This window comes from Bubalus kerabau, chromosome 5 (assembly GCF_029407905.1).
Source record: "Bubalus kerabau isolate K-KA32 ecotype Philippines breed swamp buffalo chromosome 5, PCC_UOA_SB_1v2, whole genome shotgun sequence".
Taxonomy (NCBI): Eukaryota; Metazoa; Chordata; class Mammalia; order Artiodactyla; family Bovidae; genus Bubalus; species Bubalus kerabau.
The window spans coordinates 124,495,030-124,639,208 of record NC_073628.1 but is presented as its reverse complement, the minus strand read 5'-3'; the positions used below and the strand labels follow the sequence as shown (position 1 = coordinate 124,639,208).

The 144,179-nt window shown below is 42.5% G+C and overlaps 1 protein-coding gene across 1 annotated transcript; it reads left to right on the top strand.

Annotated features, from left to right (window-relative positions):
* Positions 1 to 56,760: 56,760 nt before the first annotated feature.
* Positions 56,761 to 112,092, top strand: PROX1 (prospero homeobox 1). The gene is made up of 5 exons (XM_055582988.1): positions 56,761 to 57,228; positions 65,448 to 67,239; positions 74,108 to 74,215; positions 80,121 to 80,315; positions 106,489 to 112,092. Exons 2-5 carry the CDS (start codon positions 65,515 to 65,517, stop codon positions 106,672 to 106,674), a joined length of 2,214 nt encoding a protein of 737 aa, XP_055438963.1. The 5' UTR covers positions 56,761 to 57,228; positions 65,448 to 65,514; the 3' UTR covers positions 106,675 to 112,092.
* The last annotated feature ends 32,087 nt before the right edge of the window (positions 112,093 to 144,179 follow it).

Sequence of the window (144,179 nt, the reverse complement as noted above, 5' to 3'; positions counted from 1 at the left end):
AAGGGAAGACCAGGAGATTGGTTCTGTGGCTGGTAGATACCAGTGGAATGAGGAGAGTGACAATATTCAAATATGGCATTTAAAAAAAAATCCAGACCCCCAACCAAGCTGGAGCAGGAAGCCATAGCGGGTTAATTCCACAGCCACTCACCTACAGAGAGCAAGGTCAGAATTTGGCTGGTGTCCCATGTGATATCAGTTTGGTGGTTTCAGTCTATGCTCCAGGGAACATTTGTCTCGGTGCCAAACCAACATGCATGCACGGTTGGCAGGCTGTCCTCCAGGCCAGGAATGAGGAGTGTGGAAGTGTATCCATTTTCACTTTGCAAGTATCTGCATGCCAACGCCTCGGCCACTGCTACTCTTTGGACAAAGAGGGGAATTTATGCTTGAGAGTGAGGCTGTTTTCAGGTATCTTACTCCACACAGGGGTGGTGAGGCTGGCAATTCCACTCTTTGCATCTTCTATCCCTGGGCGAATACTCTGAAGTTCGTCATTTTGTTAGAGATGAAAATAATTGAACCACTTCCTAGATAAGAAAGGTATTACTGGGACCACCTGCCAGAGCTGCTAAGCAGAAAAGAATTTTTTGAGTGCTGAAGACTGTGGTTCTGGAGAAGACTCTTGAGGGTCCCTTGGACTGCAAGGAGATCAAATCAGTCATTCCTAAAGGAAATCAACCTTGAATATTCATTGGAGGGACTAATGCAGAAGCTCCAATACTTTGGCCACCTGATGCGAAGAGCTGAATCACTGGAAAAGACCCTGATGCTGGGAAAGATTGAAGGCGGGAGAAGAAGGAGGCTCCAGAAGATGAGATGGTTAGATAACATCACTGACTCAATGGACTTGAGTTTGAGCAAACTCCAGGAGATAGTGAAGGACAGGGGAGTTGGGTGTGCTGCAATTCATGGGGTCACAAAGAGTCGGACACAACTTAGCAAATGGACAACAGCTCTGTTTCCACTTTAAAAGGGTAATCAAGAGAAAAGGCAAGATATCCATAGGACATGAAGCTGCCACTTTGGAAAAGAAAGGATATGTTAAATAACGTTAAATAGAGAGCCTTAAAAGGGGGGTTCAGAAAGGAAGGCCATCATAAATTCAAACCTTGAGCATTCAACATGCTCTGTACTGAAGACTCAGAAAAGAACCCCACCACCCAGCTTCCCTAAATTGAAAGGGTACACAAAAGAAAGCCCACTAATAAGCAGACACATTTACTATTTTTACCAAGTAATATGAGATAATAAGCTGCATGTAATAATGGGATCAAAAAGAGGGTAGTTACAAGGAGAAAGATTATAGAAGGACTTCCCAAATGAAACATCATATTTTCATAGACTCTTTTCAATGATGTCTAGCCCCAGTTGAGGTGATGATCAGCAACAAATAGTAAAACACAGGATGTGGCACTGTGGTAGGGGTGATAATACACTGTGTCAGAAGAACGATGCTATGTGGACAATGGACCCATCCACAAAGGATTCCCAGTTAAATATTCCCCATACTTAAAGATGCAATCCACACTTTTCCAGGTATTACCAGCATTTCCTCGTGGATGGAGCCTATTAGTAGCTCCAACTATGAAAAGGCTGAAGCCTCCAAAATGATATCATTGCATTTTTACCCTTCCAGAGACAATTTAGTGATTTGTAGAAGCAAAGATGGCTTCCCTCAAATTAGTGGCCCAGTGGTGAGTGAGGGTTGGGAATGTCTCTCAAACTGGCACTGAAAACACTGATCCACTAGCAAATAGCTACTGAGGAACTCCCGAAATAGGTTCTTTTCCCCAAACTATCAAATTCTTAACACATGATAACACAAGGATCTTGACAGACCAAATTACCACTTTCTTCAAATACATTCACTGAAAAAAATCAATATTTTCATAGATAAGTGGATACAGTAAGAAAGAAAAAAAAACTACTCCCTTTTTATGGCCAAAACAAATGGTGAGTTCTGGAGGACTCTGACATACTTTCCAATTCTGGATCTGCCTTTAAGGTTGGTTTGTAGTTCAGACCAAAGTTAATTTTTTTTTTTTTTTAATTTACAAAGGTACCTTAGGGCATGTTCTTCAGACTTGGACTTTCAACTCTGGAACACTCAACTCTATATTTGTGTGAGGTCAGGTCAGGTAAGTTTGATCCCTATTAATTAACTTGTTAACTCTATGCATTCTTTACAACTTGGATGGACTTGGGCATCACACAGTCAGTGTTGGCTTCACGGAGAAGCAGCAGCAAGAACTGAAGGAGGCAGGTCCAAGACCCCAATGAAGGAAAATCAGAAAACCTTTCAAAGACATGTATGAAGTGAGGGCTTCATCCAGACAGTGCTGATAGCCAACACGGTTATTAGCAGCAGAAATCTCCAGTGAGGACACCCTGCCTATCACTACGACCCCTCCATTATCATTCTCTAGTGCAGTAGCTCTCAGCCTAGTAGTCTAGAAGTTGTTTCAGATTCATCTAAGAAGCTTTTCAAGAATAAGCCCAAAGTAAGCCAGAAAGAAAAACACCAATACAGTATACTAACGCATATATATGGAATTTAGAAAGATGGTAACAATAACCCTGTGTACGAGACAGCAAAAGAGACACTGATGTATAGAACAGTCTTATGGACTCTGTGGGAGAGGGAGAGGGTGGGAAGATTTGGGAGAATGGCATTGAAACATGTGTAACATCATGTATGAAACGAGTTGCCAGTCCAGGTTTGATGCACGATACTGGATGCTTGGGGCTGGTGCACTGGGACGACCCAGAGGGATGGAATGGGGAGGGAGGAGGGAGGAGGGTTCAGGATGGGGAACACATGTATACCTGTGGCGGATTCATTTTGATATTTGGCAAATCTAATACAGTTATGTAAAGTTTAAAAATAAAATAAAATTAAAAAAAAAAAAAAAAAAAAAAAAAAAAAAAGAATAAGCCCAAGCCAAGCCCAAGCCTTAGACGGTTTCTGATTGAAGTACCTAAGGTGGAGTGTGGGCGATGCATGTTTAGAAGTTCTTCCAGGGCTTCTAATGCAATCCAGAGTTGTAGGCTGACTAATGTCTCCCAAAGATATTGGGTTCTAATCCCTGAAACCTGTAGATATTATCTTATATGGCAAAAAGGGATGTTGCAGATGTAATTCAGGATCTTGAGATGGGGAGGTTATCCTGCTTTATACAGGCTGCTGCTGCTGCTGCTAAGTCGCTTCAGTTGTGTCCGACTCTGTGCGACCCCATAGGCAGCAGCCCACCAGGCTCCCCCGTCCCTGGGATTCTCCAGGCAAGAACACTGGAGTGGGTTGCCATTTCCTTCTCCAATGCATGAAAGTGAAAAGTGAAAGTGAAGTTGCTCAGTGGTGTCCGACTCCTAGCGACCCCATGGACTGCAGCCTACCAGGCTCCTCCGTCCATGGGATTTTCCAGGCAAGAGTACTGGAGTGGGGTGCCATTGCCCTCTCTGTTTATTCAGGCAGGTTCTCTATATACTCACAATCGCCCTTACACAAGACAGGCAGAGGGAGATTTGACACAGGCAGCAGAAAAGGTGACATGGAGGTGGGCAAGAGAGAGATCTGAAGATCTGGAGTGATACAGATCCATCTCCTGGGAGAGAAAAGGGCAAGAACTAGGAAGGAGACCTGGGCCCCAAATCAAAGGGCCACAGTCCTAACAGTGGGAGACTCTCACCAGTCCAGACTGTTGTGGGAGAAATGAATAATGAGGGAGATTATGTGCAAGGGGTATGAATGTGTACATTTGGTTCTTGGTTTGAGCAGACAAGCACAATTCCAGACTGCACGGGCTACATGTCATGAGGATATCGATAGAGAACCGGGTTTGACTAATATGACCTCAAGCACTGAACAGGGAAAAACAAGTGGGTACAACAACGAAAAGGCCTGCCACAGGCCTACCCAGAAAACTGTAGACACTGATAAATATTCAGATTATACAAGATACATCTATCCTTTCATCTGCATACAAGATAGGACACTGGTTGAAATCCGTTAATCTCTAGGGGTTTCAGCTCCCACTGTCCCCAGTTAGGTACAATCTATTTTGTTATATTTGTGCAGCATCTATTTTTAAAAATCACTTGAGTAAATCAAGAAAAGCAAGTACAATCCATTATACTGTTCTTTTTTGACTGCCTGTTCCAATGATAATTCACACACCCCAAATGAAAAAATGATTGCCTGGACACTGCTTTTCAGGGTTAGTAACCAAGATGGTTCTCTATCAGAATCCCCCAGGGATGCTCACTCACTTGGTAGCCAGAGAAATACAACTGTGAAAAGCCTAGAAGATCCAGGACTAGAGAGAGAAATTAAGCAGAACTAAAACCCCTACCTCCAGCCCAAAATCTAAAATGATCAGGTAAAAGAAGAAGAGGTTTAGTAAAGTAGAAATACTCCAAGGGAGATTTCTTTGGTTGCCAGTAACGAACTTACCCACTCCTGCCAGAAAAAAAGATGGTGTCTTTTGTTTTGGTATGGTTTTACTCCTCCAATATGACCTCAAGAATGACCTCAATACAACCCCAAAGAATGTTCAAACTACCCAACTACCACATAACTTCACTCATCTCACACGCTAGCAAAGTAACACTCAAAATTCTCCAAGCTAGGCTTCAACAGTACATGAACCAAGAATTTCCAGAAGTTCAAGTTGGATTTAGAAAAGGCAGAGGAAACAGAAATCAAATAGCCAACATCCGCTGGATCAAAGAAAAAGCCAGAGAGTTCCAGAAAAACATCTATTTCTGCCTCATTGACTACACTAAAGTTTTTGACTGTATGGGTCACAACCAACTGAGGAAAATTCTTAAAGAGATGGGAATACCAGAGCACCTCACCTGCCTCCTGAGAAATCTGTATGCAGGTTGAGAAGCAACAGTTAGAACTGGACATGGAACAACAGACTGGTTCCAAATAGGGAAAGGAGTATGACAAGGCTCTACATTGTCACCCTGTTTATGTAACTTGTATGCAGAGTACATCATGCGAAACGCTGGGCTGGATGAAGCACAAGCTGGAAACAAGATTGCCGGGAGAAATATCAATAACTGCATATATACAGATGACACCACCCTTATGGCAGAAAGCAAACAGGAACTAAAGAGCCTCTTGATGACAGTGAAAAGGAGAGTGAAAAAGCTGGCTTAAAACTCAACATTCCAAAAACTAAGATCATGGCATCCGGTCCCATCACTTCATGGCAAATAGATGGGGAAACAATGGAAACAGTGACAGACTTTATTTTCTTGGGCTCCAAAATCACTGCAGATGGTGACTGCAGCCATGAAATTAAGAGATGCTTGCTCCTTGGATGAAAAGTTATGACCAACCTAGACAGCATATTAAAAAGCAGAGACATTACTTTGCCAACAAAAGTCCATCTAGTCAGTTCAGTTCAGTTTAGTAGCTCAGTCGTGTCTGAATCTTTGCGACCCTGTGAATTGCAGCACGCCAGGCCTCCCTGTCCATCACCAACTTCAGGAGTCTACCCAAACTCATGCCCATTGAGTCAGTGATGCCATCCAACCACCTCCTCCTCTGCTGTCCCCATTTCCTCCCACCTTCAATCTTTCCCAGCATCAGGGTCTTTTCAAATGAGTCAGCTCTTCACATCAGGTGACCAAAGTATTGGAGTTTCAGCTTCAACATCGGGCCTTCCAATAAACACCCAGGACTGATCTCCTTCAGAATGGACTGGTTGGATCTCCTTGCAGTCCAAGGGACTCTCAAGAGTCTTCTCCAATACCACAGTTCAAAAGCATCAATTCTTTGGTGCTCAGCTTTCTTCACAGTCCAACTCTCACATCCATACATGACCACTGGAAAAACCATAGCCTTGACTAGATGGACCTTTGTTGGCAAAGCAAAGTCTCTGCTTTTTAATCTGCTATTTAGGTTGGTCATAACTTTCCTTCTAAGGAGTAAGCATCTTTTAATTTCATGGCTGCAATCACCATCTGCAGTGATTCTGGAGCCCCAAAAAATAAAGTCAGCCACTGTTTCCACTGTTTCCCCATCTATTTGCCATGAAGTTTTGGGACCAGATGCCATGATCTTAGTATTCCTGTGGTTTTCCCATAATTCCTGTGGTTTTTCCATAATCATGTATGGATATGAGAGTTGGACCATAAAGAAAGCTGAGCTTTTGAACTGTGATGTTGGAGAAGACTCTTGAGAGTTCCTTGGACTGCAAGGAGATCCAAGCAGTCCATACTAAAGGAAATCAGTCCTGAATATTCACTGGAAGGACTGAGGCTGAAGCTGTATCTTTGGCCACCTAATACAAAGAGCCGACCATTAGAAAAGACCCTGATGCTGGGAAAGATCGAAGGCAGGAGGAGAAGAGGACAACAGAGGAGGAGATGGTTGAATGGCATCACTGTCTCAATGGACATGAGCTTGAGCAAGCTCCGGGAGATGGTGAAGGACAAGGAAGCCTGGTGCTCTGTAGTCCATGGGGTTGCAAAGAGTCAGACACACCTGAGTGACTGAACAACACTGCACAGTCTAGGTCTTCCCCCTGAGTTATGCTTCCCTCAACCATAAGGAAAACCAGGCAAGAGGCTGTCCAGTCTCCTTGCAGCCCTTCTCCACCCTATATGCTAGAACAGCTTCCTGATGTAGCTCAAAAAGCTTCAGTCTGGATTCAAATCCCAGTTCTTGTGCCTATGATCCTGGGTGAATTCCTAAATTCTGAGTTTTAAATTCCTTATCTATTAAGTGAGAGAATTATATCTGTTTTCCAAAAAGAAATGACATGATGTACATTTTAAAAAAGAGCCTGAAACAGAAAAAATACTCAACAAATATTAGTTCCTTTTCTTCTGAGGGAAAGTCTACCGTGTCACCTTCATACACGGGGAGGATGGCATAGTAATAGTGTGTGGCTGCAACCAAGCAAAACATATGCAATGAACCAGGGAAATAAATGAATGGATTTGCCAGCAAGAGACATTGTTATTTTATCTCCCTGCCAAGCCTGATTTTCCCAGAGATAATGCATTTCTTTGGATAACTCAGCAACCACTCAATCCAGATATAGTCTCTCAGGCAGGCAACATGTTTACAGTCAAAATGCTCACTTCCACTTCGAGTTTCCAATCCCCTGCTGCTACTTTCTACAAACTTAATTAATTAGTTGCAGCTAACATTTGTTCAACCTCATGCAGCAATGGGAGACTGAAGGAAACAGGCTCTCATAAATTAAAAACATTTCAAAATATTGTCTTCTCCCAAGAAAACATTTCTTCTTTTTTTTTTTTAAATTAACACTCCATTTGGATAACTTTAAGGTTTCAAAAGAAAACAAACAAGGGAGTTCCAAGGAATGTTAATTGTCTTTAACTATTGCATTGCCATTGATCTATGCTACCTAAGCCCTGTCATCCCCTTAATAGATATGCAACGGGTCCTATACCTATCTCCTTTGTGATGCTTAGGTAATTATATCACATATGGTCCTGGTGTGAAAATGCCTGCCACACACTTCATCAGCCAGCAGATTAAGAGATGCCTAAACCCTAAGTGATAATGTTGTCTTAGAAAATTAAAAGCTCAACTATCATATTGAAGGCAATGGTGTGTAGCAAAAGGGTATGGTAATTTTTAATTTTTCTTATTGATTTGTTTGTTTCGCTACTAAGACATAATAACATTGGCTAAGATTAAATAATAGGAAGAGTAGCTAGGAAATGGCCTTCAAGCAGATGTCACCTCATCTCAGCTGACTAGTCCAGGGGCTTCAGATGGGGACTTTCTGATCTGTTGGCTTGGTGAAGAGCTACCAGTTGAGTACGTATATTCTCTTGGGGAAAGTTCCTCCAATGACCAGTGAATGAGACAGCGTCCCAGTTGCTGTTTTTCTACTACCTGCCATGATTTTTAAATAGTGTTTCCTTATCTAAAAAGGATCGTAGTATTCGCCCTGTCTATAGAGCATGATTGCTGAGGTACTGTGGAGAGTTCTACATAAATATATATTGCTGTTTTTGTTGTTGTTGTTGTTGTGAATAACAGTATGGAGAGCACTAAGCCTGGAGCTGTGACCTCAGTCCTAATCACAGCTCCGCTGATAAACGAATGGAGTCAGCACCTTGGGAGAACATAAGAAAGCACGGTCAGGGTGGTGAAGAGTGTCATGGTACCAACAGTGATGGGGAGACCACTCTATATGAGAGGATGTTTCTACAAACTCTTGAAGATTGTTAAAACAGCCGCGATTTGTGTGTAATTATTAACCAATCTCCTTTTAGTTCACTTTGGTGTATTTTCATCTTTTCATTTGTGCTAATAATTCTAACATGCAAAAATATATCACAAACACAGGTTTAAGATCACTGACTAAATCATGGAAGTGGAAGAGAACAAAGGGGACACTTAAGCATGCAGAAATTAAACCCCCGTGTCACTAACTCAGAACCTTTAACTTAGAAATGTGATCATGTGACCATTTTCAGAGATTCTTGTTAACAGTGATGTTTACTGGCCACTAGAAAACTAATCAGAGCCACTATAGCGACTGAAAAGCCTTGGTTTAACTTTGTGCAAATAATACCATACAAATAGCTCCACTTGTGCCTAATCACACTGTGCATCATAATCAGCATCATATTTATTATATCAGATTATTTTATTCTTATCTTTATTAAATTTTTCTGAGTTTTCACTAACTCGTGTGTGTGTGTATGTTCAAATATATATAGCAGTAATAACAAACCTCTATATACATACATATAATATATATTCATATATATTTTTATGATTATTGAAATATAAAGAGATAAGTATCTAGATATATAGAATCATCTCTCTGTCTCTCTCCACATATGTGTGTGTGGGTATCTGTATCTGAACAAGAACACACACACACATACACACACAACACGTACACAATGAGAGAGAAAGAGAGAAATAGACATAAAGCACAAAAAACTGATTGCCTATGAGTTGTCAGCACCTCTTCTCTTCACAAAAATAACCCAAATTTTGGTGGGGATGCTAATATGTCCAAATTTTAAAAAAAAAATATTTGCAGCATTGCTTGCAAAGAAGAGTGGCTATATATCTAACTGTTGACCAACAAAGTAGTAGAACTTGTGGACTTGGAGCTTCCAGAGGAGCAGCTAAAAGCAGGGCTGATGAGGCGGCAAGCATGCTTGCCCCTTGCCTTCCCACTTCTCCCTGCTTGCCGCACTGACTCTACACTTGCTGAGCATCAGCCAACTTGTGATTCGGAAGTGACAAGTCCACGCTATGGATGGCGAAGTGGAAAGGTTGAGGGAGGCTAGGGCTTTGCTCTCATCAAGATTTGCCAAACCAGCTTTGGATTACTTGCCTCCATACTTCTCATATATGAGAAAAATCAAACTCCTGCTCAGCTGGTAAAGAATCCCCCCACAATGCAGGAGACCTGGGTTCGATCCCTGGGTTGGGAAGATTCCCTGGAGAAGGGAAAGACTACCCACTCCAGTATTCTGGCCTGGAGAATTCCATGGACTGTATAGGCCATGGGGTCACAAAGAGTCAGCTACGACTGAGTGACTTTGACTCTCAGTGTTTTACAGCCACTCTGGGAGTTTCTGTTTTCAGTAGTGAAATATAATTCTTAACTGATGCAAGAAGAACATTGATCCTTACCCTCAAGGCATGTATATTTTCACTGATAAAACCAGGTAGGTATTCATGTTTGACCTGATTAAACAAGAACATGGACATGTATATGACTGAGTGCTTTACAAATAGCACAAGCTGTAAATGCTCCAGTACTTCAGAAGAGAAGAGTATGCACTGGAGTTTTTGAAAAACATCTTCAAATGGAAAGGACCTGCACTGGCCCTAACACACAAAGACATGCTAATAATTAGAGATTTAGGGAGTGCATCCCAGGCATAGAGAATAGCAATAATCGATACAAACTCCAAGGAGAAAAAATAAAGAAAAGCACAGTTTGCTGACTGATTGGGCCAGAGGAGGGCCCAAACTGTGGGGCCGCCGAAGATGAGTGTGAATAGGTAGGGTGGGGCTGGGTGGCAGCGACCTTGAATGTCAGGCTGTGGAATCCGGATTTACAGGTGGTGTGCAGCCGTTAACCATCAATTTTTTCCTGGCCTTTTGGTTACTCACTTGTTCCATGTTTATAATTGCTTGTAAGACAGTCCAATGGGACATCCAACTGATCCCAAATATAACCTAAAAATAGAACACATCATTTTCCTTCATCAAGAGAACAGTGGTGTTATCAATCACCCAGCCTTTTAGGATAGAAATTCTGGAGTCATTTTTGACTTATTTTTCTTCTCCCAACCCCTATAACCAATGCCTTCTAGACCCATCCCTCCTTCCTTCCTTCAAAATTTCTTGAGTTCATTTTTCTTCTATCCATTTCAACCATCACCATCTGGTCTTTTAACCCTTTCTCCCCTAAGAGCCCCCTAACAAATCTCTCCCTTCTGACAGCCTCTCTCTGTTGTAGTCATTCTAAAATCAGTGTCAGAAAAGCCTTCCTAAATTACTATTTAAATGACATTAGCCCTCCCCCACCCCATACTTTGAAGCCTAAATTTCTCTGCTGAGCTACAAGACCATTCATATTATTTTTTTAATTTATTTATTTATTTTAATTGGATGGGGAACCATTCATATTATTAACACCAAACCAATCTACCCTATTTCCCACCACACCAGAATCTGCCAGATGCTGCCATCATCTGGACCTCCTCAAAGGACCTTCCTACTCTACCCTCATTCCTGGTTCCCACTCACTTAAAATGCCCACTGTTTTCCTTTTGGGTTGTCTAAATACTAGTTATTCTTAAGACTCAGAAAATTAACCTCTTCCTCATATGTTATTTCAATCAACGTTGATCTTCCCTTTTCTAAACTCCTACCCTGCTTATAGTTTATAACACATAATGTATTATTTCTAATTGTTCATGTGTTTGTTTCACATTTGCCAGATTAAATTGCCAAAGAGTATAAGATCTCTGGATAGCTGAAACATTTGCCATCCACTCACAGGGTTGAGGAACCCCTATGTAATGAATCTTTATGTAGCCCTATGGAAGCCATCAGTCTCTGCCAGAGCAATCCAACGAAGTGTTTGTGTGTGCTCAGTAACTTCAGTCATGTTCAACTCTTTATAACCATATGGACTGTAGCCCACCAGGCTCCTCTGTCCATGGGATTCTCCTGGCAAGAACCCACTCTCCTGGAGCAGGTTGCCATGCCCTCCTCCAGGGATCTTCCCAACTCAGGGATGGAACCCACGTCTCCTGCATCTCCTACACTGCAGGCAAATTCTTTACCACTGAGCCACCAGGGAAGCCCTAAATCAAACTATATACTCTTTAATTGAGTAAACATTCAAAGAGTATCTTAATTAATAACTTATGTAACTAACATGTAAATTTCTAATACTGTTATTAGACCATTAAAAATTCAATAAATATTTGTTGATCATTTGATGACAACTGATTGAGGTTTATTAATACAAATAATGACACCATGAATATATGCTTTGTTGTTGTTCAGTCGCTCAATCATGTCCAATTCTTTGCCACCCCATGGACTGCAGCTCACCAGGCTTCCCTGTCCTTCACCATCTCCTGGAGCTTGCTCAAACTCATGTCCATTGAGTTGGTGAATATATGTTTTAGAGAGATTATTCTTATTTTCCATATTCATGAATACTGATTCTGCTGTGAGAGTTTTAGATACAAAAGCCAATATAGCTTACATTAAATATAAAAACTAAAAGAAGTTCCATTGTTATGCAGAATTTGTTATGGTTTAATGACCACTGATTACAGTTTGGTTAATCACAATTTGTGGACAAATTCACCATGACTTGCTGAACAATTAATGATACCATTGTTCAAAAGGCAGTAATTATTTCTAGCTAAAAACTGGGAGGTATGGAACTGAACCAGCTGTGCCTATCCAAGATTCCCAATGAATTCTTTAGACCCACCTTGTCCTTTTTCACTTATCAAATCCACTTGATATTATTGTAGTTTCCCCTTCTGATTCAAGGGAAATAATCCACTGGCAGGCACGAAGAGAGTATCTACTTAAGGATGTTTTTGAGCAAGAAGAATTGCACCCTTAAAGAAATAATTCATTATCTTCTTATAAGTAATTGATACCTTTGCTAATTTCTCAAAAATAGGAAAAGTAGACTTTCAGTCAATATATACACAGTCTTGAAAAATGTATTATTACTAAATCAACTGCATTGCTTTGTTTTAGCAGGTCATATGACACATCAGGGGAAAAAAACCCACTAGATGATGTGTTTTTAAAATTTTCCTTTCATCTTGACATCACTAAATGATTGGGAGTATTCACCACTAAGTTCTTTAATGACAATATCCTTTCCCTTACAAATGGCTTTGAAGTCTTCGACCGCCTAGCACAAGTATTTGGATACCTCCCCAGCGAGGGTGGGCAGGAAGCCAACACAAGCCACCAGGTGCCAATATTACACCTGACAAATTAGCCACACGACTGGAAAAGGGTGGGTCCATCCTCCTGTTAGAGGTTCATTTCCTCTCATTTTCCCATGGACAGGAAGTCATTGGAATGGGGGGGGAAAAAAAGCTTTCCTTAAAGACCCATATGACCAAAAGTCTGAACTTGTTAACTCCTTGCTAACAAAACAGTTTGGAAGCAAGTTCAAACTAATCACAAGACTTTATTTACATTGACTTGTTTAACCTCACTGATGGCTTGTGTTCCGGGCTGGGGTGATTTATTCAGTGCACAGAGTGTTCATGAAGCAGGTGAGAAGTGCCCTGTGGATGTCACGTGGAATAATTACAACTGACAGAGGAGGCAGATCTACCACAGCCCTTGCACAAAGCTCAGGAACCTAGAGATAGAAGAGGTCTTGACAGAATTTGACCACAACCACGGGGAGCCAGAACCCTATTTAATTGACCCAATTCAACAAGACTGACTTGAAGAATTTAATCAGAGTTGACTGAGGGTTCATAAAATACTGCACTATGTTCATATAATATTCAATTCAATTACACCCCATGAACTAATGACTTGTAACTGCCTCCTAAAGATCAGTTATTCAGCTTGATGAGTGTTAAATAAAGCATAATAAAAGGGATGTTTTCCAGCTGAAAAGTAATACAAAGAATAGAGATGTATACTTATACTCAGCTTAGTGCTATTCCAAGAGATAACTACTATACAAGATAATGTCATACATTGGTGATGCATAAATAATTTTTAATAATTATTAAAATACATTTATATACATGTTTTTAAAAGGCTTACCAAAATGACATAATACTATGTATATTCTGCAACTTGCTTCTTTCACCTAACAGCATATTACTGACATCCATCCTTGGCAGTCTAGATATTCATTCATTTTAACTGATACATCCAATCAACTCCCTTACTTTTTGCCAATCTGATACATAGAAAATGGCAACTCATGTTCTCATGTTCTTATTGTACAGTTGTTTTTTTTTTTTACCACTAATGAGGTTGAGCATATTTTCCAAATATTTCTTAGCCATCTGCATTTTCTGCTGAGGATTGTTTATTTTATATCTTTAGCCCATTTTAAGTGAGTTATTTATACTTTTCTCATTAATTTGATGGATAGTAACTCTTTTTCGGTAATGTATAAGTCAATTATTTTGTCCCATTCTGCCATTTCTCTTTTAACTTTATGATTCTTTTTTAAATAAAATCAGCTCTGTTAGCTCTTCCTTAATGGCCTCTGGATTTCCTATCTTATTTACAGAGACCTTCTCACCTAAGAATATTTTTTTAATAGATTCATTCATAATTCTTTCCAATACTTGTATAGATTTGATTTTTCTGTTTAGAGTTTCATTCCATCTGGAATTTATTTTTGTGTATGTTATGAGTCCAGATGGAGAGCCAGTTGTCTCAGTACCATTTCCTGAACAGTCTATTCTTTAGCTACTGATTGGCAATGCTTCCATAATATCTGTTAAGTTCCCCTATATTCTTAGGTCTGTTTCTGGAATCTAATATTTTTGGTTATTTTCTCTATCACAAAAAAGTGTGCTAATTGTATCACTACCATTGTGTATTGCTTCAGATGAGTACATAGTTTGCTTTGATGACTACTAAGCTAAGTCCTCATTCCTTTTAATTCCTTGTTTGCTTTTCATGGCTATTGTCATGCAGTGCTCTTCCAGATGATCTTTAGAATAGGCTGTTCGAGCTCTAATAACAATCCCATTGGAAATGGGACTGCATTTCAATGTATAAAAAAAAGCGAAATTTTCCATCTTAAATGCATCTGATTTAAAACTCCAAGTTTCATAAAATAACATAGAGTACAATTTTTTAAAGGTTAAACCATTATGAATAAATGGGATGTTTTGTCATGATTCTCATTATAGCACATCAAGGGAATAAATGTAAACACTTCCTTCGGGGTGGGTTGGCTGGTCAAACAGTAGCTCTTCTGTGCTAGGAAACTACAGTTATGTTATAAGGACACAGTATATGGTATGGTTCCTCTCCTTGGAAACTTATAAACAAGTTAACACAATAAGACACATATACATACACATATTAAGGCATATTGACATACAATATGCATGTTGATAAAAAGCCAGCTTATATTAAGAACCAAATGAGTTACTATAGACAATAAGAGTTTAAAGGTAGGCGATTGAGAGTAGGGAGAGTTCAGAAGAGAATGGTAAGACCTAGTCAGGTTACCCACTCCAGTACTCTTGCCTGGAAAATCCCATGGATGGAGGAGCCTAGTAGGCTGCAGTCCATGGGGTCGCAAAGAGTCAGACATGACTGAGCGACTTCACTTTCACTTTTCACTTTCATGCTTTGGAGAAGGAAATGGTGACCCACTCCAGTGTTCTTGCCTGGAGAATCCCAGGGACGGGGGAGCCTGGTGGGCTGCCATCTCTGGGGTTGCACAGAGTCGGACACGACTGAAGCGACTTAGCAGCAGCAGCAGCAGCAGTCAGGTTAAGTCATAGAGCTAAGGGCTAAGAGAAAGCATCAAGTCTGCTGATACACATTCCAGTGACCAGTCGGCCACCTCAGGGTATCACCCTTTTATACACTTATTTGTAGAGCATGTTAGCATAGTCTAGAAATCTGTGTCTGTGAAGCAGAATCCCTGGGAAAACTCACATTTATAACTGTCAATACCCATAAACTAGTTTCCCGAAATCAGTTAAAAACAAAAAGGTTGCATTCAAACAACTCTATTACAGGGCTTTCTTTTGATCTATGTGACATCAAATAACAGATATTAATGATGCTTCACTTTTCAACCAGTGGTTTTGACATTAGAACACATAACCCGTGTCAGGGTAATAAAATGCGAGAAATTTTTTGCCCCTTTAGGCAGTTCATCCCCTTGCCACATTTTAAAGCCCTCAGGTAACAAACCCTAAGACCCACAGGAATCTTTACACCTGTGGAGAGAGATTTCTAAAACTCAACATCAAATTCACTTTTGATTTTCCCTTGAGTTTGTTTCTGTCAATGTTAGGCAGGTAACACATTTCAGCTTTTAAGCCATGAAGTGATCTTTTTATAGAAAAAAAAAATTGCATTCACAGCTTTAATCTTATATTTCCATGCGTATTGAGTTAAATGTTGTAAAACTATCAATTCTGTCAAAACCTAGCAAAGAGAAAACAGGACACCATGCAATCTTAATGTCCAAACTGACTAGTGATTATCAGAAATTAAATGTGCAGGAATTCCAAATCTTTTTTGATCTGAGATGTCTAGATAACTTTTGTTTTTCCATAATTGTATGAGGTTTCTACATAGTATTTAAGAATCAATTATATTGCAATTGATGTAATTAACTCTAATAATCCATTAAAAGTCAGTAGGAGGGCTATTCAAGTCAATAGAAAAGAAGGAGTATATTATGAAGGTGTTATTAACCTATACAGAATTTTACCAGACATTTTCTTTTCTTACATAATAAATACACAGTGGTTAGGAAGGCTGTCATTATAATTTAATGTGAACAATAGTCCATCACTTCTTTTCCTGTGCAACCCTTAACTAATTCCATGTACCATGCACAAGTAAAATGAAACCTTTTCTAATCAGGGTACAGTCATATCAATCATCTGTTACTCCATGATGAAAGAAGTGTGCCTTCCCCAGCTGGGTGGAAGGGAATCAGGACAAGCAGAGGTTTCAGGCCCACCTCTTCTTTCAGTTGACAAGTCTCCATTTCTGATGGCTGTCTGTATATTACAACTAATCAAAGAGTAAACAGCCATCCAGAAAGTTCTGTTTACAATAGTCTAGCAACCACTAAATTGCCTCTGCAAGTGGGGCTACATGTTCCCTTGAGTGTCAAGTGGACTTTGGAGCATTCAGGACCTTTTAAATTAAGTGAGAGGAAAGCTGCCATCCAACACAGAATTCCCTATGTCCAGACTCCTTCCTTAGGTGTCTTGTTTGGACCTCCCTAGCTTCAAACCTCCCAGACATCTAACAAAACCAATCTCAACAGAGCTTGCCCGGTTATCCCTGGGACTCCAGGTCACACAGCCAATTCTAGAGGTTCAGCCTGCTCCCCATTCCGTCAGCATTTCCAGTAAAATGAAATCAGGAGAATAGAGTTCACCCATCAGATGACTCACCCATCACCAAACAGTCTGTCCTTCTCTGAAAGGACTCTCTTTTCTCACCTGGTACCCAGTTCTGCTTTTCCAATTTAATAACGAGCACAAAATACCATACTCTGATATTTGCATGAAAGGACATGTCATTATTAGCCTTAGCCTCTTATTCTACTACAGACTTCTTTAGGAGAACAGACCGTTGCTTCTTCTGGCTTCCTGTATCGCGGTAACTGCCCCCAGCCATGTGGACTGCAAGTCTTATCAGGAATAACACCTTCCACACAAATAACAGCAATGCCTGCCAAGGGATGGAGTTGCAGGGGTTGTGGTGGGGAAGGGCAGAGCACCTGGAATCATAGGACTTGGAATGAATGCAGGCTCTGCCACAGATTGGCTATGTGAGCCCAAGACTATCGCTCCCCTGTGTCCTTCTCCGTAAAGGGAGTGGAAAAAGAATCCATATCATAGGACTGCTATACATAGCCCCATTACATTAGGATTAAATGAGACGAACCTTGAGAAATAAACTTTGCACATGAGAAAACATGACGCAAATCTGAGATTGTGTTTGCGTTTATAGCATTGTTCAAAGTCGCCAAGAACTCTCAAAGCCAAGGAGAAAAAGGATAAAGAGTAATTCTCCAACTTTGATTCACATGAGATTCATCTCAGGAGTTATTTCAAAGTACATAGGCCTGTTTCCCAGGTGATTCTGATTCAAACTATAGGCTGGGATAAGGGGTTGGCTGAAAATGGATTCCCATTCATCCATCAGATATTTTAAACACTAGGAAGCCTTAGAGGATACAAATAATTACGAGATATGGCTCAATGTCGAGCAACTCCAGCTCTCCATGTAGAAAGAAGACAAACACCCAGAAATAGATAAAATACAAGCCTGTGTATATCAAAGCAGAAAAGGCAGCCTGTATATAAGACCCCTTAGAAAGGTTTCTCCCTGGAGCTCTGACAAACAAATCCATATTCCCCAGAAGAAAATTCTGGTTCTCTCTTAATCCTCAAATAGGCACTGCATGAACCTCACTCCTAGGCCCCGAGAGACTCCAAGAGTCACAGAGGCTCGGGCAGGAGTCAAGGAGAGTGTGTGGGTCCCATCCCCTCTCCTGGAGAGCCTGGCCTCCCTGTGAAGTGGTGTCTCTTACTGAAAGGGTTCATCTCAGAGATGGAACAAAGAACCCTTTTCATTCTGGAGAACTCGTGTTTTATGTGGTACAGGTAAAGATTGAACAAACCCACCAGAGGCATGGGCAGCCACAGTGACTAGAATATGAGACTTCCCCTCTGAAGGTTTCACTTTGAATCTCCTCCCTAAGGCCAGTCCCAGAGAGAGTGTTTGGACACAGCAAAGCGGTGGCTTCAAAGTCACAGTCACTTTTCTATGTGCCTGGGAGGAGATGGAGAATGTCACCTTCCTTTTTTCTGAAACTCCCATCATCACTTTGTACAGGTCGCAAGAACACAGAGGAAAGAGACCTGGTCCAGGAATCAAGAGACCTGGGTTGTCGTTCTGCCCCTGCCAGTGATGAGCTAGAGAACCATCTCTCTTTGCCTCCATCCTTTTCCAAAGAGGAAAAGTGAGGAACCGGCCATCTACCCTGGTTACCTCACTGAATTAACATGAGGGCTAGATGAAAACCTTCTTTGAAAAGTAAAAACAGGCCACTGAAATATAAGAAATCAACATGAAATACTCCAAAGTTGAACGCGTCAATTTCTGAATGGTCCAATTTGATTATGAACCTTGTCCCGCAAGTGACTCGAGTTCCGTCTGCCACTCTGCTTTGAAGGCATAGGCTGGTGCTCTGATAAGTCACCACCATTGATTCCTTTGCAGATAGACTTGCAGGAGTGGAATGCCGGTCCTACTGAATTTTCTCCGCCTCTCACAGGTGTGCTTTCCTCACTCCAGGTCTACCTACAGAAGCTTGACGTGCCCCTCCTCTCCCACCCCGAGCCATCACCTGACCACACAGACCTGGAGGGCCCCCAAGAACCTCTGACCCCGGCGCATTCATGTGACGCCTTTGTTCGGCGCCTAATTCACTAGAGAGGGGAAAAAAATACCTCAACCAGGAAATACATCTTTTACGGCTATTTCATCCTCCCCTCACGTGGCGCTGGAATATCGCTTTAAAGAACATTCTTGTGGCCTTTCCAGCGCTTTTCCTTTAGGTCTGCAAACAGGACTAGCCCGTCCAAGGGGAAACTACTCCCCAGCAGAGCAGTTCTTCAAAGGGGACTTCTTCGGGCAGGAAAAGGGAACGTCTGATACTGTAGCTGAATAAACAGACTCATCAAGCCCGGTGCCAGATTGGAAAACCAGGCCTCTGAGCTCGCAGCCCGCCAGCCATGCGCCTCCTGCGCGCCCTCGCTCTGGCTCTCTCCTTCTGTCTCTCTCGTTTGTCTCTTCCATCCTGTCATCTTCTTCACCAAATGCCTTACTGTCCCCGGGTAGAGAACTATTGTTTTTATGATGATTCGTTGGCTGATCTAATAGGTGCTGCAAGTTTCCAAGGCTATTTTTGAATCACAAACTGTTCCATCATCTTTACCACTCAGTTCACTTTCTCTCGCAGTGTTCACATGTTCCCACAGTCACCAACCTTCCACAGACAGGAGCTCCTTCTAAACGTGGGATGGACAAGTCACACACTCAACGTGGTAAGCCTCCAAAGGTCATTATTTTCAGGAAAAACTACAAGTTTATAGACTCAGAAATTTAACTGTCTACTCTGGACTTTGAAAGAATCCAGAATCTACACACCCATTTACAATTCAATTTAGTGTCTCTCGAGCCTTTGGTACTTCCAAATATCTAAATTTATACTGTATTTAGTTATTTTCCACTTGAATAGGTGGTCATAAGAGAATTCCAAACCAAGGTCATAGAAAGCCTTAGGCTTTAGTAATGGGAATTTGTCTGTTCCATATTGGGAAACTGAAGGTTGTTTTTGTGTTTTTTTTTTTTTTTTTTAAATTACACCAGCAAGTGTTATGGTTATTTGAATAATCTGAACAAGTAGATAGTTTTAGTTATCACTGTGTCTGTCCATACATACTCACACACAAAGAAGCAATTCTTTGTGGATTTCTCACAACACATTACTAATCCTATTGGAAATTTTTTTCAACCATCCAAAAACTAGACAGAGTCTCACTCTGATCGCTCTGTTCTTAATGTTTAAACCCTTTCTTAAATACTTATTTGAGATAAAAAGTCTTTGGAGGATAAACATATTTGAGAAAAATTCATAAAATTCTGCAATACCTACTCTAAAATGAAAGGTCAACTCTTTAATCTATAAAACCTCTATCCACAATTGGCTTCTGGCTCATTTATTATCACACTTCATGACTGTACTATATAAAAAGCCTCCATAACTGGCTTTCTAAACATCAAGTTCCAATATAAACAACAAAGAGTCCAAAAAATGGGAATGAAAAGTAAATATTTGGTCAGTAAGAATATTTGAGACCTAAAGCATTTTTCCCCCAATAATAAGTTCTTAAGCTCAACCATTCAATCACATTCTACTTGTTTCCTATCAACATTTATGCATAGGCTGTTATGTTCTAAAAGATAGCTGAGCTTCACATCATATGTTTGATTATTCTGAATACTTGTCAGTAATTACTATGGACTAATCACAAGAACAGTCTAGCTATCCTTGATGCCATTAATCAGCACCAACAATAAAAGTCCAGATGAACCCTGAATTAGTACACTTATTTTAGTATTTACCTAGCACTATGTTCTGTCTACCTTTGGGGAAGAAGGAAACATTCTAATTCAGCCACTCAGCTGCTATCTGACAAGTAACCCCAGATAGTTAGAAATAGCTTATCCAAAAATAGATTTCTGAAATGATTTTCATATAGGCACCATCATCAACTGCCTCTCAAACCAAGAAAAATAAAAGACAGTGACTTTTAACCAGTAGGAGTCTAAAATGCACCTCCTCTCCATTTGACTTGCATAGATTAGGTGCTCAGTTATGCAATCTTTGGCGCAAACATCCCCTTAGACAGGCTCAAGGGACAAGGTGGGAGACATTCACTTCAGTTACCTTTGCCCAGGCTTTATTTGTTCTGCAGATAATAAACTTTGAACTTCTTTACCCAACCAGTCATCTTGCACAAACAGTAAACACCCTCAAAACTTTCTGTTCCCATGGGACCCTTGAGAAAACAAAATGAAAAAAAAAGCATGATTAAAATCTACTTTCTTCGGTCAACATCCTAAAATTGAGCAATTTCTCAACATCTTAAAAGGGACTGTCCTGCGTCAGGTTGAAAGTTAGTAAACTACCTATTGATCAATGAACTGAAATCAGTAATAACTGGAGTCAGAATTCTGAGGTTGTAAACACTTGTTCTGTAACTATTTCCTGTTACTCCACGTAGCATTGTCAAGACCTCATCCACATTCGTTCTTTATAAGCAGTTTGGTTTCTAACCTTTTAGATCATGTGCCTCTATCAGTAAAAAATTTTGAGGCATATCCAATATGTGTATTTTTACTTACAAATTACATATATGTTTCTATATTGTGTGCCTCAAAAAATAAACACACCAAACTTTAAGATGAAATGTAAAATTAAAATACATAGAAGATTTAACATCTTCTTTCTGCACTTCAATGGGTCATTTTGGATTCTCTGTAGGGTAAGGATATTCTACTTTTGAACCCACTGTTTTAAGAATGCAGTGGCCTACCATTGTCCTAAATTCAATCGATATCTTGCCCTACTCAAAAGTTATTTTCAAAAAACTATCTGCTAGTCATTATCATTTTACGTGGAAAGAACCCAGTATTATATCAATGCTTCCAACAGGATTTATATTCTAAATACGTGCCTCATTATGAAAAGAAAGCTTTATTCCATGTTAATGTAACATGAGGAATGTAGAAATCGTTCATCATATTTGGAGAATAGGAAATGTTTTCTAGTGGCCCTGAAATCAGTCAAGTTGAGATGCCCCTTATCTAGCAGCACCAGCACCAAACTTTGCATATAAAAGATTTTAGGGACAGCAAATTAGTTAGAACAGGGACAAGCAGAGGTGACATGATGGTCAGGAGTTTTTCCTGAGGCCAACCTCAAGTTTCTACTTAAACTGTTTGTTCATTTAGGAAGTCTGAGTGGGAGGAATATTTAAACATCATAAAGGAACAGATCAAGTCCTCCAAGCCATGCTTGTAACTCCCTCACAACCTATAAAAACAAAACTTGATAAACTCCCACAAGGCCAACATGGAAATTCAAAGGCTTGGTAGCCTCAAGTTGAGAATTAAGACTTCTACATTTCCAGGGGAAAGAAAAACAACTTTTTTTTTTTTAACATTTTTTACTTAAATAATCAATCACAAGTACTTATATAGTTCAAGTACTTACGTTTGTTATGAATCTATGAAAAGAACTTTCTCAGAGGAAAAGATGAGCAATAATATAGACTATTTTCATCTTTGAGAAGTTAAGATGCTTTAAAAATCTGAATAATCCATTATAATATGTATGATCCAATTCGGCATGTAATTATAAAATAATTTACTTGATTTTAACCTACAAAACCAAAAGAAAGTGGAACATAGAGCATGTCAATCAGCTGTTGGAAGAAGTCCTCTGTGTATGTGTGCATATGTACACATACTACATGTATAATTATGTGTGTATATATACATACATGTATAGTTGTGTGTGTGTGAACATGTATACATATGTAGTTGCACTTCCCAGATGGCACTGGTAAAGAACCCGCCTGTCAATGCAGGAGATGTAAGAGACATGGGTTCGATCCCTGGATCAGGAAGATCCTCTGGAGAGGGGAATGGCTCCCTACTCCAGTACTGTCTGGAGAATTCCATTCTGGAGAGAAGAACCTGGTGGCTACAGTCCACGGAGTCACGAAGAGTTGGACATGACTGAAGCGACTGACTGCACATATATACAGTCACGTATGGGCTTTCCAGCACTCGACTGAAGCGACTTAGTGCACGTGCAGACACACACACACACACACACACACAAGCTGTGTATATAGAGAATCTCCTGCCAGTTTACCAACTAACTGGGAAAATTAGGTGCCCATGAAAAGTTATAAAGTGATATATCTAAAATCAGGAACAAAATAACAACCTAACACAAAACACATCAAGTAAGTATATGCTGGCCGCATGAAGAATAAGTGATTGTTAACATCTATTGTGAATTTCCAGGTAAAGTAGAACTAGGCATTTCAGACAGATAAGTAACTTGGCATGAGAAATGGAAAGAAGTTTAATTGAGTAAGCCATACCTAGGGGACACAAGATTCACTGGTATGAGATAAGTCTGCATATTGATGAAGGATGTGCTACAAAGTTAAAGTGAATGGATTGATATATGAGACTCACTGTATGACAATGAGGCCAAAATTTAGTTTTGCTTGAACCATTCTTGTAATTAAGGCCAAGTATATATTATTGTTGTTGTTTTACATAAAATATCTCCTTAGGATGTCTTTTCATGCTAAGATAACACAGTATATAGACATAACCTAAGAAGACCCAGTATGATACTGGTTTCATGGCAGGGAACTTGACACGTGTGCACAGGACTCCTTCATACTCTTGGGCCTTTTCGGGCGTTGACGTTTGTCTCTGAAATGTCAAGGTATCTCTTGTGTCATCACAAGCCCCCTCCCCCAGCCCCTCATAGCTGTTACACTGAATGGACACAAACTGTGCCAAAAACAATAAGATCTGAGAATTGCTGAACAGCACTGATTCTTCTGCAAACATTCCTGTCCTGAAATCTCCTTTTACTTAACAAACCTTGATCACCTTCCTTTGATGATACAAGAGACAAGAAAACGCAGGCAAATAACCCATTACTTCTCCCCAAAAGATAATTCTCGGGAGGGAAACTGAAAGATCCTGCCTGTCTAGTTTAGCAAGTGTTGTCTGGGTTCCCCTCTTGCTTGTCATCGTCACCAGTTACCCCACTTTCACTAAATCAGAACTACTCAAAAGAATAGAAGCTCATCAGGAGCAAAACATGATTTCTCAGCTTCTCTCACATTCCCTATTAAGAGTTTTAAAAAGCTGGTTTCATCCTCCATGCTCAGCAGGAACTCAAATGTGAAGTCACAGATGAATATCCCAGTTTTGTTCAGATTATGTTTTTAAAAATACAGAGATGAATCGGCTCATCAAGTTTGTTATCAGGTTATAGATTAGATAACCATGAATTTCATTCAGTTGGGTTATTGAGAAAGTCAAAATGACCAGACCACAAATGATCAGAATAGCTCTTTTGTCAGTTTCATAACCAAATATATTTGATTTTTGAGATCCACTGTTGGGCAGTTGATTGTAAACACCACCACATCAGACTAAAGTTAATTAAGCTAGATTTCAATTTCCACAAGTGCCTGGTTTATTCAATACTTTTCCCCAGCACCTACCATAAGGCTTGTCATGTAGCAGGTGTCAGAGGTAACTTGGTATTGAGGTGACCACTGTCATCTTAGGTGGTCATCTTTGAAGGTTCAAGACATTCCACCATTGTGAGGTGGAATCTCCATCTCCAACTCTTGGAGTCCAAGAAGTAGATTGTCAAGTCTGGTGACCGCTTTGACAAAAACAGAGGAGAGAAGATGACTTCTAGGGCTAGGTCAAAGAGGATTTGAAACTTCCACATGAAGTTTTTCAGAATACACGTGTTGGACAAAGTTGGTCACAAGGGAAGCAGGTTGATTACTAAAAGATCAACAAGCTCTGAGAATGCCCAAACTAATCATGTGGGGGAAGAGAGAGAGGCCTGACGAGCCCAGTGACAGGAGCAGAGTGAAGGTGGCTCTGGCCTCTGCTACCATCTGACCACAACTGTATGAGGGACTCAAGAAAGAACTGCCCGGCTGAGCCCATCAACATGAAGAACTACATGTGGTAATAAAAAATTATTGCACTAAGTCACTAGGTTTTAGGGTAGCTTATTACACAGCAATAGATAACTGGAACAGTGTTCAATGTTTATTGAATACATAAATTAATTGATAAAAGAAGCCACTAAGAAGAAAGGGCTCCCAAATGAACCCAGTGAAATCCATTAAATAAATTATTAAGGTGATGTCAACAACAGTAAAGACTATCAGAAAATTGGACAACTCTGTGGATAATTAAGGCCAAGAGGAAATCTGCTATGGAGTAGAGAAAGTAATTTTTTTGAGAGTGGAATTTTCCAGATTCACTAACCATCTTGACTGTATTCATTAGGTGATTGCTCAATGCCCTACTTCCCTTTACACAAAGTAAACTCATGATTGTATTTCAGTCATGATTCTAGGTGCAACATAGGAGAAAATACATTAACCAAGAAGGAACATGGGTAATCAAGGGAAATAAACATCATGAAGCCTGATTTTTCTATGAAGACTCTGACTCTTCTCTCTACTCTTTTAATTTTGTAAAACAGACTTTGGTCCAGGTACACTGTGTAAAACAACTAAATATAGCCAGAAACCAGGGTGGGTGGGAATGGAAAAGAGAGGCTAAATGCTGGGCACTAGCGGCTGTTACATCATCACATCCCCCATAATTGTGCTATTATGCACACAGCACTCTTTAGCTGGATACAGTCACCACTTGATAATGATAAAAAGATTAATTAGTGACATGATCCATATCTTTCATTTCTTTGATGGTTGTAAATAAGTCTGAGTCACCCTGCCATTATTTTTACCATAGGCACAATAGTCTTACCCATTTTTCACTGAGAAAAATAAATTTCAAGAGGATGTCTTTAATCTTTCATAGAGTTTTAACTCTGTGCCTTTTCAGAGGAAATCACACCAGGTCCCCTCTTTACTGAATATCCTTTTCTTACAGCTGAACAGGCTTTCCAAACACCCAAACCCACCCCATTCCTTTTTCATTTTGAATACTCCAAATTCTATCCCAAGGTGAATCATAAACTCCACATTTCCAAAGAGACCCCAACTCTGGTAGGACATGAAGATTCTGTTTAGAACCAGATGAATAAAATATAGAAATACCTTGACTAACTTTACACAACCAACTTGATAATGCAGTTTAAAGCAAAAAAATATGTAATTGACAATCTCCATGGATCCAATAAAACAGACTATTTTCAAATCCTTCTCTTCACTGTGCAGACAGGACCTAGAACTCAAGCTTCCAGTCACTTGAGCAAACATCTCTCATGATCACTCTGAGCAGGTTAGGAAGGAAAATGACTTAAGCGGGGGCAGAATCTAAGGCAGTCATTAGGGAGAATCATCAGATTCTAGGAACAGGAGACCTTGAAATCCAGCTTAAAAGGGGGACAACTTTCTTCTTGGCTATTCATCCTGTTGTCATTCCATTCACATCAACTCAGAACAATTTATTGTCTGGTTCAGTCTAGCCCTGGGGATAGAGAATTGATTAAGATCTAACCTTAAGGAGTTTTCAAGAGAGAAGAGTGACCACCTGAATTTCCTCTGGGAAAAACAAGGAGCACGTGTACTAGAAATTTCTTGTCGGGACTCTGTAAGTACCATCTTTGTCCTTCTAAGTGTCCCTCTGAACCACAAGTGCTGACAGCTTGGAAACTACATTTCTCAGCCTCCCTTGCCAGTACAGTACTTGGTAGAACCTGCCATTGAGAGATTCAATCACCTGAAGGGAGAAGTAAAGACCATTCTTCTCTATCAGTAAGTAGCTACTACCAGGTGTGTGGGCGTTGGGCATGGAGATAGGTGTGGGCTCCTGAGCATCCTCCCAAGAACCCCCCTTTCAGTACTGCAGGCAGCTAAGGTCAGCAGCAGCCTGGCTTCCTGGTGATTTCTCAACTTCAACTGAGGTTTTTTTGAAAGTTAGTAACAACTGACCTTTTCCAGTCCTGTGGACACTGCTGAGTTTTCCAAATTTGCTGGCATATTGAGTGCAGCACTTTCACAGCATCATCTTTTTGAAATAGCTCAACTGGAATTCCATCACCTCCACTAGCTTTGTTTGTAGTGATGCTTTCTAAGGCCCACTTGACTTCACATTCCAGGATGTCTGGCTCTAGGTGAGTGATCACACCATCGTAATTATCTGTGTCGTGAAGATCTTTTTTTGTACAGTTCTTCTGTGTATTCTTGCCACCTCTTCTTAATATCTTCTGCTTCTGTTAGGTCCATACCATTTCTGTCCTTTATTGAGCCCATCTTGGCATGAAATGTTCCCTTGGTATCTTTAATTTTCTTGACGAGATCACTAGTCTTTCCCATTCTGTTGTTTTCCTCTATTTCTTTGCATTGATCACTGAGGAAGGCTTTCTTATCTCTCCTTGCTATTCTTTGGAACTCTGCATTCAGATGCTTATATCTTTCCTTTTCTCCTTTGCTTTTCGCTTCTCTTCTTTTCACAGCTATTTGTAAGGCCTCCCCAGATAGCCATTTTGCCTTTCTGCATTTCTTTTCCATGGGCATGGTCTTGATCCCTGTCTCCTGTACAATGTCACGAACCTCATTCCATAGTTCATCAGGCACTCTATCATTCAGATCTTGTCCCTTAAATCTATTTTTCACTTCCACTGTATAATCATAAAGGATTTGATTTAGGTCATACCTGAATGGTCTAGTGGTTTTCCCTACTTTCTTCAATTTAAGTCTGAATTTGGCAACAAGGAGTTCATGATCTGAGCCACAGTCAGCTCCTGGTCTTGTTTTTGCTGACTGTATAGAGCTTCTCCATCTTTGGCTGCAAAGAATATAATCAATCTGATTTTGGAGTTGACCATCTGGTGATGTCCATGTGTAGAGTCTTCTCTTGTGTTGTTGGAAGAGGGTGTTTGCTATGACCAGTGCGTTCTCTTGGCAAAACTCTATTAGCCTTTGCCCTGCTTCATTCTGTATTCCAAGGCCAAATTTGCCTGTTACCCCAGGTGTTTCTTGATTTCCTACTTTTGCATTCCAGTCCCCTATAATGAAAAGGACATCTTTTTTGGGTGTTAGTTCTAAAAGGTCTTGTAGGTCTTCATAGAACCGTTCAACTTCAGCTTCTTCAGCATTACTGGTTGGGGCATAGGCTTGGATTACTGTGATATTGAATGGTTTGCCTTGGAAAAGAACAGAGATCATTCTGTCGTTTTTGAGACTGCATCCAAGTACTGCATTTCGGACTCTTTTGTTGACCATGATGGCTACTCCATTTCTTCTGAGGGATTCCTGCCCGCAGTAGTAGATCTAATGGTCATCTGAGTTAAATTCACCCATTCCAGTCCATTTTAGTTCACTGATTCCTAGAATGTCGACATTCACTCTTGCCATCTCCTGTTTGACTGCTTCCAATTTACCTTGATTCATGGACCTGACATTCCAGTTCCTATGAAATATTGCTCTTTACAGCATCAGACCCTGCTTCTATCACCAGTCACATCCACAACTGGGTATTGTTTATTATTTTGGCTCCATCCCTTCATTCTTTCTGGAGTTATTTCTCCACTGATCTCCAGTAGCATATTGGGCACCTACTGACCTGGGGAGTTCCTTTTTCAGTATCCTATCATTTTGCCTTTTCATACAGTTCATGGGGTTCTCAAGGCAAGAATACTGAAGTGGTTTGCCATTCCCTTCTCACAGGACTGGAACAGGTCAGTTTTCATTCCAATCCCAAAGAAAGGCAATGCCAAAGGATGCTCAAACTACTGCACAATTGCACTCATCTCACACACTAGTAAAGTAATGCTCAAAATTCTCCAAGCCAGGCTTCAGCAATATGTGAACCGTGAACTTCCTGATGTTTAAGCTGGTTTTAGAAAAGGCAGAGGAACCAGAGATCAAATTGCCAACATCTGCTGGATTATGGAAAAAGCAAGAGAGTTCCAGAAAAACATCTATTTCTGCTTTATTGACTATGCCAAAGCCTTTGACTGTGTGGATCACAATAAACTGTGGAAAATTCTGAAAGAGATGGGAATACCAGACCACCTGACCTGCCTCTTGAGAAACCTACATGCAGGTCAGGAAACAACAGCTAGAACTGGACATGGAACAACAGACTGGTTCCAAATAGGAAAAGGAGTACATCAAGGCTGTATATTGTCACCCGGCTTATTTAACTGCTATGGAGAAACGCTGGGCTAGAAGAAGCACTAGCTAGAATCAAGATTGCTGGGAGAAATATCAATAACCTCAGATATACAGATGACACCACCCTTATGGGCAGAAAGTGAAGAGGAACTAAAAAGCTTTTTGATGAAAGTGAAGAGGAGAGTGAAAAAGTTGGCTTAAAGCTCAACACTCAGAAAACTAAGATCATGGCATCTGGTTCCATCACTTCATGGGAAATAGATGGGGAAACAGTGGAAACAGTGTCAGACTTTATTTTGGGGGGCTCCAAAATCACTGCAGATGGTGATTGCAGCCATGAAATTAAAAGACGCTTACTCCTTGGAAGGAAAGTTATGACCAACCTAGATAGCATATTGAAAAGCAGAGACATTACTTTGCCAACAAAGGTCCATCTAATCAAGGCTATGGTTTTTCCAGTGGTCATGTATGGATGTGAGAGTTGGACTGTGAAGAAAGCTGAGCGCCGAAGAATTGATGCTTTTGAACTGTGGTGTTGGAGAAGACTCTTGAGAGTCCTTTGGACTGCAAGGAGATCCAACCAGTCCAATCTAAAGGAGATCAGTCCTGGGTGTTCATTGGAAGGACTGATGCTAAAGCTGAAACGCCAATATTTTGGCCACCTCATGAGAAGAGTTGACTCATTGGAAAAGACTCTGATGCTGGGAGGGATTGGGGGCAGGAGGAAAAGGGGATGACAGAGGATGAGATGGATGGATGGCATCACCAACTCGATGGACATGAGTTTGAGTGAACTCTGGTAGTTGATGATGGACAGGGAGGCCTGGTGTGCTTCGATTCATGGGGTCACAAAGAGTCGGACACGACTCAGCAACTGAACTGAACTGAACTGAACAACCCCCTTGACCTTTATTCCCCAGCCCTCCCAAAGATCCTGTAAACCTCTAATTGCTTACATTGAAGTCCTTCCTGATGGGAATATTTCAAGTACATTAGCAGAATGGGATAGGTATATTTCAGTAACAACCTCCAAACTGAATAGTATAACAAAATACTCCTGGGTATATATCTGTAGGAAAAAACAAAAACAGTAATTTGAAAAAATGCATACACCCCAGTGTTCACAGTGGCATTATTTACAATTGCCAACATATGGAAGCAAAATAAGTGTCCATCACCAGATTAATGGATATAGAATATGTAGTGTGTGTGTATATATCAATGGAATACTGTCCATGTGTGCTGAGTTGCTTCCGTCTCTTTGAGATGCTATGGACTGTAGCCCATCAGGCTCCTCAGTTCATGGGATTCTCCAGGCAAGGATACTGGAGTGGGTGGCCATGCTCTCCTCAAGAGGATCTCACCAACCCAGGGACTGAGCCTGTGTCTCTTATGTCTCCTGCATTGGCAGGCAGATTCTTTACCACTACAGCCACCTTAGAAACCCCAAATGGAATACTACTCAGCCACAAAAAAGAATGGGATTTTTGCTATTTGCAGAAACACAGATGGAATTGGAGAGCATTATACTAAGTGAAATGTCAGAGAAAGACAAATACACATTTTTTTTTTTAGATTCCACATATGTTATCACTCGTATGTGGAATCTAAAAGGTACAACAAGCTAATGAATATAACAAAAAAGAAGCAGACTCACAGATACAGAGAACAAACTAGTAGTTACCAGTGGCAGGGGCCTTACAGGGGTAGGGGAGTGGGAGGAACAAACTATTGTGTGTAGGGTAGGCTACAAGGATGTATTGTACAACACAGGGAATACAGCCAATAGTTTTTAATAACTGTTAATGGAGTATAACCTTCAAAAATTCTATAAAAAGTTTTTAAAAATCTTTGCTCACCCCCCAAATAAAGAATAATAACTAACACTGAATTATTTTTAAAAATAAGGTTATTTCTTGTTCAAGATTTACATTGAGTGGCTTCTACCTTGTAGCTACGTTATCTGAGCACATGCCCTCCAAACCCCCGAGGAAGAGAAGGAGAGAACACAGAGAAAGCACGCGTGTATTCTTAACTTCCTGAACCAAACGTGGCCCAGGACTCCTGCTGACATGCCATTACAAAGAACCGGTCCTGAAGCCCCAGTTAAAATTGCAAGACCAGTGTGGTCTCCCTCTGTGTCCAGGGAGAAGAAACAGTCTGGTGAACACATTGCCTTATCTCTGCCATGAGAGGTTCTCTATTTTTCTGACTAAACTTGACCATCCTATATGGTACCAGATGTGGTGTCCTGCAACAAAACCCTAACATGTGCGGCACTGACTTTGTGGCCAAGTTGTAAGAAGCAGATATATTAGTCTGGAGGGCTGGAGATCCATTGCAGGAAGTAGAAAAACACTCTGCACAGCTGTTGCCGTTAGTAACGTGAAAGTCCTACCACGTGACTCTTGTGCTTACAGGTGAAAAATATCACACGCTGACTGTTACTGGCCGCTCTTGACAACATCATAGAAGAAAAAGAGGATATCAGGAAATGATTAACTGGTTTTTAAGCAAAGAGAAAAAGAAAAAGCAACCATTTCTGGAGCTTCCTTCTGGTATCAATTTCCTTATTAGTCAAGCTAAGTCATGTTTGCAGGTATAACAGATAAACCCCAGAGCTCAGTGGCTTAACACATGAAAGTGTATGTCTCACTCACCAAAGGTCTAACGTGGCCATTTCTGGTCGGGCGGCTGTCCTGAGCTGCTCTTCTTCAAAGAGTGAGTCAGGAATCCAGATTCATGTCATGTCATGGCTCTGCATCTCCTGTATATGGATGCCATCAAGACTGCCCTGGTATTATCCAGCCAGAGGATGGTGAGAGACAGAGAGAGACAGACAGACAAAGAACAGAGAAACTACACACAGTCTTAACAGATGACAAAAGTGACAGCCATCTCTTCAATTCAGCTCATGTTCCAGGGATAAGAGCTCATCACATAATCCCACATCCGTGCAAGAGAGTCTGGGAAATACAGTCCCTGGCTGAGCAATTGATTCCCAGAAACAGTTCTGCACTGTGAAAGGGGAGCGTAAATCTTGGTGGGTCAGCTAGCCTTCTCTGTTACAATAATGTAAAGGTTTTTTTCTTTTTCTCTGTTATGTAATTTCTTCCCCATTTTAATAATATAGATTCCTCCTATTCTTTCCCACTTTTCTTCCCGTTTTCCTTTGATATGTACTTTCTTTGCCTCTTGCTCAAACTTACTTTCCTGTCTTATTTTACTGTTAGTGATCATTGTAGAATTCTATGTTCTGAGTAATTTCTAAGTATGAGGTCAAGGACAAAGACAGAGTTGTTATCAGAACTGAGAAAAGAAGTTATGTCAGTGCCTTTTCCTCCTAACTCAAACCCATTTTATTCTTACTGTTAGAAGTCACAGGCAGGGAGAGGCTGAAACAAATCTAAGAGGACACACTAAATATTTGCAAGATTGTTGCTGTTTTTCACGCTCCCTTATTCCACGCTCCTCAATTTTTTCAGGTATCCTTCTAGTTTTGGGGCAAAGTTTCAAGAGCTCTTTGGTTTTCTCTTTATTCAGTTATGGAGATCCTTAGAGAACAAAGGGCAAAAGTGAGTTAGACAGTTTTCAGCTGTCCAGTAACACAAGTATAGTGTTTAGAGGGCTTTCTTTCACTCACAGATGCAATTTCTATCCATTTTTAGTTTGAGGGAAGAAATACATTTTGGAAAATGGGAAATTTGAATATTCCATAATGTGCAAATGCCATATTCCTCCTTGAGTTACCAGCACAAGTAACTTTTTCTTCCTTACACTCTACCTCACCCTATGCTTATTTGGAGAAGGCAATGGCACCCCACTCCAGTACTCTTGCCTGGAAAATCCCATGGATGGAGGAGCCTGGCAGGCTGCAGTCCATGAGGTCGCAAAGAGTCGGACACGACTGAACGACTTCGCTTTCACTTATCACTTTCATGCGTTGGAGAAGGAAATGGCAACCCACTTCAGTGTTCTTGCCTGGAGAATCCCAGGGAGGGGGAGCCTGGTGGGCTGCCGTCTCTGGGGTCGCACAGAGTCGGACACGACTGAAGCGACTTAGCAGCAGCAGCAGCATGCTTTATTTGGGGAGTTTAGGATAGAAGAATACAGCTTTCATGCCTACCCCAATAGTTCCTATCCTTTGGAATCTCCAATGCAAATAAGCTGGGAGGGCCCACTCAGGAATGTGAGTTTCCTAACTGGAACTGAAATTCATGTTAACTGATACGCAGCTCTGTCAAATCAGTGACATGATTTGGCAAAGAGTCTCTGTCAAGTCATGGCCTCATAGCGTCTTTCTATTTCTGTGCTTGCCCTCTTTACTGGTAGGGTAGCTGACATAAAACTGGAGCCCTGGAGCTTTGACAAGCTTCTAGGTGTCTTTTAGAAAAGTCCTACCCTGATAAAATTTGGAGCATCAAAAATAATAACATACATAACAAGCTGTACCTTTTTGCCAGACACTGCAAGCATTGTCTCATTGAAGCCTCTCAAGATGTTATGAGGTAGGTACTGTTGTGATCATCCTTATTTTATAGATGAAGACATTGAGGCTTAAAGAAATGGAGTCACTTGTGGAGAAGATATAGCTATTAAATGTTACTTCAAGAATTTCAACTTGATTCTATTTGACTTCAAAACCAACAGTGTAACCTCTCTATTGCCAGCCTATTTCCATAAAGAATGACCCTAAGAGTCAGCAAAATGGTGACAGGAGTAGGGCAGGGTCAATCAGCAGAAAATGAGAAAAAAGTGAAAATTCCCATGGACCGTAATCATAACAACAATAATGATCAAAATTTCTTGAGCATTTACCATATATCAGGCACTGTTCTAAATCCTTTATCTGGATTTACTCACAGAATCTTTATGACAAATTCTGAAGGATGTGTTATTTTTATGAGCATTATATATATATATTTGCAAAATCTGAAGTACAAAGGAGTTACATTAAGGGGTCATACAACTAGTAGTTAGGCTAGAGAGGAGTTGAAATAAGATTATAATGAACCTATTTGTCCTCCATGGAAGTAACGATGGGAAAACTGGAAAAAATAGCTGTCAGAAGTTCTCCAGCACAATTTGCTTTCTGTGACTTGCTCACAGAGTCAGAAATATCCATAGGGAGCAGGGATTCAATGCCCCGATGCGCCCTCCTTCCTCAGAGCGAACGTAGGAAGTTTGGGATGACGCCTGCACATCCTCAGAACAGTCCCTTAACCATCCCTCCCTCCCCAGACCAGGAGGATTCCAGTGCCAAGGAGCTCTTCTGTCCTATTGAAAGCAAAGAATGGTTGCCTCTGAAATAAGTACAAAGAGCAAGCAAATTTAGTCAGTTTATGCAAAACACAAAATGGCATCTGCCATCTGGAAAAATACACCAAAGCCGTGAGCCGTCAAGGCCCTTTCAAGACTTTGGCATGTAAAATCAACAATTTTTTTAAGTCTGAAAGGTCTACGTGAAAGGTCCCAGCTTCATTAAATGTAATTCCCTCTTCTCCCATTCCTGTGGCTGGCCATCCACGCTCCTATCACACACACTTCCAAGCTTAAAAATACCTATATGTAATATATAAAATACACATATTTTAATGTGCTATCTAAAAATAAAATTTTTATTTATATTTTTCCCTTCTCAGTGATGCAAAAATCTCTGAGAAGATGGATTTGACAAAGACAGTTTTTAAAAAGAATATGATTTTTAAAAAAATATCCTTCTTACATCTAAAATTGTTTTCAGCAAATAAACTTGCCCTTGTGTTGCCTATCTATATTTGGCACCTAGTTTCTCACTGACCTTCCTGAGGCTCCCAAACCGTGGGTGGATGCTGGAGCTGTCTTTGTGATCACGAGCTCCTGGTATTGCCTCCAATTGCACTCACTTCAAGGAGCTCAAGACAGAAAAGAGCAAGGAGGCCTGCTCAGTCTTTGCCATGGTGCTAGGCTCAGTAAGCTGGGTAGCCAAGCAGAAATGTGTCCATCAGACTGGAGTGGAAATAAGATGCTGGCCATGCTCGTTTAAGAGTTATGGGTAAATGAACAGGAATTGAGACCTGGAAAAAATCACTGATGTGGTGTGAGGGGGAGGCCAGTCAAACAAAATGGACTGAAAAGAGACAGAAACTCGGGTGAGGATGAAGTTATCTGTGGGCTTGGAATCAAGGAGGCTGGAGCACGGTCAGAAAGAGCAAGTAAGACAAGAACACGGGAACAACATATATACAGCCATAACCGAAAAGCAGTAAGGGCTGTCCATGGGCCAGCTGCTTCACATGCAATAGCCCCTGCCACAACTCTATGGCCGGGGGTGGGGGGGTGGACTTTACACGTGAGAAAACAGGGGGCCAGAGAGGTTGGGTGACGCTGCTGATGGCAGTGTCTAGATTTAAAGATGGTGGTCTGGTTTCAGAGTCTACCCCTGTAACTACTTGTTTTACCACCTAGCATATACATGGATAGCCTAGACTAGAAAGATCTAGGCTGTGCTGCTGTTTAGTCGCTCAGTCATGTCTGACTCTTCGTGACCCTGTGGACTGTATAGCACGCCAGGCTCCTCTGTCTGAGGGATTTCCCAGGCAACAACACTGAAGCTGCCATTTCCTTCTCCAGGGGATCTTCCCGGCCCATGGATCAAACCCTGGTCTCCTGCTTGGTAGGCAGATTCTTTACCACTGAGCCACCTGAGAAACCCCAGAAAAATTTATACCACGAGAATATCTGATTGGGCTTCCCAGTTGGTAAAGAATCTGTCTGCAATGTGGGAGACCTAGCTTTGATTCCTGGGTTGGGAAGACCCCTCCTGGAGAAGGGAAAGGCTACACATTCCAGCATTCTGGCCTGGAGAATTCCATGGACTGTTTAGTCCATGGGGTCATAAAGAGTCAGACACAACTGAGTGACTTTCACTTCAATGGAAGAAGAAGAGGGGACTTTTATATAATGTTTCTTTGTATTTCCAAACTCTCTATAATCAAAATGTTTGAAGGGTTACTGGGAAAAGAAGCTAAAACTTGTTTAAGGAAGGGAAGAAGCTGAAACTTGATGAATGAACTTAATGTGGTTTTCTTGGGAGCAGAAGACCACAGGAGTTAAGAAGTTGGAGTAAGGGTCCGCGTGCTGGCCAGCCTCAGTCCTGGCACTGTTCAGGCCAGAGCTCATGGCTCTCTGTGACTGACTGAGATACACCTTCAATCTGCAACCATTCCGCTCTCCCCAGGTCCACCCCATTCCAAGGCAGATTCCCAAGGTGGGACCCTTGAGAGTACGGGAGGGGGGCTGGGGGGCAGGGATGCTGGGCTGGGGAACTGTTCACATGTTCAGGGCTTTCTGATCAGAGCATCAGATTCTCCACTTCTTTTCATTGCACAATCTATCTATGTTTGTTTAATCCCTGACTCATTCAGTCACTCCCTGCCCCCATTTAGAAGTACCTGGGGACAGGATATGTTTCAGTTGCATTAAAATGAATATGCTTTTGATCATTTCTTTATCCTTTAGATTTACGGAGACATGCTAGAGTTTCCTAGCCATTGATGTGGTGTATGTAGCCTGTTCTAATGGTAAGAGACATAGTCAGACCTCAATTAAAAGTCCTAGCTCTGCCACTCATCAGCTACAGAAAATTTATTTCATCTCTTTGGTCTTCAGTTGCCTCATCTGTAAAATGCAGGATGCTATGCTAGATAGAAGGTTTGCGTTGGCACAATAAACAATAATAATTATTATTATATGATAGTAATTAGCAACTGTAAAAACATTAGATGGTGTCTACACACAAATTCCAGCAGAAGACCCATTCCTGCCACTTCTGGGAAGTTGCAAAGTTGCTTCAGAAATGATGTGACAATGAACTCCGATATATTATTGAAATGACATTCTCCAACTCCAGGGGCTGAGGAGCTTGTTGCTATCACAGAACCCCCTTTAGGCCAGTCTTTTGAGTGTCACTTACACCAGTTTGGAAGTAATCTGCTTGCTCGCCCTTCCAGCAAAGGATGTCATGATCAGCTAATGGAAAGTGACAAGAAGGGATATAATGAATGAGAGGGAGTTAAAGTTTGGGATAAAAAAAAAAAAGAGCCTTGTTCTTTTGGGGAATGCACAATGCTAAGCATACCATGTTAAATCGTGCGTGTCAAATAATGGACTAATTAAGAATCTTCATCCATTTTTTTTTCACATCTCATTTTTGTTGCCCTTTCAAAGATGTATTTTCAAATTAGCTCTTAGCTCTTTAAATAAGTACCAAGGGGAAAGAAAAAGGAGACCTTGACTATCAGAGAAGCAGAAGATAAACGTAAAAGAAAATACGCAGAGAATGGAGATGGGGGCTTTGTGTGAGACATTGGGAAGTTTTAGAATCGTAGCAGCAACTTCTCGAATAATGGAATTTAATAACATATAATAAACCATGATCCAGGAGAACTCTGATTCAATCCCACTAATTGTTTGAGCCAGTGAAATGAAGGCGAAGTTTATCGTGCCAACATGCTGCTACTGCCACAGAACTCCGCAGAGGACAGACCATTGTTCCCAGCTGCCCACCTCCTCACACCCAGAGGGCACATGGTTCCTGCCCTCCAAACACCAGGCTGAATCTCCAACTTTCAATGACAGTCCTCGTTCTAGGACTTTAAAGTCACAGAAATGTAATTTTTTGCAATCAACAAACTATTGTATTAAGGAAAGAACAGAGGGGTAACTAGATACAAAGCCTTCAATTAAGTTAGAATAATAACCAATATGCTTTCATGCTAATGCCAAAAAGTACAAAAACCTATAATAAATCTAATTGAGCACATGATCCTAAGCACTGTTTTTCTACCTACATAGTTCTGCTATATTAAGGTAGACTCCAAATAGAGAAACACTTTTTTCATTGTTATTGAAAAGGGTGGATTTTTTTTCTTTTTAATTTGGATCATTTTACCAATGTCAAAAAATGGGAAGGTATAATTAAGAAAAAAATGATTGTCTCTATCCTTACTCATTGATTATATCTAAGCATTAAAAAAGGAAGGAATGGAAGCAATTATCTGGATAACTCAGGTCTCCCCCCAAAGATTAGAGGTTTCTAATAAAAACATACTGTTTTTGCCTGAATTATTAAGATAATAGCTTTAGTTTCCATGTTATGAGTGTGGACCTGTCTATGGATGAAAAATCTTTTGTAACTATTTAAAAGGTTTTTTAGGTTTTTCTGACAATTAAGTGTCTAATTCTTTTGTACCTAAACTTTAATGTACCTCAAAAAATACCCAGTCTAAAATTCTATAGAGCATTTTTTAAAGTAGCTATTTAAATTACTAAACCTAAAAAAAAAAAAAAAAGGTTTAGTATTACCTTCCTTTTCCCAAAAAGGTCCATGAAATCTTGGATACATCTGGGGACAGACGGGGGAGTGAACTACCTCTGTAAACTGCTAGTCTAAAAACAGGAAAATTAGTATTGTGCCACGGCTATGAGCAGCTAATAAAGAGAACATGGTTAAAAGAGATTAAGGTTCAAATTAAGGTCAGAAAAGAGACTGATTGAGGAAAACTGCCATGTTCCGTTGCATGGCAGTTTAAGTGAGACGGTTTCCCCCTGAATCAGTCTTAGGTTGAAAAATTACACTGTTGGGGTTAATAAAGAGACCAGGCATTTGTTTGGACTGAGACTTCAATTAAAATGTTATTTGGGGCAGCCAGAGCTAATGTCTTGCTTAGAGGTAAACTGAACTGCCTTTTAAGAGGATGGAAAAAAAAAGAAGAAGAGGAGGAATAAAAAAGACCACCTAATCTGTCAAAGACCCTGAATAACTGGCAGAAAGAACTGTGTTTGCTGGACCTGTGCCCAACTCAGCAGTGAGCATTCTTAAGGGTTTTGTGACATCATCTGAGGCAGCTGAGGTTTTCTGAGTTTTTGATTGTTGCACTGGGTGAGGAATCTAGCGTTCAGCTGAGCCTTTTGAGACAAAGAAAAAAAATCTGGTTGGTGTAATAGGCCAAGTTCTTTTTTTTTTTAATGCCACAAAAGGGGTGGGACCAAGAATTCTGGGTCTTAGTCTCACGACTCTACCCCAGAGACAAAAATTGATGAATACAGTTAATTGAATTTCTCAGTCCATACGAATTTGCCCACAGTGAAACAAAACCACCAAAGTTTGCTTTCATATCCCTTCTTTAGGGTGAGTGGAAATCCACCCTGAATAAGCTTCTTCCCTTCCACAGAGATTCACTAAACATGTTTGCTCTGGCCAGCATGGGGCATACCTTGGCCAGTAAGGCAGACACGTTTCCCAACGTTTATGGGAAGGGGGACCGTCAGTAAGTGAAAAGATAAATAAATATACAATTACAAATTGATAAGATTGAAGGAAGTAGGGTGAAAATGGAGAAACATTCTATTGCTCTTGTCTTTTTCTTAACCAATTCCATGAGCAGCAACTATTTGAAGTCCTCATTATTAGGGCCTGGGGTGGCTGGGGAAGCTGGTTAATGCTAGATAGAAAATGTGGGATTTTTCTGTTGGGGAGTTGGGAATTTTTCACAGAGAACAGTGATGTGCAGAGAGAAGGGGGTGGGACAGTCAAAATAGCATGGATTAAAGCCAAAATGAACTTGGAGTATGAGTATGGATTTTTAAATATTTTATCTATTTATTTATTTTTGCTGTGCAGCATGTGGGATCTTAGTTCCCTGACCAGGGATTGAACCTGTGGCCCCTTCAGTCAAAGTGCAGAGTCCTAACTACTGGACCACCCGGAAATTCCCCTAAAGTATGGATTTTGATTGGCATTTCTTGTCCAAAGAGTGGTACAAACAAAGCAACAGACTCCTGGAGCAGTGCAGAACCAGAAAAGGCCTCTGGGGCAGAGAGGAGAGGAGCCGGGTGAAGCACAAATGAAAAGGTGCGCTAGGATCCAGAGGCAAGGAAAGGAGCATTCCTGGAGCTCATTTCCTTTATGCTGTTTGATTTTTTTAAACCAAGTCCAGGGAATGGACCCAATTTGTCTGGATCACAATCCACCCTGATCTCCAAAAGTACTTTCATTCAAACTGAAGGAAATTATGAGAGCATGAATTTCCCTCTCTCCCCATCCTACCAAAATGAAAACAGAACAAAGGTAACTGAAGATGTTCACTCTTCGGCCTCTTCCTTAAGAAGTCCATCTTGGTTGAGAGGAAAATGACAGACAGTGCCCCAAGTCCAAGACACACAGAGGCATAATGCAAAGCAGGGATGATCTGACACTACGAGAATGAAATGCCAATGATGAGATCACTGCAGTGGGAACCAGGGAACCAGGGAGCTGAGAAGTAACACAGCATCATGAGCGCTGTGTCTGTCCAATTCGTGGCAAAAATCTGCCAGGCCCAGATTGACTTCATTAGTCATTTAGAAGCGCATAGATCACAGAAAAAATTCTCCTCCTCACTGAGAAAGAGCTGATCATCAGTACAAATAGAAACTGATTAGAACATCAATTCTTCAAAGCATAAATATTTCATTCACCAACCGGTTGCAATTTTTCCCAGGGCAATTAAGAAGAAAGTAGGCAAAGTGACCTCAAGAAAGGTGTGACTATAGTCAACCTGAATAGGAAATTGGGTTTGACGTGGATTCACACTGAATGTGGGGTGAACACATAGATCGAATTGTCCCAGTCCTTGGACGGGGACGTTGGAGAGAAACAAGCAGAACAACACAACCTAGTTAGCCCTCTTCAGTATCCTTCACCCAACGTGATTCTCATTCAGCAAACATTTATCAGGTACTCTCTAGATGCCAGGCACTGTGTTGGATATTGGAAATTCTAGCCTAGGACACTCATAAGCCCTACCTGCTTAAAAAAAAATATTGGAGTATAGTTGATTTACAAAGTTGTATTTGTTTCAGGTATATAGCAAAGTGAATCTGGTACATATACACACATATGTCCACTTATGTAGATTCTTTTCCCATACAGGCCATTACAGAGAATTGAATAGATTTCCCTTGTGCTAAATAATAATGGGCTTCCCTGGTGGCTCAGATGGAAAAGAATTCACCTGCAATGCCAGAGACCAGGGTTTGATCCCTGAGTCAGAAAGATCCTCTGGAGAAGGGAATGGCAACCCACTTCAATATTCCTGCCTGGACAAGAATTCCATGGACAGAGGACCCTGGTGGGCTACAGTCCAGGGGGTCACAAAGAGTAGGACACAATACTCTTTTTTAGATTTTTTTCCCATATAGGCCATTACAGAGTATTGAATAGATTTCCCCGTGCTATATAATAAGTGCTTATTGGTTGTCTATTTTATACATAGTAGTGTATATATATCAATCCCAGTCTCTCCATTTATCCCTCCCACTCCTTTCCCCCTGGTAACCATAAATTTGCTTTCTACATCTGTAGCTCTATTTCTGTTTTGTATATAAATTCACTTGTACTTTTTTTTAAGATTTCACATATAAGTAATATTAAATGATATTTGTCTTTTTCTATCTGACATTTTAACCAGTATGACAATGTCTAGGTCCTTCCATGTTGCTGCAAGTGGCATTATTTTGTCCCTTTTCATGGCTGAGTAATGTTCCATTGTGTATATGTGCCACATCTTCTTTATCCATTCCTTTCAAAAAGGCACATGCACCCCAGTGTTCCTTGCAGCACTGTTTATAATAGCCAGGACATGGAAGCAACCTAAAAGCCCTTCCTTCTTAAGCCCATCCCCAGTTTATCTTCAGTTCTGTCTCCTTACCCATCTTCACTTTTCACCAGAGTACTTATCACTCCCTGACATTATATCATATCTACTTTGGTTTCTTATGCATTGCCTCGCTTATTAAAATACAAGCACCATGGGCAGGCCCTTTGACTGCCTTACTGCATGTTGTTATAAACACCTACATTACAGGTTCCAAGAATACATGTTGGATAAATAAAGCTTGTGTTCAAATAATGTCTTCATTTCAATTATGATAAGCAGGATAAAGGAAAACTATAAGCGTTGTGAGAATGTATTAGGGAATGAGGGAGACCTTTCATGAGCAGAGGACTTCTAATAAATTAAATAAATAAAATCAAGAGAGGCATTCGTCTGGAGAAGGGGTTGGGGAGAGCCTTTCAAACAGAGGCAGTAACATGTATAAAGGTGATCATGGTGCTGAAACAATGGGGGGAAAAAAAGCCAATGACATGGAGCCATGGGGAGAGTGTCAAGAGATGAGGTGGGACTCTGGGGGACAGGAATGAGATGATGCCAAGTTTTATAGGATACATTCAGGCTTTCGGACTTTATTGAGCAATACGGAAAGTTTTAGGTGGTGACAGGATCACAATTCCAATTCAGGAATCTCTCGAATAAGCACCAGAGCGAGCGTTTTAGCCTGAGCCTTCTGTGGTCACCTGGGCATAAGAAACGGCGAGGCCATTTGAGCAGGCAGAGAAGAGGGCCGTGTGAGGAGTTGGCTGTATTTACTGAGGATGGGGCAGAGGTTGCAGCTTGCCACAGGCAGCACGGGGAGGGTGGGGACCGCACAGAGATGGGCACCTTGGTCCCTGAAGAGACTATAGCCCAGTTACAGAAAGGCAGCGTGCGTTCATGGAAAATGCCGAGGGAGCTGAGGAACCCCAAAGGAATGTGTGTGCCCGTGTCCTTCCGGCTTTGAGGCCATGGCTGCCCCACGTGGCCCTTCCCGGTCTGCCAGGCCTCCCCGGGCGCTCTGCTCTGCCCTCCAGCAGGGAGAGGCCACCTCAGGCTTCCCAGCACTGAGGCGACGTGTCTCCTCCATGCCTGGCCCAAGTCAGCCGCCACTGGACCCCTCAATGCACCCTCATGGGGCCTCCTGACAAACGATTTGGCTCCTTCCCAGGATCCAGCACTAAGAGGCAACGCGTGGTAGGTACCCAACAAATATCTGTCAGGTCAGTGTTAGAGAGCGTGTTGAAATCTGTCCCTTTTTTCATGCCTGTTAAGCACACGCTTGCTGCAGGTATGCTCTGTGCCAGCCACAGTGTTGGGGCCCTCCTATGCATTCTCATTTAATCTTCACAACAATCTCAAAAGGCAGGTATTGTTATTCTTCCCAATTTGCTGACAAGGGAACTAAGGCAGTGACTTGCTTAAGATTTCTCTCACCAAGTACCAGGGACACAGACTCACTTCCCTTCCTCTCCTAAGGCCCTGGTCTGATTCATTGCTTGCTTATGTTCACCTCCTCTCAGAAGACTTCCTTGATACTCCAAACTGCCATGAAGAAAAGCCTCTGAGCTCTATAAGTGTTTTCATAACTAGCTTACCTAATATCTTCCCAACCACTATGAATGACTCTGATGGGTCTTCTTTATCTTGTGCTTAACCAGTGTTGAACACCATGTCTGACACATGAGTGTAAATGAATATTTGTTGAAGAATAAATGGATGGATAAATAAGCCCTTGCAAGAAACTCATTAAGGGACTTCCCTGGTGGTCTAGTGGCTAAAACTTCTAGCTCCCAGTGCAAAAAGCTCAGGTTTCTTCCTTGGTCAGGGAACTAGATCCCACATGCCACAGCTAAGACTGGCACAGCCAAATAAATAAATATTTTAAAAAATATAAATTAAAACAAAAGCTTGTTAAGAAAATGTACACAAATTCTAACAGATAAATAAAAGAATGACTATCATGTTAACAAGAATTCTACAGTTTCTATTTTTCCCCCCTCCCCATCTACCATTATGCTCCTTTACATATCGGTTTCTTGAAAATCTGGTTCATTTTCAAATTGGAGACATTGGAGACAGAAAAGGAGAAAAGGGAATCATGAAGACATGTGCATGACTGCATATGAGTCCTGGGTCCACACACAAGCTGAGAGGAGGTCCAGCTGAGGATTCTCTGTCACTTGACTCTCCCTTTCGAGCTTCGAGAAAGCTACACCTCATTTAAAAGGGCAGAAAGATGAGAGAGAACGCCTTTAAACTTGGAATATAGCTCATGGAAAAATTTAACCCAGACCTTAAAAAGCTGAAATATTCCAAACCAACCACAATTCAGAACTGAGATCTCCCTGATGAGATTACTATACCCAGAAACACCATGTTTCTTGTCTCCTAAGAGACATGACACCTAACAATTCATAACAGGGAGTCTGAGGGAAATAACTCACCCATTGTGAAGTCAATGTTCAAATCAATATCCCTTGGGGAGAAAAATATTGTTCATTGATGGAGATGGATTTTTCTTCTTCTTAAGAAATTCTCGAGGGGTAAACAACATTTTTTTTTTCGTAGCGAATGTAACTAAACATACCACTGTCAAGATCTATAGTTTCCTATCATCATTAACATGATGCTCAAAAATGATTAGTGTAATTATGAATGCCTTTTGACTTCTTGAATAATAGATGCTGGCTCTGTTTTTTTTTTTAATCTCATTTTAATATCCATGCAATGGGACCACCATGCAGATAACTTGATGTACGTCTTCTGCTTTACTTAACAGTACTCTTATTGGTGAGATTTTGATCTTTTAAAACAATAAAAAAATTAGCACAGAAACTAAAAATATAGGATCCTAGATTTTTTTACTACAAATTGAATAATGGTTACTTTGGAAAAAACTTCTCATTGTCCCTCTTTTATGTTTTCTACTAACAATCCCCCAAATGATTATAGCAACACTGGATCTAGCCATTTATCAACTACCTTCATGAAAGACAAGAAGTTTTAATAGGCAAAGGGTAAAGAGGGCTGGATATAATTAGTTTTATATTTAACATGTTGCTTCAGGCTGGTGAATCTTTGAGATTTCTTTACAAGGCTACAGTAGGTTCTATTGTCTAATTCATAGATTGTCTTCTGAGGCTAAATATGGAAAGGAAGCTTGCCTTCTACCCTTTTGAAACTCAAAGGTTGCATAAGAAAGGACAGATGGATGATTTGGGGAAAAAAGAAATGCCACTCAATTAATACTTGTGGAAAATGGTGTCACAGATCATTGGCGGAATTTCCACCCATTGGCAACTCCCTCAAGCAGCCAAAGATTAATTGAGCTCCCAGACTACTGAGTTCTACGAGAAGAGAAAAACTGTGTTGACAATTACAGAGGCTGAGCTGTGGAACCAACAGAAGCATAGCTAGATGAACTATATGCAGGAATAAGTACTGACACCCTGTAGTAGATAAGCATGTAGAGAAGCATGCCATTTTTGTTGTTTATCTCCTGTGATGGAGATGGATTCATACTAAGCCACACTCTTATACCTTATTCCTCTCATGCTAAATGAACACATTTTTCAAGTGGCTTGAGCAGATTAAATTAGGAGTCAAGTTCATTGATTGACGCAATCATGACGTACAACTTGACTTTAGGAAAAACTCAGACTCCACTTAACACACTGATTTTTCTCATCTAATAGCTTAACTACAAGCATATGGTGACACAGTAAATACTGTACAGAAGAACAACAAAGTAAAGCAAAACAAAAAAAAATTCGATTAAATAAAATAAGACTTAAACCCATCTTTTCTAAAAATATGCTTCTGTAGAAAGAAAAAAGACCTTGATCCACCAGAAGTACCAAGATCAAATCTTTATTAGTCCTTTAAAGTCCTACTTCTTTAAAATTCAAGAATTATCTGCATGCTTTGGTAGGGCTGTGTGGTTGCTTACTACTTACAACACAATTATGCCTTGATCACAAGTTGAGGAGGAGCTAACACTGAGAAATAAGGAACAGAAATATCTATAGATACTGAGAATAAACTACAGGCTAAGATAAGCAAGCCTGGGGAGACACATTTTGGTCCTCCAGGAAGAATAATGTAGTAACCATCAGAACACATTTGGGATTTGATTCAAACTGACCTGGAACTGAGTGGATCCCCAAGTTCTTCAGTGCACAACACATACAGAAACACACATACTGACATTTACAAAAACGAAATTTTGAAAAGTTACTCAAAGGCATTAACCTAAGAAAAGATTTCACTGGCAGATAAAGGAATAGGAACTTTACCCCATTCTATGGTGACCCGTGAGTGGAGTGGACAGTGGGCTAAACAGACCTTCCTATCAAAAGGTCCCACCTAACCCTCCCACTCCAGCAGGGTTCTGAAGGTGTCAGCAGCATTTGGTTGACTGGACCGTTAACCCAGTTTCAGTTAATTATTGACTGATTAGGGATTCACCTTATCTTTCCATCAGAGGCTGGCTCAAGACACTCTAGAGCCCGGGTGAACCTACACATGTGACTTTCTCTTCTTCTTTGGGTCACTTAGTTGTCCTTTCCCTTAATTCACATTTGGGTCAGAATGGCCAGTCCGTCCTGGGTTTGGGAGTCCTCAAAAGGATTGCAGGGGAGAGGGGCCAGGTTCCTGGTGAGGCATGTCCAGAGACAGAGGCCTAGAGCTGATGCTGCCTTTTTCAAAGCTTCACTTATTGGCCTGGGTTCTCCCATTAAGTCCCCGGGAGGAAAAAAAAAAAAAAAATCAATGACTTGTGTCTCTAAAAAATGCTGGTGATGCCTGTGGGTAATAATCGGGCCCCCTACCCCACCACCCCCACCCTCTGCCGAAAAGCAGGCAGCCTCTCTGCTGAAGGCCTCTTGGCAAAGCCGGGAATCAGCACAGGCAACGCAGGCCCAGCTGCCCCAGATAAGAGGTGGCCCGTGTTAATGTACAGGCTTCCTCTGCACCTCACCAGGGCCTTCCTTTTCTAAACAGTCTCCCTTTAATGTTGGCGAATGTTGTTTTTCCATTGACTCAACATCTCGCCTCTGGTGGTAAGCCAGCAGGGAAAGTTGGAGCGGGGGAGGGAGGAGGAGAAAGGGGAGAGTGGGGCCAAAGGCAGAGGAGAGCGGGACGGTGAGCCATGCTTCCAAACAAGCTGGACACCTGTTCTAGAAAGACAGTGACCAAGCCCAAACTTCTTGCTTCCTCTTGATTTGGATCAGCTTTTGTTCCCTGCATGTCTGTGATTGGCCCTGATGCCCCCTGCCCACAACACTGCCACCTTTGGTTCAACATGGAAACCATCAGGAGGAATTCCTAGCTTCCTTCTACCAATTTAACTGCCTTATCTGAAGGAGAGAAAGAATATGAGAGCTACTGGTGTGTATTAAAGGGGTAAAAGAAATTCCAGGAACAAGATGAGAGGGAAGCAAGAGAAGAAGGAAATGAGACAGGAAAATGAGAAGAAGGGGTAAGTGAGGGGGGGAAAGGTATGGATATGAAAGGCAAAAAGGAGAGAGGAAAAGCACAAAGGCAAAAAGAAGAAAGAAAAGAAAAGGAGAAAGAAGAAAAGATTGCAGACAAATGCAATTTGAAATGAGATGTTTTCCCCAGGAGCTCCATTTCTCAAGAGCCAGGACAGACAGCGGGTTGAGGATGGAGGGCCGCGAGTTCCCTTTGGGGGCTTCTCTGGGCAAGACAAGGTCAAGGGGCATCCTCAGAACCAAACGTTGATTAGAGCCAGCTAAATGTTTTGACTTGAAGGAGACATGAAGGATTAAAAAGCAAAATAGAGCAGCGTGGGTAAGAAAGAAACAGGAAAAGAAAGAAAATTGAAAAAAGAAACAAAACTCATGGGAGACACAAAGGGAATGATAGAAAACACTTCTGAATCAGCTAGTCATCTACTAACAAGCTGCAAAGATTTCCAATGACAAGTTGTCACATTAGTTTAGTGAAACTGAAGCAGTACTTATCCCTTTTCCTGTGCTTAATCTCTCCCTGCGTGCCACAAAAACATGCTACCACGTTTAATAGGATTAGTTTCGTTCACTTTCTCCCCCCACCCCTTTTATTTTTTACAATTCTATTTTCAGCAATACAGGGATCCTTGAATTCGATTTCCTGCGGTGCACAGCAAAACCCGGCATGCATGGATTTTACCCTCTAAGACTTTATCTAAATCTGAAAAATGTAATTTGACTATTTTGGACTCGCCCCTACCTCCCCGGCCCCAACCCCAGTGAATTACTCTCCCCTCCTAGAAATCTTCATAGCTCGGAGGGTGAGAGAGGGAGTATTGATGGTAAAAGGGTCAAGACAGACCTGGGCTGTGAAAAACAGCTGCCCAAGCCCCACCCTTGCAGAGGTTGTGTGCCCTGGAGGCAGGCAAACATGGGTTCTGATTCTGATGGCTCTTTATTGGCTTTGTGGCCTTGAACAGGTGGTGAAACCCTCCCCGCCTCTGTGACGCTCTTTACTCATCCATACCATACAGTGGGGATAATTCTTATCAGGGCTGTGGGGAGTACTACACCTAATGTATTTGTTTCTTCACTACTATGATTCACTTTTTCTCATATTTTATTACGTTCCTGCGATCAATAAGTCTTACAATCGATTGTGCATTTAAGGTCATTATGTTTTCCTTTTCTCCCAAAGGGCATCTTTAAATGGATGGTGTGTCTTATAGTCTATGGCATTTGAGAAAGAAGAAAATGGAAGTGCTGGGCATAAAGCATCTGGCACAGTTCTGATGTCGGAAGTGCTCGGTAGATGCTAGAATTTTCTATCACTGCTCATCACTATGCCTACACCCCTCCCTCTCATATTCTCACAGAAAGACCACTTTGGAATACGGAGAAAGGGAGGTGTTGACACTTTTGCCCCACACAGCTTCCTTTAGACTCCTGCTCTTAATTGAGGTTTCAGAAACCTGGCTAGATCCAACATATCCTCACTCTCCATCCGTGTTGGATAAGAACCAAAAATTCTCCGGTCCACTCGCTCTCTCAACAGGGTCACCAGCTGCCACGCTCAGCCATGTCTTGCAAACAGTAATTATCTGTCGAATGATTCCATATTCTTTGAGCCTACTTTGAGTTCTGCAGCCCCTCCTGCCCGGTTCCCCCCAGGAACCACCCCAGAAGACTGGCATTAAGACAAGGGGTGAACGCACCAACTCCAAGAGGGAAAAGGATGCGGCCTCCTCCTCAGGGAACTGGGGGTGTCAGGGAGCCACCCTGGGCCTAGGATGGGGATGGAGGGAGATGAAGCTGGGAGGAAGGAGGAAGCTGCTGCCCGGGGCAGGGTGCTGTAGGGACCCTGCAGTCTGAGCAGGGCTAAGGGAGCCCTGGGTAGGAGGGGAGGCATAGCGAGACCCCTCCAAATTGGGCACGTCCCACCACTGCGGAGCCCAGCTGCCTGCTCCTGTCAAGTGGTGGCCAACAGGGGGGCTCTGAGGTCTTTCTGCCAACAGGGATCAGAGGGTATCTCAGAGTCTCCCAGAGCCTGGCCAGACTGGCAAAGAGGTACAGGTCCCTCCACCCCATTACCTGTCCCCCTCAGCTGGGAGCAGGGTCGAATTTAGCCTCCAGCCTTGCCTTCCCTCCCATCTCCCCCTCTCATCCCTCAAACCACACTTCACATCCCTTATGTCCCACGGGAGCCTCCTTGCCCACCCCCCCCAACCTCCTGCACCCCGGTGCTCCCCAGTTACCTGCTCTGGTCCACACCCATCTCCTTCTCCCCCCTCCCCTAAACTCCACTCCCTAGTCCCTACCTCGACAAGCTACTCCCCACCCCCACCAGATACCTTCTGCAGGACACCTACTTCCTCCCACTCATCCACCTCACCCATGATCTCCCCTCACCTCTACCCAGCACCTACTCGTATTCCCTTCCTGACATTCTCCCACCCCCTGACACAGGGCCCCCTCTCCAAATCTTCCTGTCTCCACTGCTGCCCCTGCTGCCCCCGCCCCACCAACAAGTGTGGGCAAAAGTACTCCTCCCACCAGGACCACCACCAGGAGGGCGCTTGGGAGTAAGAAACCCAAAGAACCTGTCTCCCTACAGCCTGGCTCCACGTGTGTGTTTCTCTGTACCTGTTGAGGGTCTTTGTTTTGTCCCCTAGAGTCACAGACATATCCTTCTCACCCCCAGGAGCCAGACAGCAGGATCTTCCACACTGGCCCAAAGATCCACGGACCCTGGAAGGACAGGCATCTAGGGGTCATGCTTTCACTGTCTCTCATTCAGAAAGCAAAGGGTGCCCACTCTCAGCCCCTGGGCTCATTCAGTAAGGGCTGGGCCCATGCGTGCCCTAAGTTGGAAAAATCTCTTCAGTAACCCCCCTCCAGGAATACACAGGGATTACTCTTCTCAAGCCTTCTGAGGATACCAGCAAAGCATCCTCCTTGGGACGTTAAGTAGCCACTTATGGCCATGTCCACTTCTAAAATCATCAGGCTTCTTGATCTGTTCTCTGATGGTTCCATTCCTCTGACTTTCTTCCCCTCTCATCCGTGTAGAGTCCCAGCCAGCCATGGCCCCTCCCCACCTACTTTACTTTCTCTTCTCACAGCTGCCTCTGGCTGAGCTTTCCCTTAATTACTTTGGGGTGTGCTCCTATTCATTGGGCCAAACCTAATTTTATGAAGGGTTGTATAGTACATGACATAGATTTGGGGGAGCTGTTCATTCACACGTGTAAATAGATGATCTCTGTTTGATTCACATTTATGATAGATGAAGTCCATTTGTTTCAGTTTTACCTAAAACTTTTTTATGCCTTCTTGCTTTTCCCTCCTTGAATAGAACTATTTGTCCTAAGGTTTTGTTGGGAGTAGGCGGCTTCTGTAGGAAAGGTTTGTCATTTATAAAAGAGGGAAGAAAGGATGGAAGGGAGAAAGCAAGCAAGCAAGGATTTCAGATCGATAAATGGGTGCCCATGGGCCTGATGGACAGTTCTAAGTCCAAGAACACAGGGCATAACTTCCACTTTCAAACATGCACCAATTCTAGTTTTCATGGCCTATGAAATGAAAGGTGAGCATATGAAGCATCCAAAGTAGCAACTATGCATGAGCTAAAATATGCATACATTGAACGAGAGTCCTGTTAGCTTCACCAAAATATTGAGGGGGGAGCAGAGGTGTCTATGACAAGAGGAGTACATGCCAGTGCAAGTGTGATGAACACACATTTGTAAACCGAACACTTTCTATTTTTATTGAGCACCAGTCATGTGCTGAACAATATTACTCATGTAAAGCTCTCTACAATTGGGAGTTGGATAATATCCCCACTTGACAGATAAAAAGAACTGAGGCTCAGATAGAGTGACACACCCCCGGTCACAGAGTCAGCAACTCGCTAAGCAGTTACTGGAAACACAGTATGACCCCTGGATTCCCACGTCCTCCTGCTGACTGCCTAGTTGGGGTGGCCCCAGAAATCTTTATTTTTGAAAAGCTCCTTTGGCGATTCTTGATGACTAGCCCTGTCTTGGGAACCTCTGCTCCACATCAAACCAGCCCACTCTCCCTGTCACCAGCCTTGCCTCTGAGCAGCCTTCTCCACGTCGGATAAAACATTTAAAACATATTTAAATAGCAATTTTGAAAAACTATGCAGCATATGGATTCTCCTTTTGATCTCAAAATGATGACAAACAGATACTTAGATACTTCATAAAAGAAATATTACCAGAAAAATTATAGAAATCTGGCTTTCAACTTTGTCTTGCTCTAATTTAAACAAAATGCAACTTTCCAGAGTCACTCACTCTCTCCCCCACCCACCCCCAAATAAATCCAAACTGGGAGCTTCCTTCTCTTTTTCCCTCTGTGAGCCTGGCCTACACCTATTTATTTCTAACTCGCTGGCGTCCAGATTAAAAGCCTCCTAAAATGGGCAGTAGGGATGAGTTAAGTCCTACTATCAAAGCCCCTTGAAAAGAGCATCTTCTCCGAAATTCACATCCTTGACTGAAAACGGTCCTAAGAAAAGCCAAATGAGAAAATAAAGGGGGTGGGCAGAAGGGGAGGTCTCAAGCCCTCCAAGCGTCCCCGCCCCTATCTGGGTCCCCAGTGGTGGCCCCCACCTTCCAGGCTGAGCTATCCCACTGGCTGCGGGAACGCCGCCGCCGAGACCCCGCAGCAACAGGCGGGCGGCGGGGGCGATCGCCCGGCGCCGGCCGAGCGGCGTCGGACGTTCCCGGCTCCGCGCCGCGCGCGGGGAGCAGGTGGCTGCCCTCCGCGCCCGCCGGGCGCCCAGCTCTGGCCCGCGGAGCCGGGCGGCGGCCCCGGGCGAAGGGCAGGGCCGCGGGGTCCGGGCGGGGCGACCCGCACCCCCACGGGGCAACCGGGTGGGAGGGGGCGCGCCCTCCGCCCGCTGCGCGGCGCCACGGCCGCCGCTACTCGCGCGCGTCGTCTCCCGACCGGAGAGGCCGCGACACCTAGCGCGGGGCCGGGGCGAGGAAGGAAGGGCCGGGAGGGAGGAGGAGACCCGGAGGAAGACACTGACTCGGAGGCCCCGCTCCCGCCTCGGGGCTGCAGAGGAGACTCCCAGCCTTCCCACCCGACCCGAAACTTTTCCGACACATGCAGGCGTGTTCCTCGCGGGTTTGGGCGGCCCCGAGTCGCCATCGGGAAGGAGGCTCGTCAAACAAATCTGTCCCCGGGCACGCACGCGGAGGTACTCAGACACACGGGGCCGGGGAGGGGACGACCAGGCCTCCGGGGAGGTGCTGTGGGCGTGCAGGCAAGCGGGCGCTACCGCCCGAAAGGGGTTCCCCACGTGCGAGACCCAGTGCTTAAAATCCTGCCAAAGCTCGGAAGTACGGCGGTGTCCAGAGGCTCTGCGTAACTTTGCCCACTGCGCCCCAGCGTGCAGAGGCGTACACACACACACACACACACACACACACACACACACACACACACCCTCACCCCACCCCACTCCCCCTGGCTGCGGCCCGTGCCTGCTCTAGTATTTCAGGGACACGAGAAGAGATGCTAATCCGCGCCAAAGAGGGAGGGGTGTAAATGGCGTAAATCCCACTCCCCAGCACCCCCAGATTCGGAGCGAGATCGCCCAGTTCTCTCCGAAAGCGTCCCTTCACTTCCCTCTGCCCTTGGCTTCTTCTCTACCGTGGACTGAAGAAGATATAGCCCAAGAGGATCGATGTATGGTTCCACCCCCCGCCCCAAAATCACAACCTCTCCAAATACTAATCCTCAAAGAGCCCGGTGGGGTTGAAAAAAGGCAAGTTATTCCGGAGGGAGGTCGGGGGTGGGGCAACAGCACCCCTCCGAAGACACGCGCGCGCGGCCTGGCGGGCGCCTTTTTGGGCTCAGCGCGCCCGGGCGGAGTGGCTGGATTATGTAAGTAACAGCCCTCCATGTGCTCACCACCATCTGTTAATATCTTGATATTGGAAAGTTCGGTGCCTGAGGCAAAGCCAAGGTTGGCGTCGCAGAGCTCCCAGCCTACTCCTTTCTACTCTGGGGAAGGGATCGTACCTCCATTTGATTGTTTTCGCCCACTTCCATAAAATCAAGTAGTAGTGTGCCCCTTCGATCACTGACAACCAAGCCCCCCTCCCCAGCGCAAGTGTGTGTTTGTGGGGTAAGAGTGATTTTCTTCGAGGTCACTATTGTAAGGAATCCTTTCAATGGATTTGTTTAGGACAATTCTAGGCTCCTTGAAGCTTTGTTCTGGGCCCTGATTTGGGGGTGGGGGCTTTATTTTGTTTTTTATTACTTTTTCTGCCAGCACCCCAACCCCAAATTTTTGTAAGAGTTATAGTTCAACTTCTTTGGAGTGAATCGCTTCTGTTTACTTTGAAAGCTGTTGGTTAAACAAGCATCGCTCTGGAGGCTTCTAAGCAGTGGGGTTCCCAGGAGAGAAACCTTGCAGCTGCTACTTGCTACTGATCTCCTGGCATTTCACTTTCCCCCTCGTTCAGAACAAATCCACGTTGGTCTTGGCCTCACACTGGGCATAGGGATTGAGAGAAAGAGCAGGAATATGGCAGGCAGGCAGGCAGTCCACCTCTAGACAGCCTGCAGCAGGCCGGCCTGCACCCTAGAGTGGGTTTTTATTTCTTTTTCTTCCTCTCTTCAGGGCGGTGGTGGTAGTGGGTGGTGGGTGCTGTTAGGTGTTTATCCAGGCTGGATCTTCAGCATCCTTCTCCTGAAATAAACATCCATGTTTGTCTCTCAGCTGGATCTGGTTGCAATTCCCAGAATTGGTTTATTTAGGATCTGCTAACGATTGTTTGTAAGGTTTTTAAATTACTGATATGCACTGTTCTCTCCTATCCCCACCTACTGGCTTTAAGAAAGAACCTGAGGGGTAAAATACACCGAAGAAATATCAAGCAGAAGTGTGTTTAACCCAGAACTAGATGCATAAGTGATAAGTGAAAGAGTTTGACTAAGAACGCACACAGATCACCCTTCTGATAAAAAAGCAAATGTAAACTGCATAGATGAGGTTTGTTGGAAGACCGGTCAGAACTTGTGTTAACTTTTAAGTTACTGGGGTTGTGTTGGCAGTAGGGCGGAGAAAGGGTCTGACCCTAAACTTGCCCGATGGTTTCAGAGATGGAGCCTGTATCTAGGCGACTTCTCGTCTCCGGGCTGACTGATCGCTTCTCGCCTATCAGAAAACAAACCGCGAGTAGCCGGAGATAGGGAGCTTGGGCCTCACGCCTTGATTCAGGGCGGCCTGAGCCCCGGGAGAACGCCGAAGTTCTGGCTGGAGAGGTTGCCAGGAGCCTGGCCTGTATGTCGCCCAGACTTTAGGAGACAGTTCTGGCCTCAGCATATGCAGCTCGCCTAGCTGGGCTGCGGACCGAGCTCGCTCGTCCAGCGTCGCGCGCGCTCCTATTTCACTCCACAAGCCGCTCTGGTGCCCCCAGTTCGGGCTGCGAACCACCGCGGCAGAGCTGGCGAGCCGCGAGCCTCCGCCGCCGAGGCTGCGGGGTGGAGGAGATTTCTTGTTTGCCAAGCGGGGTACCCCGACCTCGACACGGGCCTGCCTTCCCCCGGGAGAGATAAAGGACTTACTAGGGCTCGCAGGAAACTTTTCCCGCCGCCAGTTCCCGGGCATAGTGTGTGCAAAACGTGCACCGGGGCGCTAGGTGCAATTGACATAAACTTGTGGGCTAAAGTTCAAGCCGTTTCCTTCTAGAGTCTGAACCTTTTCTCCCGCTCAGCTTCCTTTCTTCCCCACTTCCTCTCCTCTCCTCCTTCCCTGCCCTCCTCCCTTTTAAATGTCAAACTGAGCAGATGGTTTTAAGGTGTGGAGGGCATGTATCCTTTACTTCTGTTTAATTGTGGGCTGGCGCGATCAGGTACACACTGGGCTACTTAAGGAAGATACTAGGACGAAAAAGAAGAAAGGAAGTAGCGCTGATCCATTCACAGAACCCGCATTTCTCCGCTCAGTACACCCGCTTACCTCGAAAGGACCCAACCAAAAGAAACACTATTCCACCCTGTATCTAATGGCCATGTGGCTAGATTATTTCTGTGCCCAGTCTAAATTGTCACATCTCGATTAGAACACTTGATGCAGTGGCCGATCATTGGAAGTGTGAGTCCTGTGTTTGCGAGCCTCTGTGTTGTTTCCATAATGGGTAGGGGGAGTGCCTGGAGGCAGCGAGAAGGGAGACATGAAGGTGGGGGGATGCTCAAGCAAGTCTGGTGGGTTTTTTTTTCCCCCTTTCTTTCCTGGTCCCCAACACCTAACCCGGCCGGCTTAATTTTTTCCCCCTTCTTCTTTTCAGTGTTTGAATCCCATGCCAAAAGTTTCCTACAGGGTATGGACTGGAACATACTATTGTCACTATTCTTATTCAAAGATTAGACTTCTTCACAGTTTGATGAATTTGAGGCTGAAATTGTCCCAGGAAAAGTGTGCGTGTGTGTGTGTGTGTTGCGGAAGGTGGTGGTGGTAGTTGGCCAGTGTATTGTAACACACTTCACAAACACTCTGTTGTCACGACGCAACACGATTCAACCTTTGATCTGGTTAAATTCGAGGGACACACGAAAAATACTTGTCCCCATCCTACAAAAAAAAAAAAAAAAAAAAAGAGCGTCTTATCGATTGGGTGTGAATGTTTCTGCTTCACAGCCCTTGCAAGTCCCAGCTTTTATAGGACCTTGAAGTCATAAACGCGGTTGTCTTATTAAAAGCCCGTTTACTGTGCCCGGTGAAAGCGACATCCTCGCTGCGGCTGGAAGCTTGCGCCTTAGCATTAGCAACTTTCAAATCCCAAGCAGCTCTTCAAGAACCACATGATCTAAAGAAATCTCGCTGGTTATTTTTCGTCCAAGAAATGTCAAAACAAAGTGAATTTTCTGTGGCTTGACGCAGAAGCCCGAAATTTAAGCGCTTGAAATTTCTTACCTAGGAAACTTTCAAGTTTGTTACCCAGACGTCAAAACGGTGTAAATCCTTCATGAAACCTCTCTCTAATCATTCTGGGGTGAGTGAGTTACTGAGCGGTAATCGGTTGGTAGTAATGTTTGTAACATTCCCCCCCCCCCACCCCTCCCCAAGGTTGCTGTACCTACAGTCCAGATAAGGTTGTTAGAGGTAACCAAGGACAAATATTCTTCTTCCTAACAATTTTGATGGGAGATTAACTGGGATTCAGCCAATACTGATCTTCTCATATCTGATGCAGCGGAGCCGAAGCCAAACCTCTGGCACCTACTATTATTTTAATCCAAAACCTACCTGTATTGTCCACCTCTCCTTTCAAAGAAAGCCACAGTGACATGTATTCCTGATACTAGCTACGATCATTTAAAAAGTGGAATGATTTGAGGGCCCCCGCTCTGTCCTCGTAGACCACCCCAGCCCCCTTTAAACCCCCACTTTTTCTCCAGAACACTTTTTCTATGCCTTCCTCCACCCCCCGTCCGAGGAGCGCTCACTCGCTCGGCCGCTCGGCGAACTCAATCAGCGGTATCTGAGAAATGAAGGGGAGGGAAAAAAAAAAAAAAAAAAGGACCTGCGTCCTGGAAGAGCGAGTGTGAGCCGAGCGGCGCTCAGCACAGCGCCCGCAGACCGCTCGCTCCGGCCGCGGGCGCAGCGAGCCGGTCGCCCCGAAGCAGCGGCTGTTGGGCGCGGGTGAGGTGGGGAGTGGGGGCGGGGATGGAGGCAGGGGAGGGGAGCGTGGGGCCCCTCTCCCCTCCTCTCCTCCCAGCCCCTCACCCCCACCCCTTTTATATATTTTTTTTTCTCCTCCCAAGTTCTCTTGCCTCGCTATCCCCCCTTGAATCCGAAGGCGCCTCGCGATTGGGTGCTGGGGCCGGGTACGTCAGTCAGACTGTGACGTGCAGTCTTCCTGTTTCCTTCAGCTGTGTCTTAAAGTAAATCTTGTTGTGGAGCGGAGCCCTCAGCCGAGGGAGCGCTCGGAAATAATACACCATTGCAGCCGGGGGAAGCAGAGCGGCGCAAAAGAGCTCTCGCCGGGTCCGCCCGCTCCCTCTCCGCTTCGCTCCTCTCCTCTCCTGTCTCCCCTCTTCTCCTCCCTTCTCACCTCTCGCCTCTTCTCCTGCGCTCTCTCCGCTCCTCTTCCCACCCTCCCCCTGCCCACCCTCTCCTCTCTCCCGTCTCCTTCTCCCCGCCGGCCCGCTAGCGCGTGCCCGCACGGACTCACCGTCCCTTGTCCAATTATCATATTCATCACCCGCAAGATCTCTCCCCGTGCGTGTGCGCGCGCGTGTCCTCCTCTCTCCGCCTGCCCCCCCCCCCAAAAAAAAGGCTCGGTGGGTCCCACTGCTCTCTGCACCGCGTAAGTATCTTCTCCCCCCCTTCGCGAGTCCCCTCCCCTTTTCCAGAATCACTTGTACCGGCTTGTTCTTGAATGAGAAGACCAGAAAAAGAGACTCCCATTACTCAGACCCGTGTACACATCTATCCCCCCCACCCCCATCCCCGGGAGAAAAGGGTGTTCTTTAGATGAATCATAATTTAAGGGGAAAAAAAAATTAGCGTCTAAACAGTTTCTAAGCAGGAGCCTCAGTGGAACTCAGCGCTCCGCTCCTCCCAGTTCCTAAGAGTAAGTGATCCGCTTGGCTTTTTATTTCTTTCTCTTTCCTGCTGGTGGCTGGGGGGGTGGTGTTGGCGGTGTGTGTGTGTGTGGAGGGGGGAGAAGGCTAGTAGTGCTGGACTTGTCGCTGATCTTGTCACCTTTTGTGTACTGTTTCGGGGGTGGGGGGGGGGACGCGGTGAGGAGGCGTTCGCTTCCTTTCCTTCTTTCTCTGGCCCTCTTCTCCGGAGAGAGGACCGCGAGGGGGACCGGGTCGCTTTTTGTTCGTCTGAATCCCCCGGGTCTCCTCCCCAGTCTCATCCTTCCCATCTCGCCCGGAGGAAAACTCCTGGGCTAGTCCCCACGTCCTCTCTCTTTGTCTTGTTTATTATAGCTGCCTTTCTTCCAGGCTCTTCCAATTTGCTTGTCATTTGCATACCTTTCACTTCTCCTTTTTAACCCCAGCAGAGGGCCAGGGAGTAGGGAGGAAGGGAGAGGGAGGAGGAGGGGGGGATGGGGTGGAGGGGGGGCGCTCGGCTACTTGCCTCTCAAAACGCTGTCGAAGCCGAAATGTTGAGATCAGGGTTGGAGCAGTGGAGAGATGGTCCCGGGCAACGAGCGCGGCTCCCCTCTCCTGAGCTCCCAGGACCCAGGGCTAAGTCAAGTTCAGTAGGGTAAGGTGGCACTGGAAGCCTCGGGTTGCGGGGGGCGGGGGGCGGGGGGGGCGTCGCGTGGTCGGAGGGGGAGCTGGGGCGCGAGCGCCGCAGAAGGATGGAAGGATCGCGGTCCGGGTGGGGGTAGGGGATGTTCTTGTCCAGCGGATCTGCTCGCAGTCAACGCCGGCGGCCGGTTCGGTTGGGCTGCTTCCATCTGATCTTGGTTCGTCTGGGTGGTACCTACAATTTTGCCCCACTTCGGAGGACTGGAAAGGGAGGAATGGAGAGGTGAGCGTGATTGCTACTGGGAACAAAAGTCCGGAGGAGGGGGGAGCGGCGCGGGGAAAGCGGCTATCCTGCCTGAACAGACAAGGAGAGGGGGCGACGAGGGCAAGCTGGGGTGGGGGGGAGACATTCCCCAAAGCCCCCGGTTTAGCAAGTTGTTGGTTCTTCGGGTGTGCCCGCCACTTACTCCTCCGGCTAAAACTCAACGTAGGTGGAGAGTGTGGATTGGAGGGGCCGGGGGTGGGGGGGCGCGGGAGGGAAGTTAGAGGGGGAGTAGTTTTGGAGGGAGACTCACAGGTCTCCCGCCACTTTTTCAGTCTTTTTTTTTTTTTTTTTCGGAAGTAGAGAGTCCTCCTGGCAGGCTGAGAAGAACTGGGAGGAGGGGTTGATCGACAGTCTTAAATAGCCCAAGGAGGCAGGTTGGAGTGTGAAACTGCTGTTCTTGGCAATCCAGAACCCACTCCGCCTGGGGGAAGGCTGAGAACTCACCTGCTTGTTTTTATTTTTCCAAGAAGGTCTGGTTGTCTCCTTGAGCTTATGAAAACAGTGCAAGCACAGGGTGGCCTTCTCTCAAAGTCAAGGCTAGAAGTCTCTTCTCTTCCTCTCTCCCCACCCCACCCTCTCTCCCATCTATAACCTCCCTTACCAAAAGGAAAAAAAAAAAAATGTACTTTCCTAGACTACGTAGGCAGAGGTCTATTAGCCCGAGGGCTGTGCATGGGCAGGGCCTGACAGGTGTGTTGTGTCAAGAAAGACAGGTGCAAATTTCCTCTGTGTCTGTATATGTCTGTACTGTTCCAGACCACGGTGCTGTGCTCCAGGGTTGTAGAGGTTTATGAATTTATGGTTGCCCTGGTTAATAGGATTGTCCGGGCTAATGGGAACTAGGCTGTTATGTTTTGAGCCCTGCCATGTGAGTCCTTTGGTTGGGGGTGGGGGACAAGTTGGTATGTGTTTGTTTATTTTTCTTAAGGATGTTGGCAGGCTGCTAGGGAGGCTGTGTCTCAGGCTTCTGTCTGCCAGGCAGCTGAAATTACCCCCCACTTCAGGCAGCAGGTGGAGGGACATTGACTTTCTCTTTGCTTCCCTCTGGTTTACGCCTGTCTCCCAGGTCTGTGGGGGCGTTGTGGGGGAGTGGTGAGAGCTTTCTTTTGTATGTGTGTGTGTGTGTGTGTGTGTGTATGTGTGAGATTTGGACATCCATGGGTAGTATGTGTAACTGCCAAGAATACCAAAGTCAGTTTGAAAGTGTTACTGTTGTTAATGCTTATCTTTTTAGCGTGCTTTCTCCCTGCCCAGAAAGAATAGGTATGTGCATAACTCTTTCAAGTCGTATGTTAAATACTCTCATAAAGTAGAATGAGCCTGTCATTGTACCAGACATGTGCCAGATGTCCTAGTTAGTACTTTGATGGAGAAGGAAAATCTCAAGTATGTGAGAGGTAACTGTGCTTTTCTATTTGATGCAAGATGCAGGCAGTCCGCTCTCTGAAGAGTTTCTTGCAAGAACTTCTGAGCATTTTCAAAATTAAATGGGCTGTGGGTGGTGATGAAGAAAAGGGGGAGTAATTTGGTTAACCTGTCCATGGGCTACACCGTGGACCTGTTTCTGCAATGGTAAAACTGATGAAGGTAAGGACTGTGGCTTCGTGTGTGAAGGAGGCTATTGAGAATTCAGTGTAGGCACTATATCTGGATTCTCAACATCTGATCTTTTATTTATTTATTTATTTTCTTTCAACCAGGCTGCTTCTTGAGTTGCATAGAATTAGATTAGATGGCGAATGGTTTTTGCTGGTTGGTTTGGTTGCTTGGTGGATGATCATTGTTTCATGAAAATGAGAGAGTGTATGTCATTTATTCTTTCAACTTAAACATCCAAGTTCCTCCTAATACTTTTCTTGGATGCTTTTACAGTTCTTTCATAATTAATATGTCATCTATGGATATGTTCATTTGCTTTATTTTTATTAAGTATTTTCTGTGCTGGGCACTTATTGATATTTTTATGTGTCCATTATCCAGAATTCTATTTAGTTTAATCACCACCTTGTGGGAAAAATGTCATGCATACGTAACATTCATCTTTGTTCTCACTTTATTCATTCCCTAACATCTTTCTTCTGTAAGTAGCACTTATAATCTTAAAACATAACCTAGCTGCCAGGCGTGCTCTTTATTAATTCAAAGTGAAATAGGCCTTTTTTCATGAATTTCTTATAGGTATTGTTTGCATTTGCAACTGTTAAGATGAGGAATGGTAAGGTTCAAGATTAATAAAAGCTTATAAAATGTTAGTAATTTAATAATAGAAAGATGGATTGTGCCTGATACGTTATAATTGGATTCTAATTAAGTATCCATATTGTATTGGACATATATTACAAAGGACATATACATAAGAAATTTCTAAAACCTATTGCCTGGTGTATTCTAAAGCTTCAAAGGACAGTTAAGAGTATTTCAGTTCTCTTCAGAAGGAAAAAAAATTGTTTCTTCTTGAAGTTATTTCTCACTCCCTTTTGTTTACTAATCTGGTGAATTATTACTTTTTAAATAAGTAGAAATGAATATTTTAGGCATGTTCCAGAAATTTGCTGTTTTCATCTTGCAGGTGAAAAATATATGGAATTTTTGATAGAATGGAGGAATTTTAAATGAAATGGTTCTGATTTGAGAACTCTATGATAGGAAAATTTAGAATCTGTTATAAGCTTTGACAATACAATCTTAATTAATTTAAGTATTAACTAATATCAAGTGGATTATTCACAGTAAACACCAAAGGCTTTCTTAACCTTATAGCAGGAACTTCTCCAAGGAGAAAGTTGCTAATTAGCAGAAATGAACTCTTAAATACAGTGAAGGGGACAGCTTGGTAGGGGGCCCGGCGGGGGGCGGGGGACGGGGGTGGGTACCTAAATCAAGTCATCTAATTTTCCCCCTTGAATTACTGATTTCCAGATGGATTCACAGTGTTCTTTGTTGGTGTTATTCCACTTGAAATTTCATAAGAGACTTGACCCAAGTAGATCAGAGGCCCACTTAAAGGTGGTTTTCTAAAAGAAGTAAAAGCATAGGCTTGAGCAATTTCTTCAAATCATTTTATCAATCAAGACTGATGATCTATATAATCCAAGCAGGAAAGCGCTGCAGCCATACCTTCTTCCCCATCTCATGAAAGATTTACCTGAACTGTTTGAATAAAACCCATAGTGAACACATCTTTGTCCAGAATCTGGACTCCAGATAGAGGCGTAAAGGTTGCACCCCCTTCCAAATAACTTTTTCCCCAAAAAACTTTAAACTTTTAATTTTGTATTGGGGTGTAGCCTGTTAACAGTGTTTGGTAGGTTCAGGTGAACGCTAAGGGACTCATCCACACATAAACTTAAAGCAGAGCACTTCACCACTTTCTACTTCACACTGCAGTGTTCCTTTGAAATCCTCCTCTGAAAATTCTTTTCTACTGACATTATCATCCGCTTCCTTAGGATTCTCCTTCTAAAGTTAATTCTTTAGATAATTCAGATTTTAATGAATGTTGTGGAGTCCTTAAAATCTGACTTGATTATACTTGGATGTTTGTTCTTTTCTCTGGGAAGAATCTGCTAATGTTAAGATACTCCTCATATAGAAATTATTAAAGCATTTGGTAGTTAGATGCCAAGTGGTACAACCCAATATTTAATAATAAAATATTCTATGTAGATTTTCATATTAATTAAAGGAATAGAATATGTGTATCAATCGATAATACATTTGGGTTCAAATTCTGTATCAGTATTTTTCTGCATACTTGCTGATATTGATGTTCACCAGTGCTGATCAGAAGGTTTCCCATTGCCAGGTTAAACTCAAGATTAAAATTAAATATAATAAAAATCAATAATAATTGTAGTTGAAACATATGGCTTAATACATATATTAAGAAATAAGGGAATTTTTAAAAATCTTTAATGGGCAGGTTGATATCACTGATAAATTCATTCCATAGCATTCTCTAAATTCTGAACTGGGAAGTCATGGAAGCACTTTTGAAAGCATTTTCAGGTGATTTAATTTTTATTATAGTCATTTAACAATGCATTTTCTTGTGTGGTAAAATATTCATATATACTGTTTATGAAACATGATGCTGATAAAGTACTATAGTCACCAGTTATTTTATTTAATCTCTCCTATAGCCTCCATGGGTTATAATTCCAATGTGTATGCCTCCTATACCTTCATTTTTGAATTCAGCTCAAAGCTATATGGAGAGAGTTATTTATTCACGCCTATTAATATAATGCCTTGTCTTGCTGGATTATATCATTTTTCCTAGTTTTCCCATTTGTTTTGTCCTGATTGTTATGTCTCAGCTGTACATTTTACAATAAGACCTAAAAGTATATAATTTCCCTTAGCCCCAAACAGAAACAAATTATTATTTGATCTAAGAATGCTGACCAGTTGAAAGAGAATTGCAAAAATCAGTTTCGTTTGGGGAATTTTAAAGAAGTTACAGGATATTTTCTTCTTATAACACCCAACGATCATGTTTAATTAACACGCATTCGCCACTGAAGATGAGCGTATCATTTCTTTCCACCTTAGAAAGAGCACAGCCCTCCTCTTGGCTCAGGCATGAGGTGGGGATGCAGCTGTTGATACCTAGGCTAGAGGAGAGGAAGTGCAGTTGACGCAGAGGTAGAGGCAGCTGGGAAAGGAAGGATGGCTGTGGATGACCTTGTGTTCATCTCTTAGACCAGCGTGTTGTTTCTGAGCCTCTCTTGCAGAGATGCTCTTCCTATAACAAGGATGGGTAGGAGGAAAATCCAGATAGGATGTTAGCAGGAACAGGGGAAGAAAATACTGCAGAAAGTTTATTCAACATTTTGATTGGAGACCTGTGTGCTTTTCAGGTGCTATTAAGGAGAAAATGATTTACACACAAAAAGACAAGAGGTAAAATTTTTAAAGAATGGCAATGAACTCTCTTTTTGAAAAGCTGATATATACACACAGAGTCCTCCTTGCAAAAAACGTCCCCCTCAATATGCGAGTCTTTCTGAGCTTTAAAATAATTCATCTTTTTTCTTGTTTGTCTCAGTTCCCCCCTTTTTTCTCTCACTTGACAGCTGTACCTGATTTATCAGATCTAACATGTTAGTGAAATATTTGCCATTGGATTCTTGTATTCCTGAAGCCAATTTCATTTATTAATGTGTGAGGGGTCACAATCATCTTGAATTCAATTTTGAACTCTAATGCTGAAGTTATCAAGATCTGATTCCATTCCAAGTTTAGGATATTCCATCCTGAGGCACACAAAAACTATTTTACCCTCAAGCATCCAAAAAACATATAAAGAAGCATCATGTTGCTTTCTTGACACTCTGAACCAGGTTTTATTTAAAGGTTGCATCTTCATAGGAAAACTGGGAACAAGGGTTGCAGGATGACATCTTTGTCACTTAAAAAAAAATACACACTGCCATCTAAGCATTGAGCTTTTTCTTGATTTTAACAGGTTATTTCATGCTGAAATTATGCCTATTTGCATGGATAGTCATTCTTTAAAACTAGCCACAGATGCAGTCCTAGGGAGCACGTAGATGTTTTCACAGGTGAACCGAAAGAGATGGGAGCTCTTCCAAACACTCTGCACGCTGCCTTTGGCAATAGACCCTGTTATTGTGAAGATGTGCTCTGTTAAGCAAACGTGAAGTTTAATATTAGATAAACCCCGTGTGAAAAAAAATTTTTTTTTCATTTTCTTCTTAAAACGTCCATTGTAAGCAAGGAGATGTGACATCTTAACGTTTAGACAGAATTGGGGGTTAGCCATCACTGGTTAACACCACAAAATATGTCAAGTGCCTTTTGTAAAATGCAAGGAAGGATATTCTCTTTTTATATTGTGTTCCCAAGAAACAATGGAAGTTCATATGCAGAGACAGTATTTCCCTTTCTCACATAGTTAATTGACGTTATCTTTTTTCTTCTTTATGTATCTCCTTTCAGTCTTTTTTTTTTCTGTGTCTTTTTTTTTTAATGTTTTAATTTGGCATAAGAAATAAGATTCACAAGTGGTGTACGTTAAAGAGTTTCTTCAGGCATTTGAAGTATTATTTTGGCAGATTATAGGAAAAAAAAAAAACTAGTACTGATGATGTATTTATCCTTGCCTAATTCAATTTATTGTTCCACATATGGATTTCTAAAATGTGATAATGTCCTTCTTTTGCACTGAGTCCAACTTTAAAATTTAAGTCATCAAAAAGACAAGATGAAAATTTATAAATATTCTCATACTTACATTAAAATCCAGCAACAGACACCATCTTCAGATGTGATTTTTAATATTAAAAAAGCGCATATCTGTGCTAAATAAGCAGACTTGTAAAATGAGTATTTGTGCATTTATTTCCATGTTAAATTGACCATTTGTGTTGGAAAGATGCTGATGGGAGTGTTCTCTTTCCCATTTCACATATGACAAAAATATTTTAAAATTCAGTAATAAAGGATGTATGTGAAATATTTGCATTTTTTAGACTCATTTCCCCTTAATAGCATTAAAGCCACAATAATTCTATTGCAGAAATGGAATTTTTCATTCAGATTTCATGCATCCTCAAAATTTAACCTTATTTCTTAAGTAGGGACCACTTTTATCTGCTTTTGTAATATGAATCTCAGTGCCCAAAATTTAATCAATTGGTTGTCAGAGGCTGTGTTCTTATAATCTACTGTTTCTTCTGAAGATAAACAGTATCATTTTAGGCATTTGTGAAAGAGAATCATATTACTGGTGCTTAAGCAGTTTTTGCTTTTTTTTTTTTTTTTTTTTTAATCTTAATCCATCTTAAACCAGTGGAGCAGAAATATTTAAAAATGTTTCATTTCAAGCAGAGTGCATAATAAATTGCAATAATTGTAATGTGCCATAAATCCCAGAGCCTATGCATTTTGCATTTGATTCAGGATTGAGGTCAGGAAATTTGGAGAAATTTAAAGAAAATGATTCATCAGTCCTTTTGTTCTGTTGGCCAGGGTCCCGGGATTCTTGAGCTGTGCCCAGCTGACGAGCTTTTGAAGATGGCACAATAACTGTCCAGTGATGCCTGACCATGACAGCACAGCCCTCTTAAGCCGGCAAACCAAGAGGAGAAGAGTTGACATTGGAGTGAAAAGGACGGTAGGGACAGCATCTGCATTTTTCGCTAAGGCAAGAGCCACGTTTTTTAGTGCCATGAATCCCCAAGGTTCTGAGCAGGATGTTGAGTATTCAGTGGTGCAGCATGCAGATGGGGAGAAGTCAAACGTACTCCGCAAGCTGCTGAAGAGGGCGAACTCGTATGAAGATGCCATGATGCCTTTTCCAGGAGCAACTATAATTTCCCAGCTGTTGAAAAATAACATGAACAAAAATGGTGGCACGGAGCCCAGTTTCCAAGCCAGCGGTCTCTCTAGTACAGGCTCCGAAGTACATCAGGAGGATATATGCAGCAACTCTTCAAGAGACAGCCCCCCAGAGTGTCTTTCCCCTTTTGGCAGGCCTACTATGAGCCAGTTTGATGTGGATCGCTTATGTGACGAGCACCTGAGAGCAAAGCGCGCCCGGGTTGAGAATATAATCCGGGGTATGAGCCATTCCCCCAGTGTGGCATTACGGGGCAATGAAAATGAAAGAGAGATGGCCCCGCAGTCTGTGAGTCCCCGAGAAAGTTACCGAGAAAACAAACGCAAGCAGAAGCTGCCCCAGCAGCAGCAGCAGAGTTTCCAGCAGCTGGTTTCAGCCCGCAAAGAACAGAAGCGAGAGGAGCGCCGACAGCTGAAGCAGCAGCTGGAGGACATGCAGAAACAGCTGCGCCAGCTGCAGGAAAAGTTCTACCAAATCTATGACAGCACCGATTCTGAAAATGATGAAGATGGTAACCTGTCTGAAGACAGCATGCGCTCCGAGATCCTGGAGGCCAGGGCCCAGGACTCGGTGGGGAGGTCAGACAATGAGATGTGCGAGCTGGACCCAGGGCAGTTCATCGACCGAGCCCGGGCCCTGATCCGGGAGCAGGAAATGGCCGAAAACAAGCCCAAGCGAGAAGGCAGCCACAAAGAACGAGACCCCGGGCCCAACTCCCTGCAGCCTGAAGGCAAACACTTGGCCGAGACCTTGAAACAGGAACTGAACACTGCCATGTCGCAGGTGGTGGACACGGTGGTCAAAGTCTTCTCGGCCAAACCCTCCCGCCAAGTTCCTCAGGTCTTCCCACCGCTGCAGATCCCCCAGGCCAGGTTTGCAGTCAACGGGGAGAACCACAACTTCCACACCGCCAACCAGCGCCTGCAGTGCTTTGGCGATGTCATCATTCCGAATCCCCTGGACACCTTTGGCAACGTGCAGATGCCGGGTTCCACAGACCAGACGGAAGCCCTGCCCCTGGTGGTCCGCAAAAACTCCTCGGACCAGTCTGCCTCCGGCCCCCCCGCCGGCGGCCACCACCAGCCCCTGCACCAGTCGCCCCTGTCGGCCACCGCGGGCTTCACCACGTCCACCTTCCGCCACCCCTTCCCCCTCCCCTTGATGGCCTACCCGTTTCAGAGTCCAATAGGTGCTCCCACCGGCTCCTTCTCGGGGAAAGACCGAGCCTCTCCTGAATCCTTAGACTTAACTAGGGAGACCACGAGTCTGAGGACCAAGATGTCGTCCCATCACCTGAGCCACCACCCCTGTTCACCAGCACACCCACCCAGCACCGCGGAAGGGCTCTCCTTGTCTCTCATCAAATCCGAGTGTGGCGATCTTCAAGACATGTCTGAGATCTCACCGTATTCGGGAAGTGCAATATCCTTTCATTTGCACCCCACCCCCACCCCAGACCAAGGAGAAAACAAACGGAAAGCCAAAAAGTCTTCCCCCAAGGTCAGGTTTACCCAGGGTTTTAGAGTCATGTAGATTCCTGTCTTCTCCAGTCTGCCCTCTTATTCGGAGTCATAGGCTTTTATCAACACGTGCGTGATGCTTCTGGTTGCACAAAAGCTTTACAGGAAACCAACATCCCTGCAACTTTCACAAGTTGTTGATTGCCCCCAAGCGCTCCTATTTCATCTGTGCTTTTGCAGCAGTGTTTTTTTTCTGCTGTTTCTTCCCGTATTATCTTCTTATTCTTTTTCTCCCTCAAGAGTATTTTTAGAGGATGGGGGAGGGGGGAAATCTCAGTGTAATATTGCACTCATCAGATTTTAACATAGTAAGATTCATAGTGGAGTAAAGTCAGTTTCGAGATCCCCAAGATTCCGTAAGAAGAATTCTCCCTTTAGCCATCTAGAAGGCTCCTGGTCCGTTTAAAGAAGGCCTGATTAAATCTTAGGAGGAACACTTTGCTGGTGGGAGGCTGCAGTGGGAGAGGATGGATGTGGATGGGGAGTTAGATGCTCTCCTTATTCTTTAAGGGGGATTTTTTTTTTTTTTTAAGGAAATATACAGGTACTAATTTATTCAGACGACATCCGTCTCTCTCGTTCACCCAAGGTCTGTTCTTCGGGTCTGGTGCAGCTGCCTCTATGCATGATTAACCTCTGTTCAGCCATACACAGAAATCTTTTGTCCTAACATACACAAAGCAAATTATTTTGGAAAGCAAGAGAGCACAATTAAATATAAAACTCAGCTGTATTCAACTTTAAAAATGCCTCTTTTTAGGTCTCTTTTATATTTTGAACCTGACTTTTGAAATGCCAGTTACATTTTTTCATTAGACCTGTCCTGAACTCTAGTTATTTTTAACTCATGTTTTTTTGTTTTCTCTATAAATTGGTCCTTTCAGTAAATTTTTAAAAAATTGTGTGGTTGTTGATGTTTTGGGGGTATAGAATAGTAACATTTGGGGGCAAGTAGAGGCATGTTTCTTTTATAAGAAATTGTCAGATGGATATAAAATTTAGCTATTAAGTTGGCTGTTGCTAACGTGAGGGTTTTAGCAATCGTCTTGATGACTAGAGATTGGCATTTTCATATCTAAACCCACTCCAGAGGCTGCCATGTAAGGGCAAAGTCCCAGCTGTGGTAGAAATGTATTTTCCTTGATGTGAAAGTCATCTTTCCAGCCTATTCAAGACAGCAGTGAAGATTTCTGATAAGGTGAATGCGCGATACACATATGAGACCCACTTGGGCAGTTAAGCACGGAGTCTCTTTTCGTAGAGAGGAAGAAGAGAATAATGTCTGGAGGGAAAGATGTGAGGACGTAAGACGTAAACAGATGAGTCTTGGTTTGGTTGCTGATTTACAAATCTAACTTTCAGAGATCTGAGGTTGAATCCACCAGTCTTGAATCAAAGCTGTGCCAGGCACCATGTCATACACCTCATAAGCAGGCAACAAACATTGGTCAAATTGGAATATAGCTGTTGGTGATGAGAAAGGCAACAAACAAAGGCACAGGCATTGAATTTTCTTTTTTTTTACACCTTGCAGGAGAGCGTCTTCTGGGGCTCATACCAGGCTTATGTCCAGGGCCAGACCCCATTGCTCCCCGGAGATCTCTTACTTCATTTTGAAGCCAGTTGTAGTGATGGTGGGTTCTCTCTCTCCTCACTCTCTCTGTCACACACACACACACACACACACACACACACACAGGAAAGGGATATGCCCATTTGGATGACTATTGAAGCCAGGTTTCAGTCCTATAAGGCCATACTTAACTCTTTAACTCAAGATGCTGGTTTCTGGTTGTTGTTTTTAAATAAGTTGAATTTCTAAGAAAACCATCTTTGGATTGCTGAAAGTGTTGCTTTTGCTCCTGTCTCACCCTCTCTAAATCCCCTGAGGAATTCTGAGGATTTGAATAGAAAGAACTTCCTTTTCTTTCTATACATATCAAAGGCTTTAAAGAGAATTTAGTTGCTTCTTCTTCAAAGGAATGAATAACTTCTCTCTCTTATGGTAGAAGATTCTGCTCAACAGGGATGGTTTGGAAACACCTGTGTTCCTATGAAATAGTAGTTGCTTACACCTGGAGTTATTTCTTGTGTGTCACTAAATAGTTTTGGCGTCTTCCTGCAATTAATGATTACATTTCCTTCCTGCTGTCCTTCCAGCTTCTGTTTCTTTCTCTTTTCCCCTCCACAACCTCACCCTGTTAACCATTTATCTCTTTGCTATATTGTTTCTCAGGAAAAAGATAGGTGAGTACCATTTTCTGGAGTCTACACAGTTCTGAAGGCAGTGAGAACAGGAATGTTTGTTGGGAGACTGGATGTCCTTTTCTCTCGTCTCTGTCCTTGTGTGGCAATGAGTTCTTCCCTTGACTTTCTTGATGATGATGCCTAGGCAAAATTCTCAAGGTTTTAGTTCAAAGAAATCTCTAGAAATCACAGCAAGTGAGTGGACTTCAATTTAGGTAGACAAGGCCATATCTGAACCTGTTATACAGTTATTCTTTGAAAAGCTCAATCGAAATGAGGAGAAATGGGATGAAATGGTACCTTCATGATTGTTATTATTGCTTTTCTCTTTAGTTCATGGCTTTCCAAACTGTAACGGATAATTGAATACTTAAGAAACGATTCTTTCCCACCCCAAAGGCATCATCTGTTTCTTTGAACAAAGGAGCCAAGATAAGAACTATCAAGGACACCAGCTGATCAGATAAATCCATTCCAAGTCCCGCACATTAAGCGTATATGTTCTAGATCATGGAATGCACTACCTTGGTATCTTTTCTGATGGAAGGGCAATAGTGAATGTGTGCATGGTAAACTGAATGTCAGTGCACCTGCCCCAAAAGCTCATGTCTTGGATATAAAAAATTTGTTCAGTGTCTTTGCAAATGAATCTATTTAATCAAATATTAAGTTTTATTCAAATTCCAAAAGAAACAGCCAGCCAATTGTTTTTCCTCCTGATGTTCCTTGTCATGCATCCTCTTTGCATCTCAAGAAAAATAGCCTTGTTCGGGCCTCCAACATTTGCATGCAGCCAAGTAAAGCACAAGAGCCATGTTCCAGGCGCGGTTAAGACGTACAGGTGAAGAAACTGAGCCCCTGCACCCGCAGCCAGCTTTCCCTGGTGGACTTTTAGGGGGAATGTTAAAAAATACTTGAGGTTCAAACAGAAAAATGGTTTGATGATTTGAAGCTAAAAATCCACCCAGAAAACCTGAATTCAAAGTGAATTTCTAAAATATGAATGAATCCATAGAAGTTGATTTTTTACTATTTTGGAAGTCATGTGGGGCCACAGGAGTTAGTTCTGTTAGGTGTATTATCTGTAGGGAAACATGACTATTAAAGACTGGAAGACTCTGGGTTCCTCTCTTCTCTCTCCCTCTGATTATGAAGTAAGTACATTAAAAAAAAAAATTCCATAAACTACACATCCCATTGATTATGTTAAACTTCTGGTGGAGCCACAACTGGCTCTGTCCCTTTATGACATGTGAGAATTTAGATCTTTTCTGCCCATTTAAGGTGTCTAAGGGGAAAAGTCTTTTAGACACATAGCAAATCAGAGCTTAAGGAGAAAGCTAAAATCCTCCAGATTTTAAAAACGTTTGAGAATTAGTATTCCCGATCTATTTGGTTGGCCCTGCAGCACGTAAAATCTCTAGGCACAATTCAGGGTTCAGTTGGGGAAAAAAAGAATTTTCTTCCTGCAGGCTTCACAACCTCTTATCCTCCCATTTGCCTTTTTGCTGCCTCCACTGCTCCTCCTGCGGCTGTTGTTTAGGTGAGGTTGTACCGTGCTTGGTAAACAGACAACACTTACATTCTCAGGTTGTTTGAACACCGTTTTAGGTTCAGCTGCAGTCCCCTACTTCTCTGATCTTTTATATTCCCCAGCAGATGTCTTTCATTAATTTATGGATTTATCATCTTTTCTTCTTTTTTTTTCTTTTTCTTTTCTTTTCCTTTTTTTTTTTTTTTTTTACACCTGGCAGCTGTCTCAAGTTTCAGCAGTTATTGTCTATTTTGCATTATACATAGAATTGAATGTCATCTGTCTTCACAAAGCTATGGCTAAGAGAATTGAGGCAAAGCCACATGAGCTGCCGGGACAGATCTTGTTTGCGCTCCATCCCCCCTCACCCCGCCCCCCCTTTACCTCCTTAATATTTATTTGTGCTCATTTTCTTTCCTGGCCTTGAATGGAGCTTAGCTCGTGTTCAGTACAGCTGTATGTTTACTGAATCTATTCCATCATGAGTCATTGTGCGTGTGTAAGTATCCTGGAAACAGCTAGTGCTTTCTTGGAAGAACAGTTGCTTTTCAGCACAAGCACTTAAAAGGGAAATTAACCAATTGGTCAGTTCAGATTTATTTTGAGGAGGAAAAGAAAGGATTATCTAACTGTTGGCTTTTAAATCTTTCATTAGCTATTTTTAATAGTTTATTAGAAACATATATTTTATGGGAATTTTATCTTCATTACATGATGAGCAAGATATAAAGATGCATTCTGTGTTCTGTTGCCACTGATCGATTCCAAGTATTTCCAACAGGAAGCATTTTAAAGCAAAAAAAAAAAAAAAATGGACTTGAGAAATTCAAATTAGGATGATTTTGTCATGAAATAAAAAGCCTCTAAATCCCAATCAAAAGAAGATGGATACTTTGCTCTTTCGTTTTGTTTTGTTTTTTTTTTAAATAAAAATGATGAAAACATCTTAGCATAATTTAAAGACATTGAAAGCTCCAGGAAGTTTTGGTGGCTCAAGAAATCTCTGAGAGCCGCAGCAAAGCAGTTTGATTTGTATGAGACCAAATTTGAAAAGATTTGGGACTTTTCCCCGCTAATAATTAAATGTACCAGGTTGTTTGAATGTAGCCGGTCTGAAAGAACAGATTAGAACCCAGATCTGAGCATGTTTGTTGAAGTTTGGACTTGCCTAAAACTCTTATCACGAGGCAATAGGAGACAGCTTGCAACTATTATTTCACTTATCCATTTGGACAGATGGTCCTGAAGTGTGCCGGGCTTCTTTAGTCCCCTCTCTCGGTCTAATGGAGGTTACTGGAGGGCCTTTCAGCTCTTTCCTTGGCACAAGAAGTATGTCAGTCATAAATTATCGTCTTTGTAATCATTAAGGATCTCAAACAAAAACACAAGTTCAGTTAAGCCGCTTTGGCTTACAGATCTCACATCAAAATTTCTTTCTTCAGTGTTTAGTGTTTATTTTCAGTGGAAACAAAAGGCATTAACTTTTCAATTCGCAGACCAAGGTGATCTTTTTCAAATGGCATGATACTAAGGGGAATGCTAATTGATCAAATTCTCAGCATTATATTTGGTTAAGCCCCCTGTTATACGTAGACAAGAGCTTATCAATATTAATTCGATTACGCTTCTCTAGGAACTTCCAGGTTTCCCTCTCTGTTCCTGAGGTTGGTCACGCTGCACTTGATGGAGGTCATTTAGAAACCTTTACCTTTCTTAAATGTCTGTGTTTATTTGTCCTTGCTTCCTGCGGTATGAAATGGTTGTGGGGTGTGTTCGCCAAGCATGTGTGTGCTTGTGCATGTGTGCATACAACCACACGTGCACATTTTCTTTTCTTCTTTTTCCTTATTTATTTATTTTTTTTCCCAGACTCTTTTAAGAGAAAATCCTTAGAGAAGCTTCTAGGAAGGACCCTTAATTGACCTTGTGGGGGACCACATTGATTTTCTCCACGTGCGTCTTCATTTCTGATAAATTATAAAGCCATTAATTTGCTGAGGAAATGGCAGGGCCAGGCTGCGGCACAGATGTGACCAGAGCCATCCCCGCTCCGAGTGTGCTGAGGAGTGCCAAGAATCTGGGGGAGAATCAGGAAGCCGGGATTGTTATGGTTAGCCTCACATTCTCTTGGGAACTGTTTTAGTTGCTGCTGTTTACAGATCTAAAAGGTAATGATGTTTCCAGATAAATAGGCCTTCTTATTTTGGGTAAGTGGCCATTTATTGATCTGCTAACCCACATTTATTGATTTGTTAGCCCCAACCACTGTGCCACTCTCCAAGGAGTTAACTATAAATCCAGGAGAGGCAAATTGTATCTGGTTTTGGATCCTCGCTTTAACAAAAGCGACACCCCCTCCCTGTTCTCTCAGTGCCCAAACTACCCCTCCCAAGTTTTAGCTATTATTGAAAAGGAAACAATTAACAAGATATAATAATAAGATAGGAAGAAAGTGAGTCAAGATGCTCCCTTATATTAGCACTAAAAGGTAAAATTTGAAGCTTGCCTAACAGTGATCAAAATAATACATTTTGTATTTTCACTTACATTAGTATAATAATTGGATGTCAACTGCAGAGAGCAAAGAGAAGAACAAACAGAACTGTAATGCAAAGAAGAAAAAAACTCTCATGATAAGAGTTGTGCAATACCTGCTGGGCGCATTTGTCTCCTTAGCAACAGGTGAACGTATACATAGCCTAAGGACCTCAAACAGGGGGAATAAATGTTTTGCCATCCTCACCAGGAAGTCACCAAGATCCCACAACTAAATCGTGCATCCTCACCATTATGTTTGGCAATTTCTGACCAGCAATGGTCATTCTGAGCCAGCAACAGCAAGTTAGTGATGGATTCCATGGCCAGAGTCGTTTATCTTCCAGAATTCCCATGGCTACTGATTGGGCCTCCAGACTCCTGGCAGGGGGGAGGGAGGGATGGTAGGTACTTGTGTTTCAAGAAATTATCTCCTTAACCAATTGCATCCTACATGCAGGAAGGATTGTCACCCAATCACTTGAAAAAAGCAAAGCTCATGTTCTTTTATACCCGTTATCCCAGCTCCAACATGCTGAAGACCTACTTCTCTGATGTAAAGGTAAGGACGTTTTTCAGTATTAATGTTTTCAATTTCTGTGCACGAGGTAGTAATTTGAACACTTGGAAGTTAATGGAGATGAGTGTGGGGTCGTTTGGTAAATACACCTGTGTTGTAATTGATTTAATGCACTTGTCCTTCGGTCCAAAGCTGTGCCAAGCAAGGAGGCTCCTTGTGTACTAAGACCAAAGGACTGAGCACACGGATTTTCCTTCTAGTCCCGGAAACGTCTCCTCTGTCTTTTTGTGTCTGAATAACTCCTTGGAAGAAATTTCAGCTGGTCCTGGAGGGATGCGCTTTAGAGAATTTTTTTTCTTCCCCTTGGCCACAGTGAACTGTTTCTGTTTTTGTTTCTGTTAGTTTCCCCATATTTGTGCTTAGGAAAGCAAACTCTAGCACCTCTTTCTCCCCCCTGTCGAAAGGAGCGTACATTGAAATTCTCTCTGCAGTAGCTGCTTAAAAACAAAAGTGATGATTGTCTCTTATTTACAACTTAATTTGTTGTTGATGTAGAGTACACTGAGCATAAGGAGAATGAATAAAGTGACAGATTCAGGACACATTATTCAAATGAGGATATGAAAGCTGTCGGCCTACAGCTGCAGCCTCCCTCATTCTACAGAATATGGGGACCTCCTGGTTCTGTGTGTGTGCGTGTGTGTGTGTGTGCATGCACGCGCGTCTGTGTCTGTGTGGGGGTTTTAAGTAATTGTTTGCAACAACTTGATGTTGTGTTAATCATCTGTAACTTTTTAAAACAGAGATTGGGTTTTGATGATGATAATGACACGCATGGTATCATTATCCAAGGAACTCGATAAACATTACATTAGCTGAGATTAGTTTATTAGGGCTGGGTACTCTTCCCCCCCAACCCTCCCCTGCCCACCCCTGCGTGTAAAGTTCTTATCTCTGCCATGGAGAAGCCATGATCTGCCAAAACGTACTGCCTTCTCCAATGCTCCCCTCTCTCTGCGGTGGGTTTTGTACCCGATGCCTGAGTTGCATCACTGGCCCCCTTTTGCAGGCTGACCCATTGCAGACCCTCTTTCCCCCATGTTTTACTTGGCCTTGAAAGAAAAGTTCTGTTTTCCGTCCTGTTTGCTTTTGAATTGTGTAGCAACTTCAGCCTTTTATCTTTCTTCTTCTCTGGCCGAGCTCCTTAAGTGGAAGGCATGTTTCCTCCTCATTCCGTGCCAGCAAACTGGGCAGCATGGGAAGGCAGAAGCAGGCAGGAACTTGAACTGCTGGTTAAGCATCTTTAGGCAAAGAAAGGTCAAGGGCCACAGTGGGCTGGGATGGGGTTTGGACCTTGGTGGGGCACCATCGGAAGCTGACAGATTGAAGGGCTTTTGCCAATTGGTTGAGGAGCAACCAGTTTCTAGAGCCTAGTTCTTCCAGGAATCCTCCCAATACTTTAGTTCTAGGAGGGGAACATGGAGCAGAGGGAGAAAATTGTTACTGTGTACGTGTGTGTGTGTGTGTGTGTGTAGGTGTCCATGTTCCCTCCATCACTCCTCTTGGTACAGTGATCTGCAGGGTTGTGATATAATAAAACAGTGCTTTATGTTGTCTAGATAGCACCCTTCAGCCAGAAAAAGTCCAAAGAGCTTTACAAACTGCATACATAGGGATCAGCCACCTGTGATTGAAATACAGCCACCTAGAGGGTGGGAATCAGCAGCCTTTCTGAGCCTGCAGTACTACTCAACAGGAGATGTAGATATTAATACTAGAAACATTCATGTTTTTGCCCATGTGTGGTATGGGGAAGGTCAAGGTTGGGGGAGACTGTTGATTTGTGGCTTTATAAATACCAGGCACTGTAAACCAACAAGAAATTGTTCCCATTCCTTTAGAATACATTTAGTCATTCAGCTTTGCAAATAATCACTCACTCTATGTAAATAACAATTAAATACCTGGATGACTATTTCATTTTTTAAAAAAGCACTAATATTCAGATTATAGATTCTATCCATACTCTATCCATATTGGAAGAGAAGGCTGTTAGAGTGTATGTGAGCCTGGTTAACTCCCAATTATCTACTCTAATGGAGGGGAAAGAGTAGGGCATATAATGCAAAGCAGAAAATCACCAAAGGTCATTTCTCTTTTATTTTTGGAATGAATTATACATTTTTAACTTTCCTAATTGTGTTTTTTCTTTGGCTAGTAATAAATGAATTTGTATTCCCTGAGCTTACACTGATCATAGTGGAAAATCATGCCTAGAAAGGCCAGGCTTGTCCAGGAAAGGGGTTCCAGAAATTTTCTAGAAAACAATGGCAGAACGTTCTTGGATTTCTTTAATATTAAGGAAAATTCAGAATTTGAATGTTGATGATGTATATACTCATGTGTATTATATATATGTATGTATATATGTATTTAGTGTGTTTGTATATGTATATACACACATGCATATCTTTATCTAGATACAGATATGTAAATGTGGATGCTTATTTGTCAGGCTGAAATAACTAAATGTTTCTGTATATATAAATATATGATCCAAAATTTTATTTCAGTCCAGATTTAAGAAACCACAGAATTGGGAGATTCCTAGTTATTGCGGAAGAGGCCTTAGAGCTTTATCAAAAATGAAACCCTGCATCTTAGATCTTGAAAAGGACATATCCATGTGTCTCTGAACCAAGCACTGTTTGTCTCAATGACACATGTATGTACTTGTTTGTGGTCACATACATGAAGAGAAAATTCCTAATTCTAGCAAAATATCCCTTTCTATATCATAAAGTTGCTTTGTTTCAAATAGTCATTAGAGGCTCGTTTTGCAAGTGAAAAACCAAGACACACAACACAAGTGGAAAATCTGTTGGTGAATAAGTTGGGGTGTAACTACGGATCTCAGACACAGTTGGGAGGCAGTGCTGGGCTGAGTGAATCTCCAGCCAGTGTCAGACAAGACCTGCCAAGACGATGCTCCCTCCCTTGTATCCGTCTTTGGAAGGGAGACTATTATGCTTCATTCTCCACAAATGACTTCTGTTTGGGAGGGAGGTGAATGCCTTTAAATTAACTTGGGAAAAAAAGAGGAGGAAATCCCATACAACTCCGAGATGTTGACTTGGTGAGAAAAGTTCTTCTATGGTGAATAGATAACATATACATATCCCATTGGACAAAACCAGGGCCGTCTTAGTTTAATTCCCAGAGTGAGAATCTTAAACAAAGTTCTGTGTCCTCACAGAGAGTCTAACTTAATTCTCTTACTCCAGCATGCAGCCGGACAAAAACCTCAGCTCATCAGGCCTCCGGCTCCTTTGAGAGTGGGAGACACAGGCAAGGACCCCTGGGCCCCCACCATCCTCCTGGGCGCTCCTGGGTGCTGATTTTAATGTATAAACTAATAACTCTTAGACCACTAAGTACAACAGATTCAGTGTCATTTTAGCTTTGAAGAACAGACGCTCACAGCTTTTCAAGCCGGCGGTGTTAAATGATGTATCTCATTCCCTCCACCCCTTGAGTCAACTGCTGCTCGGCCAGATTAAGGTGTCAGATTGATTTGTTTTATACATCTTTTGACCATGCTCATTGAATATTTAGGAAGTTTCTCCAGCCCATATTGAGGCTGAGATGTCCCGTGGGAAGCATTAATCAAAGTCACAGAGACTCGTACACTGTGGAAACACAGCCTCTTTATTGTAGCGATCAGTTTTTGCAGTAACACATTAACACGACAGAGCTCGCCTTGATAGAACAATTGATCCTTTTCTGGGAAGCCACTACTGAAGGGGGGACATTAACTCTTTCAAGTTGTACACTTTTTCCTCCCCCAAGGTGACTATCTGGAAACGAGGGGGCCGGCCTCTGCTGGCTGGGCCGGCAGCTCAAACCAAACGAATTTCAGTACGTTTGAGTTCCCTCCTCGTGGAGGCCAAGCCTGCTCTTCAAGCTGTTGTGCTGGTCATTTCCCTTGTCTCATGTTTGGGGAGTCTGTTGTTTCTGCCCATTCTTCCTCTCTGGTATTTCCATTCTCTGACAATAAGCTTTAAATCTCCCTTTATGTCCCATTCCTAAATAATGGCAAGTGCACTTACTTTTTTGTCCTTCCCCATTAGGTCATTCATGACCATTCTAGAAAAAAAATACCCTTCTATTTTTTTCCTCTACAGTACTCTTGTCCATATGAGACAATGTCTTGTAACAATGCAGAAGCCTAATCTCCATGTCAAAGCAATTTTCATTCCCCAGTGCACAGCCTGCTATCATTTTGTAATGTTTTGTTTCTTATTCTAAAAGAATTAAAAAGGAACAGTAAGCTGTCACGGGGGCCTGTAGTCCTTATCTCAGTGTCTGGAAATTTGGACAGTGTATTTTACTGCTGAGATAAAATGGAAAGAACTCCAAGTTCAGCAAATCGTAATGGGTTTAAGTTCTATTGAAATCGGCAACCAGAAGATCAGATAACGGGGGTCCTTCAGTTGTCTTTTTAATCGGGTTCCCCGCAAGGCTGAATAGAGACAGAGCAGGCACACACAGTGAAAATATAATTCTTGGATAGGTTAAGTACATGTTTGAACTCTTGCAAGCAGAAGCGATTTGCTGATGACTTAATCATTTTCTGGTCAATTATCTGTAAGGGCCCTTGCAACTCCATGGCAATTATGATGCAAGTTGGCCTTTTGGGAGAAACACCAGTCTCCCTGCTTCTGTTTCCTTGTGACTTCCATTCTCTGCCATAAATTTTCATTCATTTATTATCTTTGCTAGTATAGAAACAACTTTCTGTGTAGTAATTACAGCCCCGATACACACTTTAGCTGTCATCTTGTTGGAGTCTGGATGTTCTCATGGCCAGTGTTTGATAAGTGGTCTTTGTTGATTTTTGATGAATGTACATCTTTTTCTGGGGGCCCAGAGAAGGGAATGCCTGTGATGACAAAAGGCAGGGGGTTGTCTGTCAGCCTGCCTGATATAAAGCTATGGATTTATTGGTTTTGACTTGGCAAGTTGAGATGCATCTGTCCTTTACATGCACAGAGGACTATCAATAAGAATGGTATCCTTTGCAGTGAGTGCAGGAAGACATCTCATGTGAAAGGTCATCAGGAAACCTTGGAAAACAAAGTTTTCAAATCTAATCGTGTTGTAGTGACTTGGCATTTAAAAAACATAATAAAGATTCTGTCTGTGCCATCTGTTGACTGTGTCTCAACCACCCTCCACAAACTGCATAGACTCCAGTGGGAAGGGGGCATGGGTCCTCTCCAGTGCTGGCTGTGTGTAGGAAGTGTGTGAACAGGTACGGAGGTCTGCCCAGACAGCGCCGACTGTGAGTCCTACGCGCAGACATTAAGTGGAACCACAGCCGATGACCACGGAGATCACCCATGACCGAAAACTAAGTGGGTGCCAGATTCCTCCCTTTTTGTGTGAAAGCCACTTTTAGCTCTGAGATTGTCGTGTGGTAACGCAAATTCTCTTTTAACCCTACCCCCTCTCCTCTCCGCCCCAAATCACGCTAGTGGTGAAGTCATGTGACTCACCATCTCTGGTACTTAATAGAAGGACTTCCCAGGACTCTCTGGCTTGAACAAATTTCCATAAGAAGTATACAAATGCAATTGGTTCTACTGCAAGATGAAGAACAATGTTGCAAATAAGATATTCGGCTTAAGGAAAATCAGATTTAGAACATGGGGTTTCCATTTGAGGTGTCGGAGAGCGGAGATGCAGTTTTCATTGTTGGTCGATTTTATTATATCCCATGAGAATATCATTGCTCTTGCCTGTCTTGCCACTATTTGGGCAGAATTTAAAAGAGAACCTTTCCAAGTAAGGAGGGGAGGGGGACTTTAAAAATGTTTCAAATGCTTAAAGAATGAAGGGAAAAAATGGCAATGTTCTTATCCTTTTCAACATTTAAATTTAACAGTTCAACAGGTGCATCACCTCTCAGCTCATCAAGTGGTTTAGCAATTTCCGTGAGTTTTACTACATTCAGATGGAGAAGTATGCGCGTCAAGCCATCAACGATGGGGTCACCAGTACTGAAGAGCTGTCTATAACCAGAGACTGTGAACTGTACAGAGCTCTGAACATGCACTACAATAAGGCAAACGACTTTGAGGTAGGAACTCATCTTTATTTTTTGGTCATTCCCCCTTTTTTTTTAAAAAAAAAAAATTTATTTTCTTTAGAAATGTCCCAAATCAGTCCTTTATTTTTTTTTTTTTTTTTTTTGCCTTGGTATCTCACGCAAGTGTCCACCAGTAGGGCAAGAGGTGGAGTGTCAATGAAGAGCTCCCCCATGGGTCCCATCAGAGTCCTTGGAGCTCATCCACTTCCTCTTCCTTTCCCGTCCCCAACCTCTGCTGCTGGCATGGGAGACACGTGTGCCCACATAAGAGGGAAGTGGAAAATCCAAAGAAAATGGCAGCAAGGAACACACACAGAGTGATTCCCTTTCCAGAAAAGAGGTCTCTACCCCAGGAGGCATTTTGCGCATTTAGGTTCTGGCACGTGTATATAGCTGACATATGATGCTCTCTGTTCAGTGGTAGCTTCCAAAATTGCTTCTTAAGAAATCCAGAAGGATTGATTGGGGAGTGAGTCCATGGTTTCTAACTTTCGTCAGCATTCATTTCCTTTCTGGAAGAAATGGTGTGAGAATTTATACATGTTATAAGAATTTAAGTACCTGTTATAAGAGCTCTGTCAACATCTTTGCTTGTCTGTTTCTGCTGTTGTCCTTTTGGGAGGACACCCTTACGTGTTCATTTTGCATACGTGTAGCTTCAGAAGCATACTGCTCTCTGTTCATAAGGTCTTATACACACTTCTGTATGTCTACATCCTGCATATTCTAGGTACCTATGAAACAGTAGTGACGATTCCCAGAAAGCAGTATCTTTGCAAAAATAAGAGATGTGTGGCTATGAGTAAGGCATTTCTTTACTGGCTGATGTGATGCCTCAGCAAGCATTTTTCATTGTAACGTGATGACTCTCCATGAGACAACACTAGCGAATCTCCCAGTACCCACAAAGGCATTTTGCTGAGCCTTACTGGCTGGGGCAACAATGGGTGGAGGTGGGAATGTGGCAAGGGTTCTGCAGGCTGAACCTCTGATGATGAAGAGTGGACAGGCTGTGACTTTACCAAGTTGGGCCTTTTCTAGCGTCATTGAGGAGGAGAAGTTTTCTCCCACATCTGCTTGTGTGGGGACCTTATGTTAGTATTCTTCTTTCCTTACACAGATAGGTAACCCCCAGTGCCTACCAAGTTCTCAACGCTGAAGGAGAGAGGGGCACCTTGGTCTGGCCTTGTCAATAACGAACTGACCCTCGTTGCCCAGCCTCACATCCATTCCTCTGAAGAGGCCTGAATCCCAGTGATTTTAGTTGATCTGTTTGGGCAGCTTAGAAAGAACTGACTGTGGAAGCTTAGCAGTGGGAAAGTCATGGTTTTTCCTTGAAAGTTAGAGTATTTATATTGTAAGCCACCCGTTTCTCTTTGATATCCAAGACCAGTGTATTTTTCTTGTCAAATGGGTTATAAGCATAGTTTTTCCTTGGCTGAACATATTAGCATTGAGGATCCTTCTTGTACTTATGCTATGCTTAGTTGCTCAGTTGTGTCTGATTCTTTGTGACCGCATGGACTGTAGCCCACCAGGCTCCTCTTTCCATGGGGATTCTCCAGACTCTTTGCGACCCCATGGACTTTAGCCCACCAGGCTCCTCTGTCCATGGGATTCTCCAGGCAAGAATACTGGAGTGGATTGCCTTGCCCTCCTCCAGAGGATCTTCCCAATTCAGGGATCAAACTCAGGTCTCTTGTGTTGCAGGCAGATTCTTTATTATCTGAGCCACCAGGGAAGCCCTTTTGTATTTACTGCCTCACTATTTTAAAGTCTCATAACAGAGCACTGCTTTACTATATATACAGAACACCCTAGCAGGTTTCTCCTAAAGCTGAGGCATATGATGATGGCTAAGCAATTTTTTTTTTTTTTTTTTTTGCCACTCTGCATGGCATGTGGGATCTTAGTTCCCTGACCAGGGATTGAACCCGTGTCCCCTACATGATGACAATGGCTAAATGTTTTACAGAAATCTTATTAAAAGCTTCACTGCTCTGCACCCCCTTTCTGATAAGTCTATTGCTGTCAACTTTGAGCTAAGAGAATTCAATGGTATGCTGGTGAACTAATTACAGTTTATTATGATAAATACTCATTTGGCGGCATGCATCAAGCTTTATAAAAGAATTGCCTGAGATTCATGGGATGGTTTGTGCATTTTTGCTGAGTAACAAACTTGAGAGAACAAATCCTGACAGTACCCATTAGGATTTTTTAGGGTCGTTTAAACCTTACCTGGTTGGTTTTAATCCCCTCCTCAGCGTAAGGGCCAAAACAGCACAAACAGAGGATGGCTGACATCAAGAGGTACCCAGCAAGCTGCTCCATTTAGCATCATCTAAATCCTCCTTTAATATGATTAACATCTGATATTCCTCTCTTTGTGAATCATATCCACTTCCAGCCAGGCCACCTCTCCTTTATCTGCAGTGTCTATTTTAAGACTGCTTCAGCGCAAAGAGTATGGGGCCCAGGGAACAGTTTTGTCACTTCTCATGTGACTTCAGACAAGTTATTGGACTATTCTGGGCCTTATTCCTCCTTTGGTAAAAAACTAGACTCCTTCCGGAAATGCGCTAAACACGAGGCAGGAGGTGGCTTCTGCGCTGCCCCCTTCACTCACGCATATGTACGCACATACACAGCCTCACCACCACTTATGTTCACAAAATGGTTTTTAATTCAGCCTCTCTTTAGTTTTTAGTTTAGGAAGTTTGGGGCACGGATTCAGAAAAGCTTCAGATGAGATAATCCTTCTGTTCTGTGCCTTGGTGCGTGGAGGTCAGCGCTTAAGTGAGATGCTTAAAAAGCCACTGTCTTATTGTTGTCCCTTTCCCAGTGTGGGCGGAGGCTGTGAGCAGAGGTGGACCCAGCACCTCAAGCCGATACCTCAGCGGCTATTGTCCTCACTGCTTGACTTTCCCATCTAAGTGTCTCCCCCGAAAATCAAGTCAGATACATCTGTAGTCTGAAATGAGCAAGTGAAGAAGATGGTGAAGCAGAGAATGGCACACCTGGTTTCTCCTTACATTTTTAAACAGAGATGGGGCCTGGTAGAGAGACCGAAGTTACGTCTACATGAAGAGCCAGTCGATTCAAAGGAATATATTAAACCAACTGAGTATTAGCTGGCCAAGTAGTGAAACATCTTTCTTGATTGCAGTTTTAAATTTCTCAATCAGTTAATCAGTGGCTTGTAGCAATGATGAAATAGCTAGCATGTATTGACTGTTTATTCTGTTTATTGTGCGTGTGCGCGTGCTAACTCGCTTCAGTCGCGTCCAACTGTGTGTGACCCTGTGGACTGTAGCCCGCCAGGCTCCTCTGTCCATGGGATTCTCCAGGCAAGAATACTGGAGTGGGTTGCCATGCCTTCCTCCAGGGCACCTTCCCAGCCCAGGGATCGAACCCTCGCCTCCTGGGTCTCCTTCATTGCACCGGATTCTTTACCACTGAGCCTCCGGGGAAGCCCCCTGTTTATCATGGACACTCTTCTAAGTGTTCTACCAATATTAACTTATTTAATGTGAGTACTAATAATGATATGGATATTAACACAAGGAAAACTTCAGCTTGCCTACAGCTTTATACTATTTTTAAAGTCGCTCTAAGTAAGTGGGAATAGAGGAGCCAGGGAAAGAGAGCAGGGGTAAGGCTGATGCTTCTGTCTCTCACTACCACTTTCTCCTTCCTTCTTGCTGTCCTCCTACGCTTGTCTTTTTTCAGCTTCCTGCTCCATCTCTGCCTCTGTCATAAGCTTGCTGGTGGTGCCTCTGTCACTGCGAAGCCCCACCCCCTCCAGCCCCCGCCGCTGATGGCTCTCAAGGCTGGAGAGGCTGCTGACCCCTGGCCTATGGGAAAATTAAGCAGATGGGGAAGGTTTATCACTAGTGCAGAAGGAGTGGCTTGCATCTCCCTCCTCTTTGGGATCCTTGCATTTCCTGGCCTGTGTGAGTCAGGACCTCCTAAGTGACAGGAGAGGCTGTTCTGCCTTTTGTATCAGTTTACACAATTGCCAAGATTCTTGGCACGGCCTTCAGACTTGGGGTGGTGAGAGCTTGAGAAGACCCAGGGGAGGTGGAAGAAGACCCTGTAGGGGGCAGGGAAGGGTGAACCACGCTTTTAGCTTGTGCTCAAGGGAAGAAAGTTGGCTACAGGACAGGAGTCGGGCACCTCCCTCCCAACGCCAGTCTGCAAAGGTGCGCGGAGAGGCATGTCCGTGACAGGCCGCTTTGCACTCCCGCGTCTCACGTTAAATGAGACTGGCAACAATAAATTTGTCTTTCCAGGTGTTATGGTATGTATTTCCATGCTTCATTCTCACTTCACTTTGAAGAGCTTCCAAAATTGGTTTTTATGGGGAGGGAAAGGAGATTTGGGATTCCTTCCCAGTTTTTAAATCACACTGACGCTCCTGACTTTAGAAGCATAGGAGTGCAGTTTTATTACTTCTGTTTCCCTCACAACTCTGGCGGGGAATGGAGGTGGTACTCCCTGTCAGCTTCCAAGGTGCGTTTACACGTTTCTGCAAAGAACTCAACTAAGGCAACCGATCCATGTAAGTCATGGAGGTTAAACGCACTGCTTAAGGAGACCCAGAAGACATCCACTCTGGATTGACTGTGGCAGGCTGGCCTCCGAGAAAGGCTGATCAACCCAGAGATGGGGGGTCTGGCATGGCCTGGGTGTAGGTTGGGAAGAGAATGTGGTGGGCACCTTCATCCAGGCGGAGCCTTCTGACCATAGGGGTGCGCACATCCGATTGGATTGCTTTTCTGGTTCCCTCACAACTGTGGCCGGAACGAAGGCAAGGCTCACTGTCAGTTTCCAGGCCGCCCTGAGCGGCCTTCTCCTTCTCCAGTCCTGGAAGCTAGCCCTTCCCCGCTGTGATCAGCCAGGCGTCCCCCTGGGCTGTCAGTGAGTAGCCAGTTAACTGCGGGCTGGGTGCAAGCTTCGAGGAAGAGGGACTAACTACCCTTGCCCTCGATTAAGACCCAGGGCTTTGGATGGAAGGCTTAGGAGCAAATAGCAAAGAGACCTTGATCCATTGATTAGCAGGCTTGTCAATGTCATTTCCTAAGATACGCATAACTCACGCAGCGGACGCTCCATCCTGCAGTGTGCGGTTTGACTTTTTTTTTCTAGGTGTCACATGACAAGGAGGAAGGGTCCTTCTGCAGGCCTCTCTCTGTGTCTTCTCTCCTTAGGAAGAAAATGGAAAGGCAGGACTCCTCACATCCTTCCCCGCCCCCAAAACACACCGCCCCCCCAAACACTTGACGCTTACACACACACACTGCATCTACTCTCTCCACCAGGCCCACCCCCACTCCCAACCCACTCCCGCCTGCCACACCGTGCGTGTTTAAGAAGATTTAATATATTTGGAAGTCTTTCATTCGCCCTGTCATCTCTTTAAAGAAAAATGGGGACAGGTGGATTTAGGAAGCGCTTCCCTCTGCTCCAAATAGATACTTAAATATGAGTGATCATTTGGAAAACTGGCACAGGAGGGAAACCCTTTTACTCCTCTTGCAGTCTTTTGGCCTCGAAGCTGAGGCGCCATTTAAATGATCGCACAACGCGCTCTTGGTGGGTGGCGAGGAGGGAAAAGAAACCTTTACCGTTTCTTTCCCTGCCAGTGCCCCCACTGACAAGCCAAATTGATCTTTTAAGAGACTAAATGAATGTTCTCTAAATATCTGTTCGCACATGGCTGTCTGGGAACACGCTCCTTGTACGGGATGATTGCCTGAAATTTGAAGGAGGGAGCAGTAAAGGACACCAGACTGGGTGGGGGTGGGGGGCGGCGGGGCGGGGGAGGGTGCAGGGCGACGTGTGGACCCCAAGCTTCATTTCTGCACCTCCATCCTTTTGGGATTCAAGGTGTTGATCAGTATAATGAAGCGGGCACATCGGTTTATCATCTATTTGGTCATGTCGTTGCATTTTTAGCGCCCTGTGTCTTTTTTGTCATCGGGTTACATTCAAGCACAGTAAGATCAACGTTCAAACCTCCTTACTCAACAGCTTTATTAGTTATAGCATTCCATGACCTTTCTCAACATTCTTAAAGAAAAAGATACAGTGTAATGTCGCTTTACTTTGCTTATTGTCCTTTGTTGGGGGGAACAAAGCATTTTCTACAGTGGCTATAGCACATAATTATACGGCTTTCAATGGCAGTGTCTTGGCACATATCGAAGTTCAGAGGAGCCTTTAGAAAAAAAAAAAGATGTTTTGTGGCAGCCTAGGGAGGGTCTCATCTTTCCTTCAGAAAATAGTTCAAGGCTCTTCTGTCAAGCTTCCCTACTTAGAGCTTTTTCTCCTCCTGCTTCATAAAGTTTAAAGCAGATTCAGTGGAGTTCTATGATCTATTTCCTTTGAAAGATTGTTCCTCGGCACAGAGAGGCCCTTTGACTTCAAGAGTTCACAGATTCATGTCTTTAGGTATCATATGTCTGACCTTATCAGTTACTCCATTTAATGTCGGAGAAAAAGTCTCAACTCTTTGTGTTTGTCTGTTTTGCCTCTGTGAAATGATTTGGTGAAAAAGACCATCCTTTTTAACACACCACTGAGAGGCCGTTTCTGCTGCAACCTACCCTGTGGCTTTTCTCTCTTTAAAAAAAAAAAAAATTGTCCTTGTGTTTTGTGTATGGATGAGTTCACAGTGAGAATAGAATTATACAAGGGCAGGCGCACACACAAAAAAATCTTTTGCTTTCCTCCCCCACCTCCCCCCACGCCCCCACCCTACCCAGTGATCTATCTATTGGTGGCTGTACCCCAACAGGCAAAGCCATTTAGCAAACACAGAGGGGACAGCCGCGGTGCTGGGATGGCAGTGGGCTTTTCCCTTGCTTCGACCTACCCCTAAGGCCTTCATAATTAATTGTCCTTCAGAGATGAGGAAAGTTCAGAGACTGTGTGGCATGATGGCCATTGTCTGACATTCAGTTCTCCTTGCCTCGCCTCTTTCTCTGCACCCCACAAAGGGTTATCAATAGGAGAAAGGGAGCCGGTTCTCCGCTGAGTGCCGCTGGTGGTGGTTGGAGCTTTCAGGGGGTTAGTATCACTGTGTTCCGCCCATCCTGGATTAAATGTCTGTAGAGGTTCTAACCGCCTTTTGAAAAGCAGCCTGTTTGTTTCGCCGAGGTTAAACAGACTCATTTAGTGAACCCCAAGCTTGTTCAGAAGTTGGTGATCCCTTTTCACGTAGCAGATAACATTTTCAATCAAATTTTCCTCACTCCACCCTAACCCTGCCCCCAGGATTTGACTGCACTGTAATTGTTTGGTTCTTTTTCAGCCATAGGGCAGAAGATGGAATGACCATTCACTCACTTCTCTTAACTGCTTCGGTGTACATTTGCCAGAATAAGTGTTTGGGCAAACACACTTTTTGATGAAGCGTCGGACTTTGGTTCTTGAAAGTAGATTATCCCAGTTTTAAAATATTGTTTCACCTTCAGCGATTGCCTCCAGCCAATTATTTGGTAACATGACATAAAACAAATAAAAGCTGTTCCGCATCGCCCCTCCCCCCACCCACCCACCCCTGCCCTTTCAGCTGAGACGCCAAATAAAGACACGCCGTGGAGACAGCTATTTGAAAAGTAAAGGGAAAAGAGAGCCATGAGTGATTATTATACTACTGTTCCTGTGAAACAGAGGGAAGCCAAGAAAACAAATAGAATCCTTCTTCCTAGGAGCAGTTGAACCAGCACATTAGAGAGGTTTAAGATCACGGGGCAGGAGTGTTCGTGGGGACCTCGAGGTGGAAGGGACCCGTATTGAAAGAGCATCTCTGTGTCCCTCAGAGCTGTGTCTTCTGGAGAAAGGGACCTGCAGGATGCCCAGAAGCAATTCTGTCCCCACCGCTGTTTGAAGACGCTTTCACAACAGACCCTTTGCTTTTTAGAGAGAACCCTGGATCAGGAAGTTGACACAACTAATATAGTCATACCAAAAACGGGGGAGGGGGGTTCATAAAAAATTAAAGTTATTCTTATGAATCTTTCAGTAGAAGCCATGAAAAGGGACAGTAGCGTAGTCTAGGTCCTTTGTGTTGCCAGCCCTTCTTCCGGCCTCTGGGCTATTGTTCTTTCAGCTCCTCAAACAGACTTTCACTTTCAAACTGACAAAAGTCACTTAAAAGCCAGACAGCTGTACTAACACACCCACCTTGTGGAGCAGGAGCCAGGCCAGGTGACGAGGCCGGCTGGGCGACCTTGTTTAAAACGGGCAGGGGCAGCCCCCTCCTGCCTTCATGTCGTTGTGGGGCTCTTTGAGCTGGACTCTTTATTGCTACTGTGTGGTCCTCACTCCCAGGCTCCCCAAAATATGTCTTGAATTTTCTTTGCAGCAGGAAACCTTGACAACACCCCATGCTCATGTTTATCCCTCAGGCTTGGTGGCTAGGGTCATGGAAGTTAGAGCAGAGAGCTTAGCAGCATCAGAGGGAGTCTGACTCAAAACTCTCTCCCTTCTGTTTCTTCCATTTCTCTCTTTTTCCAAGCCTTTTCCAGCCAGTCCAAACCTCCCCTAAGCTTTTCTGATTTCTGTGGCTTCATCAGGAGTAGCTAGGACTGGAAGAAAAAAAAAAAAGCCACCGGTGATGGGTGATGGGGACAAGCCTCACTTTAGGAAGTGAGACTCCGCTGGAGAGAGGTGGGCACGCAGTCGTGCCCGCATCCCGGGCCTCAGGGCGCAGCCGCAGTGGGCCCCGGCGGGTCCTCCTCGTGTGTGTATTACAGCCCCCCCTCCCCTGTCACCTTGTGTACAGTCTGGTCTGTGACACTCATGGTGATTATGTCATTATTTTGCTCTGGGGGCCCTGGCACATCTGCAGAGCCCAAGCACATCTTCTTTGTTGCGTTGGCAATCGTCCTGCGCCACAAATGCTTCATTAGCCCTGCTGGCGGCCTCCTTGCCAGACGCCAGTGCCCAAATCCAGGCTTCTTTTTGCTCCGTTCTTTTGTGTCGCTGATGATCGAGTATTCATCTTCCTGGTTCTTCCCCCCTTTTCCTCGACTTCTGAACTCCAGATGTCCCGGCATGCTTGCCCAGAGCCTTCAAAAGTGTACCACGCGAAACACGGTGACTCTGCACCCTTGAACCTGACCCCACCCCTTCCCACCTTCCTGGTCTGCCCTTCCCCAAATGAATCCATGTGACTCCGAATAGCGCCCCCAGGGTGAGGACTGACGTTTTCAAACTTGCCCTTTGAAAAGATACCCAGGGATTGCTCCCAGCTTATGGTGTTCCTTAGGGTTAGAATGAAGCATTATTAGATATGGCTTCGAGATGGATACCTTTCTCCTCTAGCCCCACCTCTCCCCACCCCTTCCCTCTCCTTGGCTCTTTTATTCCCTTCTGTGCATTGCCACATTTTACCAGTTTTTCAGTAAGCAGTCTAAACTGTGAGTACAGAAAATATTCTTCATGCCTTGCCGAGTCATCCGAAAGGTTCCTTTTCTCTGCATGGAATCTTGATCTCCTCTCTACCCACTCCCCAAATCCCCTCCCCCTGCCTCTATCTGCTGTCATACCCTCCCAGCCCCCAACAACGACCTATTATTAGATATTGAAAGTGACGAATGCATGGCTGTTTTGGAAAGGAACTAAAACATTTCTCTCAAGTTTTCCTCTATGCATTGGATGGAGCCACAGCTTTTGTTAAGGTGTGCTGATTTCTACATTAACTGCAGTAAATTTTAGAGCTTAATATCTTGGGCTGTGATGGGTACTACATAATCGGGATGTTTAATTTCCTCTTAAATGTGAATTAATTGATCTGTGTTAGCATATTATGAGGAGTCTCTTCAGCAGAGAGTTTAACCAATTTTATCCCTGCACCACTGCAACATAAGACGTTTCCAATGTCTCTATGTTTGAGTAAAATTTAGATTTTAATTTTAAGGTATACCAAAAGGAAAAAATAAGTTCATAAATTTATTCAGAATCCTAGGACAAAGACCCTGGTAAGAATCGAAGAAAACCCCCTTCGAGGAATGAGTTGCCATTTCTAGTAGGTTTCCAAGCTTTTCTAGTCACTGAGCCCTGGTCTGAATATTAGGAACAAAGCTAGGTCACAAAGGGAAGAGAGAGGTGGGCAGATCATTAGGCCACCAGCCCTGGGCAGGGAGCATGTCAGGAGAGGCGAGTACCTGTCATTGATTGCATCATTTTCAAAAGATTCAGGATGTCCCCAGAACATTCTTAACCTCCCATTATTAGATCATTATGGTTTTATCACCCTTGGGTTTATTTAAACCTTTTATAAAATCTAACTTCATTCTCAGAGTACACCACTCCTCAAGATAATAATTCTCTAAATGTATTACCTGCTGTGAAAATTGTATCTTCTTTTTATGGCTGTTAAAGTGATTTCCCTGGAACTCCAAAGGGGTAGCCCTGGTTAGAATATCCTGGGATTTACGAACAGGACTGGGGCCATATTCTCCATTTCCTTTCTGATTTTATAGACTTTGATCATTACTCCCTCTTAATCTTCATCTCTCCAGATTAAGGAGCACTAATCCTTTTTAAAAGTCTAATCTCATACAGTATGTGGGCTGCCTCCATCATTCCTATAATGCTCTTCCGGCAGGACCATGTTTCGGAGGTACAGTTACAATTCCAGGACAATAAGGGAAAGTTGAAGGGGGCAGCCACATCATGGCTTTATCCCTCACCTCCAATGGGACTTTTTTGATTGTCCCAAAAGTTCATCCTCAGAAGTTGGATTTCTTGAGTAGCATCTCGGTAGCATTTTCTGGTTAAAATGACCCCGTGAGACCTTTTTATGACACTGTTGTTGAGTATTCCAGCAAGTCTGACTGTGTCTACGGAACGTATCCAGCACATAGAAAATGCACAGATCCATCTTGCTGTGCTGATGTTTTCAGTGTTTTGATAGGTAAAGTACTGGAGTGTTTGACATCATGAAGACACAGCCTTAGCCTTGAGCCTGAGTGTCTAAAAATGACCACTAAGGCAAGAAAGCTCTGGTCTCTATATTATGCTCAAGCAGGAAACAAAATGTTCCCTTACAAGAAGGTGTACTTTTATTTATAAAAGCATCACCTTGAGATCTTAAAAAGGAATTCCTTTGGGGAAGTCTTTTCAATGTCTTTGAAAGTGTAAGTGTTAGTTGTTCAGTCATGTCTCTTTGGGACCCCATGGACTGTAGTCCACCAGCCTTCTCTGTCTATGGGATTTCCCAGGCAAGAATGCTGGAGCGGGCTGCCATACCCTCCTCTGGGGGATCTTCCCAACCCAGGGATTGGACCTGGGTGTCCTGCATTGTAAGTGGGTCCTTAACCATCTGAGCCACCAGGGAAGCCCTCAATGTCAGAGGTCCTGGACTCATAATAGTGGAACGTAAGAGCCTAGAGTCTGGAACCAGTCCCTGGGATCAAACCGCAGCACTGACTCTTTTTAGCAGTGAAACCTTGGCAAGTGTCTTACGGTCTCTGTGCCTGTGTCCTCATCTATAAAACAGGGGAAATGATAGTGCCTACCTCACAGAGTTGGTGTGAGAATTAAATGAATGTCCACGAATATATTAGCAGAAAGTAAGTGCTGTATAAGCACTTGCTTTCATTCATTAGCAAGCCAAAGAAAAGTTACCTTGCCGCCGCGATCAGTAACCCAGCTACTGCATCGTTTCCTACCGACCCTAAACAGGAAAACAAACAAAACAGAAGAGCAAACAGGGAATTGTCCTTAGAATTGGGACAGAGAGTCAGTGCAAAACTGGTTTTGAAAAGAGAAAGGGATTCCTTCTGCCCCAAGGTTGGCCATAAAGGTGACAGCAGCCTGCAGGAGCTCTGGGGATCTGGAGTCATGGGTTCCAGATGAGAAGGGCACTAATGAGATGAGAGGCTAAGGTGCAAGGGACCCCGGATTGGGGGTCTGCCCCTGGCAGCACCTGCCTCATTGGGCTCCACTTTGTTCACCTGTAAAGTGATAAGATTAAAGACAGAGCTTTGTTCTAGCTCTGAAATTCTGCAGTTCTAGAATAGAAGACATTCTGTTTTCTCTACACAAGTCCTGTGCATGATGCAAAGCTTTAAGCAGTGACTATGGAGCCCCTGGGAATACAGATGGTGACCACGTGGAGCCACTTCCACCCCTGGGGCCCTGCTGCAGCTTCATTATCTCAGTAAAACTCTCCAGGGTGCCCAGTTTAGTGTTCTCCCAAGGACCTCTTTGCAGGTCTTTCAACAGTGTCCTTGGAGACATGGCAACTCCCTTGCTGGGATTAGAGCGATGAATTTTTCAAATTCATAGACAATTTATTGTCATTATATGTGCTGCTCACTTTGTTGTGTTGGCTGGGGCAGCCAAACAGTGAGGACAGTCATCCGTGAAGCCCTCCTGCCTGTGGGTTTTTAGGAGATGATACGGCCCTGAACAAATGAACAGAGAGCCTGTATACCTGTCCCCACACACATTCCAGCAAGGCCACAATTCAACCCAAACAGCCAGCCTGTGTAATATGTGTTAATTTTTGTAGTATATACAACATCTTCCCTCTTTCAGGACAGAGTTGATTATTTTAGATGGCATGACTACCTTCACTCTGAGGCTTGGTTGGTAGTTTTTGCAAAAGCAACATCACCCTTTCCTTTAAGCGTGTCCCAGATGATCGTAAATTGATCATAAAAGTCTTTTCCACTGGAATTCTGTATGTCTGAATTTGTGGTTGTGAGTGAAGTGAAAGTTGCTCAGTCGTATTCAACTCTTTGTGGCCCCATGGACTATGCAGTCCATGGAATACTGGAGTGGGGAGCCTTTCCCTTCTCCAGGGGATCTTCCCAACCCAGGGATCGAACCCGGGTCTCCCACATTGCAGGCAGATTCTTTACCAGCTGAGCCACCAGGGAAGCCCAAGTTTGTGGTTGAGAGTATCAAATCCTCACACCGGTCTTTTGGATTTGTTTTTTCCATCTTTCTTACGGTAATTATACTAAGCCTCTGGGTTTTTTTTTAAGGCTACCTTAACAGTTGAAAGTAAAATCTGGTCCTAAAAATGAAAAGTAAAAGGTAATAACTGGGAACAGATGTGTGGGAGTTTGAGTAGGGGTGTAGGCAGAGGGATGATCAGAAGCAGAAGCAGGCTATAGTTTCAAGGCCACTGCATTTCCTTCAATATAGTGTATTTTTCAAAGATTTATGTGTGTGTGTTTTTTTTTTTTTTTGGCTGCACTACTTGGCTTGCTGGATCTTAGTTCCCTGGCCAAGGATTGAACCTGCGTCCTTGGCAGTGAGAAGGCGGAGTCCTAACCGCTGGACCACCAGGGAATTCCCAGAGATTTATCAGCTTAAGTGACCTGAAAGTGTACAAAAGAATCTGTCTGTAGAGTCCTGAGCTTCCCTCAACAGCATCCTAAGTCTTCCCACCACAAACATTACCTAAAGACTCGTGAGGTTTTGGTAGTTTACCAGAGGACTTCCAAAAGTCTCCCAGTGGGTGTCCTTCTGAAATTGACTTTTCTGTCTTTCTGAGCTGTTTACCTTTCTTGAAAAAGGAATGTCAAAGCCCTTCACGAACTCTTAGCTGGCTTAGTTTTGTGAATACAAAGGATAATCGTGGAGGAGAAACCCATAGAATTCCCTAGACTACAAAGCAGAATTTTCCTGACTTTTGTGCCTTTCACCCCAGTCCTTGTCCCAAACAACCTAGATGTTACTGGGGACACATCAGCAGTTGTCAGCAGAGAGGCGGAGGCTCCCGGAACCCGGTGTTCTCCGGAGCTCTGTTCACGTAGCATCTGCATCTGCCCGCACCTTCTCTCCTGCTCACTCTGCTCCGTGCTGTTCTTTGTCCTGCCTCAACCCCACCTCCTCAACCCCATTTCTCCTCGGGCTTCTCACTCTTGTTACTCCATCCCCACAAATAAAGGGCACACAGACTGGTTTTCATGTTCGCCTGGGCACAGCTTAATTATGGAGGTAAATCTCTGCAGAAAACAATCACGTAATGCATTCTCCAACGAAACAGGAGTAACTGCGGATTATCTGTGCCCCAGCTTCCCTCTGTGTAATATTGAAGAGCTGATGCCCTGTTGTTTTTGAATAATCTCCCATCCAAGAAGGGCACCAGGCTTGGCCCTATTCATTCCAGCACCTCACCCAGTAATGGTAGCAAAAAGTTAAGCTTCAGGCGCTATCAGCCTGTCTCGAACTCTGACACAGTTGGCACAGCATTCATGGGGTGACTTGAAGTTAGTGAAGGCAGCGAAGTGGCTATCTAGTGCTTATTTTTCCATTGAAGTTGATTCATTACCTGCATCAAGAAGGAAAGATGGAGTCTTCCATTTAGTGCATTTGAATATTTGCTGGCCGGGAAGTGCCTAATGAAAAGCTCCTTGTCAAAGCAGGGCAAGACGGAGGGCCACCTGGTCCTTAGCATCTCTGTGTGTGGTCCATGAACTATTCCCGTAGACACGTGCAGCCTTACCCACATCTGAGGAGTGGTGTGACAATGCAGGTTGAATCTGGGTTAGTCAATCCCAGCTACCCTCCCAGGAGCAACTAGTGGCTGACCCAGTGAGGGACACGGGATTAGAGGAGAATGAAAGAGCTTAAGGCCTTCAGAAAAGTGGCTAGCTCTTAAGTTTGGCTGAGAGCAGGGGTTGGCACACTGGCTCGCAGGCACGATCTGGCACTGAGTCTGTTTTTTTATGGCCCTTGCTAAGAATGGTTTTTATATTCGTAAAGGTTGTGAAAAAGAAGGACAATATGCAACAGAGACCAAACCCAGCCCACAAAGCCTGTGCATTTACTGTCCGACCCTTTGCAGAAGGAGTTTGCCGACCCCTGCCTGAGGCTTTTTCTGTCTTTGGTAGAACATGAACTCTCAGATCCTTTCTCCTTCTGAAGTTCCAGAACTATGATTCTTTGATGCAAAGTCTCGGTCCAAATCTTACCAAACAACCTACCAGATGAGTAATTCCAGCAGAGAGTTTGCCCTTGTTTTTTAAGATGGGAGAGTATTTTCATAGTTTCTCGGGGATGGAGGGATGGGAGAAAATACTAGACTTTAGTTTTTGATGTTTTTTTTCCTCTGATTTTGTTTTTGTTTTTTGTTTTGATTAATGCTTATTTAAACTTGGAGTCACTCTTTGAGACATGTGTAGAGCTTGGGAGAGATGAAAAATTAAACTCATTACAGCAAGTAACATGACAATTATATTTCTTAATACATACAATGCCAAGACCTCCAAGCATGAGCAAATACACTGGCCACTTTAGGCACATTTGGTGAACCAGATTTCAGGCCTACAAAATAGTTTTGACAGCCTCATAGAGTTTATTACAAAGGCATGTGTCATTCTGTTCCTAGCAAGCTAGTACTTCCTTCCCTGGGGCTGTGGGAGAGATGGTTTTATTTATCTTGATAGGCAAAGTAGCCAGTGGAATGTTTACGTAGCTTAAAGTATGTACACAAATTATTAACAGGTAGCATGGAAGTGAAGACAGTCTTTTCTATTACTGTGAAAGTCACAATTACTCAAAATGCTCGATTCTAGCACATTTTATCAATTATCAGCATCTGAAAGGTGTAGGAATTTGCTTCTCTGAATATTCCAAATACAGTTCTATTTTCCAAATATCCACTCTTTCCAGGCAAGCAAGAATACTGGAGTGGGTTGCCATTCCCTTCTCCAGGGGATCTTCCCAACCCAGGGATTGAACCCCGGGTCTCCTGCACTGCAGGCAGATTCTTTACCATCTGAGCCACCAGGGAAGCCCCTTCAAAGGTAAATGATTCAAATTCAGATGAGAAAACAAAGAAACCCCTCAGGGCAGCCTTGGCACTTCCTTTGGGGTGCTGAGGAAAGTCCACGTGAGGGGTGATGGCCAGGCCCATGCCGCCCACACCAAAGACCAGAGTCCCCTGCCTGACATCCTTTCCCGTGGCATTCCACTGGCCAGTTAAGGTAAATCCTCAACCTCCCACCTTGCAGCTTCCATGGGACTGTTACATCCTTTTTATTACATTCCCGCCAATGGACCATGTCAACCATATCCTATCCGGACACCACTCTGTCAGCATTTATAAGGACTGGTCGGGCATCGCGGGTTGGCCGGCAGGTTCACTTGGAAGTGTATTCCCACAAGCTCAGTGCAGGTCCCTGCCACAGCGGCAGACGAGAGACAGGCTTTCCTTTCGCCCCTTTTCCTGATTTTCCCTGCACCTCCTGCAGGCTGGCCGGGAGGACGCTTGAGGCTGCGGCATGGATCTTGCTGTCTCAGGGTCCTTCCCCAGCCCTCTCCCAGGGGTTGCCCCCCCAGCTTCTCCCTGGAACGTTAACTTGACATTGGTTGGTACTCACAGAAGAAACAGCTTCCAACAGCTCAAATCTCTGATTCCATACCCACTAGAGATTTTGGCTTTGGGATTTTGGCAAGAAGGTCTGTTTGCCTATCAGGTCAGCATGAATAAAGATTTCTTTCTTCCTTTCTGTTTTTGTTTTTTAAAGACAAGAATCAATGGACACTGCCCCCAGAGCTCTTTTTCTCGAGACAGTTTAACCCCTTCTCCCAACTACTTGTATTTTCTATTCTGACCACGCGTGTGATATTTTGTTTTTCTCTTTTCCTGTGAGACAACCAAAAAAATCTACCCATGTAAAATTTGAGAGCCAGATCAATTCTGAACCATCTTATCATTTTTAAAGTCTGTTTATCCAGCTTTGTAGGAGAAACGAGCAGACTGTTTGAAGGCCACATACTTTTCAAACCTTGGTTGCAACACGTTTGCCCCGTTTTGAAACTGTCTTTATCAGGCCGAGAAAACGAAAATCTATTTGACAAAGTGGCACTCTGGCCAGTTTATCTTGCAATATGGCTTTAGCTCACTGAGTCTATTGATTTCCTTAAATTAATGTTTACAGAATGCTACTGAATTTTGCTCAAGAGAACATTGTTCTTTTGAAGGTTTGTAAAAAAAATGATACAGACTGTTACTGCCATGTGTTCCTTTGCTTAGACCGAGGAAACATGGTGGGGGGAGGGTTTTTTTGGTTGTTTTGTTTTAAGGACAGCCTTGAACTCTAGCCACTTCCTATAAGCATTTAGTCTTCACATATTCAAGTAGCAAAACACATAAGTAGGAGGGAGGTGAGCCCATTCATATGCCTAAAACTTCGTGGGCATCACACTAACCTAAACCTGTGAAAGAAAGTGAAAGTGTCAGTCGCTCAGTCGTATCTGACTCTTTGAGACCCTATGGACTGTAACCCTCCAGACTCCTCTGTCCATGGGATTCTCCGGGCAAAAATACTGGAGTGGGTTTCCATTCCCTTCTCCAGGGGATCTTCCCTATTCAAGGATTGAACCCAGCTCTCCTGCATCGCAGGCAGATTCTTTACCGGCTGAGCCACTTCGTGGGCATCACACTAACCTGATCCTGTAAGGTCCCTGAAGGCTGAATCTACCTGAAACATCAGAGTCAGACTTTGGTCCAAAGCTCAGCTGTGGCTAGAGTCTTCCTCGGCCTCATTCGGTGTCATGTGGGCAAGTAGTTCTGTAGCCACTGCTCCCTGAAAAATCCGTCCTTCCCAACAGAGGTGCGGGCAGCCTGTGAAAACGGCCCAGTCACCATTTGGTGGAAGCTCTTTTTTTTAGTAAATTTATTTACTTTTAATTGAAGGATAACTGATTCACAATATTGTGTTGGCCTCTGCCGTACATGAATATGAGTGGGCCATCGGTATACCCGTGTCGCCTGTCTCCTGAACCTCCCTCCCACCTCTCACCCCGTCCCACCCCTCTAGGTTGTGACAGAGCACCAGCGTGAGCTCCCTGAGTCATACAGCAAATCCCCATTGGCTATCTGTTTTACATATCGTAGTGTATGCGCTACTGTGTCACTCTCTCCAGGAACTCTTCAAAACACCTTGCTCTTTGATTGGGGTGCTCTGTCCCTAAAACACAAAACCTAGCCTCTAGATGTGACTTTAAAACCAGCTTTCCCAGGGAAGTGTATTTGGCTATTCAGCCCCTGACAAGATTCGCATCAGAATCATGACGTGATGGAAATAAAACTTAGGAGACACAAAGCAACTTTTCTCAGCGTGTTGACTCAGTTGATAAAATCTCCCATGTGAACCTCCCGAGAGCATCTCTCAGAACACTGGTTTGCACACGTGTATTAATCGCAGTGAACTGTCTCCCAGAAAGTGGGCTTCTCCTTAAGGTTCAAACCACCACCTTACTTTTAGAAACTGCTTTACACTTTCCAAAGCACATTCATGCTTGTTCTCCCACTGGATCCATCCCCCCTGATGAGAGGGCTTTAGGACACAGTCCCATGGTTCCCTCTGGGAAGCATCCTTTCTGCCCTTCTGGAGAGCCAGCTAGTTCCTGGCTAGTACACACAAAATAAGCGTGTGTGTGACTGTGAAGGGAGACCCCTAGTCACAATATCTTGTCACCATCTTTCATAGCTCTGAGATTCCCCCTCTTCTGCCTCAGGCAGGAAAATTAAGTGAGAGTGAGACGGAGGAGAGGAACAGCAATAACGTATCTATTCTTGCCTTTTCACTGGATAATCTCAATAAGGAGTTAGTAAAGCATCAGAGTTTATCCATTTGAGTCCACTCTGTCTACGGTCTAAGTCCCCAGCTTGTGCCACTGCCGTCGGGAACTATGTCTCTCCTTGATCAATATTTACTTAACAAATAGCAGGGATGAGAGAGTTTGTTTAGAGGCATCACGTGCACACCAGGGTGAATGAATGCTCGGGAAAGTACCTCAACTTTGTCTCCTTTCCTAGGATCTAGGGGTGTATGTGCGTGTGTGTACGCGTGTGTGCACATATGAGCATGCACATACAGCCCCATACAAATGCCCTTTTTAACTTCTCCGAAGACACGAGTCATTCAGAAAAATGCCTCGCTGTGTATGATTAGTACATTATTTATCCCATAAGAGAACTCGCAATATCAATTCAGTTTCAAAAAACTCCAGCCCAAAGTTTGCTTCTCCTTTTGTGCTCCTATAGGGGTTAAACATTTTAGAAAGGCTCTTAGGATGAATTAGAGGTACGAGCATCTTCCCTTGACCCTTTTCACATGAGTGGAAGGGAGGAAAATGCAGATGGAAACAATAAAAGCAGTTTGATAGGGCAACTCTAACTATATATTTCTGATGGCATGACATTTCTTTTTTAAAGAAATCCCAAGGAGAGAAGGAGCTCTTGAGATTTTCAAAGCCACTTAGCCAGTTTTCGGAATCAGATGTGTTTAAGTCTAATAATAAATATGAACACCCTGGTGTTGAAGTTGAGAGAGCTCTACTCTTTCAACTTCACTCAAACAATTGCTTGAGGCTCAAGTCAGGGCCCTCAATGCAGTTGACTTGGAGGCACCTGGGTCTAGATTGAGGGGTTTTGTTTCTGTGTATGGGGAGAGGCTGAGGGGGAAACTGTGGGAGTTATTTATTTATTTGATTTTGTGAATCAGAGTTGTAAAAGCCATCTGAAATATTCATGCAGAATTGTCTGAGAAGCCCGTTTCTGTTTTATTTACTGCACAGTAGACCAGCCACAGCGGATTAGTTCTACAATACCCGTAACAAAAGCCCAACAGCTGATGCATGTGATGTTAGGAGGTGACAAAACAGTTAAAGTATGCTGCTGGCTACAGGCGAGCCGTCAGCAGACGCAGACAAAAGGGTTTGTGACAAGAATAACTCTCTCTCCAAGGCGAGCAGTGAAGAGTATCCAAAATACCAGTACCCTTTTCTCCTTGACATTGTCTTCTTACAGTCAGCACTTTATTGTCCTTTTATAGTATTTTTTAAATGGAGGAGCAAGAAGAAAGTAAACCCAGACACAGAACTAATTCACCAAAATAGTAAACCAAGGTTTTACTTTCCCAGCAGTTAGCCACTTCTGCCCTTACATAGATTTCCTTTACCATTTCTTCACTGAAGTTTGAAAAGAAAAGTTTCAAGGATGAACTGAAAAGATGATCCATCTTGAAAAGATTGCCATCTCTTGATTAATAAGCTGGAGAAGCCATGTGAGCCTTTGGTTACTAGAGAGAGGAGCTAGGGAGCGAGGTCTGTGCCTGGTTTATTTTTTGTCCATTTCGGCAAACATCATTCCACTGATGAAATGAAGCCAGTGGGCCAGGTTTTAAAGGGGATGGAGGATTGTAAGAGAGCCACAGGGAGCTGTGCAAGGGGCAAGGTTTAGATCCCCAGAAAGAGGCCGATGGATGAGCCTCTGGCCGTTTCAGAGGTGTGAAAAATCAGCTACCCTGTCTCCAGAAAATAGGAGAGGCTGTCTTCTTTTTAACCTTTGTAATTCCCCTTCTTTTCTCTCTGACATTCATTCAGCTGCCAAGAGCGTTTGGCAAGGCTTGGGCCAGCGAGCACACTTGCAGTGACCGCTAACCTTGGTATGTCCTGACACTTATGATGAGTGTCTGCAGGACGCAGAAGGCAGGCAGCCTGCTATGTCAGGCTTTTATTATGTGCTGCAGAGGCTAGGGACAGCCAGTTTAATAAAACAAATCATCCTTGAAGGTAAAGCAACTGGGAAGAGGAGGAGGAAGACGGGGGGGAAATGTGTCTTTGCCACTCATTCTGATAAAAAAAAAAAAAAGAACAGCAAAAAGCACCCACCCAATGCACCGTGTGTGTGTGTGTGTGTGTGTGTGTGTGTGTGTGAGTGTGTGACAACCCAGGCACCCCTGAGCAGACTTGAAAATATCCTCCCATTTCTCCCATTTCACCTAAGCCCACAAGGCCCTCGTTTGCTCTGAGGAGACTCACGAACAAACAGTGGTGATGAAATAGGTGGATGCTGAGAGTCAGCCCCTTGAAATATATGAGTTGGTCAAGTACCTCCTCACAATTATATTCTCCTCCAGATATCAAGGCAAGGAGAGGCAAGACCATTTGGGGTGAGGTTCCTATATTGGGATGCCTTTTATCAAAGCAAAGTTTCCACTAGCCTCTCCTGAAGAACACTCAGCACCGCAGCTCCCACAATAGCCTCAGAGTCCCGGCCAGAGACTTTGGAAGCCTTTTGTTTTTCCCCTGTGGCATGTCCAAAGGCATGGCCTTCCCTCCCCCTCCCACCGGCCGGCATTGTCTTGCATTCCAGGGACTTGATTGACTGTTGCCACCTGATGCTGAAGAGATACTCTAGGGTTCATTCTGCAGATTGTTGGGTTCTATTAAAAGAAACCTAGATAAGGGATTACTTGTCACTAAGGGATTTTCTGCAGATGTTTATTAGTGATTGGAAATCCATTAGGTGTGAAGAGGTACTGAAAAAACACGGATAAGACCAGTCTCATAACCCAGAATTCTTAAGACGCTCCCTCAGAACATCAGAAAGGACTCCCCCCCACCCCCTTACTCTGTTAAATGGAGTTGGGGAGACTTTTCTGGCAGAGAGGTAAGGGTCTCTCTTTCATGGGCAATATTTCTACCTGTGGATGGAATTCCTTGGCGCTCTCTCAGATCAGTTGCTACCCATCAATTTACCTCTGTGGAGCCACCAAAAAATAGATTAATTGCTCTAGCAGTAGCGGATCTCATTATAACTTTCTTTTATCTAGCCCAATCCATTGCGTGAGTATTGCCTCAAATTAAGCACAAAATTAGCAAACCATTTCATTTGTTCTCAAAGAATTCATCCCTTCCCAAACATAAACCAATAACCTGAGTCTCCTCTTGGGAATCTTTTGTGTCATTCCCACTTATTTTGAAGTTACTAGCTCTTCTGTGGTTTTTCTAAACCACAGATCCACAGCTTGTCAAGGTTTTGATGCCTCATATAAGTAGGAATTACTGAAAATGCATTTAAAAGGAGCCAGCAGGGTTTAATGGCAATACACCTGGATCGGTTATTTCACATGAGTCTCTTCATCTCATAATTTCTTCATCCCATAGAATCTCATACTTTCTTCTTCTATAAAATGAGCTCTGAGATCTATTTCAAGTCTTTAAATTCTATTTTTTATCATTATTTTAAAATTCCTTTTTTTAAGTATTTAAGTGGAAGGTAAGGTGTGATTCTAGAGCAATGTGGGGCAAAGCAGAAGGCAGGGTCTCGGTTTGAGCTGTTTATCAAAGACGATGCAACAAAACCCTGTGTAGCATTGTGAGGAAAACACAGAATAGAAGCCAGGAGAGTGCTCAAAAGACATCTAATGATAAATTCACTACAACTGGATATAAATAGGTGAAAAGCTAAATGACATCAAGACACAAATGCACAAATTGTTAAAGGACAGCCCAAGAGTATTGCTAAAAGAAATAAATGTTTGAAACAGGATGCGTATGTGTGTGCCAATTCGCTTCAGTCACGTCGGACTCTTTGCCACCCTGTGGACTGTAGCCCACCAGGCTTCTCTGTCCATGGGATTCTCCAGGCAAGAATACTGGAGTGGTTGCCATGCCCTCCCCCAGGGGATCTTCCCGACCCAGGGATCAAACCAGCATCTCTTACTCTCTTACTTCTCCTGCCTTGGCACAGGTGAGTTCTTTACAACTAGCACCACCTGGGAAGTCCTTAAAAAAGGATAAAACCCACTAAAAATCAGTAACCAGCATGGCCGATGATAAGAAATAACTGGGACTTCCCTGGTGGTCCAGTGGTTAAGTATCTACCTTCCAATGCAAGGGGGTGGGTTCGATCCCTGCTCAGGGAACTGACATCCCACATGCCGTGTGGCGTGGCCAAGAATTAAAATAATACATTTTTAAACATTAAAAAAAAAAAGAAAATAACAGAGTGGAGGCTGTGCACAGCCCCCAAAGAAATTTCTTTGATCTGTTCTCAGGCAAACCCCCAGAACTGCACCTCTTCCCTCCTCCAAGGCTGACGCTTTTCTAGATGCATCCCCCTCCTCTGACTATCTTAAACGTCATCCCTGCTCCCTTGGCCCTGGTTTCCAGATCTCCTGGGGGTCCTGGGAGTGGGTAGGCTTCATCTGGCGCCCCTGCCATACCTCTGTCCCTAGAGCTCTCCGCCAGGCTAGGCTGCATCCTCGAGTGTTCAAGGACCATAGATCCTCATCGTGGGTCTGTTGCCGACGGCCAGGGAAACCACACTTCTTGAAATGTTTCTTTTAATAAATGCCTCTGATGATGTTTCTGTAGCATTTGGCTAACAGCTCCCAAACCCCGTAGTTAGAGTGGGTAGTTGCACTGTGTAACTGGTCTCCAGCCATAATCCCTCTCTCAGTAACGCCCATTTGACACAATTTGAAGGATCGTCTTTGGGGAAGACAGGAATGTACTCAGAAAGGCTGCTTAATGACTTTTTATTTGGTAGAAGGTGAGTGGGAGGGCTGATTGCCACTCCATGCCCTTCTCATCCCACAAATACACGTGTATGTGCAGGAGATTGGGGAGAAGGTCATCGGAGTTCAGTTGAATTCTCATCAGGGAATGGCCTTTGGAGTATATGGGTTTGCACATTTATGGAGGGCAAGGTGCTACGTGCATGCTCAGTGGTATCTGACTCTTTGTGACCCCATGAACTGTAGCCTGCCAGGCTCCTCTGTCCATGGGATTCTCCAGGCCAGAATACTGGAGTGGGTTGCCAACACTACATTAGGTTGCCATTCCTCCTCCAGGGGATCTTCCCGACCCAGAGATCAAACCAGCATCTCTTGCATTGGAGGCAGATTCTTTACCACTTGAGCCATTAGGAAAGCCCTGGGGAGCAAGGTGGTATTTCCATTATTCCCCAGGCAGTGGTTGGAACTGTGTCCTGAGAAACTAGCCTCGCTTGCTCGCTCGCTCTCTCTCTCTCTCTCTCTCTCTCTCTCTATATATATATATATATATATATAGGGAGAAGCTTCTCAACATTTTCACTTTTTCTAGAGTCCAGTCAGCCCCAGATTGGGGCTCTTTTTCTTCTGGAGCATCATTAGGTTTCTTTCAAAGGACAAGTGACTTGCCATAGGAAGCACTGAACTTCTTTGTCCAACTCCAAATGTCTCAGACAGGTTTGTCTGGTATCATTTTCATTTTCTTTAACAGTTACTATCATTATAAAAAGGTCCACTGCACAAAGCGAGAAAAGGTGGGGAGAATGGGATCAAATATGTTCAGAATGACAACCCCTCTCTGTTACTTTGGTGAGCAGCAGGTCTGAGCCAAGATAAAAATCTTTCACCTCTTGTCTATGTGTAGATAGATCCGTCTACACATGCAGCTGCAGGGCTTTTACTTCCTCAAATGTCTGCACTTACTATAAAAGTAAAACATTATTCATGTGTAAGTTCCCCCACTAAAGGAAAATTATAAAGTGTCAGTGTGTACTTGGAAAATTATGAGTATCTGGAATGATTCTGTGAATCCTTTGTTTCATTGTGGGAGTGATAGGTCCTGCTTTACCATGTAACTTACAGAGATTACTAAATAAGTACATGAGTAGCTATTCCTTTCTCTAGACAAGAGGTCAGACTATTAAACAACTACTAATAAACAATTCATAAGCACATGCACAGAAAACACACGCACACATATTCATTGCTGTGGTAGAAAAGAATTAACAAATAGATTTTCTGAAAAGTATATTTGGAGAATGTTTACCTTGAACTACAGTGACTTTGAACAATTCCCTTATTCTCTCTGAGCCTCCATTTTCTCACTGTAAAATGGGGTTAATAACCACAGAGATGTTGGGGGAAGTGAATGATACAGTTCACATTCAGTATATAACACAGTACCTGACACATAATAAGCAGTCCAAAAATGTGGAGTATTATTACTGTCAACTGCATAAGTCACTCTCTTATGGAGAAATTCTCATCTCAAGGTAAAGTATTTTCTGGCTAAAATACTAAAAAGGATTTTAGTATTTGGTACACATTTTGTATTTTGGCCTTCCCTGATGGCTCAGATGATAGAATCTGCCTGCAGTGCAGGAGACCTAGGTTCGATCCCTGGGTCAGGAAGATCCCCTGCAGAAGGGAATGGCAACCTACTCCAGTATTCTTGTCTGGAGAATTCCATGGACAGAGGAACCTGGTAGGCTACAGTCTATGGAGTCACAGAGTCAGACACGAGTGAGCAACTAACACTTTTGTATTTTGGGACTCAGTATTAATATCATTATCTTACTCTTTTTTTGTACATAGCGTAGAGGCATACCTCAGAGATATTGCAGGTTCCATTCCAGACTACCAAATGTTGCAATACAAAGAGTCACATGACGTTTTCTTTACTTTTCCAGTGTGTTTAAAAGTTATATTTATACCATACTGTACTCTATTAAGTGTGCAACAGCATTATGTCTAAAAAAAGTACATACCTTAATTAAATATACTTAATTGCTAACAATGCTAGCCATCATCTGAGCCTTGAGTTGTAGTCTTTTTGCAGTAGTAACATCAAAAATCACTGATCACAGATAACGAGAGCAAAAAGTTTGAAATATTTCGAGAATTACCCAAGTGCGACACAGACACATGAAGTGAGCAGTTATCATTGGAAAAATGGTGCCAGTCGGCTTGCTTCACACAGGGTTGCCACAAACCTGCAATTCATAAAAGACACGCCATCTATGAACTATAAGAAAGCAAAACAAAGTGCAGTGAAAGGAAGTATGCCTGTACTTTATAGTGTGGAATATTTTGGTATACAATTTAGCAACAGAGTCAACAGTCCTCTAATACAAGCAGGACACTAAGGTTTTAATTTTCTTCATTTGTAGCGTGGGTTTAGTTTATATCAAAGGCCAATTATTAGTCTACTTTTGAGAAGACATTTTGTTTTCCTAATGGAAATATGATTCAAATTCTGAAAGATAAGGTAGAGAACTGATTCTGGAATACACCTCTTTAATGAAGCGAGGAGTCCCAACGGTATGTCTGCATTTTTCTACTCAAATATTCACAATGGAATCCAAGTTTTTCAATAGGTCTGCATGTATCCTTTGCATAAGTCTTTTTCTAAAACTCTACAAAGCTGTCAACCCCACATTACAATGCTACTATATATAACAACTTTACATAAGAGAACAGGGGTCGGCCATTTTTAGAAAATGCAGGTGCCCTGTAAGCCCCTATCAGAAAGAAAGACCTTAGCTCAATTTCCTTTGAAGAACGGGAGACTTGAAACTGAAAACTTTATTAATGCCATTGTCTCCTTGTATCAGCAGGTTCCAGAGAGATTCCTGGAAGTTGCGCAGATCACATTACGGGAGTTTTTCAATGCCATTATCGCAGGCAAAGATGTTGATCCTTCCTGGAAGAAGGCCATATACAAGGTCATCTGCAAGCTGGATAGTGAAGTCCCTGAGATTTTCAAATCCCCAAACTGCCTACAAGAGCTGCTTCATGAGTAGAAATTTCAACAACTCTTTTCGAATGTATGAATAGTAGCAGTCCCCTTTGGATGTCCACGTTATCCGTGTCTAGATTTTGATTTCATATATGTGTGTATGGGAGGCATGGATATGTTATGAAATCAGCTGGTAATTCCTCCTCCATCATCTTTCTCTCATCTTCTTCTGTTTTCAATTGCAACGGGGATGGTTCTTTTCCTGCCGCCTTTAGTTTACTTTTGCCCAAGGCCCTTAACATTTGGAGACTTAAAATAGGCTTAATTATCAGGGAAAAAAAGAATGTTGACGTGTGTAAAGTCTATATTAGCAAGGACGGGCATTTGTTTAAAATGCGTCTGCTGGATTCATGGTTTGTTGCAAATGGCGGTTGGCGGAGGGAGACCCGTGACACAGCCCGACTCCGCAGTCAGTGATGTGTCTCTTGTGTTTACTGCTGAGAAGGTCAGAAAACTGGATGAAACCACTTGATAAACTTAAATATTTTGCTTGGTTTGAACTCAGTAAGTAGCTTTTTATCACACGTTTGAAAATAATGCCGGTGGCAGATCAAGAGCTCACTTTTCAAAAGTACCCCAAAAGGCCACATTGTAAAAAGAAAACATCATCACTAACTGTCAAGTCTCTCCTCAGAGAAATGGCAAACACCCCAAACTAGTTTCTTTTGGAGGCAGAGCAATTTTATACAAAACTGACTAGTCAAGGTGAGACTGGAGATTCATGTGGTTTCTAGTCTCCTCTCGGAATTTTGCAATAGGTTCTTCTTGGTAGTAGTGAGTACCTATCGTTCTTCATACAGGAAAACCCCTATAATGTGTTGTTATTTTCTGTGTATCTTGCTTAAGACATAAAAAGGCACATAAGTTTCCAATTTATTCTTTGCAAAACTTTGTTTATATGCTTTAGAAGAATTATCATGTCTGTGTAATATTTAACAAATTTTTTTTTTTTCAAAAAACACTATTTTCTGAATTCCTTTCTATGGTAAGGAATAAAGGACATCCTAACTTGACCATAAAATTCCTGCCTATACTAGAAGTTTGTTGACAGCTGCTAGCTGACTGGATCTTCCCCTCCTGAGAGGAGTACATTTGAGAATGACCTATTTTCCTATACATTTCCACACTACCTACCCTGATGGATATTCAAAGCGGTGACAGTCTAATTTAAAGTGTTTTCATTTTAGGTACAGTGTTTTAAAGCAATTGATAAAGTCTCTTCTAACTCAGAAGCTAGTAATTGACCAAAACATGAGAAGAGTGTATAGAATAGGAGCATTTGGGAGTTAACCCAAAAGACACAATTTCAGCACACATGAGAAAGCTAGCTGCTATTTCATGCTTTCTTCAATGGTTCTCCTCTTTTTTTTCTTTCTCTTGTCTTTTTCCAGTTTTTCAAAGGTGTACAACGTTTCCATACTTGCTTTTAAAAAGCTGTATGGCATTCACACTTGTTTTCTTGGATGGGTTTTGTGTGCAGAGGCAGTAAGAATTCCTTTTTTATTCTAATAGTGTTTTCCAGAACCCTCCCTCCCTTCAGTAATTTGATCTACATCTTCTAAAATGACACAGTAAAAAGAAAAAAAAAAAAAAGAAAATCCTGGTATGTAGATTATGTACAACATAAATACCGTTTTTCCTTGATTTTTATAAAAATGACATTTGACTTTGGAGACTGTCGGTTGACCCATGAGACTAGCTGACCCAATCGCTGTAATTTAACATCATTTATAAATTCTGCTGATGGACAGGAATGTATGAAGGCAATTATTGTCAGCACAAAGCTTTAAAACCTGCTGACTTTAAATTAAACGGTGTGGTCCTGTGATGCCTGCGTCATTCAGGAGACAGCCTCTCACGGTGTGGACGGAGTGCAGCAGCCTAGGCCTGGGACGCCCCAGCCTCCCTGCACAACCGAACCCATCCCCCAGCTCGCAGGCTCCTACACAGCGAACACAGGCCCATCTGAGCCAATGTGTTCTTGTTCTGGCTTGTTTAGGGGAAAAAAAAATGTTCAGATAATCATCACATTGGAATATAATGCAAACCAAAAAAAAAAAAAAATCCAATCAGCACAAAGTAGAGAAGCAATCTCAACTTGTGGTCACACTCTTTTGCCTTGCTTCACGCCCAAAGGTATGACATTCGTTGTTCACATCAGTATACAACTGGCTCTTTTTGCTGTTCCATGGAATTCACATCACCATTGTGTTGCCATTTGCAAGGCAAAAGGCAAAACTGTAATATATTCACCTATCAAGACAGATTGCTAGTATCTTCCTGATCTGGGGCAAATTTAGTATTGATTCCAGACATATTTAGATTTTTAGTATTATTCTCCCCTGCCTTTCTAATTTAAATAGACAAATTAAGCAAAAGTGTGTATTCACAACCAAATGTTGATGTGCTTATCCACAGTAATATCCTCTCAATGTTCACTGAGGCATAGAAATTGTTTCAGAGTAGAAATTGCAGCGTGAGTAGAAACTCACCTCATTGTCCTGGAAACAGAACTTGATCATTTTGCTTTTAGGTGATTCTTTTTCTTTCCCCACCATAAAATCTTGTGCCTCCCAGTGCATTGGAAAATGACAAAAGCCTGTCTCTCAAAACGCCTATTTAACAGGTTTTTTAAAATCACCATCTTTCCAATCTTCGTTCAACTCTCACCACGTAAAAATTGGCGACTTGGGAGAAAGTTCGCTTTCTCTGGTGGGAGGGTGAAGGACTAGGGACAGTTTACAAAGGGAAACAAAGTCTAAAGTCCATGTTGAAATACCACATTTCCACTTATTTTCTGCTAACCCCAAATTATTTTTGCATCTACACTTGAGGTTATAGTCTGTGCCTAGACCTAAATGCACCAGCGGGGGGATTTTTAAAAATCCTTCAAAATCCCACTTTTTTCCCACAAGTACAATTGTTCTTGTGCCTTCTGTGGCTTTCGATTTCATCTTTTTGACTTTATTTCCAATTACTACAGCTGCAATAAACACTAGATTTTTTTTCTGGCTGTTTGACATAATGTTGATAGCTATGCATATTTTGTGTCTTTTTAAAAACAAAGCGGGAGAATACGTTTTTGAGAAGAGAATTTTTAGAACAGTTTGATACCGCAAATTATTTTTTCCTCAATTGTTTGAGCAGCATTCGAGTTTTGAAAATTCTTGTAGAAGCCAATTTTTTGTAACTGTGGTGCAAATCTTGTGTTTTCTTAGCCTAACGAAAAGTAGTATAGAAGCAATATTTCATACCATGTGCTATATATGTGTGTGCAGATGTGTGAACATAAACACATACACACATATACACACATGTAAAAATAGACATATATATATGCGTGTGAAGTGGAAAGCTTACCTTTTCCTACCTAGATTTAAGGACCTATTTTAGGCTTGTTATGTTTTGTCAAAAGAATGTTCTATTTGCAACAACAAAACATTTAATTCTTACTGTATCTCTGGCTGTTTAATGAGGACATTTCACTTTAACTGGTAAAACAACGTGGAAGATGGTAGAATGTAGTCATTATTTAAGGAAATGTTCACCCACATATTCCCGAAGTTTGCGTTGTGCCTCCAAGTATTATTCCATTAAAGTGTTTTATGTTTGCCGACTCTTTGTTGCTGTGCTAGGGATGTGGGTGAATATCATTTTTAAAAATGTTAAAAACGACAAAAAAAAAAAAAGCAAAACAAAAACACTAAAGCAAGAGGGGAACTTTTATAAAGCAATGTAAATATTTAACCTCATGGCTGTTGTTACGTAAGACATGAGATTTTAATAAATAACTACATTCTCACAACATCTGTTGAATTTATTAGGAACACTTCGGTGACTGTATAGACAGTTGAAAGCATTCTTGAAAATCCTGCTCTCTACTTTTAAAAGATAAGAGTCTCTTTCATCAGATGTCAAGGGCAAGGGTAATGCAGTTTCTGTAAATTTATGAAATTTCTTTTCTGTGTACATGAAGACACTTAGTATGTAATCCCCCTCCCCCCCACACACACACATACATGCATACACATAACAGGTTAATATTAAGTCGTAAAGCTAAAGAGTTGGGGGCTTTCAAATCAGGATGTTCCCCAGAAACAATCATAAATTCATCAAAGAAAAAGTGGTTTACAGAATCCCCCGAGAGAAGCCGTGTGCGTGTGAGGACAGAGCAGAATCTCTTTGCCATGTATATTATAGACTCTTTATTGGTGTGAATAGTACAAATGTTTCGTTCTGGTACAGACTCCGTGTTTGCAAATTACAAGAAGCATTGTTTTCAAAAAGCTCCCCTTAAAAGAACGTAACTGGTTTCTATGAGTAAGCAGTTACTGTATTGCACTTACATGTGATGTTGAAGGAAATGCAGTTTTGTTTTCTGTAGATCTGTTGGTTGTAAACCACCTATAAGACTAAAGCTAAAATGCTCATTTTCAGAGCTGGGATCAAAACTGGTATTTAACCTTTGCATCTTCTTATAAGTATCCTTCTAGAAACATAACAGAATCTGGGAGCAACTGGACTTTGAGTCTTTTCAACTGAGCCCTCTCTCAAAACTGACACCCCCGAAAATGCACAAACATGAGCATGAGCAGAAAAGGCAAACAGAGTGGCCCTTTTTTGTGAAAATGGATCCATTCTTTGTTTTTTAAAATATTTGAATCCTCTCCATAGGGGGGAAAAGCATTTTAAAATTGTATATTACCACTTCAAAATTAAAATTCGGAAAGCAAATGTATTTGGGGTTGGTCTCAGCAATACCCAGAAGAATCAAAGGTCCTGGCTTCCCCCAATATTGTCCCAGCCATTTCTCATATGTATATAGTATAAACCGTGACAAAACACTGCCTTTATATTATTTAGCAATATGTTGTAAATAGCATTATTAAGCTCTTTTTTTTTGTAATAAAGACCCTTTGATTTGAATATAGTACAATAACTGAACTGATAAAGTCAATTTTTGATTTTTTTTTTTTTAGCTAGAGGCAATTTCAATTGTGGATTTTTGTTGTTGTCTATTGTTCTGAAGACTTTGCATAATTTATTGGTTTAATTTATCCTAATTTATTTGATGAAGGTGTACAATTTTGTATTACCAAGGATGTACTGTAATATTAATTGATATGATAAAAAAAAAAACAATGAGACTCCCTGTCCATATTAAAAAGTAAATAAAAAAGGTGCAGTAGACAATTGATTTTAAAGTAAAAGTAAAAAAAAATTAGTTTGGCAGCTACTAAATTTTAAAACAGGAAAAACAATTTGTTGGGGGGAGGGTGGGAAGGGGGTTTTACTTTGTGTGTTGAAGCTTTTGTATACTCTGCAAACTTTTACCTTTTGCTTTGTACCACTTAAAGGCTACAGTAGTCCAATTGCCTTGTGTGCCTTCCATCTTCTCTTAAACTGAATGTATGTGCAGTATATATGCAAGCTTGTGCAAAATAAAATATACATTACAAGCTCAGTGCCATTTGATTTCTTTTAAACATTTAAACACATAACATGTGACATTTAGTTTTTGGACCTGTGTCCAATTGTAGGACAGCAGGCTAGTTGTGACTGTAATATCAATTCGGGAGTTTTCCTCCTCCTGCCAGTTTGGCAATTTATTTTTTTGTTTGTTATTTTTGGTCATGTACTTGCAAGATATTAGTTCCCTGACCAGGGATTGACCCTGTGCCCTCGGTACCCAAAGTGAGAAATCCTAACTACTAAACTGCCAGGGAATTCCCTGGAGTTTTCCTTTTATTACAATTCTTAAGCCTACAAACCTAGGATCGTTACACACAACTCATAGAAATGGTCTTTTTTTACTTCAGACATTTGTAGTAAATGGCTAGATTTCTGTCTGAAACCTCTTCTCACAGATTTAAATTTAACCCTCAGAATCTATAAACAATGAAGGTTTTGGATGCAAACAATATTGTGAGCTAATAAATGCAGTTCAATTGTTAATGTCTCATGATTTGAAGAACAAGGAAAGATGTTCCCCAAATCACAAAATGGCAAATATGTTATTTGAAATATGGGGAGTGAGAGCTTGTATTGTTTCTACTCTGATTGAACTCAGAACTACATCCTAATGTAAATTTAAAACCTTCCTGAAATGTTCCTTTGGACAGGAATGGCAGCATGATTCATACTAAGAACATTGGTTGTATGGCTTTGGAAAACTTTCTTTCTCTCTTTTGCTTTAGTTTAAAATCATGTCTCCTTTATCTTCAAATCAAAAACCTTGAGGAATCATCAGAACTCATTTGCCCACTTGACAATGACCCTATTAAATGTCACTCACAGCGGCACCTCCCTTTCTCCCGCCGTATTTCTGTACACTGAGTCTTATCCATCTCTGAGATGCCTCCTTTTGCTCTTCCCCTCAGTGACAAAAACTTTATATTTTGACTCTCTTGTCATGAGAAGTGCTTAGAATCAGTGCCAACTGAAAAGCTATTAAATGGTAATGGTATTTTCCATTTTCAGCTCTTTTTTCTATCAATGGCACAAATTTAAATTCCAGCCTTCCTAATTAAATTGTGCGAAAGAGCATGCTCTGTGCCAAAATATTTATTCCCTGATTGGAGAAAGAAAGGCACGCTTCCCTTCACTCCCTGCTCCCCCTACCCCACCTCTCACCCTCAGCTCCCTTCTAACTGCTCTTGAAAGGGAGAAGGCATTTGCAGTAATATAATGAAATGACTTCCGTCTTCTGGTCCTTACTTAACACCAATCTTCTTTAAATCAGATTGGATAATCCAGGTAGTGACTAAATCACTAAGAAGTTCCGGTAGGTGATAATGTTTTCTGATAGGAGGTTCATGTAAACTGTAGCTTCAACTTATTACTTTTGTGACGCCATCCGATGGCGCTGACCCAGAATAATATGCATTGATACCACTATTCTTAACTTTGATCTGAACCCTGTTCACAGAACTTTTTCCATATATGTCTGTCTCAATGCCTGCCAGTACCCTTGGTATACTTAGAGGTTTAGGTTTCACCAAGTAATAGTAAATAAAAGGTTGATTTTATTCATTGGTATCTCCATTCATTATCATAAATGATAAGTTTTACTTAAAGACTGACAGCAAAAAATCCTCACATTTTTACAATTTATTCACACATGCTAAAGTGAGAGACAGATGTCTCTGAATACAAGGTCATAGGAAAACATCAAATATTTGCTGTGTGTTGCCAAGCTCTGGGATCAATGAACGCTCCTGAAGGCATAAAATACAAAAGAAGGATTTATAAAGGAAAACAGCTGGTATGATATCCATACAAAGTTGTGAAAGATTACTAAAAAAAATAAATGGTGCCACACACTCACTGCCCTCCACAAGCAATAACCCTTTGGAGGGAGGGTCAAGTCTCTAGGGTAAAAAAGCCTAAAGGGTAACCTTTTTCTTTGGTGTCTAGAAGGCTAAAGGATTCTTAGAGTCCATGTAGCTACCATGTTGACTTTCTCCGAAGGCTTTCTACATACCAAAAAAAAAATGTTTGCTAAAATGTTTTGCTTGTTGTCAACAACATGAGAACAATTCAGTCATGTCTGACTCTTTGCAACTCCATGGACTGCGGCACACCAGGCTTCCCTGTCCTTCAAGAAAGGGAATTTAGGGGGCTTCCCTTGTGGCCCAATGGTTAAGTATCCACCTTGTAACGTAAGGGACACTGGTTGAATCCCTGGTCCATGAAGATCCCACATGTTGCGGAGCAGCTAAGCCTGTCGTCCACAACTATTGGGCTTGTGCTCTAGAGCCCAGGAGCCACAACCACTGAAGCCCACATGCCTAGAGCCTGTGCTCCGCAACAAGGGAACTGACCGCAATGAGAAGTCGGTGCACCGAAATGAAGAGTAGCCCCTGCTCACCGCGACTAGAGAAAGCCTGGACACAGCAACAGCGACCACCACTGCCAAAAAATAAACTTTAAAAGATTATTTTATAAAAAAGAAAGGGAAATTAAGTTACAGGGCAAGGCAAGAGCAAAATTCTGAAGTTGGTCAAGGGCGGCTGGATCTTTTTTCCTCTGTTCATGATCACTTGCCCTTCAGGAAGTGTCTCAGCAAGTGTCATGTGATGCTCTCGCATGGCCCCAGCCCTTCCTCTGTTCAAGGGGACGGAGGCATCTACTACAGGTAACATGAAGAAATCACCAACTTGGTGTGTTTCTCTTCCAGTGGTATAGGTATTAAAAGATACATGGTGCACAGGAATGCACTTTACATTTTCATTTTGGGGCCAAGAACACCCCAGCGATTAAGGGTTGGAGGTCTTCCCCACCAAACACAAGGCCACGTCTTTGAACAATGTCACTCATGGCTACGCCTTGCCTGAATGCAATATCATCTGTCAGGGCATCCTGCTTCTCTTTCCAGGACTTATGGTCATTGAGTCCTTTGACCACTTTCCTGCCTGTGGTCACTGAGTCCTTTCAAGTGTCTCCAAAATCATTCAGAAGGAAGGACCCTTCTCCACTGGACATTGGTTTATTTTTCTGGTTAGAGAGGAAATTAACTAGTGCTGAAGAGATTTTAAAGAGAATCTAACTCAGTGACTTTTATTCCCAAGATCTCTAGGGTAATGTGGTACTACCTCAGGGGCCACCAAATCGAGATCTCTTTTAACCAAAGAATTCTTATCTTTATACTGGGGTGCAATAATCTGTTCACTTTTTTAAAAGGTGTTCTCTGTTTCAAGCAACAAAGATCTCATCAGATATGATAGGATAAGTCTCTAAGTATGAACGTGAGTATTAAATTCAAAAAGTTCTGTCAAACTTTGATTAAAAAAAAAAAGAAGAGTTCCATGAACTTGTGGTTGTGGGAGGAAGGTGGGTGAGGGATAGATCGGGAGTTTGGGATTGACATCTACACACTGCTATATTTAAAATAGATAACCAACAAGGATCTACTGTATAGCACAGTGAATGTAGCTCAATATTCTGTATTGAAATGGAAAAAGAATTTGAAATAGAATAGATGCATGAATATGTATAACCAAATCACTTTGCTATACACAGGAAACTAACACAACACTGCTAATGAACTACAATATAAAGATTTTTAAAATATGTGTTTATTGATAAAGTCAATGAAAAAACAAAAATAATCATAAAGGTGTAATCATACTAATTGTTCTCTTTTAGATAAATTGATTTAAAAATGTGGTATCTACATACAATGGAATATTACTCAGCCTTAAAAAGGAAGACACTTCTGATACAAGCTGTAACATGGAAACATCCTGAAGACATCGTGCTAAGTACAATAAGCCAGTTACAAAAACACAAAGGCTGTGTGAGTCTACTTGTATGAGGTTCTAAAAGTAATCAAATTGAAAGGGAAAGTAGGCTGGTGGTTGCCATAGAGCTATTGTTTAATGGGTATCAGGTTTAGATGGGGAAGACAAAAGAGCTCCAGAAGTGGATGGAGATGATAGTTGCAGAACCATGTAACTTGTCTGTTCCGTGTTGTTTGTTCTGTTTTTTGCAGAACCAAAATCAGTTGTCACTGATTTTACACTTGAGAATGGCTAAAAAGGTAAATTATATTTTATGCCTATTTTACAATATAATAGTAAACATCTTTTTAAAAGGTTAAAAAAAATAAAGGAGTTCTCTGCTAAACAACAACATAATACTCATCAAGTAAAGTAAGAGATCTTTAAGGATGAATGATTAGGTGAACATTAAAAAATAGTAGCTTTATGTGAGTTTTAGCAAACCTTCAAAAATAGAGATTATTTTTATACCAAAGAAACAGCACAGAGCCTGCCGGGCACATGCATTTAGTTCCCTTTCTTCTCCCCTAGCCAGTGGCTTTTGTCATCCTGCCATACTGTTTTAAATTGTGATCTGAGAACTATACCCTGACCCATGGCAGCTTCCCAGGACATTCAAATTTTGAAGAACACAGAAGTTCTCCAGGAACTAAAAGTTTCTTCCCATGCCTACTATTTCCTGGGGCCCTTGCTCTCAGCCTCAGGCCTCTAGCCACTGTGGCCCCACCTCCAGCCAGCCATGCTTGGGTATGCCCCAGAATAGGAGTGGAGCAGCTTAGAAAGATTAAGGTGCCATAACAGGCTGAAACAATCACTTAGGCTGTCTCTACCCTGGCAAAGGGGAGGGTATTATTTGCAAAGCCCCCTGCTGAGTGGCCCAGGTGCTAGCTAGACGGGCTCAGGAGATAGTTTGGCAGCCACCCTGGAAAAAATGCCTGTGTCTCTGCAAATAAATCTGCCGGTGGAGAAAGCGCTGAGTTTTCCCCAGTGCTTGTGCAAATAGTACTCTGTGCTTTGCCGGTATTGGACATTCCTTGGTGTGAGTAGCTCTAGACCATGAAAATGGGAGGCATGGATTTCTTGTCATTGTCGTTACCCTTGACCTGTTGGGAAATAATTTCAAAAATCAATGGTCCAATTTCCAATTATTCACAACATGAAAGCTCTTGGTAACCAGAAGAAACATTTTCTTTAAATACCTGTTTAGCACTCAGCAACTGAAAGTGAGCAAGAGAGTCTTGAAGTCTGACACAGTGGAAGGTAAATGAGCATGCACTCAAGCGTGGTATGGGCACGTGCATCTCAGGACAGGTATTCTAGAAAAAACACCTGTGCATTCTAGAAAAAAACTGTGAATAATATATCCATTATCAACTGAATATTATTTATCTCTTTTCTCCACTCGATATCCAAGGATTTGTAGAATTGACATTATGATTACATATATGAGAAATCTTCATGAAGTGGATGCATTTCTAAACAAAAAGCAAGTATCAAAGCTTATACTAGAAGAAGGAAAAAATCTAATAGAACTGAGATCCTAAAAGAAATGGAAAAACCTGCTCAAAAAACAAAATAAAAACAAATGCAATCTCCTCTCCTCCAAAGGCACCCAGCATTGTAGGTCTATGGGTGAATTCTATCAAATATCTAAAATATTAGATCAACAGTTCAGACACCTATATATACACATATACATCCCAATTTTTTATGAATTCTACACATTTATTAATACAAATGCAAAAACCCTAAGTAAAAATATAAACAATTCTAATCCACCAATATAGAAAAAAATACTATACTATAAACAAGTGGGGCTTGTAACAAATTGAGATTAAGGAAGACCCAGACTTACTGATTTTCTGGGTGAAAAGCAGAAAAAAGTTTACTGATGTGTTGATTTGTTTTTTTCTACCTTCTAGTGACAATGAAAACAAATATATCTTATTGAGGTGTCAGCTAAGTTTTTCTTTTACTAGGGCCAAGTAGCCTTTGCTCTTTCAGCAATTTTTGCTTGCCAGGTTGCCTAATTCAGAGACCATGTCTCATTTTAATATGCCTTTTTGGAATTCCAAGTCTTTAGAAAAAGTCAAATTTATCCAGTAGAGCTTTAAAAATTTCCCTCAATAATTTTTTAAAAAGAACTTAAAATGGAAAAGAAATCCAAAAAAGTAATGCTAATTAAAGATAGGCTCTTTCTTCCACCTAAAAGGAATCATGACTTTTTCATTTTCTAGAAAATTGACTTAAAATTAGAGCTTGTTTGTTTATACTGTAAGAGGAAAGGATAAGATACCAGGCTCTAAGGAAGCATTGACTTGGCCAGCACTGACCCAAGGCCATCTGGTGAAGCTCATGAGAACTGCCATTGCTTAGAACTTGGAGAGAGATTTGGCAATATCCTTACTTTTTTAAAATGTGTATGCTTTTGCCTCATCAATTCCACATCTAGCAATCAACCTTATGGAAATAATTGAACATACAAGCAGACAGGGATCACAAAGGCACATATTCAATGAAGTTAAAATGTGTGATTTTTTTTTTTCTCTATATTGTAGTGTGAGTCATTCAGTTGTGTCCAACTCTTTGCGACCCGATGGACTGTAGCCCGCCAGGTTCCTCTGTCCGTTAAATTCTCTGGCAAGAATACTGGAGTGGGTAGCCATTCTCTTCTCCAGGGGATCTTCCCAACCCAGGAATCAAACCCAGGTCTCCATTGAAGACAGATTGCTCATTGAAGGCAGATTCTGTCTGAGCCACCAGGGAAGCCCTGGGTGTTTTTTTGTTTTTCCTATGACTCAACTTAATCTCTTCCTCAGGCTCCTTTTTTTTTCTAATGGTAGAAAATAACCTAATCACTTTCAGGTGTACTCAACCTTTTCGGATGAAGTTTCATCCGTTTCTGCTCCTTTCCTCATAGGGTGACATCTAAGCTCTTGGGTGTTAACAAGGAGTCTTCTGGCTCTTGGTTGATGTCTAATAGTGGCAGGTCCTCTGATGCTCGAGCAAGGAGTCCTGCAAATCGGATGGCAAGGTGTCATCAGGGCATCATGCTTTGTTTGCTGACATGGCCATTACTGCATTAGGCTTCTATCCTCCAGCGTTCATACCAGTTCACACTAAGGCATCCTCAGGCCTTCACTGGCTCACTTTCCTCCCCATGCATTTTCTCCAATGGTCTGGACACAGGAATGTTGGAGTCTCTCCTCGAGCCAATCGGAGGTCTATGCTCTCTGTCCCTGGAGCTCAAGAAGTCTGAACCCTCCAGCAGTCATGCCATGTTGGCCCAGGAATTTCTGCATGGCTACTGTATTCAAGATGCAACGCTACTATATTCTAGATGCCAGACAGCGCACAGATACAAATCCTGTCTTCTACACTCCAAACGTATTTGGCTGTTCTGTCATCTCCACCCAAATCACAAGCTCAGCCCAAGATAGAAAGTGCAGGGCCCCATTGTAGGGAAGGTCTGATGTAGTCCTTCTCTAGCAATTTTGTCCTCTGGACCAGGAAAATGTCTTCCAACAGGGACGGTGGGCCAGGCTGGCTCCTCATCTGTGATCAGTCTGTTCTTTGTTGAGGATGAGGCTTTATGCCTTGATTCCTTTGGCTAACTTTTGAGACTGAAAACACCCTTTTCTATCACAAAAAGTCAGGCTCTGGAAAATTAAAAGCCTTAACTTTCAAGACTATCATCTCAACGCTGAGTTTTAAGAACCTATTTTAAAATTCTAAAACCTTGATTCTTTGTTCTCTGCGTTTGCCCCATGAATCCCTTCTAGAAGCAGTGCTCGCAGGTGACTGAATAAGGGCAACTCACAGATACTGATGTGCAGCTGGGAAAACTTCAGTTAATATGTCTAAATTTTATGTGACATGTTCAGGAATATGCACTGCAAGTTCGTATGTCATAATAGAAAAAGGTAGACAAATTAAATATTGATCATAAGGTGAACTGTTAAAATAAATTGTTACTTTATGTCTCTGTCAATGTAACTTAACTTGAGTTGATGTGACCCCAGGAATAACTATTTCCCTAACATGTTACCTAATGTGCTCTAGCTCCTTGGAAGAAAAGCTATGACCAATCTAGACAGCATATTAAAAAGTAAAGACATTACTTTGCCAACAAAGGTACATATAGTCAAGGCTATGGTTTTTCTGTAGTCATGTATGGATGTGAAATTTGGGGCCATAAAGAAAGCTGAGTGCTAAAGAATTGATGCTTTTGAACTGTGGTGTTGGAGAAGACTCTTGAGAGTTCCCTGGACTGCAAGGAGATCAAACCCATCAATCCTAAAGGAAATCAGTCCTGAATATTCATTGGAAGGACTGATGCTGAAGCTGAAACTCCAATACTTGGCCATTTGATGCGAAGAACTGACTCATTTGAGAAGACCCTGATGCTGGGAAAGGTTGAAGGCAGGAGGAGAAGGGCATGGCAGAGGATGAGGTGATTGGATGGCATCACCAATTCAATGGACATGAGTTTGAGCAAGCTCTGAGAGTTGGTGATAGACAGGGAAGCCTTTCATGCTGCAGTCCATGGGGTCACAAAGAGTTGGACATAACTGAGAAATTGAACTGAACTGAATACATCACTGCAATTGTACAAAAACTATTCTGTTTTCCCAAAGTTTTGTTTGTGCTTTCAGTTGTAAGATTGATTTCATGTCTATAGAATATTATGCAGCCACTAAAAGTTTAAGGATGAGGAATAGCTTTGTAGTGAATGGAAAGTTATCCACACTATGTTACTGGGGTTCATAAATAAATATAGGAATATGACATGTAACATAACTCCATTTTGGTTTATTTTTTCAGTTGATGTATCTTTATCTACAAAGTTCATATGGGCACATGCACACACCACCATAGTAAATGTTACTCTCCAGGAGTAGAAATGGGCAAACAAGCCTTAAAACGAGGGCTTAATTGTCATATTTACTTTATACACTTCTGTAGTGTTGGAGTTTTTTTCAGTGAGCAAATACAACTTCTGTTTGTAAGATTCATATGTACCAAGACAAAAGCACAGAGGGAATGTGAGAGCTTCACTTCAGAGGGGAACAGAGGTCCTGCCCTGGATCAGAGCACGCTGCCTCACCCTTCCCCCGATTCCGTCTTGTTTTGCTGTCCAGCGGGCAGTCTGCACTGCCTAGCTCGCCTTAGCTGTCTCGAACTCCTGAAGAAGGCACAGACACAGGGCCGGACAGGCCTGCGTCTGAAGTCTAATCCATAACTTGTCGAGTTTTTAGTCTTTTTGAATCATAATTAGTTCTTTCATAAAATAACACCTACCTCTCAAATGGAGGAGTAAATGAGATGTGTTGTATGAAGTGCCTGGTATAGAAGATGCTCCATAAACAAGAAGAGGAGGAGGAAGTCAGAATGGAAGATGTATAGCTAACCTTGGGGAGTGGGAGCCAGGAGTGTCCCCACAGGGTGGTTATTGATATGTTTAAATGCACCATTGGTGCCTTATTCCTTTTTCTTTTTTTCCTTCAACTTAGCAGCCCAAATCCACCCCAATTGAACATCTGGAAAAGGAAGCAAGCAGGGTACACACACGGAGTGAGCTCTGCACCCATCCTCAAAAGGAGCCTGCTCCAGGTGGTACGTGGGTGTGGGTGCTATAGATGGGAGGGAGGCGTCAAATACACACAAAGCACATGCTGTGCTTTCCTGGGTCAGTGTGATAATGGGTTTGCAGTTCCCTACCATGTATGAGAAGGAAGCAAGAAAGACAGGGGAACTTTATTTAGGAAGATCAGAGTTGAGGGTGAGTGATCAGAAATTAACTTATGAAAGAGATGGCACAGGGCTTTCCCGGTGGCTCAGTGGTTAAGACTCTATGCTTCCAGGGCAAGGGTGGGGTGGCAGGGGAAGGGCGTGGGGTGCAATAGCTGATCAGGGAACTAAGATCCTACATGCCATGTGAAGAGGCCAAAAGAAAAAGAAAAACAGACGGCACTAAATCATCCTATAAGTCTGAGTAGAGGGCAAAATAGGGGAACAAAGAGGATGGTAAACAATGTACATTCAGTTGTGGAAACTTCCCCTGGATTTAGTGAGATGTGATGCTCCCACTTCCGGGAATTGGAAACTTGAGCAGAGCATGTTTAGAGGCAGAGCTGGAAGGCAAAGGAAATCTAGGCCACCCCCACCCCCACCTGCCTTGACCTCTCACCCTAAAGACTCAGGAAAAGGAAAATCAATGGGCTCCCGAAGTGCAGGAGCCCAGGGTCCGGGGCTGGAATCTGACCCATGCAGAGTGTTTACTGATCTAAAGGCGGATAGGTTCAAATGAGCTCATCTTTATCTTGAGAGGAAATTATGAAGCCCAGACCCAGACAAAGCCACATTTTATTCAATGAAAATTTACTGCCACCACCCGCCACCCCTCCCCCCGCCACCTCCCACCCCGCAACACACACTACATCACATGACACATCTACCCTAGTAACCCCACTTCTGAAGCTCAGTTCTGAAAGACCAACGAATGGGGAATTGTGAGCTTATAGAAAACCAACAAAGTTATTTCAGAACATTTTACTTTTACCCCTCTTGCTGATCTGTATCCTCTTCCCCCACCCCCTACAGTTTGCAAATATTGACTGAGTTCAAGGGCAGCGATAGAAGGTCTAACTTCAGAGTTAGCATGAGGTGAAATACTTAAGATGGTGCAATCCTGTCCTCATGAAGAGCATATCAGATCCCAAGGTTGGTTATGGGCAAGGTCTTGTCCCCTGCCCCAGTTGATATTTGTTTTATCAAGTCAGGGACTATTTTTGTCATCATTGTTAATCTCCCTCTTGCCAGATCTGTTTTGGCCGAGGGCATGCACTTGAGGTATGTTAGAAGAATGGAGTGCAGTATTATGGGAAAGAATTATCACTAATTCTGTCTGCCTACAGCTTCCTCAGCCCTGTTCATCTGAACTGAACTCACTAAGCAAACTTGTAGATGGAAAGTCCTACAAGTCCACAACCTGGTTCCAAGGAGTAGATTTTGAAGCTGAAAGAGCAAGAGAGCAGCATTCCCATGGTACCTTTAGGTCTTCATTCGGTTGGAAAACGTCTGACTTGCCCATCAGGGGAGAGTTCAATAGAATATTTTGCCAATAAAGAAACACACTGCTAAATGGCAAGCTCCAACTCATTTAGACTCATCTTTGGCTTCAACATTACACAAATCTTAAGAATTCCTGAAGACCTGGCCTAAGTCTAACAGTTCTAACTGGAACTGAGAATAAACTAGTACTTCTGACCCACGGACTTCGGAGTTAAATAGACCCTGGCTCAAAGGTTAATTTGTCTGGGCCTCAGTTTCTTCCTATGTGAAAATAATCATAACAATGCTCTCCTTGCAAGACAGCCATGAGGATTAAGTGTGGTATTGTATCTGAAAGCATTTAACACAGTGCCTGTTGCTTAAAATGGGATTAATACATTTTAGTCTCCTTCCTTCCGCTCGGCAACTCCAGCTGCTGGTGTATCCCCTTTCTCTGCTGCATACATTTGACAAAATGGAATCAAGCCAATGACACTTGAAGGGATACCATCCCCGTCAGAATGAATAGAGAGAAGAAAAGGTTAAACAACGTTTCGAACAGTGATATTCACTTCTAAATGATCTGAGTATAAACTGAGTGAGCTCCACTGACGTTTGAAAGAATGCAAGCGTATAAGTAAATCTGCAGTTGTGTGACTGCTTTCTAAACCTGGATACTGCCAACAAGGAATTTCCATGTGGAGACCTTTGTTTGGGGAGATTTTTAACCTACACAACATAGAAGCCATTGTATTCTTCCGTTGATATTAATGATGTAACTTGGTTACCCAGTAAACTAACTGATAAATCTTCTGGTTAGTTTGCTCCGAGGAGGGGTGATATTCTTTCAGACTCATATAGCCTCAGCTGCTATGTTCTACCTAGAGTTCCAACAGTATCTCTTGTTTGAAAATATCGCATCTAAAAATTGTAGTAGATTATGTAACCCTTAGCCACTTCCTCTCTTAGCATTCTGGGAATGGCTGGAATCCACCAGAATATATCGCCCTGGTGGGTATCCTGAGTTCTCCCAGGTGTTTCAGAATAAACTTGCTTCTTAACCTTTAGATAAATCGCTATATGCAGAATAGATGGTCAAATGTGTATTTTGTATAAGCCAGTCTTCAACGGTTCAGATAGCAATAATGACTTCCATATGCAATACAGTCAGTTTTCCAATGTACATGATCTGGGCAGAGGGAAGATTGATATGAACAACTGAGCACTGAAAGCATAATTGTGTTTGATTTTGAAGTGAAAACCCATCAGCTTTGAGAGGAAGTCACACAGTAACCCCTGTATCTGACTTCTGTTTCTCCACTCTTGGTAATTCCCAGTATCACCAGAGCTGGATTTGAGAAAGGAATGGGAAGTGACTACAGAGGACACTCAGTAAATATGTGGCCAATTAACACATATTTCAATTATTTTTCTATTTGTAAACAATAAACAACTAGAACAAAAAATGGAAATAAAGTAACACTAAACTTATAAAATATTAGGGATAAGGCTAAAAATGGTACTATAAAGACATAATAAAGAAAGTTAGTCGCAGAGTCATGTCTGACTCTTTGCGATCCCATGGACTGCTCCAGGTTCCTCTGTTCATGGAATCTCCAGGCAAAAGTACCGGAGTCGGTTGCAGCCTCCCCTCCCCCACCCCATTTCCTTCTCCAGGTGATCTTCCCAACCCAGGAATCGAACCCAGGTCTCTTGCATTGCAGGCAGATTGTTTACCAACGGAGCTACTAGGGAAGGCATCATAAAAGCTTAAAGAAGATTTAAAGAAGACCTTAAAAAATTGAGTCAGACAATAATGATAAAAATAATAATGATAATAATGTAACTAATATTTATTAACTTCTTATAATGTGAGATGAATTATCTAAATGATTTCTTTAATGTCAGAAATTTTAAGAGGTGTTTGCACTATTATCCTTATTTATAAAAAAAGAAAACTGGGGGAACATAAAAATAAGATAACATTTTGAACAGAAAGATCCAAATTTTTATTTTTTATTTTTTCTAATTTGCTCAATAACTTTGTAAATTAATGCAGTCAATTTACTCTATAAACTAATGCAGTCTCAATCAAATTTAGATGACTGTTAATGGAACTTATTAAACAATTCTAAAGTTCACCTGAAAAAGGAAATGCTAGTAAAAAAGAAAGCTGAGAAAGTATTCAAAAACAAAGAAATATCAATTTTAAAAACTATTAAAATTATATTAAGGTGTAGTACAGTTGTTAGATGCACTCAAGGACTTACCACAGAGACAAGGACATAGAGGACACTCAATAAATATTTTGAAAATTAAAGTATATTTCTATTTATTTTTTCTGCGGCTTGCGCAAATAGACACAGATACAAAATTCAAAGTTTACAGTAATTAAATACTATGCTATTAACACAAGGATTGAAAAAAATAGTTCAAGAAAGCAAATTAGAAAATCCAGGAACAGACATATAGGAGCATAGGAATTTGGTCTATAATAAAGATCAATTTCAAATCAAGAGGAAATGATAAATGATTCAACAAATAGCATTGGGAAAATTTGCTAATGAAATGGAAAAATCAGTTAGAGTCCCATCTTATAACACAGGCAAAAATAAAGTACTGATAGATAAAAGTTTGAAAACATATTCACCGAAATGCAATATGCACAAATACGTGTGCGCACACACACAAGTAACACACACATGAACACTCTGGAAAAATGATTGTACCATCTTACTGTTTGGAAGATATTTTAAGCAACACAAAACCCAGAAGCCATAAATAAGTAAAATAAAAGATATGGCTAGATAAAGTTACATCTCAGAAATGGATAAAGAATAGATAAAGAAGATGGTGTGTGTGTGTGTGTATTGCTGCTGCTGCTGCAGCTAAGTCGCTTCAGTCGTGTCCGACTCTGTGCGACCCCATAGACGGCAGCCCACCAGGCTCCCCCGTCCCTGGGATTCTCCAGGCAAGAACACTGGAGTGGGTTGCCATTTCCTTCTCCAATGCATGAAAGTGGAAAGTGAAAGTGAAGTTGCTCAGTCGTGTCCGACTCTTCGTGACCCCATGGACTGCAGCCCCCCAGGCTCCTCCCGTCCATGGGATTTTCCAGGCAAGAGTGCTGGAATGGGGTGCCATTGCAGCCATAAAAAAAAAAAAATGGAATTTTGCCATTTGTAGTAACTTGGAAGGATTTGGAATGGATTATGCTAATTGAAATAAGTCAGACAGAGAAAGACAAATATTGTATACAAAATCTAAAAAACATGACAAACTAGTAAATGTAACAAAAAAGAAGGTGACTCACAGATACAGAGAACTAGTGGTTACCAGAGGTGAGAGGAAGGGGGAGGGACAGTAAAGGGGTAGGGGATTAAAGAGGAGTTATGGGATTATATGGCATCGTGTGCAAAACTTTTGAAGTTGCAAGGCACTATAGGACTTAAAGGTGCTTTCATTAAATAAAAAAGTTTAAAAATTATGTTTCAGAAATAATAACCAAAAAAGCATGGGAAAAGATAAAATACATACATATACATATAGACTATTAGCCTTACTATATAAAAAACATCTATAAATGAATAAATAAATTGTACCACTCTTGGTAAAATGACCAAAGATCATGAATTGTCAAAATACCAGAGAAGAAATGAAAGTGGCTAATGAATATCTGAAAATATGCTTATCAGTATCAGTTCAGTGGCTCAGTCACGTCCAACTCTTTGCAGCCCCATGGACTGCAGCACAGCAGGCTTCCCTGTCCATTACCAACTCCTGGAGCTTGCTCAAACTCATGTCCATTGAGTTTGTGATGCCATCCAACCATCTTATCCTCTGTTGTCCCCTTATCCTCCTGCCTTCAATCTTTCCCAGCATCAGGGTCTTTTCCAAGGAGTCAGCTCTCTGCATCAGGTGGCCAAAGTATTGGAGTTTTAGCTTCAGGATCAGTCCTTCCAATGAATATTCTTTTAGGACTGATTTCCTTTAGGACGGACTGGTTGGATCTCCTTGCAGTCCATGGGACTCTCAAGAGTCTTCTCCAACACCACAGTTCAAAGGCATCAATTCTTTGGTGCTCCACTTTCTTTAAAGTCCAACTCTCTCATCCATACATGACTACTGGAAAAACCATAGCTTTGACTAGACAGATCTTTGCTGGCAAAATAATGTCTCTGCTTTTCAACATGCTGTCTAGATTGGTCATAGCTTTTCTTCCAAGGAGCAAGCGTCTTTTATTAATTTCATGGCTGCAGTCACCATTGTAGCGATTTTGGAGCCCAAGAAAATAGTCTGTCACTGTTTCCATCATTTCCTCATCTATTTGCCATGAAGTGATGGGACTGGATGCCATGATCTTACTTTTTTGAATGTTGAGTTTAAAGCCAGCTTTTTTCACTCTCCTCTTTCACTTTCATCAACAGGCTCTTTAGTTCCTCTTTGCTTTCTGCCATAAGGGTGGTGTCATCTGCATATCTGAGGCTATTGATATTTCTTCTGGTAATCTTGATTTCAGCTTGTGCTTCATCCAGTCCAGCATTTCACATGATGTACTCTGCATAGAAGTTAAATAGGAAAGGGGACAATATAGAGCCTTGACGTACTCCTTTCCCGATTTGGAACCAGTCTTTTGTTCCATGTCCAGTTCTAACTGTTGTTTCTTGACCTGCATACAGATTTCTCAGGAGGCAGGTGAGGTGGTCTTGTATTCCCATCTCTTTAAGAATTTTCCACAGTTTGTTGTGATCCACACAGTCAAAGGCTTTAGTGTAGTCAAAATATGCTTAACTTCACTGGAAATCAGAGAAATACAAATGTAAAAATAGTACTGTTTTTGTCAATTAGATTAGAAAAATAATATTAATATCATCCAGTTTTGACAAGTACATGGGAAAATGGATACTCTCAAACATTATTGCAGGATTAAAGATAGTTCTTTTTAAGAGGACAAATTGATAGTAATTGTTAAAATTTAACATAATCTAATATTCTACATCTAACAACCAAAAATGTTCACAAAATATATTAAAGGTATAAGAATCTTCATTAAAGTATTATATTGAAATGCCCATAATAAAACCTCTTAGTATATGAATGATCAAAAAAATTGTTTTATGTTTTTAAAAGTAAATTACTTTATATCCTTAAATGGGATACTATAAAGTGCTTTTTTAAATGAAATAAATCTTTATATATTAACACTGAAAATTCTCCAAGGCAAATTACTAAATAAAAAGTGTAGGAGCAGAGTAATGTAGTACTGTATTCTGTTAATTCTAAAATCATTTCATTCACATTTCAACACTTCTGACATTGCGAGGCATCATACAACCATATGTCTAATAATTATAATAGGTAGCATTTTTTCCTTCTCAGTAAAACACAAAATGATGGCATGTCTTACAATTGATGCCTCTTAGACTTGATGAAATACAGTAAATCATATCAGATCAGATCAGATCAGTCGCTCAGTCCGGTCTGACTCTTTGCGACCCCATGAATCGCAGCACGCCAGGCCTCCCTGTCTATCACCAACTCCCGGAGTTCACTCAGACTCACATCCATCGAGTCAGTGATGCCATCCAGCCATCTCATCCTCTGTCGTCCCCTTCTCCTCCTGCCCCCAATCCCTCCCAGCATCAGAGTCTTTTCCAATGAGTCAACTCTTCGCATGAGGTGGCCAAAGTACTGGAGTTTCAGCTTTAGCATCATTTCTTCCAAAGAAATCCCAGGGCTGATCTCCTTCAGAATGGACTGGTTGGATCTCCTTGCAGTCCAAGGGACTCTCAAGAGTCTTCTCCAACACCACAGTTCAAAAGCATCAATTCTTCGGCACTCAGCCTTCTTCACAGTCCAACTCTCACAACCATACATGACCACAGGAAAAACCATAGCCTTGACTAGACGGACCTTTGTTGGCAAAGTAATGTCTCTGCTTTTGAAAATGCTATCTAGGTTGGTCATAACTTTCCTTCCAAGGAGTAAGCGTCTTTTAATTTCATGGCTTCAGTCACCATCTGCAGTGATTTTGGAGCCCCCCAAAATAAAGTCTGACACTGTTTCCACTGTTTCCCCATCTATATCCCATGAAGTGGTGGGACCGGATGCCGTGATCTTCGTTTTCTGAATGTTGAGCTTTAAGCCAACTTTTTCACTCTCCACTTTCACTTTCATTAAGAGGCTTTTGAGTTCCTCTTCACTTTCTGCCATAAGGGTGGTGTCATCTGCATATCTGAGGTTATTGATATTTCTCCTGGCAATCTTGATTCCAGCTTGTGCTTCTTCCAGCCCAGCGTTTCTCATGATGTACTCTGCATATAAGTTAAATAAACAGGGTGACAATATACAGCCTTGACGAACTCCTTAAATCATATAGTCCCATTTGTATTTAAAATTACATTTATCTTTTTTTTTATTTTATTTTATTTTTAAACTTTACATAATTGTATTAGTTTTGTCAAATATCAAAATGAATCCACCACAGGTATACATAAAAAAAAAAATGAACAATGAACTTGAAAAAAAAATTACATTTATCTATGTATCTAATAGAATAATTAAAAACTTCACTGATGCCTTTCTGGTGTACTGATCCTAAAGGGAAATGAAGAGGGAAGAGGAAAAGAAGGAGGAAGCAAATTTTCTTCCTTTCCCTTTAAGGGCAATCAGGTCTTTATAGTCTTGAACTTGGTTCAGTTATCCCAGGAGACTTTACATGCCTTTAACCATCAAATCTAGGGGTTGATAGCACTATCCCCACCTCCCAAAAAAAGGATGGAGGCTTTTCTGTCATAAGGGGAAGCAAGGGATGTAGACCAACTCCATGCCCTGATGACTCAGAGGAGATGTGAACTTAGGGTTGGGATGAGGAGATGAGAAAGTTGCTTCCCTGAAGTGAAAGGATGGATGGAATTGCTACATGGCTGCCTGTGGAGGACAGAGTGCTAAGCATACAGTGCTGAAGACAGAAGCCAACATGCCTGCAAGCACGCTTGTCATAGCAGCAGAGATGCCCCAGGAGACCCACCTGCCTTAGGAGCCACTGGTGTTATAAGTAAGAAGCACCGAGTACAGAAGCAGAAGCAACTGAAGACCTAAGGTCTATCCTCAATCTTACTGGATAAGCCCTTGATCAACCTCAAGGGAGAGAGAGAGTCCCCTCAGGTAATCAAGTTTAAATGTCCAGCCAGCTCTGCTGGATGGGTGCTGGGGCAGGTTATAAAAGAAAATATCTTATTACTGCTAGATTCTGAATGTTCTGGACCAATCTGTACCAGAGAGAGACAGATTAGATAGAAAATAGATAGACAGATGATAGACTTTGTTGCTGTTCAGTCACTCAGTCCGACTCTTGGCAACCCCAAGCACTGCAGCACACCAGGCTTCCCTGTTCATCACCAACTCCTGGAGCTTGCTCGAATTCACGCCCATCGAGTCAGTGATGCCATCCAACCATCTCATCCTCTGACGTCCCCTTCTCCTCCTGCCTTCAATCTTTCCCAGCATCCGGGGCTTTTCTAACGAGTTGGCTCTTCACATCAGGTGGCCAAAGTATAAAGCGTGGTCCACTGGAGAAGGGAATGGCAAACCACTTCAGCATTCTTGCCTCCAGAACCCCATGAACAGTATAAAAAGATGATAGCTAGATAGATACATAGATGATTGATAGATAGAAGATGATAGATATGATAGATAATGATTGATAGAAAATAGACATAATAGATACAGATAAATGATAGATAAGCAATACTTGGAATTCAAGAGAAAAATGCAGGATATCTTTCATTTTTATTGCATATTATTATTTGAAATTTTTACAGCTTTATTGCCTTCAAAATTTTAAAAGATTTCAAAAGAAATTTTTCTTAAAAAACATGATAAGGTGCAAATCAGTATCTCTGTCTTAATGTATACATTTGCTTATTTAACTTATATGTATTGAGTGCACCTTATATGCCCAACAGACTTCCCTGGTGGCTCAGATGGTAAAGCATCTGCCTGCAATGTAGGAGACCCGGGTTCGATCCCTGGGTTGGGAAGATCCCCTGGAGAAGGAAATGGCAACCCACTACAGTACTCTTGCCTGGAAAATCTCATGGACGGAGGAGCCTGGTAAGCTACAGTCCATGGGATCATAAAGAGTCCGACACAACTGAATGACTTCACTTTCACTTTCTATATGCCCAACACTCAGCTTGGTTCAGGGAAGGCATGAATAAGACCAGGCGCTCACGGTCTACAAAACGCAAACATGCCTGAAGAAAGCACTTCAGTTGGGTGGGCCCCTTCATCTCTAGACAAAATTGCAAGCCTCTTGCTGGTTGTATCCAGAGTGAGCCAGCAGCAGCTGTGGCTTCCCCAACTCAGAACTTGAATTGGTGCATCCCAGAGGCCTTGAGGCTTTAGTTTTGCCTGAACTATGTGCCGTGGCCCCCACATGGCCTGTGGTAAGCTGCTGTCTGGGAATTAGCTCCACAACTTCTCAAACAGCTGCTGAGAGTTGCCAGGGGCAGAGCACCTCTGAGGTCACAGCCAACTGATCTTCAGGCGTTCTTCTCTTTCATTCCTTCAACAAACATTTGTTCTGGGCTTCGTGGAAACAGTGATGAGTAAAGTAGGCGTGGTTCTTATCCTAGAGGAGGCTGTACTCTAGGTCGAAGACAGGCAGGCCCTGAGTTTGGAGGAACCAGGTAGCATTTGATAGCAGAGAAGGCTGTGGCCCTGGAGCCAGGGAGCCAGAGGGAGGACATTTCCAGAAGAGGAGATTGTGATGGTGAGGATACTCTATTACACTGGGGGAGGCAAAATTTGCAGCTGTTTTTATTTTCTTCACCTGACAGCTTCCCAGGTGGCGCTAGTGGTAAAGAACCTACATGCCAATGCAGGAGAGATGTAATATACAAGGGTTGGGAAGATCCCCTGGATGAGGGCATGGCAATCCACTCCAGTATTCTTGCCTGGAGAATCCCATGGACAGAGGAGTCTGATGGCTATAATGCATAGGATTGCACAGAGACAGACATGACTGAAGCAATTTAGCACGCACACACGACAGAAGAGAAGTGTCACTCTTGACTGATCTGCTCTATGCCTGATTATAGCATCCTTCCCCAAAAATGTCTTTTCTTCAGTAAATGGTATCATCCACTCATCTGCTCCCATCACTTCATGGGAAATAGATGGGGAAACAGTGGAAACAGTGTCAGACTTTATTTTTGGGGGCTCCAAAATCACTGCAGATGGTGACTGAAGCCATGAAATTAAAAGACGCTTACTCCTTGGAAGGAAAGTTATGACCAACCTAGATAGCATATTCAAAAGCAGAGACGTTACTTTGCCAACAAAGGTCCAGCTAGTCAAGGTTATGGTTTTTCCAGTGGTCATGTATGGATGTGAGAGTTGGACTGTGAAGAAAGCTGAGCGCCAAAGAATTGATGCTTTTGAACTGTGGTGTTGGAGAAGACTCTTGAGAGTCCCTTGGACTGCAAGGAGATCCAACCAGTCCATTCTAAAGAAGATCAGCCCTGGGTGTTCTTTGGAAGGAATGATGCTAAAGCTGAAACTCCAGTACTTTGGCTACCTCATGTGAAGAGTTGACTCATTGGAAAAGACTCTGGGAGGGATTGGGGGCAGGAGGAGAAGGGGACGACAGAGGATGAGAAGGCTGGATGGCATCACCGACTCAATGGACGTGAGTTTGAGTGAACTCTGGGAGTTGGTGATGGACAGGGAGGCCTGGTGTGCTGCGATTCATGGGGTCGCAGAGTCAGACACGACTGAGCGACTGAACTGAACTAAACTGAACTGAACTCACCTACTGGCCCAAGCCAAGAACCCAGAAGTCTTCTGTCTTTCTTCTCTCAAGTCCCATATCTCATCAACCATTATATGGCCGTCCATTCACATTCCTTATACCACTCAAATCATTCACTTTTCCCTAGGTGCAGCTCTTTTTTTAATACTTTGTTTTTTGACTGCATCAAGTCTTAGTTGCAGCACGTGGACTTCTTTCTAGTTGTGGCACGTGGACCCCAGAGCACGCAAGCTCTGTGCTTGCGGCACAGGGGATCAGTTGCCCTGAGGCGTGTGGAATGACCAGGGATTGAACCCACATCCCCTGCATTGGAAGGTGCATTCTTAACCACTGGATCACCAGGGAAGTCCCTCTAGACACAATTCTTAACTCAGGTCCCCATCAACTCTCAATCTCTGGTTCTACAATGGCAAGAAGTAAGCAATATCAGGAGTGGCATTTTTATACCGATGTTTCCACCCCAACATGAATTCATTCTCCTGTACTGTGTGCAGAGTGATTTTTCGGAAGCATTCATCTGCCCCTCTATTCAACATCTAGAGTTTTACCATTGCTCCAGAATAGAGTTCAGATTTTTTAGTGTGGCTCTTCACACCCCTTATGATCTGTCCCTGGTTCCTTCCCTAGCTCTCCACTCCTGCTATCATGAAAGCTTCTTTCGTGCTGGTCCCCTTTTTCCAATCTCATGGCAATCCTCCAAACTACTGTTATAAGCAATCAATCTTTCTATATCACATCACTGGTATTTCCCAGATTATCACTAATCTGGGGCTCCCTTTCACTTCAGGATTATAGCCAATCCTCTTAGCTTGGCAGATAAGACCCCTTAGGATATCACCCCTACCTTTTCCTTTTGCTGTATTTCCCACTGCTTCCTCCCTTCCCTCTAATTCTTCTTTTTTTCCCAATATTTATTTATTTTTAGCTATGTCAGATCTTAGTTACAGCACACCAGCTTAGTTGCTCTGCTACATGTGGGATCTTAGTTCCCTGAGCAGGGATTGAACCTGCATACCCTGCATTGCAAAGGCAATGCCAAAGAATGCTCAAACTACCACACAATTGCACTCATCTCATATGCTTGTAAAGTAATGCTCAAAATTCTCCAAGCAAGGCTTCAACAATACATGAACCGTGAACTTCCAGATGTTCAATCTGATTTTAGAAAAGGCAGAAGAACCAGAGATCAAATTGCCAACATCCGCTGAATCATCAAAAAAGCAAGAGAGTTCCAGAAAAACATCTACTTCTGCTTTATTGACTATGCCAAAGCCTTTAACTGTGTGGATCACCACAAACTGTGGAAAATTCTGAAAGAGATGGGAATACCAGACCACCTGACCTGCCTCTTGAGAAATCTGTATGCACGTCAGGAAGCAACGATTAGAGCTGGACATGGGACAACAGACTGGTCCCAAATCGGGAAAGGAGTACGTCAGTCTCTATATTGTCACCCTGCTTATTTAACTTATATGCAGAGTACATCATGAGAAATGCTGGGCTGGAGGAAGCTGGAATCAAGTTTGCCAGGAGAAATATCAATAACTTCAGATATGCAGATGACACCACCCTTATGGCAGAATGCAAAGAGAAACTAAAGAGCCTCTTAATGAAAGTGAAAGAGGAGAATGAAAAAGTTGCCTCAAAGTTCAACATTCAGAAAACTAAGATCATGGCATCTTATCCCATCACTTCATGGCAAATAAATGGGGAAACAGTGGAAACAGTGTCAGACTTTATTTTGGGGGGATTCCAAAATCACTGTGGATGGTGATTGCAACCATGGAATTAAAAGACGCTTGCTCCTTGGAGGAAAAGTTATGACCAACCTAGACAGCATGTTAAAAAGCAGAGACATTACTTTGCCAACAAAGGTCCATCTGGTCAAATCTATGGTTATTCCAGTAGTCATGTATGGATGTGAGAGTTGGACTATAAAGAAAGCTGAGCACAGAAGAATTGATGCTTTTGAACTGTGGTGTTGGAGAAGACTCTTGAGAGTCCCTTGGACTGCAAGGAGATCCAACCAATCCATTCTAAAGGAGACCAGTCCTGGGTGTTCATTGGAAAGACTGATGTTGAAGCTGAAACTCCAATACTTTGGCCACCTGATGGGAAGAGCTGACTCATTTGAAAAGACCCTGATGCTGGGAAAGATTGAAGGCAGGAGGAGAAGGGGATGACAGAGGATGAGATGGTTGGATGGCATCGCCAAGTCAATGGACACGAGTTTGAGTGAACTCCAGGAGTTGGTGATGGACACTGAAGCAGGGCGTGCTGTGGTTCACGAGGTTGCAAAGAGTCAGACACAACTGAGTGACTGAACTGACCCTGTACTGGAAGGCGAATTCTTAACTACTAGACTTCCAGGGAACTCCCTTCCCTCTAATTCTTGCCCTTTATGTCCCTACTATATTGAATTTCCTATAGTTCCCAAAATATCCACTGTCATTTCATGTCTCACTACATTTGTACACATGTTCCCACTGCCTAAATGTTTTTTTTTTTTCTTATTTGTGGCTTGAACTTTTTGTTACTTTCTAAAACACTATTCAAATGTTGAATACAAAAACTTTTTTTAAAGTCTCTTAGTCGTATCTGACTCTTTGTGACCCCATGGACTATACAGTTCATGGAATTCTCCAGGCCAGAAAACTGGAGTGGGGAGCCTTTTCTTTCTCCAGGGGATCTTCCCAACCCAGGAATGGAACCCAGATCTACCACATTGGAAGCGGATTCTTTACCAGCTGAGCCATAAGGGAAGCCCTATGAAAATCTAGAATAATATTAATCCAAACTATTTACAAGCATAAGAACAAAGATTCCAATATGCACTGATTCAAAAGCTTATTTTCCATATGGTCTTTCTGAAAAATTTACATGAGCTATATTCCAACAGAATGAAGCTAAAAAGCAAAAAAAGATGAAGATGTGGAATAAAGAGAAAGTAAAACAGTTATGTGGAAGACAGGTTGACAGTTGTGCAGCAAGCTTAGAGTATAATTAGTTTAAATTAGAACAGGAACTAAATAGCTGCAAGAAAGATGTCTTTAGAAAAGTTAGAAAGATTCTGCATGGTGAGCAGAATGAGTAAGAAACCAAAAATATTTGTGAAATGATAGTGAAATTATGTTTCATCTTATAACAAGGAAAAAAGAAAATAACCAAGGGAAACTCTAAGAGAATCAAAAAAAGAAATTTAAAAAATTTTATGAAAGAGAAATGAAGGGAAAATAAAATGTGATTTTAAGCAATTGATACATTATGTGAAGATAATGCATTTTAAAAATACATATATCATGGCAACAATAACTAAAAAAATCTGGCATAGTGATATTGAAATCAGACCAAAAAGCTGATAAAAGAAATAAAAGGGGATTAAAAAAAAGAATACTTTTGAATGAACTCTAGAAACATTCTCCCACAAGTGATATGGAATCCATGCCAGAAGGCAAGTTTAATGAGGGCAGGCAACTTGTCTTGCATAATGCAGACAACTAAAACTGCCTATGATGAGGCAGGGAGTCAGTGGCTATTTAGTTAATGAATAGTTTGAACCAGTCAAGAAGAAAATGTACTCTTGACACTCAGCCTGGCTTAGCAATGCACAACACTTACATACTTTGATAGTATAAATGCTGTTTACTGTTTGTTACCACTGAGGATCAGTATATGGACCTAAGAGAGTGAACTAGAAGGTGGTTACAGAGAAGAATGTAAAGGTTTTCAACATTGGCAAAGTAAAAACAAAGGCGTGACCGGCCAAAGTTGGGAGATGAAGAGAGGGAAGAATTAGGAATATTAATGCCCTCAACTGGGGAGTGAAAAAACACAGTCTGATGATGACAGAAGTAGAATTAGAGATTTAAAGATGATATTTAAGGCTATAAAGGTAACCAGTAGCAGGACTAGGGGTACCCAAGAGCTATTATCAGACTTCTCTCCAGTATGTACAATAGCTCAACGAAAATAGCTAAATGATCTTACCCAGCCTCGTGGCCTGGAAGACCATCTATACACAGGCAACTCCCAAATGTGTGGCTTAAGCTGGATAATCTCTCAGACTCCTACATCCAACTGTCTATTTAACATTTTGTCTCAGATATCTGCTAAAAATTTCAAGTTTAATCAGCTGATGCTGCTGCTGCTAAGTTGCTTCAGTCGTGTCCGACTCAGTGCTACCCCATAGACGGCAGCCCACCAGGCTCCCCCATCCCTGGGATTCTCTAGGCAAGAACATTGGAGCGGGTTGCCATTTCCTTCTCCAATGCATGAAAGTGAAACATGAAAGGGAAGTCGCTCAGTCGTGTCCGACTCATAGCAACCCCATGGACAACAACCCACCAGGACCGTCCGTCCATGGTATTTTCCAGGCAAGAGTACTGGAGTGGATTGCCATTGCCTTCTCCAAGCCCAGAAGTGCCTTTAAAGAAATTCTCTCTTGAAACAATAAAGTAATTAAAAGCACTTCAATCTTTACACAATTTCTAAGTGATATGCTGTAAGACAAAGTGCAACATTAAAGCACAACAAACATATGAAAATTTCTTTTTCTCCATCTCTGCTCCTTCTAAAATCTCCCACATGTCAGCATCAGCTCCCTGAAACCCACCCACTCTCAACTCCTACTTTTCACTTCCAACTTCCTCAGATCCTTGTGTAAACATTTTCCCACTCTCCCCAATCTCTTACAGTGCTTCCCTCTGTGAATGGTGAGGAATAATAAATGCATATATAGAATTACAGCATCCCAGGAATGGATCCAGGTACTTCACATACATCAACTCATTTAATCGTCAAATCAACAAAGAAAGATAGCATTATTATATCCCATACATAAAGACATAGATGTAGAAGGAAATGATTTGCCCAAGGTCACTCAGCTAATAAGTGGAAAAATTGAGATTTAAACCTTGTCTGTCTGGCTCCAGAGCTTGTGTTCTTAACTGCTACATTATCTAGTTCATGAAACCCTCAGATTTCTTTCTTTCATGCCCCATATCATATGTTCATCACCTAGATTTTCCACAGCAAAGGAGATTGTGAGAGTTGCCTCTACAAGCAATAATTATTCCATGTTAGAAATCAGCGGAAAGAAGGAAAATTGAAAACACTCAAAATAAAAATTCCCTCCACACCAACAGATAGTAATAAGGTTTGCCTCAATAGAAATAGGAAGAATAAACTGCATGGAAGAAAATGTATTACTGAAAACGATGGGAATATACAAACCGGAAGTTGTGAATTTCTCTGGATTAGAGGACCCCAGGATATGCTGTCTTGGAAGACCGCAACATGCAGCTACTATTATCCACTTGCAAGTTCCCTCAAGCACCATTAAAACTGCACCTGCTGGGAATATAAACTGGTACAGCCGCTATGGAAAACAGCATAGAAATTCCTCAAAAAACTAAAAATAGAACTACCATATGATTCAACAACCCTACTCCTGGGTATATACTATAATTCAAAAACATACATGGACATACAACTATGCCCATAACACATTATTTACAATAACCAAGACATGGGAACAACCTAAATGTCCATCAGCAGATGAATGGATGAAGAAGATGTGCTATATATATGCAATGGAGTATTGCTCAGGAGTAAAAAATAAAGCAATAATGCCATTTTCAGCAACATAGATGGACCTAGAGATTATCATACTAAATGAAGTCAGACACACAAAGACAAATACCATATAATATCACTTGTATGTGCAATGTAAGATCTGACACAAATGAACATACGCACAAAACAGAAACAGACTCACAAGTAAGAATAGACTTGTGGTTCCAGAGGGGAGGAGAGGCAGGGGACGGAAGGAATGGGAGTTTGGGACTAGCAGATGAAGACTATAGAATGGATAAACAGCAGGGTCCTGGTATATAACACAGAGAACTGCAGTCAATATTTGCAGTAAACTACAATGGAAGAGAATATATATATGTATATATACAGATGAATCACTTTGCTGTATATTAAAAATTAATACAACATTGTAAATCTACTAAACCTCAATAAAATAAATTAAAAAGAATTATACCTTCTGCCTCCTAACTCCTATGAGTCCTTTACTCTTTAGAGATGGCTGCATTCTCTCTATATTCCATGTGCTTGTCCATATTTGGGCAATCCTTAAGATTCTTGTCCTTTGTGTACATGTCTTGTATAGTTGCCTTACTTTGTATGTGGGCAGAACTTATGAATATGATGAGTTATCACTCTCATTGTAAGGCTCCATTATATGGCAAAGATGATAGTACTTTGCAGATGTAATTATGGTCCCTAAACAGTTGACTATGAGTTAATCGAAAGAGTTACCCTGAATGTGCTTGGACTAATCAGGTGAGCTCTTAAAAGAGATTTTTCTGCTTGCTTTGTAAAAGTAAATGCCATGTTATGAACTGTCTATTATAGGGGGCCACATGGCAAGGACCGGATGGCAGCCTCTAGTAGTTGAAAATGGTCCCTAGTCAACAGCCAGCAAGAGAATAATGCCTAAGTACTGTAATCACAGGGGACAGAATTCTGCCAACAAGTGGAGCACTTGGATGAGACTCTCAAGCCTTGCATGAGATCATAGTCCTAGCCACACTTTGATCTCAGCCTGGTAAGACTCTGAGCAGAGCACCCAGCTAAGCCATACCAAGACTCCTACCACCTGAAAACTCTGAGATGATACATTTGTGTCAAATTTTTTCTATGAAAATTACTTTCACCATGTGTAACTAAACGTGATTTATTATCTATAACTTTACAAGGCTTTATAAATAAATCAGTTCCCAAATCATAAAACAATTTCAAACTTAAAATACACATATCAGTAGACATGCATTTCACTAAGGCTGCCAAATGCACTTGACTTTTCTTGATTCTCAAATGATGAGATATCCAGAAGTTCTGACAATGCTTCTTTGAGGTTCTCTTTCTCCACTATGGGTCTTCCCTTGTGGCTCAGCTGGTAAAGAATCCACCTGCAATGCAGGAGACCCCAGTTTGATTCCTGGGTCGGGAAGATCCCCTGGAGAAGGGATAGGCTATCTACTCCAGTATTCTTGGGCTTCCCTTGTGGCTGAGCTGGTAAAGAATCTGCCTGGAATGAGGGAGACTTGGGTTCGATCCCTGGGTTGGGAAGATCCCCTGGAGAAGGGAAAGGCTACCCACTCCAATATTCTGGCCTGGAGAATTCAATGGACTGCATAGTCGATGAGGTCACAAAGAGTCAGACACAACTGAGTGACTTTCACTTTCATTTTCTCCACTATGGCAAGTCGTGGTGGTTTTCTCTGGGCAGTTGAATTTACAGATTGTCTTCTAAAGACCACGAATCAATGGAGAGGATCATTCTGCTACCTGTCCCTACTACAGTCTCCAAGTCTTTAAAGCTTTTGATTTCCAAGAGATGAAGCTGTTACAATGCACTGTTCTTGGCCTTCAGTTTGCCAGGGCTTCTATAACTTTTTTAAAGTGTAAAGCCTTCGTAACATTCAGTTATATTAGTGTTGCTAATTACTTCAATTTTTTTCTGAGTTCTAGAAACATTTCAGACTCTTTCATACTTCCTTAAAATATATATATGCAAATAAGAAAACAAAAACAAACAAACAAAAAAAATATATATATATGCAGGAGTGGAATGGGGGGTGGAGGGTGTTTTGAGAGGGAGAGGATATATGTATACATATAGCTGATTCATATTGCTGTACAGCAGAAACTAAAGCAACATTGTAAAGGCATTATCCTCCAATTTAAAAAAAAAGAAAAATATATATATGAAGATTGATTTTCAGTGATTGGAGTGAAACGAGCAATGAAAGAACCAATGAGCCAATTTTTGTAACAGATACGTATCTCCTGTCTTTCTGAGTTTTTGAAATGCTTTGCAGCTTTAGTGGACAGTTATTATCTATGATACACAAGGCTCTTCTCTTAGAAGTTTTGTTTTATCTCTACTAAACCTTAAAAGTCTTTGGTTAATGTTCATTATATTTGGGAACTCAACAATTTCAGTCCATAACCACATATTTTTTGGGGGGGTAACTTTAAACTTTTTATTTTGTATTGGGATATAGCCAATTAACAATGTTGTGGTAATTTCAGGTGAACAGATGGATACATGTTTAACTATGACTTCTTAAGTGGTTTCTGGAGTTTTCTGAAAGGCTTTTAGACCATGTAATGCTAAGTTGGTGTTTCTGTGGAAGAACAAAGCCTGTGGCTTCCACCATCTTGATGACATTGTCATCATGAATATTTTTTAGATTCATTTATTTGTTCCACAAACTTTAATTAGTGTCTTCTACCCCACTCCAGTACTCTTGCCTGGAAAATCCCATGGACAGAGGAGCCTGGTGGGCTGCAGTCCATGGGGTCGCTAAGAGTCAGACACGACTGAGCGACTTCTCTTTCAATTTTCACTTTCAATTTTCACTTTCATGCATTGGAGAAGGAAATGGCAACCCACTCGAGTGTTCTTGCCTGGAGAATCCCAGGGATGGGAGAGCCTGGTTGGCTGCCGTCTATGGGGTCACACAGAGTCGGACATGACTGAAGCGACTTAGCAGCAGCAGCAGCATATGCTGATTTTAGGATAAGCGATGGTAAGTTCAGTTCTGTTCAGTTCAGTCACTCAGTTGTGTCTGACTCTTTGTGACCCCATGAATCACAGCACACCAGGTCTCCCTGTCCATCACCAACCCCAGAGCTTGCTCAAACTCATGTCCATTGAGTCGGTAATGCCATCCAACCATCTCATCCTCTGTCATCCCCTTCTCCTCCTGCCTTCAATCTTTCCCAGCATCAGGGTCTTTTCCAATGAGTCAGTTCTTCGCATCAGGTGGCCAAAGTATTGGTGCTTCAACTTCAGCATCAGTCCTTCCAATGAATCCTTCCATTGAGGGTCTTTACTAATGAGTCAGTTCTGTGGTTTCTCTTACATACAATAATAAAACATTGCAAAACATACTGGTTTTCCATGGCTGTAGAACAAATTACCACACATTTTGTGGCCTAAAGCAAGACAGATTCATCATCTCATAGTTTCTATGGGCAGAAATTTGGGCATGGACTAGCTGGGTGCTGTCACCTTAATGGAGCCAATTTTCCCCAAGAGCAGGACTCACAACTCAGGTCCACTTGGAAAAATTATTTGCATCTCCTTTCTTCAGAGATAGTCCCAGGCAAGGTGATAGAAATATTTTCCTTGGAGATTCTGACCAGAAATGTAGAATCATGGTGATTTGCGGGGGAAAGGGGTGAAGGTGAAGACCTGATTGTGTGCAGATCAGATCAGTCGCTCAGTCATGTCTGACTCTTTGCGACCCCATGAATTGCAGCACGCCAGGCCTCCAACTCCCGGAGTTCACTGAAACTCACGTCCATCAGGTCATCAGTGATGGACATGACCAGTGATGTCCATCAGTGATGCCATCCAGCCATCTCATCCTCTGTCGTCCCCTTCTCCTCCTGCCCCCAATCCCTCCCAGCATCAGAGTCTTTTCCAATGAGTCAACTCTTTGCATGAGGTGGCCAAAGTACTGGAGTTTCAGCTTTAGCATCATTCCTTCCAAAGAAATCCCAGGGCTGATCTCCTTCAGAATGAACTGGTTGGATCTCCTTGCAGTCCAAGGGACTCTCAAGAGTCTTCTCCAATCGCTGCCGCCGCCAAGTCGCTTCAGTCGTGTCCGACTCTGTGCGACCCCAAGGACTGCAGCCTACCAGGCTTTTCCGTCCATGGGATTCTCCAGGCAAGAACACTGGAGTGGGTTGCCATTTCCTTCTCCAATGCATGAAAGTGGAAAGTGAAAGTGAAGTCACTCAGTCGTGGCTGACTCTTAGGGACCCCATGGACTGCACCCTACCAGGCTCCTCCATCGATTTGCCAGGCAAGAGTACTGGAGTGGGGTGCCAGTGCCTTCTCCCGTCTTCTCCAACACCACAGTTCAAAAGCATCAATTCTTCGGCACTCAGCCTTCTTCACAGTCCAACTCTCACATCCATGATTGTGTGCGTGCTTGGTCATGTCTGACTCTTTGCAACCCCACAGAATATAGTCCGCCAGGCTCCTCTATCTGTGGAATTTCCCAAGCAAGAATACTAGAGTGGGTTGCCATTTCCTACTCCAGGGGATCTTCCTGACCCAGGGATCAAACCTATGTTTCCTGCATTGGCAGGATTCTTTACAACTGAGCTACCTGGGAAGTCCACAAACTTGCATAGTTTTACTTTAAGCTTCTTCCTGCAGGGCCTGGGGAATGGGTAATATTTATTGGCATATTCAGAGAGAGGATCCACCAGCCTGGCTTGAAGTCCCAATGCACCCTCCATTATGACTGCGTTATCTATGGAAACCCCCACAATGATGCCACGCCAATCCTGACCAGCTGACTAGTCAGTCACCTCCCCCCAGCTACCCCACAGTGCACATGGCCTGAACCGAGAGCATCTACTTGCCAGCCACTGTACTTTACACTCTGACATTCACATTGTCATCCTGGGAGCTCACAACCCTGAGAGACTTCTGGAGCAGGAAGGCCTGGTTATTCCTTTCTCATGGGTAAGTTCATAAATCTGATTAAAGATAGGATTTGAGAACAAACCCAGGGCTTCTCAAGGCTTGCCCAGGCCGCGGTCTGTGGCCACTGCTTTCCATTTTCCTCCATATTCTAGATAATCACTTAGTGTCTTGGGGTTCAATAAATTGATACCTAAACCACAGAAATCTCCCAAGCACTGCAGAGATTCTAGATGGAGGTGATCAGAGAAGGTTTCCTCTGCATCTTTCCTCTGCAGAAGGGCCAGGTTCGCAAACACGAAAGCCGCCTGTGCATTCAGGGTCCCACACTCCGGAGACTACGGTGTCTGCTTTACTGCTCATCTGGTACTCTCCTGACGTTCTTAATCACTTTTAAACAAAGGACCACACATTTGCCTTCTGGTCAGAGCCCTGCAAATTATGTCACCAGTCCCATCTGCAGTCAAGATGCAGAGGGCTTTAACATACATTTGCGACTTGGAGAGATAATATAACCCCTTTCTTTAACTGGCTAATCTAACCCCAGGCATTTATTATAATTCAATGTCTTACCAGCATATTTAAAAAAAAATATTTTGTAATGGAGCATAGTTGATTAACAATGCTGTGTTCATTTCAGGTGTACAGCAAAGTGAGTCAGTTACACATATATACAATCAGCTTTACCTTCACTAAAACCACGTCTGTTTCTTTAACCACCTAACCAATAAAGCTAACCAAAAGGAAGAGGTTTTTTGCAGGTGCCATATGTAAAATATCACAGCATCCTAGGCTATCTTATCGTGTGCCATACGGTCATAGCACTCTTCACCCCAGGAGGA

Excerpts from the sequence above, each read along its gene's own strand:
- PROX1 (XM_055582988.1), top strand. The coding sequence starts at position 65,515 with ATGCCTGACCATGACAGCACAGCCCTCTTAAGCCGGCAAACCAAGAGG. Across the intron at positions 67,240-74,107 it reads CACCGTATTCGGGAAGTGCA|ATGCAGGAAGGATTGTCACC; the intron begins ATATCCTTTCAT and ends ATTGCATCCTAC. Across the intron at positions 80,316-106,488 it reads ATAAGGCAAACGACTTTGAG|GTTCCAGAGAGATTCCTGGA; the intron begins GTAGGAACTCAT and ends TTGTATCAGCAG.